The sequence below is a fragment of the Neoarius graeffei genome, chromosome 9, assembly GCF_027579695.1.
Source record: "Neoarius graeffei isolate fNeoGra1 chromosome 9, fNeoGra1.pri, whole genome shotgun sequence".
NCBI lineage: Eukaryota > Metazoa > Chordata > Actinopteri > Siluriformes > Ariidae > Neoarius > Neoarius graeffei.
The window spans coordinates 61,968,106-62,112,284 of NC_083577.1; the positions used below are offsets into that span (position 1 = coordinate 61,968,106).

Below are 144,179 nucleotides of genomic sequence, written 5' to 3' on the forward strand. Positions count from 1 at the left end.
GTGGTCCGAACAGAGGGTGAAAGGGCATCCCAGCAGGTAGTAACGGAGGGCGAGGACCGCCCACTTGATGGCCAGGCACTCCTTCTCTATGGTGCTGTAGCGCCCCTCACATACTGACAGCTTTTGACTAATGTACAGCACTGGACGATCCTCCCCCTCCACCTCCTGGGACAAAACAGCCCCCAGCCCTCTGTCCGACGCGTCCGTCTGCAATATAAAAGGGAGAGAAAAGTCAGGGGAGTGTAACAGTGGCCCCCCACACAGTGCAGCCTTTACCTCAGAAAAAGCCTGCTGGCATTGCTCCGTCCACTGGACCAGATCTGGTGCCCCCTTTTTAGTGAGATCAGTCAGCTGGCTGGTGACATCCGAATAATTAGGTATAAACCTACGATAATAGCCAGCCAGCCCCAGGAACTGTCTCACCCCTTTTTTGGTCTTGGGCCTTGGGCAGGCCGCAATCACTGCAGTCTTGTTAATTTGGGGACGCACCTGCCCATTGCCCAAGTGGAAGCCCAGATACCGTACTTCCACACACCCAATCGCACACTTCTTTGGGTTGGCTGTGAGACCCGCCCGCCTCAGCAACCTAAGGACGGCCCTCAGGTGTTGTAGGTGCCGCGGCCAGTCATTACTATAAATAATGATGTCGTCAAGGTACGTGGCAGCATAGGTGGCGTGGGGGCGGAGGACCCTATCCATCAGCCGCTGAAATGTAGCGGGCACCCCAAACAGCCCAAAAGGAAGTGTGACAAACTGGTGTAAGCCAAACGGTGTGGAAAACGCCGTTTTTTCTCGGGATAATGGAGTCAAGGGGATCTGCCAATAACCCTTTGTCAAATCCAGTGTCGAGTAAAAGCGAGCCATGCCTAGTCAATTGAGCAACTCATCAATATGAGGCATTGGGTACGCGTCGAATTTAGACGCCGCATTGACTTTTCTATAGTCTACACAGAACCGGACCGACCCATCTGCCTTGCGTACCAAGACCACCGGGCTGCTCCAGTCGCTGTGGGACTCCTCGATGATGCCCATTTCAAGCATGGCCTCGAGTTCTTCCTGAACCACTTTTTTCTTGTGTTTGGGTAGCCTGTAAGGGCTGCTACACACTACCACCCCCGGGGGCGTCTGAATGTGGTGCTCTATGAGGTCGGTGCGGCCGGGCAGATGCAAGAACACGTCCGAAAATTCGGTCTGCAACTGGGCAACCTCCATGAGTTGTGTCGGGGAGAGGTGGTCTCCACAGGGGACCGGAGAGGTACACAATGCCAGTGCTCCCTTTTGAACCTCCGGCTCTGCCTTCTCCGGAACCACCGACACCAACGCCACGGGGACCTCCTCGTTCCAGAGTTTGAGTAGATTGAGGTGGTAAATCTGTAGCGCCCCACCCCTGTCCATTCGCCTCACCTCGTAGTCGACGTCCCCGACTCGCCGTGTGACCTCAGAGGGTCCTTGCCACTTGGCGATTAATTTGGAGCTCGATGTGGGCAACAGTACGAGTACTTTATCTCCCGGTGCCAACTCCCTAAGGCGTGTACCCTTGTCGTACAAGCGGGTTTGCTGTTCTTGGGCCTGCCGCAAATTCTCCTGGGTTAGGTGCATGAGTGTGTGGAGTCTTGCACGCAGGTCAATAACGTACTGAATTTCATTTTTACTTGGTGAAGGTCCCTCCTCCCAGTTTTCTCGCAGCACGTCTAAAATGCCGCGCAGCTTACGCCCATATAACAATTCGAACAGGGAGAACCCCGTGGAGGCTTGGGGAACCTCTCGCACTGCAAACAACAAGGGTTCGAGCCATTTATCCCAATTACGTGTGTCCTAGCTTACGAATTTCTTAATTATATTTTTGAGGGTGCGATTGAATCGTTCGACTAAACCATCCGTTTGTGGGTGATAAACGCTGGTGCGGATCAGCTTAATATCTAATAACCCATAAAGTTCGTTCAGTGTTCGTGACATAAACGAGGTGCCTTGATCAGTCAGAATCTCTTTCGGGATTCCAACTCAGGTGATAACGCGGAAAAGCGCCTCTGCAATACTGCGTGCTGAGATATTGCGCAGAGGCACTGCTTCCAGGTATCGTGTTGCATAGTCCACTAGAACTAATATAAAGCGGTACCCCCATGTTGACTGATCTAATGGCCCAACGAGATCCATCCCAATTCTTTCGAACGGGGTCTCGATTAATGGGAGAGGGTGCAAAGGCGCTTTTGGGATGGCCGCTGGATTTACTAACTGGCATTCGCGGCACGCCGTACACCACCTACGAACATCGCCACGAATCCCTGGCCAATAGAATCGGGCCATTATTCGGGCTAGTGTTTTATCCTGCCCTATGTGTCCAGCCATGGGATTAAAGTGAGCCACCTGGAATACCAATTCCAGGCGGCTTTTTGGAATCAAGAGCTGCATGATTTGTTCTTTAGTCTGAGTGTCCTGCGTCACTTGGTATAATTTATCCTTCATAATAGAAAAATAAGGGAAGGATGGGGTGGCGTTTGGCTGGAGTGTTTGACCATCGATTACTCTCACTTGGTCAAACGCATGCCGCAGAGTCTCGTCTCACGACTGCTCTAACGGGAAATCCGCAAGGGATTCCCTGAGAGAGGGAGGAGGAGCCAGCGGCTCCTCACTCTGACACGGAGATGACATAGACGGCTCTGTGACAGCTGCTCCCGCCAAAGCGACACCGGGACCTCCCCTTGCTGAAATACGGCAGGACCCACTCTTTGATAAATGACTCATTAATGCCCCGAATCCCGGCCAATCAGTCCCCAAAATTATCGAGTGGGTGAGGCAAGGATTAACCGTCGACTTTACTCTAAATTTTTCCCCTCTGAAAAAAATGTGGACCGACACTAAAGGGTAGCTGTGAACATCCCTGTGCACACACAACACCTTCACCCCCTGTGCTCCCCCCAATGCCTTGTCTTGCACCAGGCTTTGGTGGATTGAGGTCTGATTACAGCCAGAGTCCACCAAATCCTGATATGTATCCCCTTGGATACTCACCGGTATGCGATACACTCCGGCCCGATTGAGGGCGGCTCCTGGCTCCTCGGGGATCCGAACCACCGCTCCCACTTCCATCACCAAGCACTGCTGTTGGAGGTGGCCTGGCTCCCCGCAGCGCCAGCAAACCAGCCCGGGCTTTCTCTCTGCACCGGTACTCTGGGGCTCACTCACCTGAGGGGGGGGAGAGACAGACATGGAAGTGGGAAATGGGAAGACACCGCGGGTGCAGTGGACGGGCTGTGAGGGAGCCGGCCCCCGCCTCCGCGGTGGGGGAACGGGGCGAGGAAGAGACACAGAAGGGGAGGGGGAGAGAGAGAGAGAGAGAGAAGCGAAGAGGGGATCTGTGATCCTGCCACGGGAACAGCCGCCAAATGATCCTCCGCCAACTCGATGGTCTGATTCAGCGATGCCGGGCGATGGCACTGGACCCACTCTGCCGTTCCTTTGGGAAGTTGCGCGATGAACTGCTCCAGTGCCACCAGGTCGACGACTCCCTCGGCGTCACGGTTGTCAGCCCTCAGCCACCGCCTGCAGGCGTCCCGGAGTTGCTGGCCAAACGCAAACAGGCGGCCGACCTCCTCTAGGCACAGAGCGCGGAAGCGCTGATGATGTTGTTCGGGGGTGCGCCCCACACGCTGGAGGACGGCCCGGTGCAGGTCCGCGTAGACCAGCCGGCTGTTGGCGGGGAGCTGTAGTGCGGCCAGCTGCGCCTCGCCAGTTAGCAGGGGGAGGAGGCACGCCACGTGCTGTTCCACCGGCCACCCCGAGGCTTCTGCTGCTTGTTCAAATAGCGTGAGGAAGGCCTCGGGGTCATTGTGCGGGCCCATCTTCGTTGGGGTGAGGTGGAGTGGGCCTGCAGCGGTGGAGATGGTGGGCCCCGCCGACGTGAGGAGGTGCCGGAACACCTGATGAGCTTCCTGTTGCGCCAGCACCAGGGCCTCGAACCGTTGTTCTTGCTCCTTTCGGAGGGCGAGCAGCACCTGGTGCTGGCTCCATTGGGCCGTGGTGAGGGCGTGGCTCAGGTCTGCGAAGGGGGAGGACTCCATGGGGCTGTTCTCTTCTGTGCTCGGTCCCGGGTTTCGGCACCACTGTAGACGTCAGAGCGGGTGGGTGGAGCACAGAAGTACGGCAGGCCAGAACTGAGTTCCAAAAACTCTTTTTTTATTTGCACTTTTCAGTACCACATATATTCTCCCAGCCACACACACACACACACACACACACACACACACACACACAAGTCATCTAGTGTGGGAGAGAGCTCCCTTCCTCTGCCCACTCTCTCCTTATATAGGGCGTGGTTGCTGGGAAGACACACAAACACAGGTTAATTCACATCAGGTGTAGTGATTCTGCCACTTACCTTCCCTGACTCCGCCCTCCAGTCACAGACCGACGCTTGACCACGCCCCCACTGCCACAGTAATATGCCACTTTGTGACTTTGTTGAAAGGACGCTGCATGCATGTGTAGGTGCACAAGAAAGTATCCAGGTGATTTTCACAGCCCCTGACAGCTATCTGGTTTTCACAGAATTCACATTCAGTTCAATTTGATTTTATTTATAGCCTATAGCACTTTTAACAATGGACATTGTCTCAAGGCAGCTTTACAGAAATCCAGATACAGATTCACATGCGCATAGCATTTTCATAAACTACTGATAGAACATGAAATTTTTAATCTTGGCTGGACTATAGTTGAAAATACTGTGTACGAATCAGAAACTTTGCTTAACAAAGCTAGGTTTTGAATCTGTAGCCGATATAATAATACAACAAAAGGGTCTGAACTTGCATTTTAACTTTAGATGCAATAACGGCCATTATCAGATTAAAAAAAAAAATGTTAATAGATTATATCAGTCAAATCCACCTAAAGTTGTTGCCAAATATGTTAAGTTTATATTCGAATTTATCCATCAATTTGTGGCATTTCTAGTGCACTAATAAAGCATGTGTGTGTGTGTGTGTGTGTGCGCACGCGATTTCCACTTACACTGCTTGCAGCTAATATTGTTTTGCATTTAAAAGACAGTCACACTGAATTAAAATTAAATTGAATGTTTTAATTAATTTTATTTCATTGTAATGCAGCATCCATCCATTATATGTAGCTGCTTATCCTGTACAGGGTCACAGGCAAGCTGGATTGTATCCCAGCTGACTATGGGCGAGAGGCGGGGTACATCCTGGACAAGTCACCAGGTCATCTCAGGGCTGACACACAGAGACACACAACCATTCACACCTACGGTCAATTTAGAGCTACCAATTAGTCTAACCTGCATATTGTTGGACTGTGGGGGAAACCGGAGCACCCAGAGGGAACCCACACAGACACAGGGAGAACATGCAAACTCCACACAGAAAAGCCCCCGTCAGCCGCTGAGCTCGAACCCAGAACCTTCTTGCTGTGAAGTGACAGTGCTAACCACTACACCAGGGTGCTGCCTGTAATACAGCATGTCAAAGACAATTGACAAATACTTGATTAACACTGTTAATTTGTAGCTATAATAACCACTTCAAACTGCTATATACAGTGGTGCTTTAAAGTTTGTGAACCCTTTAGAATTTTCTATATTTCAGCATAAATATGATCTAAAACATCATCAGATTATCACACAAGTCCTAAAAGTAGATAAAGAGAATCCAGTTAAATAAATGAGACAAAAAGATTAGACTTGGTAATTTATTTATTGAGGAAAATGATCCAATATTACATATCTGTGAGTGGCAAAAGTATGTGAACCTTTGCTTTCAGTATCTGGTGTGACCCCCTTGTGCAGCAATAACTGCAACTAAACATTTCCAGTAACTGTTGATCAGTCCTGCACACTGGCTTGGAGGAATTTTAGCCCATTCCTCCATACAGAACGGCTTCAACTCTGGGATGTTAGTGGGTTTCCTCACATGAACTGCTCGGTTCACGGCCTTCCACAACATTTCAATTGGATTAAGGCCAGGACTTTGATTGGCCATTCCAAAACATTAACTTTATTCCTCTTTAACCATTCTTTGGTAGAATGACTTGTGTGCTTAGGGTCATTGTCTTGCTGCATGACCCACTTTCTCTTGAGATTCAGTTCATGGACAGATGTCCTGACATTTTCCTTTAGAATTCGCTGGTATAATTCAGAATTCATTGTTCCATCAATGATGGCAAGCTGGCCTGGCCCAGATGCAACAAAACAGGCCCAAACCATGATACTACCACCACCATGTTTCACAGATGGGATAAGGTTCTTATGCTGGAATGCAGTGTTTTCCTTTCTCCAAACATAATGCTTCTCATTTCAACCAAAAAGTTCTATTTTGGTCTCATCCATCCACAAGACATTTTTCCAATAGCCTTCTGGCTTGTCCACATGATCTTTAGCGAACTGCAGACAAGCAGCAATGTTCTTTTTAGAGAGCAGTGGTTTTCTCCTTGCAACCCTGCCATGCACACCATTGTTGTTCAGTGTTCTTCTGATGGTGGACTCATGAACATTAACATTAGCCAGTCTGAGAGAGGCCTTCAGTTGCTTAGAAGTTACCCTGGGGTCCTTTGTGACCTCGCCGACTATTACACACCTTGCTCTTGTTGGTCGATCACTCCGGGGGGGGGGGGGGGGGGGGGGGGGGGGGGGGGGGGGGGGGGGGGGGGGTTGAACAATGGTCTTGAATTTCCTCCATTTGTACACAATCTGTCTGACTGTGGATTGGTGGAGTCCAAACTCTTTAGAGATGGTTTTGTTAGCTTTTCCAGCTTGATGAGTATCAACAATGCTTTTTCTGAGGTCCTCAGAAATCTCCTTTGTTCATGCCATGATACACTTCCACAAACATGTGTTGTGAAGATCAGACTTTGATAGATCCCTGTTCTTTAAATACAACCCCGACTCCAAAAAAGTTGGGACAAAGTACAAATTGTAAATAAAAATGGAATGCAATGATGTGGAAGTTTCAAAATTCCAGATTTTATTCAGAATAGAACATAGATGACATATCAAATGTTTAAACTGAGAAAATGTATCATTTAAAGAGAAAAATTAGGTGATTTTAAATTTCATGACAACAACACATCTCAAAAAAGTTGGGACAAGGCCATGTTTACCACTGTGAGACATCCCCTTTTCTCTTTACAACAGTCTGTAAACGTCTGGGGACTGAGGAGACAAGTTGCTCAAGTTTAGGGATAGGAATGTTAACCCATTCTTGTCTAATCTAGGATTCTAGTTGCTTAACTGTCTTAGGTCTTTTTTGTCGTATCTTCCGTTTTATGATGCGCCAAATGTTTTCTATGGGTGAAAGATCTGGACTGCAGGCAGGCCAGTTCAGTACCCGGACCCTTCTTCTATGCAGCCATGATGCTGTAATTGATGTGGTATGTGGTTTGGCATTGTCATGTTGGAAAATGCAAGGTCTTCCCTGAAATAGATGTCTTCTGGATGGGAGCATATGTTGCTCTAGAACCTGGATATACCTTTCAGCATTGATGGTGTCTTTCCAGATGTGCAAGCTGCCCATGCCACACGCACTAATGCAACCCCATACCATCAGAGATGCAGGCTTCTGAACTGAGCGCTGATAACAACTTGGGTCGTCCTTCTCCTCTTTAGTCCAAATGACACGGCGTCCCTGATTTCCATAAAGAACTTCAAATTTTGATTCATCTGACCACAGAACAGTTTTCCGCTTTGCCACAGTCCATTTTAAATGAGCCTTAACCCAGAGAAGACGTCTGCGCTTCTGGATCATATTTAGATACGGCTTCTTCTTTGAACTATAGAGTTTTAGCTGGCAACGGCGGCTGGCACGGTGAATTGTGTTCACAGATAATGTTCTCTGGAAATATTCCTGAGCCCATTTTGTGATTTCCAATACAGAAGCATACCTGTATGTGATGCAGTGCCGTCTAAGGGCCCGAAGATCACGGGCACCCAGTATGGTTTTCCGGCCTTGACCCTTACGCACAGAGATTCTTCCAGATTCTCTGAATCTTTTGATGATATTATGCACTGTAGATGATGATATGTTCAAACTCTTTGCAATTTTACACTGTCAAACTCCTTTCTGATATTGCTCCACTATTTGTCGGCGCAGAATTAGGGGGATTGGTGATCTTCTTCCCATCTTTACTTCTGAGAGCCACTGCCACTCCAAGATGCTCTTTTTATACCCAGTCATGTTAATGACCTATTGCCAATTGACCTAATGAGTTGCAATTTGGTCCTCCAGCTGTTCCTCTTTTGTACCTTTAACTTTTCCAGCCTCTTATTGCCCCGTCCCAATTTTTTTGAGATGTGTTGCTGTCATGAAATTTCAAATGAGCCAATATTTGGCATGAAATTTCAAAATGTCTCACTTTTGACATTTGATATGTTGTCTATGTTCTATTGTGAATACAATATCAGTTTTTGAGATTTGTAAATTATTGCATTGCCTTTTTATTTACAATTTGTACTTTGTCCCAACTTTTTTGGAATCGGGGTTGTAAAACAGGGTGCCCACTCACACCTGATTGTCATCCCATTAATTGAAAACACCTGACTCTAATTTCACCTTCAAATTAACTGCTAATCCTTGAGGTTCACATACTTTTGCCACTCACAGATATGCAATATTGGATCATTTTCCTCAATAAATAAATTACCAAGTCTAATATTTTTGTCTCATTTGTTTAATTGGGTTCTCTTTATCTACTTTTAGGACTTGTGTGAAAATCTGATGATGTTTTAGGTCATATTTAAGCAGAAATATAGAAAATTCTAAAAGGTTCACAAACTTTCAAGCACCACTGTATATACAAACCTAACTAGGCCAATACACAGTCATTGCTTACAAAATCTATTCTTTCCTTTTTGTGACACACTTATGCTGCTAGATTTACTTAGCTGAGTCCTCAGAGCACCTTTATCACATCAAAATGCAACTTTAATTAATTCGTCTAATCTTGGATTTTATAATATAAATGCATGACTAACTGTTAACAAAATGCAACAATTTACAGGGCAGATCATAATTAGCAATGTTCTGTACCCTTGTGAAATGTCCATCCATCCATTATCTGTAGGCACTTATCCTGTACAGGGTTGCAGGCAAGCTGGAGCCTATCCCAGATGACTATGAGCGAGAGGTGGGGTACACCCTGGACAAGTCGCCAGGTCATTGCAGGGCTATCACATAGAGACAAACAACCATTCACACTCCTACAAATTCCACACAGAAAGGCCCTTGTCAGCCGCTGGGCTTGAACCCAGAACCTTCTTGCTGTGAGGCGACAGTGCTAACCACTACACCACTGTGCCCCCCCCTTGTGAAATAAATAATGTGAAATTAGGCTGTTCACCCATGTGCTGACTTTCTCGACCTCATTCTTGTGAAAGTCAACAAAGTCGTTCTCATAATATTGCATGATATTGATATTGCCAATTGCAATCATCATCATCTCACTATTTTTTTCATACTTATTGATATCAAGGTCAGTAAAATATGCAGAAACAATATGTGTGCTCCATTGTGTCTGGCTCTTGTGTTTTCTACTCATCTCTCGATCAGAGGTGGGTTTCCCGAAACATTTATAATGCTAAGTACTTCGTTATCTCGTTTGTAAGAATGTTCTCAAATTTACAAATGTTTCCCGAAACTCTTTCTAACCCTGACAAAGTAACCTCCATAAACTCGTTCATAAATTAAATTGTAACCTAGCCCATTTGTTATTCACTACTTCGTCATGGGGCTTGTGTGCTGTTCTATGTCAAAACAGCAGAGGCTGTTCATTTATTGTTCACAGTCATATGGTGCAATTGTGCTCCATTGCCCAAGTGTCGGTGTGTTTTCTGTACAACAACAGAAGTTAGCATTGAATTAATATGGTACAATGCATCGTTAAACTAGAAGAAGCAGAAGCCTTTGTCACATGTACTCTCAAGCACAGACTTATGCACATAGTGAAATTCCTTCTCTGCATTTAACCCACACACATGCACACAAGTGAGCAATGAGCACACACACATACCCAGAGCAGCGGGCAGCTATACTACAGCACCCAGGGAGCAGTTGAGGATGAGATGCCTTGCTCAAGGGTACTTCAGCCCAAGGCTGCCCCATGTTAATCTAACTGCATGTCTTTGATATATGGGGGAAACCGGAGCACCCGGAGGAAACCCACACAGACACTGGGAAAGCATGCAAATGCCACACAGAAAGGCGCCTGTCAGACACTGGGCTCGAACCTAGAACCTTCTTGCTGTGAGGCGACAGTGCTAACCACTACATGCCACCCATTTGAAATACGAGGGTTTCGCAAAACTGTCCTATCTTGTTCTGACCACAATAGTTTGAACCATGTTGGTTTTAACCACTATAATTCAAACTACAATATGTTGGGTCTGACTTTCACAGTGGAAAGCATGCAAAAACTTATAAACTTGTCATATTATACATAAATATGACAGTTGTGACAATATTGCATTATTCATTTATTATTTAGGCTTTAATAATAACAATAATAATAATAATAAAGATTTCTTGTAGAAGAAAAAAGAAATAGAAGAATTATTAGCTAGGCTACTCTAAATTGCCTACAGGTGTGAATGTGAGTGTGAATGGCTGTTAGCTCTGTGATAGATTGGCTAGCTTCCCAAGTGTTTCCCAAAACCATTGTTCAAACTGTTGAGGTATCTATATTGGGAGCTTACATAGTACGAACCATCGTTAAGGTGTTTCCCAAAACAGGTGTTTCCCGAAACCATAGCTCAACTGAACATCCTCAAACACTGTTGGTAAGTTGTGCAGCTTGGAACTGAAGCAGGTGTGCGTTTCCAAAAACCATAGTTGCTAATTACGATCGCATTTACATAGTTGGAACCATGCAGTTGTGATGCAAGTGTTTCCCAAAACCATAGTTTGAACCATCGAGGTAATTATGTTGGGAACATACATAGTATGAAACATTGTTAAGGTGTTTCCCAAAACCATAATTCAACCAAACATTCACAAACACTGTTGGTAAGTTGTGTAGTTTGGAGCTGAAGCAGGTGTGCATGTCCAAAAACCATAGTTGCTAAATACGACAGCGTTTACATAGTTGGAACCATGCAGTTGTGATGCAAGTGTTTAAAAAATATATAGTTTGAACTGTCGAGGTAGCAATGTTGTGAACTTACAGAGTATGAACCATCAAAGTGGTACAGGTGTTTCCCAAAGCCATAATTCAGACAAATGTTTACAAACACTATTGTTAAGTTGTATATTTGGAACTGTTGTTAAAATGTTAGTTACTTGTGGCTACGTCATCAATGGTGTGATGACTACATCTTCTATGGCAGAAATTCATAGAAGTTATGGAAGGTCTGTAGTCACCATGTCATAAAGCTGAAAATATTCAATTATCATGCTGTACAAACATATATAATGTAAAGTGCTTGGAAAATGTAGTTGTAAGAGTATTTTTTTTGGTTACAATTGTCAAATAAACTTCCCGACATTGTTCCACAACAAGATGTTTGGTGTGGTGCACTCAGTAGAACAGGAGTTGGTTAAATAATGTGGCTGTGATATGATTGTAGGGTAAATCGTTCAAGTAGGCAGCTTTCCGTAGTATTGGATGGGAGAGGATGTTGTTTTACCCATTTTTGTCTGTGCTAAATGTCATGTCATTATATAGGTGTATGCAGGGTGCGAATTGTCAAAAAACCAGAAGGGGGGATTTTTTTTTAATCATGAAACGTCACAAAATTAAGGTAACAATAGGCTAACAGCTCAATAACATCCGATGATATCAAATGAATAACACTAAATGAAAACGAACACTAAACCAGAGATAGTACATTCATCTTCCTATCTCTCTGACTAAATACACGAACACTAACACACAACAAAGTTCGCATTGCTTGTCGCGTTGCTGTGATGTTTCTCTCCCTCCAGATTAAATGGACTGTCGAAAATCACTGAAATACATGAATACTAAATGAACAGTTTGCTCTGATGGCGCAGTTCATGTGGCCTTTTCTGCTTTCCCGTCGGTGCGCTATCCGCCGCGTTTCGCCCTTCTTTAATCCACATTTCTGCGAATTTCCCAGCAGGGAAAGAACGCACGTCTGGCCCATTGACAGCGAGGAAAAGAAGGCTGTTCAGTGTGGATACATTCATTCTGTTGCGCTCATCAGTAAGGATGTGATTCATGGCGCTAAATCCACGTTCACACTCTGATTATTATCTACAATGTATCTATTTGGGGCGACACGGTGGTGTAGTGGTTAGCGCTGTCGCCTCACAGCAAGAAGGTCCTGGGTTCGAGCCCCGGGGCCGGCGAGGGCCTTTCTGTGTGGAGTTTGCATGTTCTCCCCGTGTCCGCGTGGGTTTCCTCCGGGTGCTCCGGTTTCCCCCACAGTCCAAAGACATGCAGGTTAGGTTAACTGGTGACTCTAAATTGACCGTAGGTGTGAATGTGAGTGTGAATGGTTGTCTGTGTCTATGTGTCAGCCCTGTGATGACCTGGCGACTTGTCCAGGGTGTACCCCGCCTTTCGCCCGTAGTCAGCTGGGATAGGCTCCAGCTTGCCTGCGACCCTGTAGAAGGATAAAGCAGCTAGAAATAATGAGATGAGATGTATCTATTTGCTGGGGATGTTCATAGGGTTGCCAACTTTCTCTTATCCAAATGAGGGACACTTTGTTCCGGGTGCGGACAAATACCGGTACAGGCCCTGTACACGCACCCCAGCGCCCCAAAATAGTTACAGTACTGAATCGCCTTTAGGTGAGTGTTTCAAATGTAGGCCACTACAAATTCATTTCTAAAATAGAGCTTTTAAAAATTAATAGACCAATTAATGGATATTTTTAAGTAACTTAATGCAAAATAACAAACAATTCTAATATTATTGTCTCATTTTTCTCTTTTAAACTTTGGCCAAATAATTAATCAGGCCATATTTATGAAGGCAATGTCATAAACTGAAAAATGATTTGCTGTAGCTGTAAAACCCTGATATTTTCGCTTAATTGTCCATTTGAAAACCCTAAGAACCTTCTGCAATGCTTCATAGCAGAAGAAGAAGAGAGAAAGACATCACAAAGGCAGGAGTGAGGCAGAAAAGCTCCCCTACTATAGGCTGAGGTCTATCCTGTTTCAGAAGGGTTTTTTTTAAGCTATCTGCTATCCTTATCGAACAGTTAGGCTGTATCAGGGCCGGAGTGGGCCCTGTTTTCAGTCCGGGAGTTTAATTCACATTCAGGCCACTTTGAAATGGAGGAGGAATTTGAAAATATTTGAAAACACATCCAAAGGACATGCATCTTCAGAAATCGGCATCTTCGGCCCGGGTGTGGGAATGAACTTTTACGTCGGGGGCGAAATCCAGCTGACTGCCACTCCAAATAGCAAAGCAGCGAGTATGGCTGATTGTTTCGCGTTATTTAAGACGAATTACACAACACATTTTTAGTCACATAGTCTTAAAATAACGAAAGCACCCATCTCGCGTGCATTTGAACCAATGCTTGTGCATTACATGCCGCATACGCCTCGAAAATAATGGCAAATCAACAATGCTGGGTACTCAGCAACCGGCAGATAAAGTGTGAGGGCGCATTAGGCAACTCAAAAATGGTTAAATGAAATGTAGGCTAAAGCAAGTGTTCGAATCTGCTTAGAATATTGGCATACGCATACACCTCTTCTAAGTTATATATTTAACAACAATTATTTAACATCAAATATGACTTCTAGGCCTATGTGTTCATAACCACAATGTGCGCACGCCTGTGGAAATGCACGGTGTGACACCGAGATGAAATAGGCTGGATGAGGAAATAACGCGCAACAGCACATTTGGGACCTGTTCATCTAAAATTGTTAATAATGTAAAGCAATGTCCGGTTCTTCTTAGAATTAAGACATACACCACATCTATACCGTGTAAATTGCGAGATTTCACATGACATCAAAAAGCTGAATTGACATCGCAAACTATCGACACATTATAGGCCTAGCATAGACTGATAAAATCGACAAACAGGGTTATCATACTCCATATCTTTCGTAACCTACCAGCTGGTCTTGAGAACATATCTGTCAATTTGGCACATTTTGCTGCCACCTCCTTCCTTTTTTTAAGCTTCGCCCTTTCGGTTCCACCTGGCCTCTTTCTGCCCTCCATCACTGACGCGTGCTGTTTCGCGCCAATGTTGTTTAAGTTCCCCGCAATACAGAGGAGGAGTCTTGGACCAAACCAACTGCAATAGAGGGGAGGGGAGAATTTCCTTATTTGGTAGCGCCTATTTAATCTGCTGCGATGCTGTCGGCGTCTGGGCTGCCATGTGAAAATGCAGAGTGCAGTTGAATTGATGATTAATGCAAGAATAAGATCAGTGACCAAAATTAGTGAAAATTATTTTCCCCATGCTCCAAGCAGGCCACCATTGATGGTTTGGGCCGGGGATGGTCCCGGCTAAATATAGGGCCACCCCGGCATTGGGCTGTATCCACTGGCTGCACCATCTGCTCTAGTTTAATTTGATGCCTATTTTGTCAGTATAGCTTAAAAATTCAGGATATGGCAACAGTGAATGGTTTTAAATCGCAGATGACCGCGACTCGCGGTAATAGCGCTTCTCACGGCAATTACGCGATTTACACCACAGCATTGGAGTGAGGGGCAGGATCTGTCCCTGACGGGACAAATTAAAATTACCCAAAAAACGGGATGTCCCGCCCAATACGGGACGGTTGGCAACCCTAGACGTTCGTGAACATCAAAGCTGGCACTTCGGGTCATTTTGAAAGTGAGTGCAATGTAGACCATAGAAAACTGTGTCACAACATGCCTGTCATGTCAACTTTTTTTTTTGGTTTGTTTGTTTTATTGACGGGGTTGTCCCCGAGGATTTTTTTTCAGCAGAGATAAAAACCAGAGGGGGGGATGATCCCCCCATCCCCCCCAGCAAATCGCACCCAGGGTGTATGTACACCAATAAGTCATAACATTATGACCACTGAGAAGTGAAGTGAATAACATTGATTATCTCATTACAATAGCACCTGTCAAGGGGTGGGAGATATTAGGCAGCAAGAGAACAGTCAGTTCTTGAAGTTGATGTGTTGGAAGCAGGAAAAGTTGAAAGATGAAAAAAGAAAGTTGAAAAATGCTTGTAAGCAACGAACTTTGTCTCTGTACGTGGTTTTCCCGAACACATTCATAAAGGTCTCTTAAGAGCAACTTTGCTAAGAGAATCTTTGCAACGTGTGTCCTCAATATATGCATTAGTAGTTGCTAAAGGCCTTCATACTGTAGTTGCTAAAGGCGTTAGTAGTTACTAAATCCAGTTGATGAGGTCACATGGCATTCGTTTTTAAAGGCGTCGTGCGGTAATTTCAGCAATCAGGCTATATCATGTGTCAAAATGTCGGGTTTGGTGGGTTATTCAAGCCCCTCGGTTTCCCGCGATCTCAGTGTCACGATGCGCCCGCTACAAGCATTTAAAGTTGACGCGCACAGCCAAATTTAGGCAGCCAGCCGTTAACTAGGTCAACTTATGTGTGACGTCATACCAGTAACCTCCCTTGGGTGATGCTGGCCTGTCGCCATGTTTTCTCTATAGCGTGCATTTACCAGAGTTGTTTACATTGCGGATTTTGTGGATTTATTCAGTTTGTGGATAGTTTTGAACACTCAAAACACTATGAAATGATGTATTAATATTTTGTGATACAAAATGCCTAATCGGTGTATTGTGTTTGGCTGTAACAACGAACACTGAACACTATTTGTGACTGTTGTTATCAGTGGATCTGATTTCAAGGTCACGGCTAGGTATTGATAGAAAAAAAATATTTTTTTAAAAACACATGTTTTAAGTGTTTCTATGTTTCAATCATTAATTGTACAAAATGATTTTCATACATTTATGTATTTGTCATATCTTTCTTTGTCACATGAAGTGTTGTCTTGATAACATATGTGGCACATAATTTTAGCAAATGGATGACAGAAGATTAATTGAAAGATTTATGCCACAGAGCTTCCTTTAACTAATAATTATCACTTATTACTGACGATTGTACGTTTACTAAACAATACAATACAAAGCTCAATACTCCCAGCCTATAACATACTGAATATCAAGTTAAAATCAACCGCAATAAAAGGAAAATGATGAAAACTGGAATATCAAGGGGTCTACTGTATCAGAAGGCCCACTGCATTTCGCAAGATCGCAAGCTGTCAAGTTGCTAGAATTCAATCTTTCTAGCTATACTTTCACCCCCTACAGCTATCAGTATTATACATAATCATAGATTAATCACACAGCATTCTAATTCAAGTGAAAATGGTCTTTAAAAATACACACAAGTAGTGATTTAGTCAGAGAAACCAACCAAAAGAAGTCTTCAAGTCGCCGGTCTTCTTCATTCTCGTCTTCGTTTCTGTCGTCGTCAGAACTGTCCTCATTTTCTTCTGAAGATGAGCGCTCAGGTTCAAATCTGTAAGGCTGGATACCACCAGGACATTCAGCTGTCAAAATCTCTACTTGTGGGCCATTTTCTTCTTCTGTATCGGTAAAATCAAAGCTAATTTCCTCAGCATCGCTCCTATTTTCTGGTGTGTCCGCCACTGCAACTGCACCGAGTGGTTACTGGTATGACATCACGCAGCTGTTCCATTGACCTAGAGGGGGCACTGCGAACGCGGGAAATTTCAAGTGATGGGCATGACCAAATAAGGACCGATTACAACCGCGGGAAGCTTTTGAAAAATCGACGGTCAATTTATTTCGAATCTCGAAAGCATTCTGGTGCAGAATAATGCGACTTTTATCGCCACTGCGTGACGCCTTTAAAGGACTCATGGCATGATGGTTTGTTGATGCTTTAAACGGGCTCGTGGAGGTTTCCGGATGTTATATCCGCAGCCTTTCTCGAAATGAACCCTCGGCACGTAGATATAGCCTCCTGGGAGAAAGCCCCATTTCAGCGCTTTTCCCAGTGCGTCGTTTTGCTAATGAGAAGCAGGAGGCGGGGAAGGGTAGAGGGTGGGGGCGGGTCTTATCATTAATATTCATGACATGTAAACGTGTTACCTCTGATTGGCTAACAGCACTGTGACGCTACCTCCAGTGGGTCAGAACAAGCGGATGTGGGTGTCTTACTATGGCGAGAGAGAAGGAACAAACCGTGAAGGGAAAAATACCACGCGTTGACGTCATTAAGGAGCGATGCGAGGAAATAAAATAAATTCAACAAATGTTTGGGTTTTTACTGAACAAACAAACAAAATGAATGAGTGACTTAAAAAAAGAATGTGGGTGTCTTTGTAAAAACTGTTTTGATTGGCTATTATAACAGAGCATGCTGCATGCTTTTTGGTTTTGTAGTGCACAGTACCTGGCTAACTGCAGGAAGCGGTTAGCTGCACAGCTAATGTAGCCATTGCAAGGCTAACGTGGCACCGATTTTAAAACACGGCAAAACATAAGCTCATAAGTTACAGTCAATTTCCAGACTAAACTCAGTTTAACAGAGCATGCTGCATGCAATGCCGGGGTGGCCCTATATTTAGCCGGGACCATCCCCGGCCCAAACCATCAATGGTGGCCTGCTTGGAGCATGGGGAAAATAATTTTCACTAATTTTGGTCACTGATCTTATTCTTGCATTAATCATCAATTCAACTGCACTCTGCATTTTCACATGGCAGCCCAGACGCCGACAGCATCGCAGCAGATTAAATAGGCGCTACCAAATAAGGAAATTCTCCCCTCCCCTCTATTGCAGTTGGTTTGGTCCAAGACTCCTCCTCTGTATTGCGGGGAACTTAAACAACATTGGCGCGAAACAGCGCGCGTCAGTGATGGAGGGCAGAAAGAGGCCAGGTGGAACCGAAAGGGCGAAGCTTAAAAAAAGGAAGGAGGTGGCAGCAAAATGTGCCAAATTGACAGATATGTTCTCAAGACCAGCTGGTAGGTTACGAAAGATATGGAGTATGGTAACCCTGTTTGTCGATTTTATCAGTCTATGCTAGGCCTATAATGTGTCGATAGTTTGCGATGTCAATTCAGCTTTTTGATGTCATGTGAAATCTCGCAATTTACACGGTATAGATGTGGTGTATGTCTTAATTCTAAGAAGAACCGGACATTGCTTTACATTATTAACAATTTTAGATGAACAGGTCCCAAATGTGCTGTTGCGCGTTATTTCCTCATCCAGCCTATTTCATCTCGGTGTCACACCGTGCATTTCCACAGGCGTGCGCACATTGTGGTTATGAACACATAGGCCTAGAAGTCATATTTGATGTTAAATAATTGTTGTTAAATATATAACTTAGAAGAGGTGTATGCGTATGCCAATATTCTAAGCAGAATCGAACACTTGCTTTAGCCTACATTTCATTTAACCATTTTTGAGTTGCCTAATGCGCCCTCACGCTTTATCTGCCGGTTGCTGAGTACCCAGCATTGTTGATTTGCCATTATTTTCGAGGCATATGCGGCATGTAATGCACAAGCATTGGTTCAAATGCACGCGAGATGGGTGCTTTCGTTATTTTAAGACTATGTGACTAAAAATGTGTTGTGTAATTCGTCTTAAATAACGCGAAACAATCAGCCATACTCGCTGCTTTGCTATTTGGAGTGGCAGTCAGCTGGATTTCGCCCCCGACGTAAAAGTTCATTCCCACACCCGGGCCGAAGATGCCGATTTCTGAAGATGCATGCCCTTTGGATGTGTTTTCAAATATTTTCAAATTCCTCCTCCATTTCAAAGTGGCCTGAATGTGAATTAAACTCCCGGACTGAAAACAGGGCCCACTCCGGCCCTGGCTGCATGCTTTTTGGTTTTGTAGCGCAGAGTACCTGGCTAACTGCAGGAAGCGGTTAGCTGCACAGCTAATGTAGCCATTGCAAGGCTAACGTGGCACCGATTTTAAAACACGGCAAAACGACTTAACAGTTATACACTTACTTGTTCGCTGTTTGTGGCCGATGCGGCAGGGATGCTTGGTACGGACCCAGGCTTCAGTGACAGTTGATGTGCAAAACCTGCCCTGTACTGTCCCAAGTTGTGGAAACATTCCTCAGGAAAATGCTTCCGACAAACATACACCGTCTTAGGTTGACTCGACGGCGTATTATTGAAGTAAATAAAATTAAGCCACTGCGTCTTCAGGGGCTCTCCCGTCGGCAGTAAAAACAGACTCTTTTCTGTGTTGTCACATCCATGTACAGCGCAATTTCCATGTTTCGCTCGCTTAGGTGATGCCATGTTGTTGTGTGCTCCCTCTATGGTCTCCTCACTACAACTGGGCGGGCAATTCATACAGTGGGTGGGAATCCAGAGGGGGGGCGTGGGGATCATCTCCCTTGCTGACGTAGTAAAGGGAAGAGTTTATCAACGCGCCGTTTTGACGCGCCATTCTCAAATGTTGGGCATAGTTTGGTTTACACATTATGAAATTTCTAGCCACTGGGGTGACTTAAGAAGGTCAGAGGAACTCATTTTAATGTTAAAAAACCTCAGAAAGTGAACATTTCATGCCATGGGACCTTTAACAAAAAAAACAATGAAATATCAAGTCAAGTCAAGTTTATTTTATAGCGCTTTTAACAATAGACATTGTCACAAAGCAGCTTTACAGAATTTGAATGACTTTAAACATGAGCTAATTTTATCCCTAACCTATCCCCAATGAGAGAGCCTGTGTCGACGGCGGCAAGGAAAAACTCCCTCAGACGACATGAGGAAGAAACCTCGAGAGGAACCAGACTCAAAAGGGAACCCATCCTCATTTGCATGATAACAGACAATGTGATTATAACATTTTTAACAGTTTTAACATGAAGTCAGTTTCGTTGATGTTATAACTCTTCATTGATGGAAACTCGAGTGCAAAACTGTTCATGACAACTGCAGTCCTAAAGTTATCAAGTCAACTGTAGTCCTCAGCCATAAAAGCATTACTGTAAGTATCCAGAGCATCTTCCAAGTGTGACTTTCAACTGTCCATATGGGGCCGTCCTCCACAGGAGCGATGTGATGAGACTCCGACCAGACGTAGGGCATCAGGATGGATCAGGCAGGTCCGAGGAGCAGAGGAGGTCAGCATCTCGATCTCAGGATTAACATGTAACTCAGAGGGACAAATGGGGGGGAGGGGGAGGAGAGAAAACACAGGTTGTTGGGTATGCCCAATGTCACCTGATGAGTAAGAACAGTATACATTTTGCACTGAGTGCAAGCAGGGACTTTGGCAAAACTAACTATGACAGCATAACTAAACAGGGAGAGCCAGAAGGTAACACAGGCATGAGGGAGCCCCAAGACATAAGCAGCAGCCACTACACCGTCAACAAACTTGAGTGAGCAAGCAAGTGGGGGACTGACAGCATCCATACATCCCAGTTTACCAAAACACTCTATGTCTGAGGACCCTCCAGATCTACTCCTTTCCCTCATAAACATTATTAACAAAAGGCTTGACTAAACAGATATGTTTTCAGCCTAGACTTAAACGCTGAGACTGTGTCTGATTCCTGAACACTACTTGGAAGGCTGTTCCATAACTGTGGGGCTTTGTAAGAAAAGGCTCTGCCCCCTCATGTAGCCTTCACTATATGAGGTACCAGCAGATAGCCTGCACCTTTTGATCTAAGTAGGTGTGGCGGGTCATAAAGGAACCAGAAGTTCACTTAGGTACTGTGGTGAGAGACCATTCAGTGCTTTAAAGGTCAATAGTAGTATTTTATAAACAATATGAAATTTGATTGGGAGCCAATGCAGTGTGGATAAGACAGGGGTGATGTGGTCATATTTTCTAGTTCTAGTAAGGACTCTTGCTGCTACATTTTGAACCAACTAGAGCCTGTTTATGCACTTATTGGAACATCCAGACAGTAAGACATTACAATAATCCAACCTGGAGGTAACAAAAGCAGGAAATAGTTTTTTTGCATTGTCTACCCATCTGTAGCCGCTCATCCTGTCCTACAGGGTCGCAGGCAAGCTGGAGCCTATCCCAGCTGTCTATGGGTGAGAGGCAGGGTACACCCTGGACAAGTCGCCAGGTTATCGCAGGCGCACACCTATGGTCAATTTAGAGCCACCAATTAGCCTAACCTGCATGTCTTTGGACTGTGGGGGAAACTGGAGCACCCAGAGGTAACCCACACAGACACAGGGAGAACATGCAAACTCCACACAGAAAGGCCCTCGTCAGCCGCTGGGCTCGAACCTAGGACCTTCTTGCTGTGAGGCGATTGTGCTAACCACTGTGCCGCCCCTGCATCGTCTAGTGACATTAAATTTCTTATCTTAGCAATATTTCTGAGATGAAAGAAAGCTATCTGGGTAATGTTATTGATATGAGTTTCAAATGAAAGGCTGGGGTCAATAATCACCCCAAGGTCTTTTACTGTTGCATGTGAAGAAACAGAAAGGCCATCCCGAGTTACTGTGTAATCAGAAAACTTACTTCTAGCTGCATGTGGTCCTAGTACAAGTACTTCAGTCTTGTCAGAGTTAAGCAGAAGGAAGTTAATAAGCATCCAGTGTCTAATGTCCTTTACACATTCCTCAATTCTATTAAGCTGGTGTCTCTCATCTGGTTTTGCAGAAACATACAACTGTGTGTCATCAGCATAACAGTGGAAGCTTATACCATGCTTACGAATAACATCACCAAGAGGTGACATATATAAAGAAAAAAGCAGTGGACCTAAGACAGAACCTTGTGGAACACCAAACTTTACCTCAGTATGTCTAGAAAAATCACTATTTACATCAACATACTGATCAGTTAAATAAGAGTTGAGCCAGAAGAGGGCCATTCCCTTAACTCTCACAACAATACAAGCAGCGAGACACAGCCCTGATCAGACGCCAACAGTAGATCATTTACTACTTTCACCAGTGCTGTCTCTGCGCTATGATGAGGTCTAAATCCGGACTGATACATTTTATGGATGTTATTCATATGTAAATATGAGCATAACTGCTGTGCCACAGCTTTTTATAGGATCTTGGAGATAAAGGGGAGGTTTGATATTGGCTGATAATTGGACAGCTGACAGGGATCAAGGTCAGGTTTTTTAATCAGGGGTTTGATAACTGCTAGTTTAAAGGATTTGAGTACATAGCCAATCCTAAGAGAAGAATTTATTATTTTTAGAAGGGGTTCAATTACTTCAGGTATTATCTGTTTGAATAGACATGTAGGTAAGGGATCTAGTACACAAGTTGAGGATTTTGATGTGGAGATTAATGAAAATAATTTGATTTCTCTACGGGGAGTAAAACATTCTAATTGCTGATCTGATACAGTTATATTGTTAACTACAGGGTCACTTAAATTGCCTGACCTTAAATTAATAGTTTGAATTTTTTTGTCGGATATTTTCAATTTTGTCATTGAAAAAAATTCATGAAGTCGTTGCTACTACATGCTGCAGGTGTGCATGTGTCTATAGAGGTCTTATTCCTGGTTAATTTTGCTACAGCTTTAAATAGGAATCTTGGATTATTTTTGTTATCTTCTATTAGGGAGGAGAGATATGTTGATCTAGCAGCGCTAAAAGCTTTTCTATACTTCAGGAAGCTCTCCTTCCAAGCTAATTTGAATGCTATAAATTTTGTTTGATGCCATTTATGTTCCAATTTTTGAGTGGTCTGTTTTAAAGTGTGAGTGTCATCATTATACCAGGGTACTAATTTTTTTCTCTCTGCTCATTTTCCTTTTAAGAGGAGCTATATGATCGAAAGTATAGCGGAACATTGACTCTAAGCATTCAGTTGCCTGATCAAGTTCTGCGGGGGCTGACAGTGACCCAATCAAAGTTGATAACTCTGGGAGATAATTTATAAAGCTCTGTGTAGTAGTTGAAGTGAATGTATGTTTAATACAGTAGTGTGATGAGGTGCATATACAGTTAGGTCCATATATATTTGGACACTGACACAAATTTTGTTTTTTTACCTGTTTACTGAAACATATTCAAGTTATAGTTATATAATGGACATGGACATAAAGTCCAGACTTTCAGCTTTCATTTGAGGGTATCTCATCTCATTATCTCTAGCCGCTTTATCCTGTTCTACAGGGTCGCAGGCAATCTGGTGCCTATCCCAGCTGACGACGGGCGAAAGGGTACACCCTGGACAAATCACCAGGTCATCACAGGGCTGACACATAGACACAGACAACCATTCACACTCACATTCACACCCACACCTACGGTCAATTTAGAGTCACCAGTTAACCTAACCTGCATGTCTTTGGACTGTGGGGGAAACCGGAGCACCCAGAGGAAACCCATGTGGACACGGGGAGAACATGCAAACTCCGCACAGAAAGGCCCTCGCCGGCCACGGGGCTCGAACCCGGACCTTCTTGCTGTGAGGCGACAGCGCTAACCACTACACCACTGTGCCGCCCATTTGAGGGTATCCACATTAAAATTGGATGAAGGGTTTAGGAGTTTCAGCTCCTTAACATGTGCCACCCTGTTTTTAAAGGGACCAAAAGTAATTGGACAATTGACTCCAAGGCTATTACATGGGCTGGTGTGGGCAATTCCTTCGTTATGTCATTCTCAATTAAGCAGATTAAAGGCCTGGAGTTGACTTGAGGTGTGGTGCTTGCATTTGGAAGATTTTGCTGTGAAGAAAACATGCGGTCAAAGGAGCTCTCCATGCAGGTGAAACAAGCCATCCTTAAGCTGCAAAAACAGAAAAAACCCATCCGAGAAATTACTACAATATTAGGAGTGGCAAAATCTACAGTTTGGTACATCCTGAGAAAGAAAGAGAGCACTGGTGAACTCATCAATGCAAAAAGACCTGGACGCCCACAGAAGACAACAGTGGTGGATGATTGCAGAATAATTTCCATGGTGAAGAGAAACCCCTTCACAACAGCCAACCAAGTGAACAGCACTCTCCAGGAGGTAGGCATATCAATATCCAAATGTACCATAAAGAGAAGACTGCATGAAAGTAAATACAGAGGGTTCACTGCACGGTGCAAGCCACTCATAAGCCTCAAGAATAAAAAGTCTAGATTGGACTTTGCTAAAAACATCTAAAAAAGCCAGCACAGTTCTGGAAGAACATTCTTTGGACAGATGAAACCAAGATCAACCTCTATGAGAATGATGGAAAGAAAAAAGTATGGTGAAGGCGTGGTACAGCTCATGATCCAAAGCATACCACATCATCTGTAAAACATGGTGGAGGCAGTGTGATGGCTTGGGCATGCATGGCTGCCAGTAGCACTGGGTCACTAGTGTTTATTGATAATGTGACAAAGGACAGAAGCAGCCGGATGAATTCTGAGGTATTCAGAGACATACTGTGTGCTCAAATCCAGCCAAACTGATTGGTTGGCGTTTCATAATACAGATGGACAATGACCCAAAAAGAAGCAAAGAAGTGGAATATTCTTGAATGGCTAAGTCAGTCACCTGATCTCAACCCAATTGAGGATGCATTTCACTTGTTAAAGACTAAACTTCAGACAGAAAGGCCCACAAACAAACAGCAACTGAAAACTGCTGCAGTAAAGGCCTGGCAGAGCATTAAAAAGGAGGAATCACAGTGTCTGGTGATGTCCATGAGTTCAAGACTTCAGGCAGTCATTGCCAACAAAGGGTTTTCAACCAAGTATTAGAAATTAACATTTTATTTACAATTATTTAATTTGTCCAATTACTTTTGAGCCCCTGAAATGAAGGGATTGTGTTTAAAAAATGCTTTAGTTCCTCACATTTTTATGCAATCATTTTGTTCAACCCACTGAATTAAAGCTGAAAGTCTGAACTTCAACTGCATCTGAATTGTTTTTTTCAAAATTAATTGTGGTAATGTACAGAACCAAAATTAGAAAAATGTCTCATCTCATTATCTCTAGCCGCTTTATCCTGTTCTACAGGGTCGCAGGCAAGCTGGAGCCTATCCCAGCTGACTACAGGCGAAAGGCGGGGTACACCCTGGACAAGTCGCCAGGCCATCACAGGGCTGACACATAGACGCAGACAACCACTCACACCTACGGTCAATTTAGAGTCACCAGTTAACCTAACCTGCATGTCTTTGGACTGTGGGGGAAACCCACACAGACAACATGCAAACTCCACACAGAAAGGCTCTCGCCGGCCATGGGGCTCAAACCCGGACCTTCTTGCTGTGAGGCGACAGTGCTAACCACTACACCACTGTGCTGCCCCAGAAAAATGTTGTCTCTGTCCAAATATTTATGGACCTAACTGTATTATTACTCAGACATATTTTGAATGAGATGAGATAATGAGCTGAGATAACTTCAGACTGTGGAAGTGTAACTATATTTTCCATGCTTAACTCGACTGTTAGTATTAGATCGGGAGTGTGACCACCATTATGGATCGGTCCTATGACATTCTGATTAACCCCTACTGAATCTAAAATGGACACAAACGCTGTTTTCAAAGGGTCTTCTTGGTTATGGAAGTGAATATTAAAATCTCAGACAACTAAAGCTTTGTCTAAGGAAATAACCAGGTATGAAATAAAATCTGCAAATTCAGAAAGAAACTCAGAATGTGGCCCTGGGGGCCTGTAAATAATAAGTAATGGAATTAACTGGGTAGACTTATTTTTCGAGGCTACATACATTATATTAGTATGACAAACTTCAAATGTATTACATTTATAACCAGGTTTGTGTGTTACACTTAGATAATCATTATAAATAACCGTGATGCCTCCTTCTCTGCCAGTTAGACAAGGCTGTTGTATATAACTGTATCCAGGAGGACTAGCTTCATTTAATGCTATATATTCATTTGGCTTAATCCATGTTTCAGTTAAATATAGTACATTAAACTCCTGATCAGTAATAAGTTAATTAACCATTAGTACTTTAGATGTAAGAGATCTAATATTTAATAGCCCCACCTTTAGATCAAAGGTGCTGGCAGCAGCTGTACAGTTAGTATGATCTAATTTTATATTGATTAGGTTACTGGAACAAACTCTCTGGGTATTTCTACTTTTTTGTTGATTTCGGCAAACAGACACAGTCTCGATGTAGTGGACCCTGAGTGATGAGACTGTGCAGCTAGCAGACAGTCAGTTTAGCCTGTTCGTCTGCTCCCTGGCCTTGGCTCTGGATTGTCAGAAATTAACTAGGTCTGTTCTGAGACTATGACCTATGCTGCAGGAAATGAGAGCAGCACCTTCCTGAGTAGGATGGATATCATCCTGCCCTAACAGACCAGCAGTGCCCTCAAAATTAGTCCAATTATCTATAAAGCCCACACTGTTTTCAGAGCACCACCTGGACAACCAGCAGTTCAGCAACCATAACCTGCTGCAAGCTATATTACCACACCGTGTTGGGATGGGGCCAGAGCATACTACAGCATTGGACATCACCTTCACTAATTTAAACACCTCTACAAAGTTACTCTTAGTAACCTCAGACTGACGAAGGTGTATATCATTAGGTCCTACATGGATAACTATCTTTGAGAACCTGTGCTTGCCTAGGACCCTAAGATTACCTGCTATGTCTGGCACCCTGGCTCCCAGTATACACCTGACTAAAGTTGCTGGTGCCCAGAAAGGCCTAGCTAATTTCATGTGCCATATGATAGAGTCCCCTATAACCAGAGCTCTTTCAGGTTTCTCAGTGGGTGCATCACTAAGGAAAGCAAACCTGTTTGACACGCGAAGTGGAGAGGAGTGGTGCTCCCATGGGTGAGTCTCAGCAGTAGCTTTGGCTCTACGCTTATGCCGCCAAGTCATCACCCATTCACCCTGCTGTAAAGGCTCTAATGCCGGAGTTGGGGGATTACTAACTCCACCTAGGGCATCCAGACTTTCCCCTGCAGAAACTGCACTGTTCTCATTCTCAGTAGCCTTCTCTAAAGTCTGGATACACACTTCTAAAACTACAGTCTTCTCTGTCAGAGAGCTAACTAATCTGCACTTATCACAAATAAAGCCATCACTAGCTACAGAGAAAGAATGACTAAACATCCTGCACTCAGCACACTGAACATGCTGAAGGTGTGCCATGATGAAAGGATTCATGTACCTTAATCGAGGATCTGTTGATATTAAAACAGATCTGATGTGGATGGTGGGCGGCACGGTGGTGTAGTGGTTAGCACTGTCACCTCACAGCAAGAACGTCCCAGCGGCTGGTGAGGGCCTTTCTGTGTGGAGTTTGCATGCTCTCCTTGTGTTTGCGTGGGTTTCCTCTGGGTGCTTCGGTTTCCCCCACAGTCCAAAGACATACAGGTTAGGCTAATTGGTGGCTCTAAATTGACCATAGGTGTGAATGTGAGCATGAATGGTTGTCTGTGTCTATTGGCCCTTTTCCACTACCCTTTTTCAGCTCACTTCAGCTCGCTTCAGCTCACTTCAGCCCAACACGGCTCGCGTTTCGACTACCAAAGAACAGCACGACTCAGCTCGCTTCAGCCCTGCTTAGCCCCTAAAACTCGCACCGTTTTGGAGTGGGGCTGAAGCGAGCCAAACCGAGCCGAGTGAGGCTGGGGGCGTGAGGAGACACTCCCCTGTGCACTGATTGGTGAGGAGGAGTGTCCTCACATGCCCACACATGCCCCGCGAGCATGCTGGGATCTGTAAACACCGTAAACCCGGAAGAAGGAGAATTACGAATTACGAGAATTATGAAGCCTTATGCGCCTCGCCTCATCTATACGCTCTTGCCAGTATCTGTTGGCGTTGTCGGTGACAACAAGCCACAGCACCAAGACCAGCAACACTAACGACTCCATGTCCTCCATGTTTATTGTTTACTATTCGGGTCGTGAGACTACCGCTTAAAAGGTCACTGATGTCACTGTTTGCGCTGCTTAATGACATCACGTGACGTCCACCCACTTTCGCTAACTCCACCCAATGTGTCCACCCACTTCCAGCCAGCATGGTTCAGCGCGGTTGTAGTCGAAATGCAACTCCAACAGCCCCACTCAGCTCGACTCAGCACGGCACGGCTCAGCCCGACTCAGCCGCGTTTGTAGTGGAAAAGCGGCATATGTGTCAGCCCTGCGATGACCTGGCGACTTGTCCAGGGTGTACCCCGCCTCTTGCCCATAGTCAGCTGGGATAGGCTCCAGCTTGCCTGCAACCCTGTAGGACAGGATAAGTGGCTACAGATAATGGACGGATGGATGGATGGATGGATGGATGGATGGATGGATGGATGGATGGATGATGTGGATGGCCTCCACTTATAGTCTTAACGCAGGACGGGAAAAAAAAAGCTTCCGGTCTTGGCGTCCTTCCGAAAAAAAAGATTTTAAATGCAGAAAAAGGAACGTGAAAGTGAAAGTGCAATAAAAAAAGAAAAGGATACTGGAAAATTATTTGTAGAAAAAATTTAAAAGATTAGTGATTAACACCAACACTCCCGGGAAAAAAAGACTTGTCACAAACAACTTGGAAACCAGGAAGTACGTCACACAGAATACGCATGCACCAACTCTCAAGCCAGATAGGTCAGTGCTCCGGTATAGACATCCTCAAATTACCCATAACAAAATACCATGCTTAAAATGTGTTAATATATTGTATCATTGTTTAGCATTACATATATAATGTGGTAATTTTATCACTGACTTGATAAAACACAGTGGACCAACACCAGCAGATGACATGGCACCCCAAATCATCACAGACTGTGGAAACTTCATGCTGGACTTCAAACGCCTTGGGTTCTGTGCCTCTCCACTCTTCCTCCAGGCTCTAGGACCTTGATTTCCAAATGAAATGCAAATTTGCTTTCATCTGAAAAGAGGACTTTGGACCACTAAACAACAGTCCAGATCTTTCTCTCCTTAGCCCAGGTAAGACGCTTCTGACATTGTCTCAGGTTCAGGAGTGGCTTGATATTAGGAATGCGACAGTTGAAGCCTCTTTCCTGAAGATGTCTGTGTGTGGTGGCTCTTGATGCACTGACACCAGCCTCAGTCCACTCCTTGTGAAGCTCTCCCATTCATTCATCCATCCATCCATCCATCCATCCATTATCTGTAGTTGATTATCCTGTTCTACAGGGTTGCAGGCAAGCTGGAGGCTATCCCAGCTGACTATGGGCAAGAAGTGGGGTACACCCTGGACAAATCGCAGGCCTAACACATAGACACAAACAACCATTCACACTCACATTCACACCTACGGTCAATTTAGGCCAAGTTTACATTAGACCGTATCTGTCTCGTTTTCTTTGCGGATGCACTGTCCGTTTACATTAAAATGCCTGGAAACACCGGGAAACGGGAATCCGCCAGGGTCCACGTATTCAATCCAGATCGTGTCTGGTCCGGTGCTGTGTAAACATTGAGAATATGCGGATACGCAGATACGCTGTGCTGAGCTCTAGCTGGCGTCGTCATTGGACAATGTCACTGTGACATCCACCTTCCTGATTCGCTGGCGTTGGTCATGTGACGCGACTGCTGAAAAACGGCGCGGACTTCCGCCTTGTATCACCTTTCATTAAAGAGTATAAAAGTATGAAAATACTGCAAATACTGATGCGAATACTGCCCATTGTGTAGTTATGATTGTCTTTAGGCTTGCCATCCTTCCACTTGCAAGTGGTAAGTGATATGCACTGGGATCACACACACAGCGGCTCAGTCCCGAATCACTGCTCGTGCGCTTCACTCACACGCTCTGTGAGCTCCGCAGGGCCAGAGTGTGCACCCTCCAGAGGGCACTCGCTGTTCAGGGCGGAGTGATTTGGAGCGCAGGATGCCTGCAGAGCCGAGCGTATCCGTGTATTGGCGTTGCTGTGTGCACGCGAATCGTGTATTGGTATTGCTGTGTGCATGCTAATCGTTTTAAAAACGTTAATCTGGTGATCCGCTGATACGGTCTAATGTAAACCCCACCTTAGAGCCACCAATTAGCCTAACCTGCATGTCTTTGGACTGTGAGGGAAACTGGAGCACCCAGAGGAATCCTCGCAGACATGGGGAGAACATGCAAACTCCACACAGAAAGGCCCTCGTCAGCTACTGAGCTCAAACCCAGGACTTTCTTGCTGTGAGGCGACAGTGCTACCCAGTTCACAACTGTGCTGCTGTGAAGCTCTCCCAAGTTCTGTAATTGACTTTTATTGACAATCCTCACAAGGCTGCAGTCATCCCTGTTGTTTGTGCACCTTTTCCAGCCAGCCTTTTCAGCAGTGATCTTCTGTGGCTTTCCCTCCTTGTGGAGGGTGTCAATGATTGTCTTCTGGACAACTGTCAAGTCAGCAGTCTTCCCCTTGATTGTGGTTGTATGTACTGAACTAGACTGAGAGATCCACTGTATTTATACTGTTTTACTTAAACTCAAAATGAAATATTCTCATATTTTGATATCCTGGATTTCTGATTTTCATGAGCTATAAGCCATAATCGTCAAAATTTAAAACAAAAAAAGCCTTGAAATATTTCACTTTACATATGAATATAGGATATATGAAAGGTTACCTTTTTGAATTAAATTATGAAAAAAAAAACTTTTTCACAATATTCCAATATTTTGAGATGCACGTGTGTGTGTGTGTGTGTGTGTGTGTGTGTGTGTGTGTGTGTGTGTGTGTGTGTGTGTGTGTTTTACAGGTGCATAAATTTGTCTCATTTATGACACTAAATTAGATATTCACTCGCCTAATAAAGTTAAATTGATTCAAATACGGTGATATCAATGTGACATTTTGATAATTCCATAACATACAATGTAATAATATCATGTGACATAATGTAATTCCATAATGTATTGAAATATAGTCATAACGTTTTGCGTATATATTTATTTAACAATTGACTCAATGTACTTGCAGTGTACAAGAAACATAATTTAACACCAGGAGCATTCAACACCAGTTTCCACCCACTGACTGTGGGAGTCTCTCGGAGGCGCATGCGCATTCTGTGTATTCGGCTGCAAGGAGATGCTCTTTGCTGTGAAAGAGTGATCCAGGTCCATCGTAAGTTAAGAGTGAACTAAAGCACTACTTTGGCTATGATGTAATTCGGGAAAATCACGTTTGCTGAACAATGGATCTTAAAAGGCAGTCAAAGACGCTCTTAGCCTTAAGAGGCTTTCAGGAAACCCACCCCAGATTCGTATGTAATTTACGCCTGTCCTTCAGTTGTTCCTTATTCACTAAGATTCATCGGAAACCCACACCAGGGCTGTTTTAACACCGAACCACGAACAGTTATCATACATCTTCAGTACACAGCTAAAGAAGCTAAGGAGAAATAGTAATAACTAGAAAGTAACCATAATAACTATTATCTATATGATATATGTGTTCTGAGAGGGATGATTTATTCCACAAACATGCTCTTTGTTGAGACGTCATTAGAGCTAAAAGGATTCGTAAACAGCCGTCAGATGAGCGTTGGTTGGTGAGGAGGCGCCTGCTGCTTTGACCTGACCTCGTCTGTGCACTGGCTCCTGCTGTTCAGCATGATCAGTTCGCTCAGAGCACTTTATCACACCCCGCCCTCTTCATCCCGTCTAATTAAAACAATTCTCAATTATTGTTGCGACAAAATTCGTTTATCTTCATGCGCTCTCGCTTTCAGCTCATTATATGTCTAAATTGCTGTGATTCGGGGAGGATGTAAAGGTTTAGTCCTCAAAGTTGTGGGAGCTTCAAACGTGCGCGTATTGGAGTGATGGTCCATGAAGTAGGCTAGTTTTGCTTAATTTACTTAATCTATTCCATGAAAACCACTTGAGGGCTAGCTACCTCCGTCGCAAAGTCAGAAGGTAGTAATATGACTAATTATTATTAATTACATTACCTAATGATCTGTAACATTTGCAAGGTGAATACCATATCCAGAAGCATGTTATCAACCATGCAAATGCCAAAATACCTGGAAAAAAAAACCTTATTTACTGCACAAACTGGATCTCTGGCGTCTTCGTGCTGCGTACGTTCTCAGCTAATATATTATAACGAAATGTGGTAAAATGCATCTGACTTGTTGTTGTGAACATCACTGACTCCTGGATTCCATTTCCGCCAGCCAACCCAATGGACTTTTCTTTGGCGCAACATCCTGGCATGGCATTAAAGCCGATGAAGGCAATTTTCAAGGATAATTGATAACATGTTTTAATGCATATGCATGAAAGCGAGTTTTACAAGACCGACTCAAAATGTTTATGTAATTGATTGAGGGGATGACCTTCTTTTCGGAATGTTTTTTGAGATGTAGAAAAAACGCACAAACTTGCAAATAGCCCAGCTTGTGTCTGAATTAATACCCCATTCATCATCATTATGGGCTGATGAGTTAATTTAACCATTTCATTCTGTCTTAATGAGCTATGGTTAAATTAATGAAAGTAGCATTTGAACAGAAGCGTACGTAAACAAATTATATATATATATATATATATATATATATATATATATATATATATATATATATATATATATATATATATATATATATAATCCATCTCATTTACCAATCATATCCTATCTCACATCTCCATCCATCTCGTTTAAATTATAAATGTAATTTGAATCTCTGAAATAATCTGACGCCAAATGGAAAATTGTACTCCATTAGTCTTAATTAGGTTATGTATGTAGACCCCTCGTTAAAAAAATTACAGAAGCTTATATTTTATTTCTCCTATTGAAGTTATTCCAGCTTAAAACGACCGAGTCGTTTGGCCCCATGTGCTCCCTGTAGTTTTGGTTTTTGTCCTCCTTGCAGCTGCTGTCACCTCGCATTACTCGCAGTCAGCTAAATGAAACATTATTCTAAACATATGCATCGTAATCAGTTCGGTCACACTTACAAGAACACGCGTTAATAAGGCAATCAATCACTGTGGAACAAGCGAGTTGTTCTGCAGCAGCTCATAAACAGTGTGTAATGAAGAATTGGAGGTTAGAATGACACGCGCTGATCAGATAATCAATGTCAAAGACGCGATGAATGTCAGTAAATGTAGTTTTCACGTCGTTTCTATAAAATCTTCAATTTACAACAAGCAGTTCAATTACCCAGAAAATACAGTCAATTAAATAGGGGTGATTGGACAGTAGGGGGAGGATCATCGATCTTTGCATTTCTATCTCGCCAGTGGACATTTAATTTAGGTTTCCTATTAGCACCGAAATAAAGAAAATATAAAATATATTAAACAACCCGCAGATATATCTTCTTGTCAACAGCAATTCTGTTAAGGTGACAGACATTTTTTTTTACATTTTATGATGAATTCTTTCTTTCATTCTTTCTTTTTTTTTTTGTCTTTGCACATTGGATACAAAACTAATCGTGTTATTGTGGCCAGTGTTTTTCTGCCCTCTGTCTTATTCCGTTTAGCTCTCCATCTATCTCAATGCCTTTGTTGGATGGGTTGTAACCCTTGCTGGAGTAAAGAGCATGAAGAACCACTGCAATACATCACATCCAAAGCTGTGTCTAATCCTATTTCTTTAATGGGGACGTAAAAAAAAAAAAAGAGCAACTTATCTGAGAATCTCCTGGGGGTGCTCTAGTATATATTTAACCAAGCTGCAATTAACGACAGTATCAGCTTGTATCATTTAGAGGTAATGTAAACATAATGGTAAATTATAGGGTCGAAATGACCCGTGATCTCACTCTTCATATTCCCTACAGTTTTGGTGTCGGTTTAATTAATATGAGTCTCACTTTCCAAAGAGGAAAAAAAAATAAATGCGTCGAGGTACAAAATAGTAGAAACATCGCGCTTTTCACCGCTGTAAGTTTTCTATCGAAATATAAATTTTGAAAGAACTGTACTAATAAAAGCTCGGTTTCGCCATACTATAGACAGATATAGAAATATGAATTCAGATTTTTATTTAAATTGCTTTATTTTAAACAGCTTTACACAAATATATTATAATAAAGAAGAGAACGCAAAGTAAACTGGTCATTTATCCAATGTATATGTCGAATATGCATATTACCTATTTTATAGTACAAAAAACGACCCTTTTAACCTTTATTAACTATTGATTTTGATAGGTACAGTCTTTTTTTTCTAAGATATTTTCGAGGGACAGAATACTAAACAGGCAATAAGTTGATTTTTAAATATTTATTTCCCCAAGAACAAACACCATCAATAAATAACATAATTTACATTTTATATTGCACATATTTCTCAAGTGAAAATATGAAAAATCATACAGTTGTTAATATTTAAAATACAGAAACGTAATTTAAAGAGTCATGAATCACAGCGATCCTGGGGAGAAGGGCAAAACACAGGATTTTTTTTTCCTCCCATTTATTGAACAAACTGTTTCTATAGCGAGAACCAACCCTTCACATCCCCTACTAATGTATAAAACCCATTACCATTCGAAACTTTATCAGCAATGTAATATGCATTATATACAATGACCATTTGATATATGTCTTGCATTTATGTATTCTGCTTGGATGTTTTGATAATTATTTAAACTCTGGTATCGACATTACATGTGTGTAGAACTGTAGAGCACCTAAGACAAACTCAAACATTCAGCCAGTCATTTTGAATTAAATAGATGTCGAAGTCATTTAAATAAATAAATAAATCAATAAATAAACGGCATAGCTGTCCGCATTTTGGTTTAATTCTCTCTGAACTAGACTATGCATGTTATGACAAAATATCTCACCATTCATAACTGGCTATACAAGTGCTGTTTTGCGTTTGTTAAGATGCGGTTGTCTAACGGCCAAAATGTTATCTAGGTGACAAAAAAATATGCATGCAGACAGAAATGCATGAGCAATTTATCTAAAGTTTGGGCTTGTGCGGATAATCCCGTTACAATGTGAGTGAAGAGTCTCTGTTGGGAGCATTATGGAAATATCGGTTGGTATTTAATGAGGCTGCTCGCATCAGCGGAACACAGCTGAGAGAAAATTCTACCCACGACGACTAAAGCTCCAATAAGGAGACTGGAAATAGGACTCAGCGGAAGGGGAGGTTTTTTTCTTCTTCTAAATTTCTTCAGATAACGAATGCCACGTTTGTTACTGTACAATATGCACCAATAACAATGTGTGAAGCACAAGGTCCTTTATCTGCCTCGTCTAATGACTTCCCACAGCGGGTTGTTATGATGTGACATCGGGTCTCAGAACAGGGAACTTCCTTACATTTTCGCTTTCAAAGGAGCTCGATCAAGGTGCATGATTGGCAATTTTCGTCATAATCTGCACATTATTAAGAGCACAACTGACACTGTGGAAGCAGTGCAGAGTCTCAGCGCCTATAGCTCCATCGAATTAAGGGAGTCCCTGAACGGCATCGTCATCATCCTCATCCTGGTACCTCAGTAGACACTAAAAGTTGCACATGCACCGTATTTTTCTCTTTAGAGCATGAAACAGGTGTGTGCTGTCATAATATTTTGAAGACGGAATGTGAAACAAAAAGACCCTAAATATTTATATTTAAAAATCTCATATAAATTGGATCATTCATCTGCTGTTTATTTAGCCATATTGTTTTCGCGATGCCGAATCTTTATTGCATGTGGCGCTAGTTTCAGATGGTAATTTCCATAATCTTGAATAATGGGTTCTGCTTGGAATGGCTTGGAAAAATGTCTTTAGTACTTTGAATGGGCTAACAACACGATGCTGATTAAAATCAAAAGTAGGCTAACTTTCGTTACATGTTCAAGTGTCAAGTTATCTATTGAGGGCGCTTTCCTCTCTCTGGTCTGGCGAGGGCACGGCGGTTTTGCTCAGTACGGCAGCCGAATAGGGTAGAAATCCGCTTTCGGATCTGGGCGCGCTCGCTGTACATGTGAAGTCCGAGCCCGCGCTGCGAGAACTGAGCGCGCCGCCGCTGTGGCAGCTGAGGCACGAGCACGCACTAGCCGAAGGTGCGCTCACCGCCGCTGCCGCCGCCGCAGCCGCTGCTGCAGCAGAACTGTTGAGGCCCGCCGGCGACTGGTACAGTCCGGGATGCCGAAAGCTGCAGAGCAGTTCCGGACGCGAATAGGGATGGGAGAGCGCTCGGAAGGTGTCAAGGGGCCGGATGGAGGTGGCAAATGGTGATGATGCGGCGCCCGAGGCCGCAGCCGCCGCAGCCGCGGCCGTGACGCCCACGTGCGGGTAGTAGTGCAAGGGCATGTGAGAATGGAACGGGTACGGCAGACTTCCGGTGGCGGCTGCGTGCGTCATCATGTAAGTGTAGAAGCTGGGATCGGCCGGATGTGGCCAGGACATGGCCAGGCGCTGCCTCTTGTCCTTCATTCGCCGATTCTGGAACCACACCTACACACACACACACACACACACACACTATAAGTCTGCATATCTAAACTGACCTGAATATTTAAAATCCGATTTCCTTTGCGTATATTTTCCCAGTTCGCTTCTAAATTTGTTTGTAAACTAAAAGCGAGAGAGAGAGAGAGAGAGAGAGAGAGAGAGAGAGAGAGAGAGTTTAAATTATAGGTTGCGAGAGAAAAAAAAACTGCTTTGTGAAATGTGCATAGGTAGCAGAGGTTTAATATAGTTACAAAATAACATTATAAACTGGTGTACAAAGAAAAAACAAAGCAAACCAAAAAATTGTAAAATCAAAAATGTATTTTTTTAAAAAGACCTAAGCCAAAGTAGGGTTAGCTAATCAATTTTCAACCTCGCAATAGACGGCATTGAAAAAAATAAATCGTACACTTTAACTGCTGCTTATAAATATAACATACACATTATACTTGGTCCATTTTGGTTACCTCGAAAATGGCCGATTATATCGGGTTTTCGTGTATTTCAATTTCACATTAGACACATCATACGTAGACCACATCTTTAGCTTATAAACATTTAAAATTATTTTTTAAAATAATTTGATCTGAATGAAAAAACAAGAATGCATAACCTGTGAGTGGGGAGTTTTAAACAGCATGCTTTTTCCCCTAATCTATGAAAAACATGTCTTTCAAATACATATTAAAACATAGATGTATGATATGTATGTGCATTTTAATACGTATTAGGTTATTATTTGAATCAGCAACACTGAAAGGAAACGTTACCTTTATAGTTGTTTCAGGTAGGTTTAACGCTGCTGCTAGCTCACATCTCCTGGGTCTAGAAACGTAGTTTTCCCTGTAAAATTCTTTTTCCAGTCTCCCGATTTGTTCCCTGGTAAAAGCAGTCCGGTATCGCCGCACCTGGTCCGTGTTTGAGTTGGTCGAGCTGCCGATGGAGTTTCCGTTATGATTGGAGACAGACGAAGAACTTGAGCTCGATGTTGATGTTCCCGAATTACTGTCTGAGAAACCTGACGAGCAGGAGAAATAATTAGAGACAAGACTACAAGTGTTAACACGGTCATTTCGCTACATTAATGTTATAATTCTAAATATGTTGTCAATAAATTATATATATGAGAATTTTGCTACATACTTTAGCCCATACGATGTGAATTTTTCCCTAGCTATTTATCACGGACTCAAATATATGGAATGCACTCTACTGCGTCTATTTATAAAAACAAATCAATAAATATATTAACCAAATTGTCAGATTTTTGTTAATAAATTTGTATTATGTAAAACAAAAATTACACCAAAGGGGGAAATGTATGCACTTTATATATTAGTAACAAGTTCATATTAGCATGAAATACCAGACAGCATAATAATAATAATAATAATAATAATAATAATAATAATAATAATAATAATTTTATCTGACTTTGGGCAATGAGTAAATCAATTTCCAAAGCGCTGTTTCTTTTCTGTTTTTGTACACTAGGCCACTTTCTTTACTATTAGGACAGAAAATATAATTAGTTTAATGCTGAAAAAAATAAAACCTCAGCATCCATGACTTCAACGAAATAAAGGGCCTTTGTGCATTACCTTTATTATTGTTTTCCTTGTGTGTGCTGACACTGTTTGGGGAGCGATGAGATGGGCAGCCCACTTCCACATCGCTATTCATTTCGGAGTCGGTAGAAACTTCAGGATACAGATTTGCTTTCTTCCTGTTTTCCGAGGACGAGATTTCCGCCGATGAGCTGTTGTCGCTGGCGTGGTGGTTTCCAAATAAGCTGTCTATTTCGAATTTGCCTTTGCTGGGGACGTCGCCCAGGCTAGCGTGTAGCGAAGCGGAAGTGATTCTTGGGCTCAGTCGCCCCGCGTGCTGAGAATTTTCGAGGGCCTCCAGCACCGCGTTTCCATTCGACTCGGAGAGGTTTGGGAGCCTCTTGCCTGACACGGGACTGTGAAGCCCCCGTTCCATCAGAATCATCTCTTTTCTTATCCTCTCCATCATGAAGTAGCGCAGAAAAAAAGTCCAAGTCCGGGGCCGCTGGTACTCCGATGAATTTGTGGCGTAGCTAATCCGCCGTCAGCTCTACTACTGGCACTAAATAATATAACACCTTTATGGGCAAGACGAAAGAAAGAAAGAAAAAAACCAGACGAATGCCAATGCAGGCAACGAATGACTGCTCAAAATGACCCGTGCATCCTCTCCGGTCCGAAATGTCATTCATCAAAAAAAGTGGATCGCGGTTTCGTCGTTAAAGGTGTGCGTGAGGCTTCTCGAATGATCATTTATTGTAACAGGTTTATAAGCAAATAAATAGGAGCGGGACTGTCAGAGGAATGATGTAGTCGGGCTGAGCTCGCTCAAAGCCTCATATCCAGGTGGAGGGAGAGGGGAGAAGTGAGGAGAGGAGCTGCTGTCCCGTCGATGATCTGCGTCTGCTTTAGATGGCTCCTGGGTTTGGCCTCTGGGGTGAAATTGACAGTCTGATTAATAAAATGAGTGCGGCAACATTTCCCTCTTCATTTAGGAATATCATTATACTTTGATTCTCTATTGTTCCTCCCTTCTGCTTAGACTCTCGCTCCCCCTCTCTGCCTCCCTTCTGATGCTGTTTTTTTTTTCTGAGTAGATTATTTCACTCAGATGTTCTGGACTGAAAGGTGTTGAAGATTTTTCCTCCAGGGTATACGTGTGCGCAGTTTAAGATCGGGTGTTCTTTCGAAGAAGAAAGAAAGAAAGAAAGAAAGAAAGAAAGAAAGAAAGAAAGAAAGAAAGAAAGAAAGAAAGAAAGAAATTGTGTTCATGCTGCTGTCAAATAATCAATCCCCACTGAAAATCACGATATTTGTCATCTTGTTTAACTATATAGAATTATGCATTTGTTGGAGCAGCTGTAGTACCTATTTTTAATGCTTATGAATTTGTCGTTTAAGAAATAAAAGCAATAAAGCCGCCAGATCAGTTAAAGTCCAAAAACAACGTGTATGTTAAATTAAGACTCACATTTATTTTCTTCGTATTTTGTTACAAACTAAAACTTGACGTACGTTAATCAGAATAGTCTATTATTTCTTTAGTACACCCATTAACTGCATGGAGATGTTTAGCTATAGAAACTACGATCTTTATATAAAATCTGAAATTCTTTACAGAACCGAATACTACTTTTTATTTAAAAAAATACAATTTCGATATACAATCTTTTCCCTTAATAAATCACAGTGTTCGTAACAGTGTTGTAATAATGTTTTGTTGGAATAAGCTTAGATTTTGATAACAAAGCGTTTACACCTGTGGGTTACAAAATAAATGCTGTAATAATCTCTGAAATTCTTTCTGCTGCTAATTTTTATCTTCTGATTTCCATTTAAAAAAAAAAAACTTAACCATGTGCGAATTAATATCTAATGCGCTTCGAGATGAGCTCCGGATCAAGTGTGCACTGGAGTGAGTGGAGTGAGTAGACGGCTTGTGAAGGTGAGGTTAAGTGATAGAACGACGTGCTTTCAGTTTGGTTGAATTCATTGTGGCCACAGAAGCGCTTTCCTGTTCTTTGGCGCCCCCAGCAGCTTCTCTCCAGCGCAGCAGGCGTTGGCTCACCTACTAGAGCAATTGGTAAAAAAAAAAAAATTAAACCACCAACATGATATTAAAATGATCAAAAAGTCAACATTTATTACAAATAAAATAAACCCTCACAAACTACTGTAAAATCAGATGCAAATAGCAAATATTCCTTAGTAGCTTTAGTTTTGGTGTGCCCTTTAACCCTACTCCGTCCCCCCGAGAATTATTTTGTTTACATAATGAAGTTAAATCTAATTAATGACGCACACTACATTTCTGGCAGTATTTATATGGTCGGTAGTAGGCTACTTATAAGTGTATTCATTTGGCTCTCCATATCAGGAGTAGTTTAATCTCACAAACAGTAGCATTTGAATTCACATAAATGTATGGATAAAAGACTTGGTTGTAAAATAACACACTATAGCAATGTATAAGCGATTTCTAGCTCAGGTGGCGCTAGAACATCAAGCCCTGTTGTAGGTGTATTGAAAGCGGCTCGAGATAATGAGATGAGATATTAATAAAAAATATGAATAAGGGATATTCTGAAGCAAATGTGGATATCTTTTTTAAAATACGATTTTCTTTCTTTCTTTCTTTCTGAGCAAATTTCCCAACGAATTACATTGTATTTATATTTACTAATTAAAAAAAACTTCAATAACGAGAAACGCCCTGAATTGAGCGGAAGCCATAACCTGATGGTTAGGGAAGCAACTGATTCCCTGGACCAGCAGGAATGGCTGAAGTGCTCTTGAGCAAAGCACCTAACCTCCAACTGCTCCGGCAAGAGTGGTAGCTTACCCTTGTGTCTGATTAGCCAAAGAAAAACTGATGGTGTGATTATCAATTCGAGCGGTGCCCGGCCAAAACTAAAAACTTGAATTTGTTGAAGGTGGGTCGTGTTCTTGGTTTATTGTACTTGTATAATATCACTAGCGTCCAAACTACAGGCCTTTGATTGCGTTTCGCTCCCCTGTCAGGAAATAGGAAGCGCTTAGCCACAGCGTTGCTCAGGTTGTTTAGTGTTATGATTTAGACTGGGTCGTCAAATCCATTCCAAGAAGAGGACTTGAAAAAGCTTAATCTCAGTTTTGAATCATGCGTTCAAATAACCAAATCTCTGACCTGTGTAAAAATAGATTACAATTACAGTAAATTACAGTTAACTGAACCTCTGAATCAGGACTGACTGTGCGTTTAAGGCTAATTTTAAAACCCCTCATCAGTCGATCACTGAAAATGAGATTAATTTCGGCTTGCAGAGGAAAAAAGCCACATGTGGCATTTTTCAACATCAGAAGAAAATGGTTTGTGTGTGTTTATTTCTTTTTACAAAAACTTTTTGCAAATATATTTCTTTAACCTAAAAAAAACAAGATGCCATATCATAGTTCAAGTATTACAGTTATTATCACGTATACCCTTATTACAGTATATTATCACGGCTACCCTTTCATTCTCTAGCCAACCGGAAAAAGGCATATGTCCTCGAAACTGTAATGGTTCCCTACCGCCACCTTTCGCCCCCAAAGAGTACATTAAACACCGTTTATGGAAAGGGGGTTCAACAGAACTGCCTCTGCATGAACAAAAATATCTTTATCAGTGAGGACTGTGTTATATTTTAGATCATGGCTAATGATGGCTTGTTTATGATCTTGGAAAACAACGACAAAATGTAACAAAAAACAATGCTAGCACTTATTCCGATGGCCCAATATACACTGCAAGCTAACAGTTCAGTAAAATCGGCTACAGTAAAAAGCAGCAAAGTTACCTGTAGAAAATTATAACCGCATAAATTAAATTTGTATCTTTTGGTAAATTTGATTTCAAAAGAAATCAGTGTGCCTCCATCCAAGCCTAGAAATTTACAATTTTATAGTCACTGAATGAAGTTTCACCAGATTGAACTATAATAATTTCATCTTAAAGCATATATTGAAAGTATATGCAAATCATTTAAATGTATTATCTTTCTCGAAATGCTCACTAAAAATGGCATTTGAGACAAAAAAGAAACCTAATTCACGAAAGTTGCATGTAAGGGGCGATGCCTTTAAGAACCTCGTGTTAGTATTTAATTACTATTAAAAGGGTTCGTAGCTACAGTCAGCTGAACCTCTGTATCCATAAGAGGTTCAGTAAACCTACGCTATTTATGGCATTGATTAAAATGTATGCAGTTATTTTTAGGTCTTAAATACTACAGGCGAGGTTAGTTTCAATTCATAAGTTGCCCGATTTTGAATTCCAGTAGGATTATCCCTATCTGGAATGGAAAATCCATAAGTTGTGAAACTGGATTTACATTATCAGGCTAATTCGTAAATCGTGGTTTCTGGGAATAAACTTGGTTATCAATCGATCGAAGAATACCCACAATGTGGACTGATATCGCCATCTAGTGACTAAACTTAACTACTGCATGTCTGTTTGACTATGGGTCTGAGGACTAACCTCATACACACACACAGAGAGAGAGAGAGAGAGAGAGAGAGAGAGAGAGACTGACTATTACTATAAGATGAAACTGTATTTTGGTGTGTGTGTGTGTGTGTGTGTGTGTGTGTGTGTGTGTGTGTGTGTGTGTGTGTGTTTTGGGGGTATCTATCTATCTATCTATCTATCTATCTATCTATCTATCTATCTATCTATCTATCTATCTATCTATCGTAACATACTTTACTAAAGTATGTTTCCTGATTATTAATATGTATGAATTAGGCACACAATTCCATATGTACAGACAAACATTATTTCTGTTAGAAGAATGTACTAAATTTTAAGATCACTTCCATTATCCATGTTTGCATTGTCAGTGCAGTATAACTGTATTGTCTGTTACACTTTCTCACAAATATTTTCTCGGTAGACATATAGTTCCTTGAGAAAAGTCTTCATAGATGTATGAATTCAGGTAACATCTATTTAGCACGTCGAATATGCTCTGTCACTCCAATTACAAATAAACACAAACACATAAACAAACAAACAAACAAATACATTGTCTCTAAGACATTTAATGTATTAGTCTGCAAATAGGCAAAGGATAACATGACATTTTCCACATCAACTCACTGTTAAAATGGTGTTGGTTCGCTAATCATAATCACAATCCTAGGTTACAGAGAGGCCTATGTAAAACTTGTACACTTGTTTAAAAAAAGGCATATACGTGGTTTAGGTGTATAATATTTTTACGTTCCACTGTTTTTCTACAGCATCAAAAAGTGTTAAGAACCACATCGTTTCTTATGCAGGCTGTTTATCTTATAAAAAAAAATTAGGCATATTATTTGCTATCAGCATTTAGATTAATTTAAAAGCATGAATGTATTTAGTTTTTTTTTTTGGACAATAAATTATGTCACCAGTAGGATGAAGCACTTGTCGAGTGAATGTGTATACACAATTAATTGTATGTTCAAAAATAGGTCAGTAACAAATGCTCAAACTTGAACGTGGTGTCTTTGGTTTTCTGAAAGACTTAATCTCTTAGTAACATATTATCCAAGGTCAACCTAGTTATTTGCATGCCACGTGGGTAGTATTAACCAATCATGTTTCAGGATTTCAGAGTCCTGTAATTAGTCAGGAATATATATAAAAAAGCCTTGCTGTCAATTGACTTTTTTTTTTGGATGTTTTGCCAAACTTTACTTGACTGCACTGGGTTAACGCAGGAGGATGGTTTTAATTACTGTCAGGCTCACTGTGTTGGTTGTGATATAAATATGGAGCGGCAGGAGCTAGGTGGGGAGAAAGCCGATAGAAGTTTTTACACATCTGCGTTTGGAGCGCACTCGAGTCGATCTTCGTCTTATTTGCTGTCGGACACACCGAGCTCTCTGAGCCCCGAGCCTCTTTCTCCTTACGGATCCTTTCCCAACGCAGGCTTTTCTACCAACTCGCAAGTTACTTTTGGGTGCCGCTTTGCCAACGGTTTCTACAGTTGCAAAGCTCCCCCAAGCGCTGTGTTTCAGCAACGAGTTATGAACCACCACAGCGTTGATGGGAAAGTATATGGACACTTTGCTGATAAACAAGATATGGTGGATTTCAGTAGAGCCGCAATACACTGCGGTGAAGGTCCGACCCGGCTTCGGGAGGTTGGTGTGTACCAGGGCTATGCAGGACCCTGTAGGATCCCTGGGTATATTGATGTCCCTATAATTCAGCGCTCCAGGACCAGAGATCACAAAAATCCTTTCGTAATGGAGGACTACGAGCCTTGGAGCTGGTCGACCAGTTGGAGCAACCAAATTTATAGTCCGAAAGAGCAAACGGCCAGCCCGCATATCTGGAAATCGTCACCAACGGGTAAGATGTATACTATAAGTCACTTTTCACATCCCTTTATGCCTATAAAGATCTAGCACTCCTAGTAATGATCGCTGCATATTTGAAAATGTTGAGTGAATGCAGTGAATATATTCGATATAGGCAAGTTTCACTGTCATATATTTGTGAGAAGCAACAAACTGCTTTAGACCATATGGATACAGTTTGCTTATCACTCCGAAATATTTAGAATATATCCAGACTTTCCATTTGTTTCCGAAGTATAGAAGCATATTACAGTTGCACCCTGGAATTATAGATGTGTAAATTCTATATACAATAACTAACATGCATACATGTTTATATATTATGTATAATTAAAATGGTCAGAATTATGAAACGTTATATTTTATTAGTAGTAGGCTACTGTATTTAGTATATATTTGCAGAAGACGCGGCGCCTGATACCGGCCCTTTTCTTCGGCTCGGGAGGAAGAAGCGGGTTCCATATACGAAACTGCAGCTGAAGGAGCTCGAGCACGAGTACACCATTACAAAGTTTATTACCAAAGAGAGACGACGACGGATAGCCTCCTCCACTAACCTGTCAGAGAGACAAGTCACTATATGGTTTCAGAATCGCCGTGTCAAGGACAAGAAAATAATTTCAAAAATGTCTAAAGACTTTCAATCTTTTTAATGGAATACCACAAACTAATTTTATACTCAATGTCTTTTAATGGCCTGAAGATCCTTATTTATAGAAATGTCCTAATGTGCTGTTTTATCGGTGTATCCATTTTAACAACTTTAAATATATTACTGAATAATTTTATTCTGCAAGCACTACTATTGTTTCAGACACATAATTTCAAGGGTATAATATATTAATCTTACGATATTTTATTCTATTGTAAGGCCAGTCCCGTTTCGTTATATAGTATAGGCCTACACTTCAGTTTTCTTTATACAGGTGTTAACACTGACTTGCTTCAACGGGAATGATTGATTCTGTTGACATATAAAACAAGAATGCATGCACTTGAAGATCTTGAACCCATGCGGAATGATATTTAAAAAGAAACTGATATTGCAACAACATGCAGTACTGGTTTCAACCATGTGTACAACGGAAGTGTTTGTGATTTTGTCTTTATTTTGTAAAACATGAAACAAAACAATAAATGACGTATTTGCAGTGATTTGGAAGTTCAGTGTGTGGGGTTTTCTTTTTCCCCCGCTTTGTGTGTCTGAATTTGGCATTGGTGTACATGGTACTGTCCGTCTTGAGGAGTCATTGACATTAACATGACTTCAAGTTTTACCTGCTTCGAACAGGCCAGATTTAATTCATGGAGGATTTGAGTTGGATCGAGTGTGTTTGGACGTTGACCCACCAGGAGTGAAGTTGAGAGACTCGTATTATTCGTAATATAAATAATTGCCTGTTGCAATTGTTATAATTTGGTGGGCTACAGAGGGAAACTCGTGTTAAGGTTAGCATGTTTTTAAACAGTTGTGTGTTTTTAAAGTCATTCACTTTTATAATTGTTCACATGTCAGAGAATTTCTGAATTTAAAAAGCAACAGGGTCTTTGACAGGAATTCTTTCTCCCTAAACTACTTTCTAGGTACACTTAATTCGTTTTGCTGCTAAAATCCCCTGCGTTCTCGGATACTTTTTCCAAATCTTCTACTCAGATAGCGAGTCTTGGCTTTACCGTTGACCTTGACACGCATTCTCAGCGGCGACCTTGACTGAAATGTCTGAGTGTCTTAACTACCGAAAGCGCTTCAATTTGTGGAAGTTTGTTTCCATCTACTGGCCATGTAGCGTAATTACAGCTTAGTAGTGGTTGAACGAAAATGCCATTCGAAGATTAATTTTAATAAAGGGGCCAAGGGGCTTTGCATTAAGGAAATGAGAATTCCCACTTACAAACCAAAATTACCCAAAATGTATGGAAAGTTCCTAACAGCGGATCTAAACTATTGCCAAAAATATTAGTTTCCTTTATATCTGTCAATTAACATCGTCAACAAAAGCAATAAAACTGTATTTCCCTGTGTCCAGCATGAACTATACAAATTTCATTTAAAAGGCAACTCGGACTGTATGTACAAAACAAGCTTGCGATTAAATGCACTTGGACTTGTTTTTGCTAAATATATGTCTGGACTTTGACCTTGAACTGAGTTTTTGTATTGTCAGTGAATCTGACTCGTTTTCCATTAAATAAATACCATAACGTACCACTCTTCGGAATGTCGAGCATACGAAAGGAGTCTTGTTTTAATGGTTTTTGTGTAATTGCTAAACTCGTAAAGCTTGGGAGGCTGAACCGTCTCTTCTCTTTCCGTCGTGTTTACGATTCATTCAGACTGCTCTTGCTAGGCAATAATTTGTAACGTTTGGAAAAAGCTACCCGAGGTAAGACAAAAAAAAAAAAATCCATTTAAATATTTCGTTATCGTCCTTAATATTAGCATATTAGATGCTTAATTTAACATCTATTGGTGCAGTGTCCAAGTAAAAATCTTGCTCGGTCATTCATATTTTATCAGAAATTGCTGAAAATACTTGAATTTGTTGATTAAGGTTTTCCAATCACATTGGCCTAAATACGTTTCGCTGTTTCAAATACTTAAAATATAAATTAGGTAGTAGTCTATGACACTGGACATGACATCATTATATTAGATATTTCAAATGGATTGAGTATTCAGGACTCTGGAAAATAAAATATGTACACTTGGTAAGACCATTATTGTGTTAATATTTGTAAATAATTCTGACATTGAAAATCATTTTCAATTCAATCTTAGATTCAGTACAAAATGTATAAGGAATAATTAGGCATTTTCACAAATAAATCGTCCTCGACAACATACCGTGTGATTATAGTGCAATAATATTTTGAGAGGAAAGCCGTGCTAAAAATTTAGTATTAAACTGAGACCTGTTTTACTGATAAGTGTAATTTCCTATAAGGTTAATAATGGATTTAACTAACCCCCAAAAAAGAAAGAAAATAAGCTGATGAAAAATTAAAACATGAAAGATTAAAACGTCTTTATTTTAGGCCTGTAGCCATATCTTTAGTTGACTTAGCTTTTGTTTTCAATGCACGTTTATAGGTTAATAAAATACACTCGTCACATAGGTCTGTGGAACAACAGAAATATGCTAAATGTCTGTAGATAGAGAAATAAACATATTTGAAGCCTCTGAAAAAACTGCGTGATAAAACTAGAGGACAAGACACTTAGGAAAATAGCCTTAAGCGTCGTTTTCAACATTTTAGGGCCCTAAATAATCTAGTACAGCAAACACGATGTTTTACACCTCAATAATAATAATGAAGAAGAAGGTACAGAAGCACGTCGTTTTATTTTGTTAAATTTGTGTTTTATTTTATTTAGCATTTAGCCAGTTTAATCTTAGGAATTTGTTTGCATTTATAGTAGCCGACATATAAGACTGAACGGAAACTGAATATTAAAAAATGAAAACAACACACATAATTATAATTGAACAATATATTACAAAATTATAGAGAATACGTATGTATTATGATAATTCGCAGGTTTTAACTACAGTTCTTGTTTATTCAAAAAGATCAGGATTTGTGTTAAAGTAAATCGGATGGGGGGGAGCAATTATTAATCAGTAAGCTTATACTAGTAAAAATGTAATAAAATATTAGTAAGACTTAACTTCTGCGTTAAATTATATAATCGTATAAGCAATTTACAGTCACAGGCTATATTGCTTTTAATGTTATTGACACATAATACGTTGTAATTAAACCTTTTTTTTCTTTAAAACTTACTAAGAAAACATAATTTAAAAGCCACAATTTAGTTATGTTAAACAATATTTATATAGAAAAGAAACGACAACCAATTGCCTGTTTAAAGGCTTTTCCTAAAAAGACGTAGCTTGTGTATTATGTTAGGCAGTGAGCTGGGGCGGGGGCGGGGCCGGACGCTGTTGGTTTGCATATCACGTGACTGTGCATTAACAAATCAACAATTACTGAGTTTTATTCTTTTAGGGGTAAAATAAAAATCGCTTGTAAGAATTGCGTGGGTGAGCTGTTCAGAAATGTGTGAGCACAATTTTCTTAGTTCTGGCTATGTTAGTCCGATGTTGAATTATCCAGCTGCGGATACCTTGCCTTTTTCCAGCTGGCCCAATGGCGCCCATCCGTCCGGACTCGCGCAGCTCTACGGCAGGAGAGAGGTGTGTTCACTCCCGTGGACTTCCCCAAATTCGTGTACAAGCTCGCCACAGAGCCTCGCCTTTAACTATTCTCAACCGTTTATTACCAACTCTGTGGCTGTGACTGGCCATAGCAAAGGAGACTCCTGTAAATACTACGTCCAAGATGCAAACCCCAAAGCAGAGTTGCCGGACAAACATACGACAGCGTTTACCGGTGAGCATGGGATAACAGGAACTGGCAGCTTTAGCAAATGTGACTTTTCAGACTTGGACAAACGGTTGCAAAACACGATGGCACAGACTGGAGTGAATTCCAACAGCCATGCAATAATCAATGGCACTGAACAGCTTGCACACTCCACTGCCCCCGTACAGCCCACATCGAGTTCTCAGAACACCAGTGCAGCTTTTACAAACGGTATGCAACTACTTCTTTAACTGGTATTGGAGTTATGGTCTGTCTATATCAGATTATTCTTTAACATGTATGAAACAAGCTGCACCAAGATGCTTGTTCTGTGGGCCTTTTCATTTAAATATGACTTTTAATTAGAACTTTTCGTTTAGAACATTGCTTTGGTTTATATATGCCCTATTACATATATTAAACATCTTGTTCCCAAGAGCAACACGTGATATGAAAATATTGAGAATTAAGTGTGTTCATAAACAGTTTAAAACGTAGGAAAACGAAAACTACTGATGCCTTTTTTTTTTCTAGGATTGCCTTGGTGTCCTGCACAAGTGAGAGCCAGAAAGAAGAGGAAACCTTACACGAAGCCACAGCTGGCTGAACTTGAGAATGAATTTATGATGAACGAATTCATAAACCGACAGAAACGGAAAGAGCTGTCGGACAGACTGGACTTGAGTGATCAACAAGTAAAAATCTGGTTTCAAAACCGGAGAATGAAAAAGAAACGTTTATTAATGCGCGAGCATGCTTTCTCTGTGCACTGAAGAAAAATCAGTGTTTCTCTTATTGGTGACCACAGAGTACAAGTTGCTCCTCGCCTTGACAATGATTTTCCAAGTGATTTAAGAAAATTAATACACTTGTATTTTTAAGGATACGAGAAATCGACAAAATTTACAATATTTATTTACGGCAAATTCTGGTCTATAGTCTAGCTGATCACGCGAATAAATGTAAAAAAAAAAAAATAGTCCCCACCATAGGTTTTTGACGCAAGCGACAACAAAAAAACATTTTACAGGACGCACTTAATTAAAAGTAAACTTAAAATGCAACATTGTCTGTAATGTCATGTATCAATATGCATCATCTGTTGTGTTTCTGTCTTGATTTATCCAAAGATTTTGCCTATTTAAATTGTAATGTAAGCTGTCCCCTGCATTGTAAACCCAGGAAATAGGTGTGTGTACTTGGAGTTTCTTTTGTGTGTGTGTGTGTGTGTGTGTGTGTGTGTGTGTGTGTGTGTGTGTGTGTGTGTGTGTGTGTGTGTGTTTTCTAATGAAAAACCTTGAACTGGAGGGAGAGCGTCAGCTTGATGAGTACAAGCTCAGGTTTGTAAGTAAACAGTCAGGTTAATTCCTAGTCTGGGTAATAACCAGTTGTCCTCACACAAATGATCACAAAAGGTAATTTACCTTTTATCAGAGAGCTGACATTGTATAGAGGGTCAATGTATCCTAACATTAAACAGACTGCACATATAGGCTACTTTTGTTGTCGAAAATTTTAATACGAGTGGGATATATAATTATAACTTCAGAGTGGGATATATAATTTAAATTAATTATTTTGTTTTTGTAATACATTAATCTAAAACATACATTGTGTGTGTGTGTGTGTGTGTGTGTGTGTGTGTGTGTGTGTGTGTGTGTGTGTGTTTGATCCATCTAAACTAGGCCTTTTTATGGTAATACTTTTAAGCGATTAAAAATATATATATCTTCTAAAGTCAATACCATATTATCCAATATGATAATATCGTCTAGTCTTTTAAGTCTAGTGATCTTTTGTCTTGTTTGGATCAAACTGGTGTGAATATTCAGTTTATATACTTTAATGGCCTTATATATTAGTATTATGTTACATGAGTGCAGTATGAGAAATTTCATTAGGTTTTGATTGGCCAGAAGGCTATAGGGGGGAAAATGTGCACAGTGTGTTATTTGTAGAGTATCAAATCGTGTACATGTGAATGTAGACGTATTTTGATATTTGTTATATTAGAATAGGCCAAATTAATCTCGAACTTGTAAGAAAAGAAGAAATTATTTTTTAGATTAATAGGCCAAAACGAGCATATTTTAATATATTCAGTGAATCTACGCACATTTTACTTTGTATATGAATCCGCTTTCAGACTCATACTTCAGCATCAGTTTAATGATGTCGGAAGAATATGTCCTTTTTTCTTTAATATTAACTAATACTAGTCTGATATAAATATAGGCCTAGATGCAACGTTAATGAAACTGAGCTGTTCTCCTAGATGGACAACCTAAAAGGTTTAAAATAACCAAGATGAATATAATTTATTAATTTATTCTTTAAGCGAATGGAGCGAGACAAAGTCTCTGCTGGCGCGCACCAGATACGGGGACGCCATAACAAAGTTAAGGTCAAGTTAGTCTTCAGCCTTGCAGCAAAGCCACACAAAGACACACATTATTTCAAAAAAATACATTGTTGATTAGTTATTTAACAACTTTATTTCATACATCATCATCATCATCATCATTATTATTATTATTATTATTATTATTATTATTATTATTATTATTATTATTATTATTAAGTAGTAGTAGTATTTAGTAGTAGTAGCAGCAGCGCGTTTACACTAAGAAATCAGAAAAGAAAAGTAAATTGAATACGAGAGCTTAGTGCAGTGAATCTGCATTCATTTGAATAATTCTAAAGGTCAAACATCTGTCATTGTGATGTTATGCATTTTGTTTTATTATTCATTTAGTTTACTTATTATTTCTTTATTTTATTTGTGATTTATTTCACAATCGGTTGAATTAGGCGCCGTTACATTCGGTTCTCCTTAACACCAAAACTGTGGTGAATATAATTTAACATCTTATGAGAGAATTAGACCATAATCAACATCGTTCTGTGCAAGTAAATAGTCATACTGATGATGTTTGTTTATATATATATATATATATATATATATATATATATATATATATATATATATATATATATATATATATATATATATATATATATATATATATATTTTTTTTTTTTTTTTTTTAATAGGTAGCCGTAGCTTCCTTAGCTTGAATTCTCACTTTTTTCCCCAATTCTTAATGAAAGTAAATGTATATATGTAATATATACTTATATACATGTAAAATTTATATCTCATCTCTCATCTCATTACCTGTAGCCGCTTTATCCTTGTAAAATGTATATATGTAATATATTTTCTTTTGTTAAGCACGTGATTTATCTTGCTTGAAAATTTACAAGAAAGCTCAATCACGACTAGGCTTTCATAGAATCCGAGTTGAGATAAATTAAATAAACTAAATAGCAACAAAGGTAACTGTACGATTTAATATGGATTCAGCAACATATTGAGTGACAAACCTTTTTTAACTAATAAAACATTTTAGACATTTTGTAACTTGTGATAATATTAGCATTTGTATGAAATATTCCAATAACACGTTTTGCTTTTCTTGGCTCCATAGTCAACAAATACATCCACACAGCTCACTTACAAGACAGTAAAACCAGGGCTCATCCTTTTGTCTGAGCAATAAAATGATTTAAGTGCTGACGGTTATTGTAGATTGCCGGCTGCCTTTCAGGCCTCAGACGTTCAAAGCCAGAATAGTTGTTTTGGACTTGGCAGTGTGAGTCCGGTAGAGCTCCTGTTTCAGGACATTTTTTTCTGTTTAATTGCTACGATGTAACTTTCGACAAAAACTATTCAGCAGAGGAGCTTGGATTTGCTACTAAAACTCTAAAGTAAGTTCAACTCAGATGCAGCATTTATATTACTATTGTTACTACTACAATTATAATAAGTAGTATAAGTATTGGTATTAGTAGTAGTAATAGTAGTAGTAGTATATTCTTCGGCGATGTAGGCTATACACTTAGTATTTTTTACAACTTGGTTGTAGGAATAAGCTAAAGTTTGCCATGTGAAAACAAAACACCTCTTCTTTCTTCCCTTAGAAACTTTAAGAGAACATATATTTAATAATGATTTGTAAAAAAGTAAATAACTGTAAACAAGTCGTCTGCTTCCGTCTTTAAGCGTTTTCATAAAACTGCTTTCTAAAACCAAATTGTTAGAATAATAATGTATTGTGAACTGATCTTAAACCCAACGCCCGATGCGAAAAAAAGAGATGCAGGAGAGCACACAGAGACTCCTGTAATTGTTGGGAAAGTTTGGATTAAAATCATATCGATCCTAGGCGATGTTAATTTAAAGGATCGAAGGATCAAAAAAATATTATCATGTTTATAAAAGTCAAGTATAAGGTGTGGATACCTGGGAAAAGACAAACTAGATAGTCCTAAAAGTCACGAAATTGAAGCTTATTGAATTGTCAGCAATGCAAACGCAATAATCTGACCAAAATGTTTTTAATTTGTTGTAATCTGTAATGGTTAGTCTGGAACAAAGTGTCTTTGGTCATGTAGCACTTCAGCGATTGTTTAGTTTACAAATGCCTTGTTTGTGCACATGGGGAGTTTCAGAAGATGCAGGCAACCAATAATTTGCCGTGTGCTTTTGCCTATGAGCTGCTCGAGACAGTTCCTAATGACTGATATTGATATATGGTAATTTCTTTACCGGATCACATGACACAATTACCTCAAGAATCGATCAAGATGAATTGCACGTCAGCCTACGTTTCCGATTTTTTTTCTCCCTCACGACTCCTGTCCACACGCCTATGGTGCAATAGATGTACAAAGTTTAACACAGTCGAGTTGCCTGTTCGTGCTCTCTAACGCTAAACCGAGAGATGACGGACTACGATGATCGCGGTAACTGCGCGTCCAATATGTATTTACCGAACTGCACGTACTATGTCTCGGCGCCTGATTTCTCGACTGTGTCGTCGTTTTTACCGCAGTCCACATCGTGTCAAGTTAATTTCCCATACTCTTCCAATATAGCTCAAGTCCAACCTGTTCGAGAAGTGGCTTTCAGAGACTATGGACTGGATCACCCGAGCAAATGGCATTACAGGGGCAATTACGCTTCCTACTATTCAACGGACGAGATAATGCACCGAGATCTGCTCCAGTCATCAAACAGGGCGGAAATGATATTTAAAAACGAGTCTGTGTATAGCCATCACGGCGGCACGAACTCCGCGTGCAATTTTTTCACCAACGTCGGCCGAAACGGAGTACTTCCTCAAGGTTTTGACCAATTTTTCGAAAGTGTTAACGCTGGAAAGCCCAACCCTGAGTCCTCCAGACAAAAGACTGAGCCTACTGTCCCCGGAGATGCACCATGTAATAAAGTGTCCTCAGATAGCGCGGATCAGACGAAAAGAGACACTGAAACCACAGAGGAAGAATCTCCACTACCAACATGCGAACAAGAGGGGAAGAACAACGGTTCAAGTAGGTACACACATTAAACGGTACTTAAAGCTGCTAGACCACTTTGTCGGTTCGGTTTTATGTGCAGCTTTATAAGCATGCAAAGGTTTTTACATACCCGATACGACTTGCCTTGCTGTTGTAAAACAATCTTTATGATGGGAAAGCAGTTCTGGGAGAATATAGCAATGGTAGTGGTGAGATGTGTATTTCTGAAATTAATTACAACCTGATATACATATATATAGATGACTCCAGTTATTGTCATTTACCCTATCGGACCAGTGAAGTGCATTTAGTGCTGCAACTAAACCCGTGTCTATTTCTGGACTTCCGTGTTTCATGAGTTTGTAAGACTTAGCTAAGTAGGTTTAATAGAATACTGGATGAACCAGACACGTTTTAATAAAGTTACACGCTATTCGTAGAAACAACAAGAAATAAATAGCTTAGGTTTGCTTTTGTGTGCGCGCGCACCCACATGTTCGTGTCCGCGCAATTTGAGCGAGTTTTCACTTGTCTGTGGGTTTCTTCGGTCGTTACTTTGTTGTGTATGTGTCCATCTGGTGTTAGACTGACCATAAAGGAAATCAGAAAACGTGTATCTGTATATTTAAAAAAAAAGTTTGTTGAGTTCTTTAAGGGCATTGCACAAAACGTCCAGCTTTTCAGGTGATCTTAATGTGTTAAATTTCTGCCAGTTGTGCAAGTGGTTGTATAACTAAGTTAAGCACAGTCACATTTTAATTGTATTGTTAACTAAGCTATGTTTCTTTTTGTAGGTACAAAGTCCAGAAAAAAGAGGTGCCCATATTCAAAATATCAGATCCGGGAACTTGAACGAGAATTCTTTTTCAACGTGTACATAAATAAAGAGAAGCGCCTCCAGTTGTCAAGAATGCTAAACCTTACAGACCGACAAGTGAAGATCTGGTTCCAGAACAGAAGGATGAAAGAAAAAAAACTCAACCGAGATCGTCTCCAGTACTTCACTGGAAACCCTTTATTCTGAAATCAACAGATTGTCTATTTTAGCAGACCACGTTCATGGCTTTAACCGAGTCATGATTATGTATGTTATTGGGACATTATGCATTCAACCGAAACAGATACGCAAGCTAAACTGTTAGGTCTGATGTATACTTTTAACTATGCAAAAATTTTGGTAGCCTATTAAAACAATGAACTCTTACCTCTGTGAAAATTATATCCACAACACGCAAACAAAAAAGAATGGTACCGAACGGTCGACAATCTTTTCATGTTCTATTGTTTCATTGTGATTGCTACAGAAACGTAATCGTGTTGTATCTTTTTTTATTATTATTATTATTTTATTTATTGCAATTTTCATGGTACAAGGCTACGTAAGTCACTACAATTGCAGTAAGCAAAACAAATTTTGATTACAGTAATCAATGCGTGTTTCCATTAATGTAGAATTGTGTATGCATTTGTTTCGGTAGCATGCTGTGTATTGGTGTAGTAAATAAATATGAATATTCCACAATTCTTTGAACTTCTTTTAAGTAATAGCAAGTATTTTGAATGAGAATGCGCTTGGTATCATTTTATTACATATATTTGTTTTTTAAAGCGTTTCAAGCATATTAAAAGCAGAAATATGCATGTAAATTTCTAAGCATATTCTTTAAATAAACTCCTTTACATTTCGACCATTTTAATGGTATATAATAGTTTTAGTTCAGTCTGTCGATGCTTTATGGGTACAGAAACAAAATCATCACGCGTGAAAACCTATATAGGCCTAAGTAAGGCCAGACACCTCTATTTTTTTGTTCTTTTACACTAAGGGTGTTTACCAAACCTTGAACCGCGTCTAGACAGTTCAATAAAGTCTAGCTGTAAAGGTCTAAATTGGGGGCTATTGTACCCTCTGGCCAGTCCAAATGTGACGTTAGCCCTAAACCCTGGGCATTGTATGTGTTCTTTTCTAGAATGGGAAGTGAATGTGCATAAGACCTATAGATTTACATAGAAAGTAGCATTCTCAAAATGATCCAATAACGCAGATGTAAACTGGACACTAAATTTGGTCATTTTCGAGACACTGAGCCATTGTTGCAGTCGTGACATTGGTGTCAAAGGCAAAACTTGAATGTTGACATCATGGGGATCTTATACTCTTTAATGGGTAAGTGTAGAAAACGTGGATTCAAATATGAAAATCCGGTTTGAACTTCCGTAATGTCAAGGTTACCACCCTTAACCCGTTTGTAAAATATAGCCGCCGTTTCGTTGTTCTCGTCGAGAAACTACGCCCTCCAAGAAATAAAACACTGCAGCATGAGCCAACATGGCTGCGACGCACTACGCTTCCTTCCAGGCAAGAGCAGCATTCCTCAGCCTGCTACACGGTCTACAGAGCAAGGGTCTCTGATAAATAAATAAATAAATAAATAAAATGATACAAACATAGATGTGTATGTATTAACTTTTTTTTGCAAACATTTCACAAACAATTAAACTGCCTTAAAGACAAAAAATACGCATTGAGAACTAATGCGTTACACCCATGCGAGAAAAAAAAAATCAGTAGGCCTACTATACCCGCCAGGTTTTGCTTTCTGGCCAAAATAATGTACACGAAAAGAAAGCTTTTGCTTTTTTAGGCATTTTTTAAGACAAGGCGTTTTTTTTAAAGACAAGCTTCCTACAGAATAAGACCTAAACCAAATTGTAAGATAGATAGATAGATAGATAGATCGTATTCTCATTATGTTACAATAACAAAGGCTCATGTTCGCAAGTGGGTGTATTATAAATATATCGGCCAGATATATAGTTTCGAGAATATTTCCAACAGGAACATCTTTTTTTGTTTCTTTAATTAATTAGTCCTACATATTCGTTTATTTATTCAGTCATTTGCGGACAATACTGTGGAGTAAACTGAAATATTATATGTATTTGTTTTTATGGATTTTTGGAGGGAAACAAAAGACTGTTTTATTCTAACAATATCTTAAGATCCTATATAGTTCTACCTGTTATATCTCTGGTTTTCTAAATAGATTGTTCAAGGCATGATATAACAAGATATAATCGTGGTTCCTAGAGTGGTTACACATATGCAAACACTGTCTAGACATCATAATGAAATTATGTTAGACAAATGCATAAATGTTAATGTTAACATTGAAGCTATATGTGAGGTTCTCATTTTGGCCAAATTTGTAAAATTATAATTTGATTCTTTCTTACTCGCTTTTGACGTTAGTATAGTCAGTGGCCACGTGGGGGCACACTAACAACAGTTTTGGAGAAGGCCGAAGCACTGTGCATTGTGTTCAGTATGTAACAATGACTGTGATCTTGGGAGAAAGCCATTTATATCTGAAGTTTCTGAGTGTCTGAGATTCCAATCTGCATTTTAAAATAGTGTGACAATATTTCAGGTTTTAAGGTGAAAGTAATTTATATGGTATTGCATATATAACAACACATCATAAGCATTTTAGTTTAGGAAGTTTGCTCATCGCTGTTAGAAAAGTGTGTGTGTGTGTGTGTGTGTGTGTGTGTGTGTGTGTGTGTGTGTGTGTGTGTGTGTGTGTGTGTTCAAGTAATTTTTATTTTTAATTGGTCAGTAAATATTTGATTTATTTATTTGATGAAATTAACCGGGTACAGATTGTTCTCGTTGTTTGTACTCATGATTCAGAGGAATCAAAATAAACAAAATAAATATTTGAAATATCGTGTATATTATTTGAATCAAAATTCGATTTACAGACAGTCTAATGCAAATTATTAATAATAATAATAATAATAATAATAATAATAATAATAATAATAATAATAATAATAATAATCGGACTTTAGTTTCACAATAAATAAAAAAAGACTGGAAAGTTATTTTACCATATTAAAATTTTGACTAGTATTATATATATATATATATATATATATATATATATATATATATACACACACATTATATTATATATAATGCCACTTTCAGTTTAAGGAATGTTTGTCAGTGGTTTTCAGATCTTTATCTATTATACTATTAAGTCTATTAGTTTATTTGAAAACAGAGAAAACTGCATAACTATGCGATGTATTGTCTAAAATTACAGCATTGTTGCACACACAACAAAATATTATACAAATTATATATATATATATATATATATATATATATATATATATATATATATATATATATATATATATATATATATATGTGTGTGTGTGTATGTGTGTGTGTGTGTGTGTGTGTGTGTGTATTAGTTTTTTTTTTAAGTATAAAGGTCTTCAAAGAAAAAAAACAGCAGGATTCTAGTTTACTTTAAATGTGCCTGAAATTTTTGTCAAGAAAAAGAGTAACAGATGTTTCTTATAAAGTTAGCAAACAAATAACAAAAAATAATATAAAAGGGAAAAATAAAACGTTAAATTTGTATGCATTTTTCCCCCTTTTGCTTTGTTATTCAATACGGCCCTGCATGTAGACATGGTCAACATTCTTTAGATATTATTAACTGTGATATAAGCATATTGACAGTGTATATGTATCAAAATATTTCAAACGTAACAAATACTTATGCTAGTTTACCTAACATACTTTAATAATTTAATCATATTTAAGAAAATAAAATATATTATAAATGCACTTTTAAAAAAGGCCATGAAATAGACCCAGTGTTAAATATGTACATGATTTCTCTCCACCCCTGTGACAATTCAAGCATTTTATTATGGTTAACTGATAACTGTTAAACTTGAACATGCATCACATCACAATGATACATAAATAACACTAGAGCATTTGCCATTCATGTGCCTTGGGGGGAAGAAACGGCTTGAATGTACAAGCGACATTTAAAGCAAAATAAGCTAATGTGACAAAAATATTTATTAATTATTTAATAACTTAATAATTATTATGCACCAAATTCTTAGGATTAAGTTATCATAATATGCAACGACTCAGTTTAAAGTTCAATTACACATACCATTTCCAGATTTAGTAATGATTTTTTTTTTATGTTTTTGGCAGGACAAAATAAATAAACCAAAAGAGCAGCATAACATTTGTTTTATAATTAGACACAATTATTGCATCCAAATCAAGTCCTTTTTTTTTTTGTTATTGCTGCTGTTGTAGTTGTCGCTGTCGTTATTGTTGTTGCTGTTGTTTGAAGTGGTAGTGATGGAGGTGCTGATTCCTCTCAGAAATTAGTAACTGATTCAGTTCTGAAAAGGGGATATTCTTTGAAGCAGGCCTATAATTCCACAAAAGACTTCCAGAAGAAGGGCATGGGAAACAGAGGTCGCAGGTGTATTTTGCACATGAATATATAAAATTAGCAAACGCAAACATGCACGATAACCAAAGGAAATATGTATGAAAATGTAAAATAAAATTAACATCCTATTCACGGAACAAGTGTAAGTTATAGCATATTCGATTCTCTAAAAAATGTAATCATTTAGGAAACAGCCCATATCTATTCCCTGTCCACTACCCGTACAATATCCTGCGTTTTATAAAGTATAGCAAATAATATGTATTTAACATGTATTTGAAGGAGTTCACATGCCAAAGAAATGCAAAGTTTGCTCAATACATCTCAGTACAAATCATATCTGTACACATTTTTTTTGCATTTTCTTTATTATACATGAAGAGCAGATAGAATTGTTTAAAACTGCAGCCTTCGTCTTTGTCTGTCTTGAAACCAATTTCAAGTCCGTGTTCTAGGTGTCGCTGTTGACCACGTCCGAAGCTCCGAATCCTGTGTCGGTGCGCACACGTGACAGAGAAGAGCCTGCGTCTCAAGGCCATTTTCAAATTTCATTGGTGAGATTGTCATGTGGTTGCAGAGAGACCCTCCGGCTTACGCGGGATTGTTTTGCTAGATATGTCAGCTTACAAAGGACATCTCTCTCTTCTTTAAAAATCTCTCCAAAATGTCCTATCCCAACAGCTCTCCCACTGCTAATACGTTTTTGGTAGATTCTTTAATTGGGGCCTGCAGAACAGACAATTTCTATTCCAGCAGCAACATGTATATGCCATCCAGTGCAGAACTGGGAAGTTATGGAATGCAAACCTGTGGACTCTTGCCGTCTCTTGGCAAACGGGGGGAACTAAACCACCAAAATATTGGCATGAACGTGCACTCGTACATACCTCAGCTTGATAACTGGGTAGATCCGAACAGATCTTGTCGAATAGAGCAAGCGTCTAATCAGATGCCCAATTGTACATTTTCCCAGAATATAAAAGAAGAGAGCAACTGCTGCATGTACTCCGACAAGAGAGCAAAGGTCAGCTCGTCCGAGATGCCCGCGTATTCCAATCTGATCTCCGAGGCGTGTACGGTGGACGGTCCAGAAATTCCGGTCCCGGGTTATTTCAGACTGAGCCAAACGTACACGACTGCTAAAAGCCAGGACTATAGCCAGGAGAGCAGCACTCCGAACACGTTGATTCAGCTGAACCGGCTAACTCCTAAGCCGCACTCTGCGTCCTTTGTCGAAGCGGAAAAAAAGGTGCCGGACATTGAGGAGGAGGAGACGCGCAGCCCGAGACCCGACAACACGGCGAGCTCTCAGGAGGAGAAGAGCAACACTGCCGAGGCGCCTGTCTCCAGCCCGGAATTGCCACACAAGGAAGCGAAAGGTGGGTACAATAAAAAGATTTAATCGCGTTGGGCTGTAATACGAACGCTCCAGCATCATAAAACCCAATATAAAACACAAACAACCCCGAAAGTCGTAATGTTTAATGAGAGGCTTACTCGGGTTGCAGTAAAAGACTTTACAGGAAACGGTGCCGCGCGCTAACATTAAATAGCCTACCTTTTGTTGCGGTCCCTTTAAAGCTTTCTTTCTTTCTTTCTTTCTTTCTTTCTTTCTTTCTTTCTTTCTTTCTTTCAACTTAAAAGTGTAGTCATATCTTTACATCACAAAGATATATTTTATTGATAATTTGTACAAGATATACATTTTTTTCAGTTTTTATAATTACCTGGCAACATAAAACTGGTAAAGTCATTTTCATATTTGCAGAACTTGTTTTAATAATAATAATAATAATAATAATAATAATAATAATAATACCACTGACCTGTGTAAAAACTGTTAAATAAAGGTATATATATATATATATATATATATATATATATATATATATATTATATATATATATATATATACACTTAGGAATTAATGTCTTTGTGATATGCGTAGGCTAACCTTGGCCAAAATCTACCTTTGCTATAGAATATATTACATCTTAAGGTCATTGTCCTACTTGTTATGCAAACGAATAGCTGAATAAAACATGAGACAGAATGAAGGGTGACTTTAATATTCGTTGTAAATTTCTGTAATTATTACAGGTTACATATAGTAAATCTTATTTATTGATGTTTTAGGAGACTTTTTGAGACATTTGCACTGGGTAACGGGTCGCACATACAGTATGGAGTGATTTTATTTATTCATGTGTTTGTTTACTCTGTTTGTTTTCCAGAATGCAAAACGGATACACCGACAAGCAACTGGTTAACTGCGAAGAGTGGTAGGAAAAAGAGATGTCCATATACAAAGCACCAAACCTTGGAATTAGAAAAAGAGTTTTTATTCAACATGTACCTGACTCGAGAGCGCCGTCTAGAGATCAGTAAAAGCGTAAACCTCACCGACAGACAAGTGAAGATTTGGTTTCAAAACCGCAGGATGAAGTTGAAGAAGATGAGCAGAGAAAACCGAATCCGGGAACTTAATTCAAATCTCACCTTTTCGTGAACATGGAAACCAATGCATGCCCTGAAAGAAATGCCCTTCTGTCTCTCTCTCTCTCTCTCTCTCTCTCTCTCTCTCTCTCTCTCTTCCTCTCTCTCTCTTTTATATATATATATATATATATATATATTCATGATGGGTTATGCTACAGCATGATGCTGTCGAACATTGGACATTTTTTTCCTTTTCTCGTTCAGATACTGTGATTGTTGCTATACGTCAGAATAGGTAGTTACTTGATGGTATTCAAGTATCATTATAAAAAGTATGAATTGTGTATAGCCATTATGTTTCACAGGGTATGAAGTGGTCTTAAATTATGATACGTGACAAAAACACAAATTCGTTGTGTGTTTGTTTTCATTGGAGACAACATAGTGTCGCACAGGACAGCACTGAAATTCCTTGAAAACATGACTTTGGACCTGGAAGCACAGTTTCTGTTTTTAAGCAAAGAGTAGGCTTCCCATCTTCTCCTCCGAAAAAAAAAAGAAAACTTTTACATTATGTGAAATCTTACCATTTAAATTGTTCTGTATAGTAAATGTGATATGTAATATTAAAATATGTACCTCTAGTGCATGTTTGTGGCATGTATCATGTAATAAATAGTTTGTCAATGTAACAGTTTGTGTTTAAACAGTGTTTCATAAATCGCACGATAAAAAACACGCCCCCCCAAAAAAAAACCACAACGCAACAAAACCCCCAACAAACAAAAAAGCATCTAAAATATTAGAAACACACACACACACACACACACACACACACACACACACACACACACACACACACACACACACGCCAGTGAATTAAAATATGACACGAATCTACTGTCCTCTTGGTCTTTCTATGTAAATTGGTAAGTATAATTTCTGTCATTGTTATATACTCCATTTAAAATGTTTAAGTGTTGAATCGTGGTTAGACTACGATAATACCTAATATATTATCTATCTATCTATCTATCTATCTATCTATCTATCTATCTATCTATCTATCTATCTATCTATCTATCTATCTATCTATGTACAATATCCTACTGAAAAATAATCACTGTTTTTTTGTTTTGTTTGTTTGTTTGTTTTTTGCTATTATTCTAACGGATTAGAATAATACGTTAAGCTCAACACGACAAATATAATCAAATGCTAGTTTCTGTCACCATAAAACCAAAACAATCAAAAGAATATTATAACTAATATGTTGGTATTTCATAGTATACAATAAACTTTGGAAATATTTAGCGAGCTGATCACATAACAATTTGCATTCGGTAAAAATAAAAGCAATATCAAGTACACAACACAGTTAATATTGCTAAACAAATATGTTATCTTAAACTGAATTATGCCGAAAGAGACTCTCTCTCTCTCTCTCTCTCTCTCTCTCTCTCTCTCTCTCTCTCTCATGTGTACATGTTTTAGCTTAGTCTGCAAATTATCTTTAAATAGACGATTCCAACAACAGTCATTCAAAATCACAAATCACATTTAGCCTATGTTTCGATGTGTATTTTTGTTATTATCTGCATTGGCTTAACTTCAAAGGTCAACAGCTCAAATGAAAATCTCAAATATGCCTACGAATCTATTTCTAAATAATAATAATAAAAATCTACAACACTACAACAGTAAAAACATTATTGGCAAATAAAGTGTTGACAGATTAATTATAAGTGGACCAATATTGGTATAACCTTATATATACTATCTTGCGAGAATTTTGAACGGTGATCAAAACGCGTTTCATCAGAGGAGTGATGATAGACCGAAGTTTAATTATTTGTGTTCCATTAAATACAGTCACAGTCACATATTTTACTTTGTAATGCGGAGTGTCCGTTTTATTAAGGGCACATTAATGCATATCCAAATGCACCTCATAAAGATTTTTATTGTTAGACATAAACACATTATGACTTTCTTTTAATAAATACAATCGACATACAGATACTAGGTTCTGTGTGAAACTTACGAGATTTTAGAAACAAGTCTTCAACTTAGAAAAAAATATAGGGCGTATGTAAAATATGAGAATCCGCCAGGAAACGTGGTATGTTGTTTTACAGCATGTTATTGCATTTATTTTACGAGGGCTTAAAACTCAGTACACTATTAAATAACCCACTTTACAAGGCTGGAGCATAGGATATATCTCATGACGAGATCTTGTAAGATTTTACACTCAGCTGGTGTAATTTGACATTCAGGCATAAACGTTGAGAAGAGATCGTAGAATAAATGTGTTTTAATCTGGCTAGGTAAAAAAAACTAGTCCGGGGCCTCCTCCATATTAGCAGCGCGTTAAAGCAAAGATTTGTGGACAACAAAATATACCGCTATATCAATTATTTGAAGAAAAAATATTAAAAAATTATGTGTGTATATATCTCTGTATGTTTAGTCAAAGGGCAATATCAACCATATCGTTATCAGCGGATTGATTTACTCTCTGTATTGGTAAATATGATCACGTGATTCATGTAACCAATCACTGAAGATGAAGCCAGCAAAAATACTATGATTGTTCGGAGGCAAGGTTTCCGTAACAGTGTAACCTTTTATATGACTACGAGGGGATCCAAAAATGTCGACCAGTTCAACCCTGAGCAACTATTATGTGGACTCTATAATGGGACACGAGACGGAGGACGTGTACGGACCGCGCTATGTTCAGAGCCCGCACTCGGCAGCAGCTAGGCCGTCAGGTGTAGGGGAAAATGCGGATTTCTCCTCCTGTAGCTTTGCTCCCAAGACAGCCGTGTTCCCGACGTCCTGGTCTTCGGTTCATCCGCCGTCCACGGCTACGGTGTCCGGAATTTACCATCCGTACGTGCACCAGTCCCACATCGCATGTGCAGATAACAGATATGTGCGTTCTTGGGTAGATCCGATCTCGAACCATATCTCCTTTTCCGGCTTCCATTCGAGTAGTCGTCAATGCGGGACAAAAGCGGAAACTTTACCGCCGAAAAGGACTGAGAGCTCTGCGTTCGGCCCTGACACCCCGGCAGCCCCAGACTACAGCTGTAGCGCCCTGGCCGAGTGTGTACAGAAAGCTACCAAAGATACGGCTGACAACGATATTTCCAACCAAAGCGAGCCCAAAGACGAGAAACATCATCAACAACAACTTGACCCAAGTAAGTAAAAGAAATTGCCCTGTGATTTACAACCGTCAGAACTGTACGAGCAGGGTGTGTAAAGCTGGAGGTTTTACTAACCAATAAAAGTGTCTGAACTCTTACCGCAGGTCCAAAGAAATGCACGCAGCCGTAAACCCAGTATTTAAAACAGAATTTACTAATAATAGCATCCACACCATCAGTTATTGCTACTGTGAATTTCTTATGAAGGTCAAGCAAATAAAATAAGAACTGTATTTCTTATTATTTTTGTTTATGTACTTTGTCCAGTTGTTTATTGCTTTTGTAACCTTGGATTTATTGGGTTATTCATTCTTTCACAGGCAACCCAGCAGCAAACTGGATTCATGCACGTTCAACGAGAAAGAAACGATGTCCATATACAAAATACCAAACACTGGAACTGGAAAAGGAATTTCTTTATAATATGTATTTGACGAGAGATCGCCGTTATGAAGTTGCACGAATTCTGAATTTGACGGAGAGGCAGGTGAAGATCTGGTTCCAGAACAGAAGAATGAAAATGAAGAAGATGAACAGAGAGAGGGGAAGTCAGGAGCCTCAGTGAATAATACTGCGGGCAGTGCAGTGTGTCCTCTATGTATATGAGTAATATGTTACGTTTAGGTCGAGGTTGTTGGAGCCTCATTGGTTTACGTTCTTTGTGTGTCAAATTATTTTATGGAAAAAACCCACAAGCTTACATTCTGATTTTTGTTTTTTTGATTGGATGTATAGAGTCTTAAAATAATTATGATTTGTTCATTTTTGAAACAAATGTTCAAATGGTTGTGCACGAAGGTAAAGTACATACATTAGTTATGTTAAATGCAATGTTGATTGTGTTTTTTTAGTGTACACTTAATTAAATCTTAATAGTACACTGACGAGGAACAGTATTCATGGAGCAGTAATAGGCCACGCTACTCTCCCTAGCTGCTAACACCCAACATGTAGTATTAATTCAGTAGGTATATTTGGGTATAAATCTAAATACGAAGACAATTTTGACTTACCGTTGTTGCAGGATTAATTCAGTAACAAAATGTTGTTGAGGATTAGTTTAGTTGAGATCTAAAAGGTCTTACCTAGTTCGAGTGCTGGCTATGGACAGAGATTCATTTAACACTACAATGTACGTAAAAATGTATCTATGTATGTCCATATACTGAACGTGTAAACAAGTATTAGGTGCTTATTTGTGTTGTAATTTAACAGCGTTCAATATCGCTTATTTGTCTCAGACAATACTGCACTTATAAGTATTTTAAAGACTTTAACATGACTTTATGCAAATCTCCTTTGGGGGGGGGGGGGGGGGGGGGGGGGCCTAGATTGTGGACCAGAGTAGACCGCTGAAGGTTTTTTTTTTCTTTCTTTTTTTGAGAATATTTGTTCAACGAAATAAACAGTTGATGCTTGGACTGCACAATTCGTGTGTTACTCGTATGTTAAAAAATGTTCAGTGCTACAGGATTTCGTTATGCCTAATAAACCGTTGCGAAATCAGTGTTGTAGAGAACCCCAATTTATTTTCAAACCTTACTTTAGAATTACTTTAGAGCAGGAAGGGACTGGGTCCAATAAAGCCATAGAGAAGACTAGACGTCTGGTCTAAATGACTTTATGGTCTAAGACAGTAATTGCACTCTGCTTTGAAAACCTTCTAGCTGGGTGTTTGCGTCTGTTGCTGACAACCAAAAATGCAGACACTTTTCTACGGGGTGTCTGGTCGATAAATTGTCTGCCGGTAAGACTGAAAGAAATCGACCCAAACACACGGAAAGTCAGGTTTATTCACCAAATGCATTTCCACTCATGGGCTGCAACACTTAACTTTGACTGTTGCCAAAAATTCAAGTTTTAATTAATTGGTGTACGCATTTCTAGAAGTTAAGGAATCGGTTGCACGAGTGTTTACTTAGTGATGGAAGAAGATAAAAACGCTATCAAAATATTCATCTGTATACACTCACAAGACAATTTAAAAATATTAGCTGAAGTAATTTCATGGATAGATTGAGTATTAAATACTGTATTCAAAACTCCAAAGCCTGCATGGCACACCGCAGGCGAATCAGATATCAAAAATATTTTAACTATATTTAGAGAGAACTTTGCAGCTCAATGCATCACTCAATAGAGCTTTGTATTAATATGGATATGGTTACCGCTAGAGGGCAATATAGTTCTTTGAAAACATAGATGCAGGGTGCTGATTATAAACGTTATTTTTGTGGAAGCATGCGCAGATAAATACAAACCACGTGCTTAGTAATCTTTATTGCGAACATTACTTCAGGAAAAAGGCTGCTGCGCAAAATAAAGCACTAAATAGTAATGCATTTTAAAAGGGATTTTCTCGTCTATTCAAAGTTATGAAATGATCACACGTGATGATTCCAGAATAACCCACAAAAGGACTAACATGTAAAGTTATATAGATAGATGTATATCAAGGTTTTTTTTTCTTCATTGAATGAACAGTTTGATGATAACAGGAACTGATTAGCGTAAAATAAAATTAGGCTATATCACACATACTAATGAGTCAGTTTTTACCAGTATACCGACCCGTACACAGCATGGCTCTTACAACTCGCCTATTTTATTAGTTACAGTTTACTTCCAGGATAACTGCTGCTTTTTCTGTTGTTTAAGTAAAAGGTTATGCTCTTGATGCTATTTTTGACAGAGTAAGCTTCCATATCAATATGTTTTGTACTATAACATTATGGAAATTAAATGATGTGGTTTAACATCCCACTCTTCCGTTTATCAGTTTTTTTTTTAATGGGAAACCTGCTATAAATCCTAACTCACATGCATCTTGGACAATACTGTATTAGTTATTAGATCCAGTAATCTTAAGCTGTCATGTGACTAATGGTTTAACCAATTTTACAAAATACGCACTACGAGTACATTTAAAAAAAATTTTTTTGGAAATATGCAAAATATATGTGCGACGTGCACAAATAAAACTCTCAAATACCGATAATTGATATTTGACTTATCTGACAGTAACCATTCATAAGTAAAACTGGGATAATGCCTAAGAGGTCTTTTTTTTGTTGGATGCTTTTAGCACATACTGGACCAGACAAGACATTTTCTCCTGTGGGACAAGGTGTGGTGTGATGATATCCCTTTCTATCGGCCTAAGAGGCTCTCTGATTTTTTTTTTCTCGTTATAAAGGGAAAGCTGCAAGTTATCATACGAAATCTGCGGGAATTACATGCCATGGCCAACGCTCTAAATTTTACGGAGACTATAAGTTTAAAAGACAGAAGCTCTTTACGACACTGCGAGAGGCCAGCCTGCTACAATAGTCCCACTGTAAATCGCGCGGTGGTGATACGGGCAACTAAATCAGCGCGCGCCACTTTCTCACACGTTCTCTCGTTTGAGCCCTCAAGGTTGGCTGTCATTAAACTCACTCCCAAACACCACGGGCATCTAAATTGCCTTATTTTTGCTGATACCACACACCCCTATTTAAGTATGCCTGCAAATGCCAGAACACAAAAATACAGATAGATTTGACTGTGATTAAAATATGTTTTTTTCCCTCTGAAGTCGAAATGGATAGGATAGCATTTGTACTGCGGGCATTGTTTGGTTTCCTCAAACAGATCATACGAGCCCCAGGAACTGACTTGGAAATTTAGGCTCAGTTTCATACCGGAAATAAGAGAAATTCTCATACATGAGCGCGCTAGTAGCAGCAGTCAGGAAAATATAGATTTATTGGCAATCTATATCAGGCAAATGTAGATTTACAGAGAGAATTACTGGCAAAATCACTCACACATACAAAACACTTGAACCACTGAGCCCATTGTAGCATAATACACTTAATTTCAATATTTAAATATGGTTTATGCGTTTAATCAATATGCAAATATGCATACATACAAAACGCATATCGCAATTAATATGATTTCTTGTTTGTATTTATTTTTATTATTTTTAATGACATTATTGTTTGTTAAAAGTTCACATTTTTGACCAGATAGATACTATGAATATACAGTTTAGACTGTGTGTGTGTGTGTGTGTGTGTGTGTGTGTGTGTGTGTGTGTGTGTGTGTGTGTGTGTTTCAACATAAAGGATATAATTTTCAGTAGAACTAGTGCTACCTCGGACCATATGCACCAAACCGAAGGGATTTGCGCCAGCCCCGAATTCCTTTTTTTGTTTGAAGACAATTTACAGCTTGGCAGTAGAGATTTTTATGGGCCTATATCGCCTGTCATTGGATGCCACTGGTCATGTGTAAGAGGCAAGCGTCTTCATGGCCCCCTTTCCTGATTTTTTCAAGCAATTTTTGTACCGCATTCTGCAGCTAAAGCGTTGTAACCCAAAGACATTTTCTCTGCTCGCATGTTTGTTTTTTCCTTTTTCTTTTTTCTAGAAAGCCTGAGTGAGATACGTTTGTAGCCAATGAGAGATTCCATAGCTTCACAGCTGTCACTTTGTGCTGCCCGACGCTACAGTTCGTATATAGGCTGCATTTGTCAGGACAAAACACCCAGAATGGAAGACATGGATTATCCGGATTCGTTTGGTAAGTTTATTTCATAACTCGCTATCCCGGTATATCCCGGTATAACCAGCATTTCCACATTTAACTTTACTCTGAGCAAAAAAAAAAAAATGTTACTCATGTGACTTAACCTACCAGTAACTACATGGTGTTCCTTTCTTTCGAAATGGACTATCTAAACACAGCCAGAACCAAGAAAATATTATTCTAAAACACTGCGAGTTTATACAGAATATCATATGACACTGGGTAAAGAATAATTGAAGAATTATGACAAGGTCATCAGTTTTCCTTCTTTATTCTAAATAGTTATTGTCAGATTGTTCTAGGTAATATTTCATATGTTTTGTGTGTTCAATCAAAACAACAGCACAACAGCAAAAATATTATTAAATCATAATAACAATGCTATTATTATTATTATTATTATTATTATTATTATTATTAGTAGTAGTAGTAGTAGTAGTAGTAGTAGTATTTTGTTGTTGTTTTTTGTTATTATTGTTGTTTATTAAAAAGTATTGTAAATAATGATAATTATAAGGGTGCAAATTCTGTTCCTAGCTGTAGAGTCGTGATTTTGGTATTACTAACATTAGATGTGTTATACATTTCGAATATAATGAATCCTGATCACTTTTAATATGTCCATTTATCAGGTGATAGCTTTCTCGTGTATATGAAATGCGAATGAATGTGTACATAAGAAATATTTCGTCGTCTATATGCCATGAAAATATCGTTTTCAATATTGAAGTACAGACATCACAATAATGTTATTTGGTTAATAGGAAATACGATGCTGCAGTTGTGTACTTTAATGCATTTCTTCCCAAACGAGACTATTAAAGTCCTTTGGCCAGTTGGGTGTTGTGGAACAAAGACAGTATTTCACGAATGGCTGACAGACAGCTGCAAAACTATTTACAGCCCTACTGCAATGCGGCAAGAAAAGGAGAGACAGGCGCAGAATCAGCAGCATACCAAATAGCACAAGCACACAGGCGCCAATAACCAACTCGTTGTATTTTGTTATTTTAATTCTCCTCAAAACAAAAGCCCCAAAAGACAGTCAATAGTGAAGTTTTCATCAGCGTGACCAATAATATATAAAAGGATTAAGGTTTACAATTTCACCTTGATATCCATGATTTTGATAATCATTAAACTGAAACGAAGAAAAAAATCTAAACAAGAAAATATATATTTTTTGCAAAATATGAGGAAATTATGCAAAAATAAAAAATTAAATTTAAATCGAAAAGCATCTTTTCTTAAATAATGTTTATTTAGTATGTAGTATAATAGCAATTGAATCGCTCGCAACCATTTTCCTTCAGTCTAAAGGTTTTGTATGTTTGTATGTTCAAGTGTCTTAGTATTGGTCTTACGTCATCAATAGGACTAAAAAAATGCGTCACTTGCGCCAAAGAAATAACAATACCCCTATTCACCGATAAGCGGCACTGTTGTCCCACACTCTGACACTTGCTAAGCCTTTTCTGCGTAGTTTGTATTCAAGTCAGAAGGTTGAGTTGTGGTTGGCTGATAAAAGCATGTGACCTGCCTGTAGCGCTTTCTTTTTTCCCAGCTTGTGAAAGGAAATATAGTGAAGCGCCAATGGGCATGAACAAAAATCTAAAAACAAAATCTAGTGATAGCATAAAGCAGAAGCTACATAGATGTTAAATACTAGGGGAATCATTTCATAGCAGTTTCTTTAGGCTTGAATAAGGCTACAGAGGATGCACACACACACACACACACACACACACACATATATATATATATATATATATATATATATATATATATATATATATATATATATATATGTGTGTGTGTGTGTGTGTGTGTGTGTGTGTGTGTGTGTGTGTGAATATACTCAACCAAAAACTAGCATAATTAAAGAAATATATATTACTAAAAATAGTATATGAGCTTTCGCTTAGAGCTTTAAGTATAAATGAGTTTAGAAACTTTATACTCCATAAAATTATTTCAAAACATCAACATACTGTATATTGCTAAGCCTGTTACACCATTTAATGAAGACTAAGAGTCGCCATATGGAGAGAGAACTTCAGTTCAAAGGTTCTCACGTTGGCTACATTGCGGTTCACACCAGGGATGCGTTTTATTGCTTTATTGCCTTCAATTTACAATGTGAAAAACACTCACAAAAGTTCGCACGACAAGGTTTTCAAACGGACATCATTTGTTCTGGAGTGTGTTACTTAGTAAAATGAAGGAAATCCCTAGTTTCTATTTTTTATTTTTTTATTTTTTTAATCTCATTGCATCCACCAAGTGTTAATAATGCATACTTTAGAAAATAACGTTCTTTCTCCTTCAACATTCAAATGTTTTCCCAACTGAGAAACACGAATGCTTTTATTTCCTCTTGACATCAGTGTAATCTCCATTATTGAATAAGTGCAACTTTCAGGGTTATTTATGGCACCCGCGCGCTGTCATGAATGGCTGTGGGGAAGCACGTGATACCATTAAACTTTGTTTTATGGCCAGGGAGTTGACAAGCCAAAATATAATTCACATTGTGTATTAGAAAGGCCTTGCAGACGTTTAGAAAAGATCACAGTGTCGGTACGGGAGCCCGAGTATTTGGTGATTTAGTTTTGAACATGGATATCGACGCTTCTTGTTGCGCTTTACGTGATCAGAGAGTCTCTCGAGGTAAGCGCGATTATAAGAGTTGTCACTAAACTTGTGCGGGGTTAAATTGCACAGCCTTTAATTCGTTATCGTTTTATTTTTTTAATTCCACGTGGTATTTCTGGTGTGTCTTGTTTTGGAAATCGTTATTGCGCAATGCTAGATGTTGCTAGTTTTTACAGAGGAGGAAATGAAACGTAATGAAGATGACGAGGTGATTATAATTGAGTTGTCCGGATTTAGTGCTGCATTATCAAGGAGAGGAAAGTGGGCCTCTTGGACATGGGCGACATTTTAAAATGTGAAGAATAAAGTGAGGAATAAAGACATGAGTTAGCGAGTGAAAAGTCTATCAGTTTTGCTTGCATTTCGCTAGCAGTGGATAGTGATATATAGCACATAGTTAAAAACAAATTAAAGAGATCGTGTTGTTTGCTTCCAGAAATGAAATAAGCATATTCTTGTCATAGACTATTCATCACTGTGTTTAAACCACATTAAATGAATGTTGAATTTAGTATAACATTGACACACATCTACATGTTGTCTCGTCATGGCATCCAAGTTCTGGATGAATAGAAATGAGAATCGAATAGCTCATATTAATTAAAATTTGCATGACTTTAACTTTAAGCATGAGTTATTTAATTTATTCTTAACAATTAAATATGCTCTCTAGCGCCCCCACTCCAACTATTCAACATATAAAAACGCCAAAATATTAATTTATTGTTGTTGTTGTTGTTGTTGCTGTTGTTGTTGTTGTTGTTGTTGTTATTGTTGCTGCTGCTGTTTTTGTTGTTGTAAAAATTATTATTAATAACAACAACAACATGTAGTATTCCTTTTATATGGAAGTCGGTATATTTTCGGTTTGTCTGATTTCTTTAATTAGGTCGGTTAATATCTCCACTTGTTTGGAATTTGGGGTATTAGGAGGAGCCCTGTGTTGAAATACTGAAATCGTATAACAGAATATTTGTAAATTAAGCATTTAAATGATTATTTAATGCAGCCTGGATTTCACTTTCAAATTGCGAGATGTATGAGAGTTTTGTTGACAATCCGTCGGATTTTGAAATGTAATAAATTAAAAGACAATACAATACAATAAAATGTGTAATTATAGAACGAATGCAGAATGATATAAAGAGAAAAAACTGTTGAACGAGTAATAGCAGTGACTCTGCAGACTCTGCAGTGGAAATAATAATTTTAAAAATTGCTTTATGTTAACGTGTTCTAACTGAATTCGAAAATAGTGTAAAATAATTGTGGCTTCTTGTAAACGTTAAGACAGAGGTCACGACAAGCGTTGACTTTTCTGTCCTTTTGTTCATCAGTAACTCGGCTTTGACCCGCACGAACAAGTCTCAGGGCAAGGTGAATTGCAGGTCAAGCTGTCTAACACATTAAAATGCAAAACTCTTTGAACATAAAAGAAATCACGATCACGATCTACGGCTATAGATTAATTGTTGCATTAAATTCCATTTAATCGATAATGTTATCTTTATCAATATCACACACACACACACACACACACACACACACACACACACACACACACACACGCAGTGCGTATAATTTAAAAATATACTCGCCTATTTTATCATTTTAACTGTAAAAGTATAAATCACCTTTATACGTCTACAATTAAAACGAAAAAGTAAAGCATTGGGCCACTGGAGATGGGTTCGGGGAGGTCATGGAGAATCCATGAAAACAAAAACCTGTGTGATCTAAGTTCTCAGTGATTCTGGTTGACCTCACGCCATTTATTATTATTATTATTATTATTATTATTATTATTATTATTATTATTATTATTATTTCTTTTCATTTCGTCAACCCGGTGTCCGAGCACAAGTGAGACTGCCTGATTTACTTTAGTAGCACAGGCATATGTGAGTAAACCTTATAATATCGCTTTACTACTGTATACAATAATTATTTTTTGTCTAGAAATACGGTGACATGAAAATCTCGATTTCTTTACTGAGTTTAGTATTTACTATCTGAAGACAAGTTGCATGGTATAATATTTTCTGTCAAAAAAGGGGGCTGATTAAAATCTGCATGTGCGCTGTTTTCTTATGATTATGAGTCAAAAACAAGCAGGAAATTGGTTAAAGAATTGTTCATAAAAGTTTATGGATAAGTTATCCATAAAGGTGGGCTTTGATTTTGATTGTGAGCTCTCTGGATTAATGCTTTGGTCACATGCAGAAATTGAACGTATATATCCCGTCGTCTATATATACCCTGTAGAACCGAATTTGTGTGAAAAAATCACGGTCACAGATTCGATTCTAGGGGAGTATATGGTCGATGCAAAAACTTCGAATAAAGCCAGCTTTTAACTTTGCGTTTCCATATAGGCCATGACGCGTTTTAGGTGTTGCTGTTTTAAGGCCTAATGGATGGATGCGTTTAAGTTATAGACAATTGATGAGTAAGAACGTTGTTTATATAACATTAACCCAGACAAAGTATTATTCATGGTATAGCGCATTTTGCGTTTGCTCTCGATCAAGTTGCTTTGTTTAAGTGCTTTTAAAAGAGTGAAAGAAGTGAGATAGTACTTAGACCATTCCCTCGGCTCCCATAAAGACACTCGAGACATTAACCTTATTTTCATTTCCAGTAGACGCACAAACATGATGCCACACTAGTAGATAAGATGTACTAAGGTTTAATATAGGCTAATGTATTTTATTCTGTCTGTTTGGGGTCATCCGTGCAAAGCTTTAGCTTCTCATATTTGCGTAACCATAGCCTCTCCACCTTCCAGTTATGCTATTTGATGTTTGATTATTGATTGGCACACTCCATTGATGTTCATCCACAGCGCTCCTTAGAAGCCCCTGAAAGAGTGTGTGGGCCAAAGGGGCGATGAGACTCCTGTAACTTCTGAATGACCTCTTCATCACAAAGACGGTCTCAGTCAATTGTCTACCGGCTTTATTCGTTTCTTTTTGTGGCAGAGGTCGCATTGTATCTTTTTATTTGTTTACCAGTTAGAATCTCTGGATGGAGTTTGATTTGTACGGTTGGATATTAATATGGCCTACAGGAAAACAAATATCTTTATTAATGTGCGTATTTATGCTTCATTTTAAATTGTTTATAATTATGGATTTTCAGGAAGGTTCACTGACCTTTGTTTATAAGAAAAGTGTAGGCTGTTAATTTTCAAGTTAATTCTCAACCTTTGGGTGCATTAGACACGCTACACCATTAAATTATGTGTTCAATCAATCCTAACTGATGAAATTATGTGAAGTTTGTTAAATTTGCTGCTAGGTGTGTATGGCTTCTTACCCGCTAATAGACTCCCTTCACCTCGATTGGCCAAATCCGGTCACATGGGTGGCTAACTTTATTCAGTTGACAGCAAGTAGGAGGGCTTTATGGAGGGAGGAAAAAAGACAACTCGAGAAAAATTAGTATTTTCTACCTTCAGAAATTAATGGCCATGAGTTCGTACATGGTAAACTCCAAGTATGTGGATCCCAAATTTCCTCCATGCGAGGAGTATTCGCAAAACAGTTATATACCTGAGCAGGGCTCTGGATACTATAGTCCATCGCAGGACAATGATTTCCAGCATCCAGGGATCTACTCACGGTCAAACTACACGGAGCAACCCTACAGTTGTAACACTGTGCAAGGCTCAACAGTACAGCCGCGGGGTCATGTGCAGGAGCAAGGCAGCCATCCCGGATCTTTCCCCACTCAAGGCGAGCAGTGCTCTCCGATCCCAATATCCGGCCCGAGGACTTGTGACCAACAACAAAACACAAAGAATCAGAACGGCATACAGATCAGGCAACCTGCAATAGTTTATCCCTGGATGAAGAAAGTCCATGTTAGTACGGGTAAGATTCATTCTTTTTTACTATCTGTTTCAGGACTAGTTGAATTCCGCTAGGCCATATGAGACACGCAAAAATTATTCGGTGAAATATTTATGGGTTCTTCTGAAGGGGCCGCCAATTACACTAGTCATAAATTTTTATTGCTTAGGAAATAGGCCGCTGGCTCTATTGGCTGCCTCAGCGATAGTGAAGCACCCGAGTGGGCTATCGAAAATTTTTTCCCATGAAAACTATGGAATATGGCACCGAAAAAAAAACTTAATTGGTTTAATTAATTTCTATTTAACGGATTTCTTTATCCGAGTTAATGCAAAGTGATATGTGCCATTTTGAAGTAGGGTTGTTGTCTTCATTGGATTTACTTGCTCACCCAAGTGTGTCCTTTTCTTTTCCAGTGAACCCAGATTTCACAGGAGCGGAACCCAAGCGCTCGCGGACAGCCTACACGAGACAGCAGGTTTTAGAACTAGAAAAGGAATTTCATTTTAACAGGTATCTTACCAGACGGCGTCGCATCGAAATAGCGCATACCCTTTGCCTCTCGGAGCGACAGATTAAAATCTGGTTTCAGAACCGAAGAATGAAATGGAAAAAAGACCACAAACTGCCCAACACGAAGGGAAGGTCGGCATCGGCTGCAAAACACGTTCAGAAGGACAACCAGACAGATATCACAACTTTATAAAAGAAATGGAAACATCTTACCCCAGAAGTACAGATGAACTGTGTATGATAGACAATACTTCGTTTGTCTTTGCATGGTTTTAAATCCTGACATTCCAATCTTTGAGCTATTTAATATGAAGCAGAAGAACACATCATTACCAAACGCAGTATTAATGGATGCAGTGAAAGGAGCCTAAATACAGTTTTAAATATTGTATGTATGAAGTAGCAGAGGGCATCACAACATGATTCACTGGCTGCCATGAGGTACAAATTAAATAAAAAAAAGATTGCAATATCTATACAAAAGCAAGTGAGCTTTAGAAATCATGTTCTTTTTATTATTACTATATTTCCCGTGTAATCACCACTCTCCAAATGCATTATGGCCTGAGATAAATTCGATAAATTCTTCCATAAACAAAGCATTGGCTTATGACTTTAGCTAATAACTTATTAAACTATTTGATCAAAGCTCAGTAAATCATTAATATCTGGCCTAGAAAATATTTGCATTTATTTACGGATATGGTTAACTAACTTTTTTTTTCTGTATTGAAAAATCCTAAAATAATTCAGTAACGGGTATAGCTAACCAAACAATTCGTTTTCTGTATTGGGGGAAAACAATCTTTAAAATAATTCAACGGTCTTAAAACATTAAGAAAAAAATTCTAGCAATATAGAATGAACAGAATAAACGTTCTTCGAAAATTACTCTAAAACAGGAAGCGCAACATTTGAAATCTATTTTACTTTGTTGACCATAGTATTGGATACCTTGACGGCTATAAATCTCACTTGACAGTTTTGTAAACAATGTACAATTAAAGCAGCTGTATATCTGTCTTCCAGATGTCATCAGAAATTCCTAAATAATAGTTCATTTATTGTTCCACGTACTTCTGGGTTTTAGCTAAACTTTCTTTTATCTTCTTTTCTTTATTTATTAAATGCCAGAATAAGAATGCTGAAAGTTCTTGTTTTTAATTTCTATGTGAATTCAAGTGGTCGTTCCATAAATATATTATGTTCAGTTAGAAAAAGTGCATTATTTTTTATTCTATATATTTCTGTATTTTATGCATATTTTCTACGAGCATATTTTCTAGTAAATTAATAATAGAGCTCATTAAGAAAAGGTTTATCCTCAGACCACGAATACCTTGTTGCAATTTAAAAAAAAAAAAAAGAAAAAAAGGAAAAAAAAACAATGTGTATAGTTCGCTAAAAGAAAGTCGGTCTGCTGTTTTGGTTTCATTAAATTTTTATTTTGAGCAACAGAGATGGGCTTAGCTCTGAAAGTGTGAGTGGAGGTATTCACGTCGTGATTAAAGATTGACTGTTCTACTGTTATTGTGATGTCTTTGTCTTCTTAAACAAAACCGTGAGGCGCTCACACATTGCGAAGACGTCTTCTGCCTCAAGTCTTCACGTTGAGAGGTCTGAAAAGGTATTTTACACAGAAGTCCGACAAAAGCCTCGCAAGCAGGTTCATCCAGAGGACAGCGTTTCTGTTGCCTTTCGACGCTTTTGAGCCGCGAGCGCTGACCTCTAAACCCCTGACCCGCGAGACAGGCCTTTCTCGCCCAGACACATCTTTGGACCAGTGTAGGAAAAAGATCTCTCTCAGTCGTCATATACTTTATATATATATATAAACGGCCAGTATTTAATTTTAGATTACACTAACAATGAATAAGCTAAAAGAAATCACACGAGTGTGAGCTGCATTGGAACAGAATAGTGTTTGAAATTATGATAATTTGCTCCATTAAAAAAAAAAAGTAGCCTAGTTTCCAGGTGTCATCACCTGCCCTGTCCGGATATTTAATAAATCACCCGTAGTTGTTTTGGATGAGACGCAATATTGATATGAGCAAACCCCCCCCCCCCCCCCCCCCCAGATAGATAGATAGATAGATAGATAGATAGATAGATAGATAGATAGATAGATAGATAGATAGATAGATGTCTGGGGGGAGAGAGAGAGAGAGAGAGAGAGAGAGAGAGAGAGAGAGAACAATGTGCAGAAAAAGACAGCAAGACACCAAGGAAAGGGGAACTTGAGTGTTAAGTCTTGCATATCATTCACTGGATGGCAATCACTTTCACTATGGGGTCAAGCAAGTTTTTTTTTCTTTTGCTATCACCTTTGCTGTCATTCCTACTGCATTAAATTTTGCAGTGTCTGGTCAGAATATATGCAATAAGTTCAGTACAAACTGATAATTCTGTCAGAAATACTGACAGACTTGCATCGGTGTTTTGTATCCAAATATAGCCCCTGAGCCTATCCAAAACGATCTGAAGATATTCGAAAGCTTTTTCTATAAAACTGTAAGTTGTCCCCCAAGATTACCGACTATTCAAGACTACAGATACAAACTGCGCATTTGAGTCAAGTGAATTTGCACAGCGTTTAAACACTGCTCTATATGTCTTAATACAATAAATGGGAGCCATAGGCAGTACCATTTGCAGTGACACTGCCCTGACTACCAGCGCCGCTCCCTCAATGGTGTTCAAACGGCCATATTTGATTTCCAGCTGTTCGCAGAAAATGTCTTCGCCAGGCGAGACAGCCCTTTAAGATATATTAAACTGCGCTGTCGACATCCGAAGATAGAAGTCGGTGACTATATGGTTCCGTTCTATGTCTTTTTTTTCCTATTTGATCACGTGACTGTCTAAATAATTAATGCAGCACGTCCCCTTAGAAACACGGCGTCGTCATTAATCGCAAGGACTCTATCAGACTTGAAAACTGAAGAGATCCAAGAAAATAATATCCAAACGGTTCGGTACCCTCGGCAACTATAACCAGCACTTTTGTACAGCATTTCAACCATTTGGAAGCTTGGTAGGTAAACATTTAATGTTCTTTTATTATTAAGAAGGTCAGGTGAACATATCTGTCAGAATTATGATGAATAGTGCCCACTGATAAATGCACGAAGCTTCCTCGAGGACAGACAGGAGTCGGAATAAAAGCATGGCAATGACTTTTTGTGTATAAATCGTTGTGATCACTTCCCGATTTAAACCTCGCAGACCACGACAGCTGTTCAGTCGCAGTTCTGGTTATTTTATCACATAACGGTTATTGCAGATCATTTAAAACCAGTGTCATGACAAATTTCAGTTACATTTATGGATGAGAAATTTCGGCACACGTACAGGCGTCGTGAAAAGGCCACTTCGTGATTTATAATCCATCGAAGATGCATTTCTTCCCAGGTTACCGGTGGCTGTTTGGTGGGATGCATTGTTGTGTGTGTTTAAGAGTGTAAATGAGCTATAATGCACGATAGTGAAGCACACCACACAAGAATTGGCTTTATGGGTTTATTGATAGGAAATAAGAGAGTCTCTGTGTATTTTAGAGCATATGATAATCTTAAAAATGAAATAATTGTGTGAAAACACACACACACACACACACACACACACACACACACACACACACACACACACACACACACACCAAAACAAATCACATTTTGTATGATTCGAAGTAATTGTAGATTATTTCGAAAATTATGTCAGTGGTTAGAAAGGGGTGATGGAGATGTGCATTGCTGTAAATCATGGTCAGTAATTCCTGAAAGGGTGAGAGACTGTTGGGGGCCGACCGAGGACCGTAAATCTTTCACTTTTATTGCTCCATGAACATATGCTGCAAACGGAGACCGCTCGCATTCTCTCCTCAGGACAAGCGTGTTCGGCCACGTTCCCATGTCGCTTCATCTTCATCCTTGCATTGACTAATCCCCTCAATAAAATAAATAAATAAATAAATAAATATGAAGGTATCATGAAGACAGCAGAAAAACAAATTGAACTCTAAATTTACTCATTATTATTATTATTATTATTATTATTATTATTATTATTATTATTATTATAGCTAGTTTTACTACCCAAAAAGGTTATAGTCTATAAACCTGTATTCCACGACCATAACACTATTAATACAACAAGGAGGAAAATTCCCCTTCATATTATTATTATTATTATTATTATTATTATTATTATTATTATTATTATTATTATTATTTACATGTTATATTATGCATAAGTGTGGTATGAATAAAACAGAACAGGGCTTGTAATGATTTTGATGAATCTCCCCGGCTGACGGGGTCATACATTGTTGTCAATGCTTGAGCCATAATCGTCAAACAATATTTCGAGGCTTCATTATAAACTATTAGAAAAACATTTTAAAAAGACAAATATACAAGACAGTTTACTCCCGCAATCTACGATTATAATATGATAATTTACCTAATATGATAGTTTACACGCAAAATATCCAATCTTTATTGAATAACAGTTTCATATTTCAAATATGAAGTTGATATTGGGATATATACAAAGAAATAAGCTATTTGTCATTTTTAACGTGATGTTTTACTCTCATTTGGTATAGTCATTAGTATATTCCCTGCTATTATATTTGTCATATTTATACCAAAGACTTTTATCAGAAGTCCTCGTAATCTAACGACGGAGTCAGTACACAGATTGGTTTTTCAGAAGAATTTTTTAGAACCACTTCTAATGAATGTGGGGTGGACTAACTGTAGTGAGAGGTTTACACGAAAAGGTTGCGATCCTGCATTTAAAATGGGTTTGTGAGGTAGAGTTTGGTTGGAGTAGCACCCTCAATCAGGACAATCTACTATCCAGATCACGTGAACAAATATGCTCGTATTTTAAGGCAGCGCCTTTATTTGTCATGATAAAGGTTTGTGAAACGCCAATATCGCAATGTAGACTCCAACGATGACCCAGCTTCTATAAACGTTTATTATTTTTATCCAGTGGGAGGTTGACTGCAAGCAATATTTCGTTTTTGGAATAAGGATACCTGCTTGGCTTTTTATTGGTAGTTGAGTGAGTGGCTTCCATTCTTTCGGGAATACTGTCTGCATTGGTATATGGAAATGGTTGGAAAAGCGCGAGATCTGGTTTAGGACTGTGTTGTGCACAGACAAAGGGTGAAGGATATATCCGAGGTGCTACAGGGATAGGTATTGAAACTGAGAAGCGAGACTCTATGATGAATTGATTCCCAGGTAAGCAATTGCATGGCAAAACGCAACCTTTAACCATGGACTTTACCAGGCAAAAATATGATTTATTTCATTCAGAGCAGATGATCCTTATTAAAGTCTCCGGATCTTTGACTAAGCAGGTACAATTTATGGACACCGGGGAAAAGTCTCGAATTAGTTTACAGTTTTGAGCATCCATGAGCGCTTTCCAAAGGTTAGCTTGGACGGTTGTCTCATTCATACAACTGAAGCTGGATTTTATAGCTGATTTTGCGATTTGACAACTACAAACTAAAACAAAGAGGGGAAACTACTGCAACCTCTCCTTCTGGCTCATAGCTTGTAAGATCGTAAATCACTTTAATTTGTTGTCTTATACTCACAGTAATATTAGACATGATATATTTGGTTTAGATTATATGCATAGTTAAGCAGTAACGTTACCATATTCAAATCAATTCAATTGCTATATTTCGGATTATAGGTTGTTGTCGAGATTTCAAGATTAGAATAAAGTATACTTCAGAGCAATAACTATATATACACAATATATGAAACCTATACTATGTTTTTATTAAAACAGGACAAATTGATCATCATAAAAGACACCATATTAATGATTTTTAACAACAACAACAACAACAACAATAATAATAATAATAATAATAATAATAATAATAATAATAATAATAATAATTGAAGCTAAATTAATGATGTATTTTTTCCTTTATTTATTATTATTACTATTTTTATCACATTTTTGGACAAATATTAGAGCGCTTATAAAAAGGAGGAAGCCATACGTGTTAGTTAAATATTAATTGTAGTAGTGAGTACATAGTAGTAGTCATTCATATATATATATATATATATATATATATATATATATATATATATATATATATATATATATAGTACGTGTGTTAGAGACTACAAAAAATGAAGTCATTGCTAATCTAACTTAAATAATGCCATTAAGATGTATTATGACATCGAAGCCTCTACGAAATACTGATGCAATTTTTGTGAAATAGTCTAACAGTGTTCTACCTCTTCGAAAGGCTTTGGAATAGCGCGGTATTATTCTTCTTTCTATATAGGATAGCTAAACAATAACCATTAAACCACAATATTAATTTTAGCAAGATTATCCAACAAGAACATAACATTTACTACAACTATCAACACAGAATCGTAGACATATTTAAGCTCGAGTTCATAGCTCATTATTTTAACAAGCCATTGTGCCATTATTTCTACCAAACTTACCGTAACAATGCGTGGGCGAAAACATTGTAGTCTGATAAAGGCAAACCATGTTAAACCACAGAGACAGCAGGATTTATCCCATTAAGCAAAACTTTAAATAGGAAGCTCAAGCAAAAGTGTAATAGCCTATATTTCAAAGCTGTTAATCATATTTGGAAAGGTTGAATCTGCGTACTAATAGCGTAAGTAAGAGTCCCTTATTTTTCTTAATTCCGCCAAACTTTACGAATGTGCCCAAGAGTTGCGCATCTAGCTTGGAGATAGATCTGGAGAAGTGTTTAAATATCTCATCTTCACGGGCCCTTTTGGTTTTAAAACACAGGAGGAAAAACTTTGTGCGGTGTGGATTTCATTGTGACTTACTTGAGCACCTTCCGCCCGTTGTTCATTAATCAGTGAGTTATGGCTGGAGAAGCCAAAGGTCATCCAAAAGGCTTATGAGTGCTAAATATTTTGGCCAGCTCTTTGTGTAGAATCGCTTGTGTCAGTTTTTTTTTCAACCTGCCTTTTAACATATATTACTGTTGCTTACACTCTTGACAAAAAGTAGAGTTAAAGAAAGAAAGAAAGAAAGAAAGAAAGAAAGAAAGAAAGAAAGAAAGAAAGAAATATAAATAGACAAATAAATAAACAAATAAAACATACATACATAAACAATTGAATCAAACATACTTTTATATTTCCTTGATACGAGTCCTTGTACATCTGTAGTGTATATAGGCTATATAAAAAACTTAGGTAGAAATTTCCAACAACAGGAAGATATTACATAGAAGTAGTAATAGTAGTTTTAAGATGCGTAGGCCCCTTTGTTAAATATTTTTCTTCTTCTTCCAAATACAGAAGTAAAGACACAGTTAACACAGCAACAAATCAATAAATTTGTTTTCATCCTCCAGGTCGTGGACCAAATAATGAGAAGCGCTTGAGGGAAAACAGAAAACAGAGCAATAGAGGCTACGGTAAGTCACTTATTTCTTTAATGAAAACAAACGAAATGAAATATTTTAATTCATGACACTTTTAACTTTCGTCTAAGATGGTAATCCATGCCACTCAAAAGTAGTACATTTTTAAAACTTAATAAATGATACAAAGTCACACCATAATGAATCCATGTCACGGCCTGATATGGAATAGGATATCTAAAACTAGCTATATATGTATAATACATATTCTATCCTGATAGGCTAGGAGCTACAGGATTGAGAGTAATTATTACACACGGCACTCTGGGCCCACCAAACACATATTCTTGTGACATGGAAATGTCATTGAAACGGCCTTCGTTTTAAATGTATCTCTTTTCAGCTATAAAGAAATGCATGTGAATTTCATAATAAGCAATATATTAACCACCCATATCCCAAAAGAGAGCAGAGTATACCGCTTCCATGCAGTCTTCACCATTTCAATGCATATTTTCCTTATTTCTGTCCAGTATCCTCTTCATTACATTGTAAGATGACGCAAATTACTTTATTTCAAGACCGATATCTTACAACGCGTGGAGTAGACTGAAGTAGCTGTATTTATACTGACTGCCTGGGTGTACTAGCAGAGTAAGGCATTCTTGAACCCGGGCATCCTCCTACGCTTGGGGTTTTACACTACAGACCGTAACTCGTCCTTAGCTTCACTCCCGTGTTAGACATAACAGATATAATTGACCAGCCATACATTTTGCTGGGTTCTATAGTGACAGGTGCATTGAATTGCGTGCTGTAGAGCTCCAGGCCGCCTAATACTGTATTAAGCTGTGCTGACAAGTTATGAGCCATACTCTTTTTACAGGGATAAAATAAGGTAAGAGTAGGAAATTCTAGTGTGGCTGAGTATAAGCCCTTGGGCACTTCAGAGTGCTAAAGTGATCAGATTGCACCAGTGCATTTACCAAGCATTTGTGATATGATTAACGTAGTTTGGTAGCCCTCCCTCCCATCCACCACCACCAGTCTCCACAACAGCAGTCACTGAAAACAGAAGTCACATACTGCACCTCTCATCAATTATGAGAAACATAAAGTTAAAAAAAAATCAGAACACAAAATATTTTTAATTGAGTCAAATAGGCATTCTAATGCATCGGATTTCAGGAACAGCAATTGCTTACGACATGATATTATGACAATGGGCTATAAATGATATGAACATTAACAATAAAGCACTCCAACAGATCGATATCAAAACAGCGCTATGAAGATTTTGACCGATTTCGGCGCTATGACTTACAGCTATGAATGGTTCATATAAAAGTTCGTCTACAACCGAGTTACATACATGCTTAAAGGCATATATATGTTCTTGTATATATTATTTTTCTTTTAAGCATTGATAACAACTTCGATGTCCATCCCCCAGGACGAGCGATGAAGTGGTAAAGAAAGGGATATTGTTCTGGCCAAAAGTGCTGATTCGCCTTCTGTCGTCTTTACATTTGACTCAGTAGGAAACTTTCAGAACAAGTTAAAGTTTAACTCTCTTGTTGCATTCTTGCTTAGGCTTCTGAAAATGAAAGGCTTGAAACGTTGCTGAGGAAATAGAAGCTTTGACTACTGACCAATTTAAAAGGCCAGTCAGGTGCATTATGGCAAATTTACAACACGATAGATGTTATATCGAGAAGACAAATCATAAACGAATATCCAATGTGGAAAATAATGTGTAAAAATGTGTTTTTAAAAATCGGGTGCTTGAGATATTCTGTATGTCTGTGCATAAACAAGCAGTTGAGTAGCCTATATTCTTTATAGGCCTTGATTAAAATTAATCTGAAGGATGGATGGATGGATGGATGGATGGATGGATGGATGGATGGATCAATGAATGAACGAACGAACGAATGAATGAATGAATGACTACACTCAGGTTCAGCAGAACACTGAAGCAGAGCAGTAAGCTATATCTTGATGAAACTTGGACTTCAGTTTCTGGCATGTGCTTAAAACATAATGCTGAAGTTCAAGGTTAGGAACGTTTCAAGTTTACGTGTGTCCACGGCTAAAACCAATACAATGTGTAGTACATTTTCCTTTCAAACTGTAATCGGAATTTTGGTATAATATAAAATCTATGCAGGTATCGGGCTTAAATAATCGCAAATATTATTGCAAGTTGTAAATAAAGTTTTCGTAAAACTTTATTTACGAATAAAGGCAGTAAATATATATATATATATATATATATATATATATATATATATATATATATATATATATATATATATATATAATTTGACACTAAACATTACACATTTTAAAGATCAACAACAAAAACAACGCAATCTACGCCCACTATACTCAAATCAGAAACGATTAACTGATCTGATTTGTGAATTTACTTCTTTCTTTGCAGATCAAAGTTCAAAGAGCCTGTGGGAAGTCCCAATCACATGACACAGGAGCCCATGCCATTGGACAAACATACAAAGTAGTACAAAATCTTAAAAATGCAGAAAGCCACTTATTATGACAACTCTGGACTTTTTGGAGGCTATTCATACTCAAAGTCAGACTCATACGCGTATGGGCCAGCCCATCAATCCTATCCCACCTCCAGCATAGAAAATGACTATCAGGGTCCCATCTGTTCCGTGCAATCTACAACGGTCCGGCCGCCGGTGCACAAAAACAGCGACATCAATGGCAGCTGTATGCGACCAAATGGCAGCCAAGGCAGCCAACCAGAGAGCGTTGGTGACCAACAACAAGCGCCTCCTTTAGCACCCACCTCACCCAACTCAAGCAGCACCACCACTCAGAAAAAGAAATCTCCCAACAACAGTGGCTCCAACACTGCCACGTCAGTCATCACCAAGCAAATATTCCCATGGATGAAGGAGACACGTCAGAACTCAAAACAGAAAAGTACCAACTGCACAACTCCAGGTATAGCCATATGTGAACATGTATTAGTCCACGTGGTGGCTAGTATGGGATGATTGTTTGGAGTGAGGAAGGGACTGGTCTAATGCATTAATGACGGGTTCTCAGGTGGCAGCATAATATTTACTTGCAGTAAAAATAGCCTATCCAATTGATTGCAAGTCACTCTTATCCCAAGTATTTAAATCACTTCATATGCTACACAGAATGAATTAAGATGTGAACATAGTTTGTTTGACGTGCTGTTTATATCTCTAAAACATTGAATTTTAAAACTATCCATTTCAGGAGACACCTGCGATGACAAAAGTCCACCCGGTCCGGCCTCCAAGCGAGTGCGCACTGCTTACACCAGCGCCCAGCTCGTGGAGCTCGAGAAAGAATTCCACTTTAATCGCTATTTATGCCGCCCACGAAGAGTCGAGATGGCCAATCTGCTCAATCTCACCGAGCGCCAAATAAAGATCTGGTTTCAAAACAGGAGAATGAAGTACAAAAAGGATCAGAAATCCAAGGGAATAATGCACTCTCCCTTAGGACACTCTCCGGACAGAAGCCCGCCGCTAAGTGGGCCCAATCACGTTGGATATTCTGGTCAGCTTCCAAATGTAAACAGCCTGAACTATGATGCTCCGTCTCCTCCGTCCTTTGCCAAACCTCAGCAAAACATGTACGGCTTGGCTGCGTACACGGCGCCGTTGGGCGGCTGTATACCACAGCAAAAAAGGTACCCGGGTGCAGAGTATGAGCACCACGGCATGCAAGGGAACGGAAGCTTTGCCAGTGCTAATTTGCAAGGCAGTCCTGTGTATGTTGGGGGGAATTTTGTTGATTCGATGCCAGCTTCGGGCCCGATGTTCAACCTCGGTCACCTTCCTCATCCTTCATCCGCCAGTGTGGACTATAGTTGTGCTGCTCAGATTCCGGGCAACCACCATCATGGACCGTGTGACCCTCACCCCACATACACAGACCTCAGCTCTCACCACGCTTCTCAGGGAAGGCTGCAGGAAGCGCCGAAACTTACTCATTTGTAAGGATCTCACGTGCGTGTGCCCAAGCGAAGTGTCGCTTTTTATTACCTCATGAGTTAAAAGTAATTTATATAACTACACTTCGAGAGAGACACAATGTATTACTCCTGTATTATTATTGATAGTACTATTACTGCTATGACTGTAACAATTTTTAAGCTGTGGTCCATATCTCCTGACTGTTGAAGAAGCGACAGAGTGTTTGTTGTCAGTCGTTCAGATCTTGAAAGAGCAGTGCGTAAAATGAAGGAAATTTCATATCTTATTACTTGAAGGTAAGTTCTGTAGATTTTACAATATTAGGCTCCCATCTTTATAGGGATGGAATTTGTAGGGAAAAAAAATCATTGCCATTGTTAAGTCGTCTGTTAGTCATTGGTACCTATGAATCAGTTCACACTAAAAGTGTCATTATTTATTATTTTCATGAGATTGTATGGCAAACATTTATCACTATTGTATATTTATTATTTATGACTTTTGTAACACATATTATTTATGTTTTCATGGATTATTTATATGGATTATAGTAAAAAAAAAAAAATATGCAACCTAATTGGGAAGATTGCGTGCGGCATTATCAACACAAACAAAACGACAACACGTGACTGGTGTATTTCTTTCTTTCTTTCTTTCTTTCGCTGCAGCAACTCGAAAAAAGACAGTAAAGGATTTACGTGGTGGTGTTTTTTTCAAATGAAAATCTGGCACATTTTTTGTTCTCACATCTTTGCCCTAATCACCCATAACAAATTTTGTTTTGTGAGTGAATAGTCCACACGCAAATTGACGAAATGATAACGATATGGAAATGTTATATTTTATTGTGTTATAGATTTTGTAAATAAAGTGCTTAAACTGAATGAGTGAAATCATATTTGTGTTATCATGCATTTATTTTATTCAAGATATAATAAGCTGGACATACAAACCTGTATGTCTAATGTTAATATTACCTCATTCCCACCCAGGATACCCTCTCTCATAACGTATGAGACCAAGACGCCATTTTGAAATGATATGGACAGTAAACAAAGAAGGCAGGGCTTGGCGCGCCCCGTGCGCATCCTCGGTTGCCATTCAGAAATAATATAGCCTGAAGAGCATAAAACTATAAAGGTATTTATGCGAATAAACAACTATTTCACGGTTAAATCAATTTTAACATGGGAAATGCACTAATTACATACTAATGCTGATTAATACGTAACACACACACACACACACACACACACACACACACACATATATATATATATATATATATATATATATATATATATATATATATATATATATATATATGGAGAGAGAGGGAGAGAGAGAGATTTATCATGATGTCACATGATGGAACTGACGCAAATATTATATATATTACATGGTTGCGTGAAGATATGAAGTTTATCTGAGTGGTGAATGGTGAGCAAAGTGAATAAGTGAAATATTTTTCAACACAAGAAGATGAATTTCATATCTTTGCACCGCCATGTAACATTCTTTATATTATATAGACACATTAAAAAAAACCCGCAAGTTAAGCAAAATTATTTTTTATTTTAACCGGTTCACCATTTTGACAACGCATGTCTAGTCAGCGGGAAAACACTGGGAATGATTTTATCGATACCCTCACGAGTGAAGATATTTGAAATTATTATACATACAGGACACTTTTTCGATGGAATAAAAACATTTATTTTTTTCATGGTCCAAATCCTGTGCTCTGATTGGCTGGCCAGTGGGTCCATATCCTACGGTATGGACCCCGGTTACGGACCTCTGGTGACTTGCTCGTTCACAACAACAACAAACATAGGAGCATTTTTGTCAACATTTATTTTCGCATTTCACAGGAGAATAGCATTAATTTTACAGCATGGATAGCGATAAAGACAGTCTTCACAGCGAAAGCGAGTTTTACTACCCTGAGGAAGAAGAAATAAAATAAAACATTTCAGGAGAAAGCTAAAAACCTCTAACTTGCTAACGCTGAGCAAAAACATGGCTGAATCCTGAATGACTCCGATTTGTATAAATAGAGGACTACATAGGTGGCAAAATGTAGTTTTTTTCCTGCCATGGATGTGCACTTGTATACCGAGGAGGAAGCCATTTGCATTACAGCCATGAATGAGGATTCAAAATGGCGGCTCGGCTCGGTTTTCCCTTTCGGGCACTCTCTTTTTCTGTTAGAATTTGGTAAAGAAAAAAATAAATATATTATTTACTGGCTTAAGGTCGATCCGTATGGTGAAATACCGTGATCTTGGCCTTGAATACTGACCTCGGCCCAGAGGGCCTCGGTCAGTACGTTCAAGACCTTGGTCACGGTATTTCACGATACGGACCTCCCAGCTGGTAAATAACATATATTCTATTCCCTTCTAGCAGGTTTCATTCATTTGGTTTGAGAGCATGCAATATTGTTAGCATATCGCTTATCCTATGTGTATTACAGCATGCTACCCAATGGAGAATGAATGTTGAATATGGTTTACGATATTGCATGGTTGTCAAGACAACATGATGTCACATGGTGGAACTGACGCGAATATTCAATGAGAAAGTTTTCTGTTGGGCATACAGGAGCATTTCTTTGTTCGCCGGCAGCACCCGCAATAAACTGTCGCAGTGAATTGAAAATGCCATAAGATACATATTACATGTAAAACTTCCATGCGAGGAGCGACAGTGACAATTTTTAAACAAACATGGCTACCAGGTTTTTTCTGTCGAATGTGTATGTATGTATGTATGTATGTATGTATGTATAATAATAATAATAATAATAATAATAATTATTATTATTATTATTATTGCTGGCTTTTTCATGGTATATCAGATATATCCCATTCAGCTAGCATAATACTGAACTCGTCTTCTACTTGTTCAATATCATGCTAGCTGAATGGAATATATCTGATATACCACTCAACGCCAGCCAATATTATTTAAATTAGTCACTCAGATCAGCGATGGATTTCGTATGAAAAATACGAGTTTTTTAGCACAAGAAAAAAAACTTCATATCTTCAAGCCAACATGTAATTTTCTTTTTATTATACAGACAAACAAAACCTATGCAAGTTAATCAAAATCGATCAATCAAGTTCATTGATTTCCTCACGAGTGAAGATATGGAAAACATGTTACTCAGTGTCCCAGATGTATTTCGTATGAAAAGTACTAGTTGCGTATTTCCCAGTAAAACACTTGTAATTAATTAATTAATTAATTAATTAATTAATTAATTAATTAATTAGATCATTTGGTTTGAGAGCATGCAATATTGTTAGCATATTGCTTATCCTATGTGTATTACATCATGCTACCCTATGGAGAATGAACGTTGAATATGTAATTAATTAATTAATTAATTAATTAATTAATTAATTAATAGTACGTACAACAGTCGTGCAATTAAAAGACATTTAGATATCCAGGTTAAGACTGCAACTTATCTACGCATTATGTTCTTTAAAAATAACAAAAATACTGTTTGATATCATAAAACAATTGGGCTACTGCAGAAAACAGTTTTTATAAACGCATTATCAAATACCCTGCGACAATTTAAAGCTACTCAACTAAATATTGCGTCTCTTCAATATCATCCAACAAATACCTCTGTATAACTTATTGTCAGGTTATAAGTTGGATTTAAATAAATATAAATATTTATTTAAATCCACCTTATAACCTGACAATAAATAGCACTGAGAATAGAAGCATTTCTACACATTGCTAGTTTTATAGGCATGGCAATCCTTCTCTGACTGAATGGCTCTCTCACCCGCCTCCCCCCTAGCGAGGTATTTCAAAGCTCATTAATCAAAAACTCGCCGCTTTCAGCCTCGCCGCTGATTCCACCTCCGTATGAACAAAGCTTTTGCATTCCCAACTCTAGAAACACATTTCAAACTGCGAGAGGCCAAACTTTATCTCAAGAAAAGGAGTGTGACAGCATGCTTGCGGTGCAATCAGAGCACGGATAAGTGAAGGCTGGAGATCTTAAAGCTACATAGTGGGGATGAGACGCTCACTGGTTTACTCCGCAAAGGGGTAGGTACACCATATTTACACTTCATAAAGACTGTTTAAGATGCTTTTTCAAAGTAACTAAATATTCATCCGAAATAGCTCGATAATGGTTACTGCTCAATACCCTAAGCTATTGCACAAAATAGAATAGAAATGACGAGTTTCAAATGGAATGTTACAGAAAATATTTTAGTCTGAATTTGGGCATGTCTCACAGGTTTTCGTTTCCCACGGCCCTACCGTTTTGGTCAATGCACAATAATGGCAGCCATTTTCCTACATCATTAATGAATTGGTGGTTCTAAATTGCCTTATCCGGATAGTCCTGGCAAAGAAAATTACTCTGCCAGCCTTTTGACATCGGAAGTGATCACAGTAAGTTGTGACAGAAAGGTCTTTCTCACAGATAGAGAAAAATAATGAAAGACAAGGCATGTGTTAAATCTGCAGGGGTTCGGGTTATTTTATAGCCAGACGACATATGAGATGAGATTATGTTGCTCTAGAAAGTCTAATAGTTCGAGCTTCTATCTGAAACACTGTGATTTATCATAGTGAGACCGGGATCAGCTGAAATAAACAGGTACTTAAAATAGGAATAAGGCTGAATAACTGAATAACTAAAGTTGGATTTAAGATTAAAAAAAGGAGTTGGGTATGCACCTACTAAACTAACTTTATGAATGAGTTATTTTAGCTTCGTTTACAACGTATTAACTTCTCAGAGCTCAAATGAAGTAAAAGAGCATGAACATTACAGTAATATGAATTCTAATTAGAAAAGGGAAAAATACCTGAAAGTAGTTTTGCTGTCGTTTTATAGCCACAGTGGTTCCTGACCTCTTAAACTGGCTGCACTAACACAGGCCCTATGTTTAATATTACTTGGAAACTAAGTTCAAAATGAGATGGAATTAAGTAGGCGTGCTGAGCAATTATTTGAAAGTAGCTAATGCACACTCCTTCTACTAATAATGCTAGTGTATTTAGTACCCTATTTTCCCAAAAATAAAAAAGAGCCATTTTAGCTCTTACAAAGTCCTTCATAAATTAGCCTACAGTCCTACCTATTTAGGTACATTATTAGCCTATCTTGCATGATATCGTGTTCTATAGAATAAAATGCTTATGCTTATTCTATATCGTGTTCTACAGAATAAAATGCTTAAGGATTGAAACAGGCTTCAGAGAGCTATAGCTTAATAAGCTATACACTAGTGCAGGAAACATCGATGCAAAAAAAAACCCCTTGAAATATAGACTTGGAAATGAGCATGCACTTGTGGCCTCAAATTATAATTGTATAGTCAGAGTGCACTTTTTGGAAGGGCAAAAGGATACTGATAAAATAGTAGGTTGAGCCAGTTGGTCTAATTTAAATAATTAACTTAGAGCGACCAATTCTCTCTCATATAAGACAAAGAGGTTACAGAACAGTGTGAGACGTAACTGCTGTCGACAGTGTTGGGCCGCTTAAGACTAATCACATATAGTGCGTAATTGTTATGCGAGGACTAAGCCCAAGGAAAAAAAATGCATTATGGCTGAAGCTGCCATGTAGTAAGTGGCAGAGCAAAATACCTCCCCTCACAATTTAAGGAAAACATTAACCCATAGATGAATAGCTTATGCATTTGAGTGGGAACGGTGAAGGCTAGTTTAATCTCACTAGCCTGATTAATGAGCTGTTAAAACGTACAGAGCAGTAGGCATGAAAGTCTATGAGGAGACTGCAGTGAGTAATAAAGAAGACCAATCCGAAATAAGCAAAGTATCTTTTAAAAACTTAATTAAACTGTGTGTTGCATATATTTAGCTTGTGAGTTTAGTTAGCGTTTTTCAAAAAAATTTTTGGGAAAAGTAGGCTAAAATTAGAAAGAGGTAGCAAGTAGCAAGCAATAATATGAGATATAAGCTTAAATATTAGTCTGTGAAAGTTGTAGCTCAACAGGATAAACGCAGAAGGCAGAACACAGATCTGTGGTTCGATTGGTTGGGAGGGCAAGTCCACGCCCCTTTTAGTGGTGGGCATTATTTACATGTTGAGCCTCAAAATACAGTAAGGCATGAAGACAAGCGGCGGTGGCTATCATACACCCTTTGAACTGACCACCTAAGACTTGTAATGTCCTTGTATTCAGACTCAGGCGAAGGCATGTCTCTCAGGTCTAAATTCTGTCAGGTGGAGCAGCAGGGAGAGACCCAGGGGAGACTAGAGACAGGTATGGTGGACCATGTTATTCTGACATCGGATGTGCAATATAGCTCGAGTGGGTTTGAGGCGCCTCGGCCAAATGCTTTACTTAATGATGATAGATCCTGTGGAGCCTACGCTGAAGCTGAGGACTGCATTATACGTGCTCAGTTTATGAGCTCTGTATACTCAAGAAGCGCGTCGTTCTGTCTAAAGGAGTCTTGTCTCCACAGTACGGGCGAAGAACATGCTTTTATGCAGAACGGGAAAAGTTTACTCGCCTCTGATAGTTACCAAAGTTTTACACCGTCTCATGGGAGTTGTTTAATAACACTTCGGTCAGAGGACACGGGGGGTGCAGCGAACGGATTCGAATGGATGAAAACAAAAAGAAACAACCCTCAAAGTAAGTTTTAGGAATGATACCAGAGGGGCGTGTTTATCTGACAACATAATGCCTATAATGTTTTGCCCAACCTACGACTCATTTACGGTGTAATATATTTGCAGGATGTTCACTAGCTTGCGGCTTGACTACAACAGCTCGCACCAGCTTTACTACTGGACAGGTGACTGAACTGGAGAAAGAGTTTCACTTTAATAAGTACATCAGCAGGCAGAGAAGAGCCGAGATGGCGAGCGCGCTGCATCTGAGCGACTCGCAAGTCAAGATCTGGTTCCAGAACAGAAGAATGAAGCAGAAGAAGCGTGAGAAGGAGGAGGGCCTTGTCCCGATTACGAGCTCCACAGAGCTGCACCCTTCCTCCACAGGCTCCCGGCCTGTTCACTTCCCCTGCTACTCATGCTATCATAAAAGTGCCTCTCTGCGAAAACCCATATAGCCTGTCTGTGCCAAATGCCCAAAGTGTTTGCACTATGTCAATTATTTGCTTGCACTATTTATAAATAAACTGATTAATAATTATATTTTTGCATTTTCTATTAATAATCTGTAAAAAGCAGGACCTTATTGCTAATTTGCCAAATGTAAAATTCAGTGCCTTTGAAAGCGTTTACTGTAATTCCTAATATTTAATTTCTTCCAAGGACCACGAATGTATTTTTTTTTAAAGTTGTGTAATGTTCTTACTATAGCTATAACAGATGCAGTGTCTTGAGAAAAGCTTGTCTATGTTTAGATTATTAACATGGAATGTACTGTATATCAGAACTAACACTATTGTTATAATAAATAGAAACTATACTTCTATTGATGGTACAACAGTGCTGCTCATGTGTATCACTCTCAGGTTAGGACTGTGTAACATAGGACCTTAATTTTCCAGTTAGGTAAACTTATGTGGAGAAATGCAAAATGGAGAATCCTTGAAAAAAAAATCTCCCAGATAATAATTAGTAGCAAATATTCCAGTAAGTGTGAAGGTTGCGAACACTAATTAACTAATTAATAGACGAATAGATACTTGTCAAATGCTCAAAAATAAGAAACAGATAAGCAACTCAAGTGGTGATCGAAACACAATGATTTTGTAACTTACCCACACAATACACATAGCCTTTACAAGATTAACGACAAAGCAATTAATTGTACCTTGGCTAGATTTATCTTTGAATATACTATAAAAAATTAAATCACTGCAAAACATCATATATGAAAACTTTGGTTTAACCCTCTATGGTATGTATTATGATCGCAATGGGTAAAAAAAAATATTTGCAATGTTGCCTGAAGGTAACACCATACCATAGAGGGTTAAGCACGTCTATTTTAATTTATTTTAAATTGGTCTTCAGTCCATTTACCCCAAACATATCAGGAATTCTTCAAAGTTGCCAACTAGATGGGTGATTTTGGAAATTAAGCTCAAAGCCCACGTTTATAAAAATATTCATGCCCTTTATTCCTTCAGCTTATGTCATGTTTTGAAATTAGTACATACCCATACAAGGTTCATGTTCATACCATGTACACTTGCTGTTGTTTTAGCCTACTATTTCAATGCTGATGTCAAGCAGAAGAGAAATTTTTCACTATACTGATTCTGACATTCCTATCATTTTGTTTCAAGATACACAACACCTTTGGAATGTATTCAGCTCAGCAGTAGTTGATGATTTATACTTATCATTAGAAGATTTAACCTAGCAAACATTATGTGGTTGCTCATTCCTTTTTCTGAGACTGCTGCCTCATCCCTCTCTTTCCACCTCCTTCAAACTGACAGACAAACTGATCACACAGGAAAGCTGCCATCAATTACTGCAGCAATGTCTATACCACTGCACACACACAAATACCTCACATGCATCCCTCTGTCTCAATCCTATCCATATGGACATCCTTTAGAGCATTTTCCCAGAGAAATTATGATGGAATAAAGCACATCTTCATTCATCTTCACCATGGAATGAGAGACATCTAGTCTCTTTGTGTTTTACAGCACATCACCATATTAGTCCTCCCCCATACAGAGAAATGGATTATTCTGAGGAACGAACTTGGCTATACTATAAATTACAACTATAGATTCTAAGAAGTAGATTATTTTGTTTAAAATAATCTTTAATACAATTAAGCTTTAATTTAAGTAAAACCAAAAGTGTTCCTAACAGTAACAGGGTTAGGAATTTAATCTGTCCGCAGGATAAAGAATGATTCCCTGTGCTTTTCATTTGTAATCCCAGACACATTATTCCAGTAAAGTAGCCTATGACCATTAAATATGAAAAATGGCTAGCTGACAGCTCAGCCTGTGAGTTTGGGTTTAAAAAGTTAACAGTCCACTTACAAGCATGAGCTTAAAATGAGTAATTAAGTAACTTATCATGAGCCAGCGACATCTTAAGCGCATAAGAGAAGTGCTGTATAAATGCTCACCTGACAATATCTTTATCCCAGTCATAGACTTGGCCAGGTATCTGCAAGCTCTAAACCTGCTTGACCTCCAATCCCTCATACAGCCCAATACACCAACAGTTACTTACAATTACAGAAAATAAGTCAAACACATCACCTTAAATATTCAGCATTACACTTCATATTGGTCATACACTACTACACCTCAGAAATCTACTAGCAATAGACAGTTCCTTCGCATGAATAAAGGTTGCTGTTTCTGTTCCATTTCTCATACTACTGCTTTTAGAAAGATATCTGTGAAATACATATTTAGTCTAACTGGAGTTTTTTGTTTTGTTGTTGTTGTTTTTTTACAATTTAGAAAAATCTGAAGGACTTGCTTTTTAAAATAAGCATAGTAAAGAGAGTTTAGATGTCTGGGGCTAGATTAAGTAAGGTTCACAAAAAGCATTTGTACCCTGTGTGTGTGTGTGTGTGTGTGTGTGTGTGTGTGTGTGTGTGTGTGTGTGTGTGTGTGAGAGAGAGAGATGATGATGATGATGATGATGATGATGATGATGATGATAACTCTCCAAACAGCACATTAACCTAATGGCAACCCAAATGGCCACTGAAACTGACAGCTGCTTTTTTAAAGACGACTGATGGGTCTATTAAATACTATGCCTCCAAATCCACATTAAGGCTACGTTTACATTAGACCGTATCTGTCTCGTTTTCTTCGCGGATGCACTGTCCGTTTACATTAAACCGCCTGGAAACGCCGGGAAACGGGAATCCGCCAGCGTCCACGTATTCAATCCAGATCGTGTCAGCTCCGGTGCTGTGTAAACATTCAGAATACGCGGATACGCTGTGCTGAGCTCTAGCTGGCGTCTCATTGGACAACGTCACTGTGACATCCACCTTCCTGATTCGCTGGCGTTGGTCATGTGACGCGACTGCTGAAAAACGTCGCGGACTTCCACCTTGTATCACCTTTCATTAAAGAGTATAAAAGTATGAAAATACTGCAAATACTGATGCAAATACTGCCCATTGTGTAGTTATGATTGTCTTTAGGCTTGCCATCCTTCCACTTGCAAGTGGTAAGTGATATGCACTGGGATCACACACACAGCGGCTCAGTCCCGAATCACTGCTTGTTCACTTCACTCGCGTGCTCTGTGAGCTGCGCAGGGCCGGAGTGCGCACCCTCCAGAGGGCACTCGCTGTTCAGGGCGGAGTGATTTGGAGCGCAGGATGCCTGCGGAGCCGAGCGTATCCGTGTATTGGTATTGCTGTGTGCACGCAAATCGTGTATTGGTGTTGCTGTGTGCACACTAATCGTTTTAAAAACGTTAATCTGATGATCCATTGATACGGTCTAATGTAAACATGGGCTAAGACTTCCATGTCCCTTCCAGGTCATGTGGGATCAACACACAAGGACTATGTTGGGATAAGGGTGCTCATCACAGAGAGAAATAAATGGGTAATTAGTGGTGGTGAGTCCATCACGATCCATGTTAAGGTCTTACAAAAATTGCTGATGGAAAGCTAATCTCTGTGGACTCGTATATTCAGTAGAAATGCACACGTGCACAAACACATTGTAAGATTTAGTTTTTCTCTTTTGATACCTGTCTATTAAATTATGTGACCATCACTTCTGAGTGATCCATGACTATAAGCCATATAGAATTTTGCATTTCTTGAGAAATATTTATTTTGGTCTGAAAAATACGTTCCATAAGATCTATTTTTTTCAGAAGTGTGTCTGTCCAGCCAGCCACCCAGAGATGCCTCTGAGCAGATGAACAATGACATATGTTCATAAATAGATATCATAACCAAATTGTGACAATCTTTCCAATTAATGTGCAAAATATTGGTTTTATATGTAAGCTAATGGTTGATTGTGTGGTCAGTTATGTCTAGGGACATGGTTTCTGTGATCCATGGAAAGAGAAAGAAGGAGCCAGGTTAATCTTGCAAAGACAAGAATGTCACTACAGGTGTTTTGAATTCTTTGAGTTGCCAGAAGAGTAAGCATATGAAGATGCCTGCCACTGAAAAGATCTGACAATGAATAGACTGAAGGAACGTTAAGTTCACTGATATTTATTTTACTTTTCTGTTTCCTCAGTCAGTTTTTGTCATTAATTTTTCTCCAAAATTTTAATTTGTACATCAAAAAATGTTTTGCTGGCTAACTCTTTGAACAACACTGATGTTGTTTGCTTGCTTATTTTTTTGTTTAGTTTTTTTGTTTAGTTTTTTTGTATTTTGGACTGATTTACCTTGAATTATGCAAGAACACATGAATAGGACCCCCCCCCCCCCCCCCCCCCCCCCACACACACACACACACACACACAATCAATATTTGGGATATGTGTCACAATAACCATATGTTTATGATATGGGGGTATGATTATGATGAGTTTATGAAGCAGGAAATTTGTTAGATAAAATTACATAGAATGTTAAGTTAAAAGATTATGAATTCATAACAAAAGTTGATGTGGGTCATGTGTTTGTTTCAGGGTATCAAGTAGTATCCTAATGTTTTACATAATTCAATTATAGAACAAAATGAATAATCTGAGTTCTTGTAACAGACTATGGGAGTGGTCCAGTGCACACAGAACTAAAACACTGATTTTGAACTCAGTGCCCTACATCAGGAATAAATTTCTTATGTCATATCTATACTGTAGTGATAAATTCACATTGTACTATAGTGATGAATTCACACAGTTACAGTAGGTTGTATTTTAATCACAGAGCGTGCACACACACACACACACACACACACACACACACACACACACACACACACACACACACACACACACACGTTGCAGGGTTAAATTATTCTCCACAGTAGCAGCAGCCATTTGATTTCATTTGTAGTATGTCTAGTGGGCAGCGGAGGTGAGAGCACCTTTGGCTGCAGAGGGACTGGAGCAGCACACATATCTAGTAAGTGGAGACACAGAATTGACAATGCATTTATCTTTAAATAATGTAAATGTCGGGAAAATGCAGTGGCTATGGAGGAGAAAGACGGGTGTGGGACATGGTGGGTGGGGTGGGGTGCGAAGAGGCCCAGATCTCCTCCTCCTCATCTATGCCCCTGTCATCCACAGCGCTTCTCCTATGTTATTCCTTTGCACATCCAAGGCCTGCTACATCTTTCCAGAACTGAATCATTTCTGCCAGAGGCCAACAGGGAATTTATACACAGCACACTGCCAAAACCACTATCCACTTGCAATTGTTTGGCATTTTCTTCTGCAGTATCTCCTTCCATAGATTGTATTTTAGCTTGCCTGCTCTTTAATGAAAAAACATGAATTGCAAATTGCTAAATCTACCTCATATCAACTTTTGCAACAAAAATGAGATAGTTATACATTTGTGGTGTGTTATTTTTCTTTGTGCATTTTCATTTCTTGACATGTTGTCAGTTAATATATACACATGTAAATGTTGACAGTTGCCATTAAGCACAGTCTGACTGCTGCCCTCTGAAACCCTTTAAAGGAATAATCCGGAGTGATATGCTTTCTAGGTCTATTTTCATATTATTGGGAGTGCATACATTGAGTTGCTACCACAATCACGTCAATCGGATGTGTTTTGAGACAGTTCGTTTTTTGCGATTTCAACCGGAAAGCGCTAACACGGCATTGCGAGGGGCACGTCTTATTGCCGATACAAAACGCTAGTTTTAAAACCATTGCAAAGCTCAAAACAACATGACAGTTCTGTGGAAGTGAGTAGAGGGTTCCTACAAACCAAACGAAGTGTCCCTAGCTCTGCAAGTGCACAGACAGAGTGTGTAGAAGAGTCAATACAAAGCCAGTACCTTACCTGAAGTTGTTCTTCTCCAGACGCCATCTTCAGGGGAAAGTCCGTAAAAATCGAGTGCCAAGTGCAGAGCCCATCCCGCTGGAAATGCACAGTTCCAGCGGGATGGGCTCTGCACTCAGCACTCGACTTTTACGGACTTTTCCCTGAAGATGGCGTCTGGAGAAGAACAACTTCAGGTAAGGTACTGGCTTTGTATTTACTCTTCTACACACTCTGTCCGTGCACTTGCAGAGCTAGGGACACTTCGTTTGGTTTGTAGGAACCCTCTACTCACTTCCACAGAACTGTCATGTTGTTTTGAGCTTTGCAATGGTTTTAAAACTAGCGTTTTGTATCGGCAATAAGACATGCCCCTCGCAATGCCGTGTTAGCGCTTTCCGGTTGAAATCGCAAAAAACGAACTGTCTCAAAACACATCCGATTGACGTGATTGTGGTAGCAACTCAACGTATGCACTCCCAATAATGCGAAAATAGACCTAGAAAGCATATCACTCCGGATTATTCCTTTAAGCTAGTGATTATGGCTTTGCACTTGGTGTGTCAGTTACAGAGAGACTTAATGTAGTCTCAGACCCAACCCTTACTTCTGTCAAAGCTTCTGGCAAACTTACTTCTGTTAGTCATTAAACACTTTGATTCACTATTTTTCATTACCCTTTAAAAAATTTAATTTGCACTACAGTTTGTTGGATAGCATGATGGTGTAGTGGTTAGCACTGTCACTTCACAGCAAGACGGTTCTGGGTTTGAGCCCTGTCTGGAGTTTGCATGTTCTCCCTGTGTCTGTGTGGATTTCCTCCAGGTGCTCTGATTTCGCCCACAGTCCAAAGACATGTGGTTAGGTTAACATGGGGGTGCCCTTGTGCTGAAGTGCCATTGAGTAAGTCACGTAACTCCCAACTGCTCCCCGGGTGCTGTAGCATAGCTGCCCACTGCTCTGGGTATGTGTGTGTGCTTACTGCTCACTTGTGTGTGCATGTGTGTGTTTACTGCTTCAGATGAGTTAAATACAGAGGACAAATTTCACTGTGCTTGAGTGTACATGTGACAAACAAAGGCTTCTTCTTCTTCGAAATAAGACCCACGTCTGTCAGAGTTACAAAAACACAAAACCATGTACAAATGCAAAATCTAAAAGACACCAAGCTTTTTAATTCAGATGTGACCTCTATATAATGTTTTGGAAGTGTTAAACATTAATAGAAAATAATAAAATAAGATAAACCAAATCTCATATTCATAATACTGAAGTGCTTTGCAGAATTGCTAGCCTTCAAGCTATACAGTATGTGTGTAGGTCAAAACAAGTCCAGTTTTTATCTTTTTCCAGGTTGATCTGAAATTTGATACCAACAACATTATTTAAAACCCTTTGGTGACTGACCCCTTGAAAATGGTTCCTCCAGGAACGATGACTTTTCAGTTGTCAAGACAATGGAAAAACTAAAATACAAAAACAGAAAGATACGTCACAATGCTCTTGTGCACAAAACAAAATGCTCTTGTATTTTAGTTTTTCCGTTGTTTTGACAACTGAAACGTCATCGTTCCTGGAGGAACCATTTTCAAGGGGTCAGTCACCAAAGGGTTAATAGCATACACATGTAAAATTTCATCCTGCATCATGTGTATTGCATCTGTAATGTGTTGCCTGTATTGTATGAGTGCTTGTATATGTGTGTTTGATACTGCATGTAGAGAATAGTAAAATGGATGGTTACTGGCAGGCAGCAGGGCTGCTCATTGAGGCAAAGTGCCAGTAAATTGTTTGTCTTCTGTTGTGCAACCCTATAATTCTTATGGGAGCAGATGACATTGTGCTTGCCAAAGAGAATAATAATGAAAGGGCCATAATCAAATAGGGAAATTTTGAGAAGCATTCTGGGAGGCAGGCATGGTCTAAATGCATTACCAGGTTGAGCCCTGGTAGCCACTCAGCTTTGTTTCTGCTTTAAAGGCATCTGACCTGCCTTTAAACACACTACCTGAGGACACCAACAACAGTGCAAACATTTACATTCCATATCTGTGCCATTAATCAGGATACAGAACAATATGTATTGTTTCCAGACAGGTACAGTAACACTACTGAACACACTGTATTCTGTTGATTGCTCTCTCTTACAGTACAGCAGGAGATGTACTGGTTGCCTGTATGAGGGTTCTCTTTTTGCCTCAAAAAGCATACCTCTGTTGGAGTGTGTGTGAGGAAGGCCATCTGTTTGGTCATGGCAACATGATTCCACCTTGCTGCTGGAAAGAGCGGCTTGTGTATTGCTTGGCTAGCAGAGGGCTATTGTTAGCCTGAGCAGGATTGATTACACAGTGTGGTAAAATCCAAATCTTATTTATGGAAAAAATATGAATAAAGCTGGGATTTTAGACCAGACATTAGAGGGACTTGACCTGTTTCATCACGTGTCATTTCTATTCGGAAATACTGACTCAATGAGCCATGTCTAGCAAGTTCCCTTATACAACAGGAGATGCCTTGGGCACTAAAAAATGAGCATAGGACCACTGTAAGCCCATAATCACAGATTGTGGATCTCGCTAAGCACATACTAAGACAGATTAGATTAAAAAAAAGTTTCTAAAATATGGTACATACAGATTTTGTACAATACATAATGTGTAATGGCACAAACATCAGAAATACAAACGTATTTGAGTTTACAGTAAGTTAAGCTATGAAATTATAGACTATGAAAACTGCACTTAAATGCACGATGAATCCATTGAGAATATTTAAGACATTATACTTGTTTAAATGTGTAAAGCAAGTATTTGATATTTACTTTTAGCTGGTTTAACTTTAAATAACTGCACCTCTGACAAAATAATAAGGGAATAAATGCCTTTCATATATTCCCTCGGTATCAATGCAGTCTTAAAGATATATAATAAAATATAGTAAAGGAAATCACAAATGTTATAAAAACTCCATTACGGATAAAATCTCAGGCCTACAACTGTTCATTGTGCATACTGTGAGAGTACTTGCATTAAATAAGATGTAGGACCAAAAGCGAATATGCTGTATAAGAAGTTTGCTCATTCCTTATTTTATATTTTCACAAAAAGACCAAATAATTGTACATATTTTTTAGGTTCCTATATTTTTCTGAGCAGTATTAATATAAGGTTATAAATATCATTAAGTACTTAATTTGCCCACTCTGTCACAATGCACTTGTTTGTGAGCTACAGCTACCAGAGCTGATTGCATAACGCTAGACAAATTGTATGTGTCTATGCATATGTGGAGTATTATTATGGGTCTTTTGTGAGTCATTTAGTTACAGACAAAAAGAAGCTCTCATGAATGCCAAAATGACTTTGTTATAATGATTATGTTATCAAAATGTTGGATTGATGATATAATGCTGATGACAATAGCCATGATAATACCACTTCACATACCTCTGTTAAAATGAGTTATCACACATTATATGTAATGATGGTGCTAGTTACAGTATACTCTGTAATGCTTATCATTGCCTATTCAAAAAAAAAAGTACTGATCATAACATGTCTAAAGATATCTGCCCTAGGGAAATTACTCATATGCTGACTATGTGGAAATACTTCTTAAAAGCAAACAAAAAACATTCCCTTCCATTGATTGACAGGCAGATTTAATATGGAATGCACAGTCATTGAAGACTGTTCCAATATTCCGCATATAGATTAAAATGTCATGCACCATAGCAACATTCTCCTTATACCGTAAACATGTCCCAACAAATAGTGAATAAATATTGTGAACAAAGAGACACATGGTAATGATAATCAACCTGTTAGTTCATCCATCAGTTAACAGGATGAACAAAGTATGGCACGATGAAGCATACTTCACTTTGTGTTTAGCATACCTATGTGTGAAAATTATACATGTTTCTTAGGTTTTTAGTATCCTTAGTAACAACCTTACGGACTCATTAAATTTAGATATACTGTATTTTTTAGAAGTCATACAGGGAACTCTCTGTCTAAAGTTAAATGGGAGTCTTATAGATTTTTGGAGACAAAGAAGAATGTGCAGTCTTATGTCTCAGTGCAAACAAAGAAAGGACTGTATGTCTGGAGCGGAGCTGGAAGCCAGTGGCAATATTGTCTCAGACCTTGTGCTGCTATATAAAAAGTCCTTGGACACAATTTAATTTCTGTCAGGACACTACCACCACAATGGATTTCTTTTATACCATAGCTTCAGTATCTGAGCTGCTTTGTACAGTAGGACTGCATCACACCTAGCCCCCCCCCCCCCCCCACCCTTTAACTAACTTTCTCCAACTCATGCTTTCTCCCTTATCAAATCATTTACAGCGCCAAAAACAGCATGTACAAAACCAGCCAAAAACGTACAAAAAAAACAGCAAAATTTTCCAAAAAATTGAAAAACAATGTTGTAAACTGCACGTAACACTGGCGTGATGTCACATTTATCTGTCTCTCTCTTTTTCTCCAGATTATAAAGTAGCAGCCATAAGTATGAGGACGGTCATAAGTAGGGATAAATCGTCATCAGGATAAACTCATTTATTTGGGATAAAATTAGCTCGTATGTTTAAAGTTTTTAATTTTCTGTAAAGCTGCTTTGCGACAATGTCTGTTGTTAAAAGTGCTATACAAATAAAACTGACTTAATAGTTAGCTATATACCATAGTTTAACGTACTGTGGAGACTGTGTGGGCTTCAAAGCTGTGTGTGAGCAGCCCCGGCACTTCATCAATCACTCCTGGCATCTTGCACCACAAATCGATCCCACAATTTGTGTCCAAAGCTGTATAATAACAGCCCACATCCCTCCCCTCAAGTCCTGCATGTATTAGAGAACCCAAAAATGCTGTAGTCCAGAAAATGAAAAGACTACAGCTAAAACATAGAGAGAAGTACCAGGATTTTCTTTAAAAAAAATTGAAGTGCTACATTTTAAATTTAGGTGTTGATTGGAAAGCAGCAAAATTTCAGTTGCAGATATTATCAGTGCAAACCTTTTTAATGCCTTCGTTCTAAAAGCTGCACTGTAGCCCACACAGCAGCCCTTGATATTGATCTTCAGCCTGATTAAGTAGAGTTTTACTCAGGGGTATTTCTCTGCTTACAGTAAGGTCAGCCTGTCTCTCCTTCTCTAACTCTCTCCACCCTCCTATCACAGCCCTAAAGGATATTGCAGGATGAAGCAATGCCTGGTTTCAATGGTTTTGGTGGCAGCTCCAGGCTTGTTTGGGGGATCAGGCAGGGGGCATATGCTAGGAACACCTGCTGATGACAAGGGGAACAACAGCAAGTCTTCGCTACTGAGTAGCAAAGAATAATAGATAATGACCAAAAGGCTTCTTCCAAACACTGGTAGTGCAACCTGAACCTTAGATAATTCCTTTTTTGGTTTTTGACTGCCAGTGGGAAAAATTTACAAAACTTATAATCTAATACAAATTTATACAAAATACAAACAAATTAAGATAGCATAGTAGCACAGTGGGTAGCATTGCCACCTCAAAGCTCCAGAGTCCCTGGTTTGATCCTGAGCTCAGGTATCTGTGCAGGTTCTTCCTGTGTCCATGTGGGTATCTGCTGATTTCTCTAGTTTCCTTCCACCTCCAAAAACATGCAAATATGTTGATTGATTATGCTAAAATGCCCCTAGGTGTGAATATGGGTGTGCAGAGTACCAAAAGACTGCAATAGACTATGTCCAGCATGTATTCTCGCTTCATGCCCAGTGTTCCAGGGAGAGGCTCTGGACCCACTGCAACAGGATAGAACAGAAAATGAATAAATGAATGAACAAATTAAGGCCTTTTATAATCATACTTAAAATATCAGGGAGCTAAGAGCCTCCATTAAAGGCAAAACGGGACAGTACTTAGTGCAAAAAAAATTTGCTTAAGACCAAAATATAACACAAGCTATTTTTTGGTTTCTGCAGCACAATGAAGGTATGTTTTGTTGACAATTGGTTTCACTATAATGGCTCTTTAGCCCTGTAGTAAACTTTATATATATATATATATTCCATTTGAAATCATAATTTCATTGCCTATTCATATATACGTATATAAATAGGCAATGAAATTATTATTTCAAATGGAATATTGTTACAACCTTGGATATATACTAGTGTTTTTGTATAGTTGTGTGGGGTTTTTTTTCACTTCTTCCCCCTCTCTGTTTAATGTGTGGTTAGGATAATTCAGAAAAGAATCAGACTCAATGTTATGTCTGACAGTTAGACATCAAGTCAATATACAAATGCTATCTGCAACAAGAATGGCAACACTTCTGGTACCACAGATTCAGCATCTGTCACCAGTGGTGTAACTAGGATCTTATGGACCTCCCAGTGCAATCATCCCAATAGGTCCCATACAAAAAATTTAATTTTAATAAATAACAAATGACAATGCAATTTCCTTGCTATTGTTATGTTTCATCCAAGTTGATGCTCCTCCACCCTCTCTCAAGTGATGTAGAGTTATGGAGTACATCTAAGACTTAAATGTTTTATTGGGAAGCAAAATCATCTGTGATAGCCATCAAATCCAAATTTCTTGCTCTAGCATTTTCAATGATTTTCAGTGGGCACAACAGCTAAATCATTAGCTCTGATCCCATGCTGCTCCTCAAGTTCTTGGTAGGCTTTAATAATAATAATAATAATAATAATAATAATAATAATAATAATAAACCAGCCCTGTGATGACCTGGCGACTTGTCCAGGGTGTACCCCGCCTTTCGCCCGTAGTCAGCTGGGATAGGCTCCAGCTTGCCTGTGACCCTGTAGAACAGGATAAAGCGGCTAGAGATAATGAGATGAGATGAGAGATGAGATAATAATAATAATAATAATAATAAACCAGCCCGGGCGGCACGGTGGTGTAGTGGTTAGCGCTGTCGCCTCACAGCAAGAAGGTCCTGGGTTCGAGCCCCGGGGCCGGCGAGGGCCTTTCTGTGTGGAGTTTGCATGTTCTCCCCGTGTCCGCGTGGGTTTCCTCCGGGTGCTCCGGTTTCCCCCACAGTCCAAAGACATGCAGGTGAGGTTAACTGGTGACTCTAAATTGACCATAGGTGTGAATGTGAGTATGAATGGTTGTCTGTGTCTATGTGTCAGCCCTGTGATGACCTGGCGACTTGTCCAGGGTGTACCCCGCCTTTCGCCCGTAGTCAGCTGGGATAGGCTCCAGCTTGCCTGCGACCCTGTAGAAGGATAAAGCGGCTAGAGATAATGAGATGAGATGAGATAAACCAGCCCTGTGATGACCTGGCAACTTGTCCAGGGTGTACCCTGCCTTTCGCCTGTAGTCAGCTGGGATAGGCTCCAGCTTGCCTGCGACCCTGTAGAACAGGATAAAGCAGCTAGAGATAATGAGATGAGATGAGATAATAATAAACAGGTAGGCATGGTTTTGGAATTCCCAAAAAGCCATTTTAATGGCTGTTCAATTACTGTATTAGATTAAGTAAAGTTTGTTGTGACAGGTTTGTTGGAGGGAAAAGTGAGCACAGGGTGAGGAGTGAGGGAATGAAGGATCAGAACTTGCCCATAAATTATTGCAATATGATGCAATTTCATTTTCGTTTCTGAAAATAAAAAGGCAGTGCAAAGCTATTTGTAAGTGGAAGCCTCAGCAAGAAGACAATGAATACTTTGAATAGGGGATTTTTAGAAACAACAAGCTTACCCATTTGGATCATAATTATACAGATCCCTTGCTGTGTATATTACATACATATTTTTATACACCATTTTAGAGGTACATGCATGGTTTTCAACAAAGTAATAATTAATATATTATTTTGCAAGTTGAGACGTATACATTTGGCAACCATGAAAGAGACTCATTATGTAAAAGACAAAGAGATAAAATAAAATTGATGTCAAGGCTGTCTTTAAAATAAGGGTTGGTAAAGCATGCTCTTAAATTATCATATCCATTTAGAAGCCGTATCTAAACATGATCCAGAAGCGCAGACGTCTTCTCTGGGCCAAGGCTCATTTAAAATGGGCTGTGGCAAAGTGGAAAACTGTTCTGTGGTCAGACGATTCAAAATTTGAAGTTCTTTATGGAAATCAGGGACGCCGTGTCATTCGGACTAAGGAGGAGAAGGACGACCCAAGTTGTTATCAGCGCTCAGTTCAGAAGCCTGCATCTTTGATGGTATGGGATTGCATTAGTGCGTGTGACATGGGCAGCTTACACATCTGGAAAGACACCATCAATGCTGAAAGGTATATCCAGGTTCTAGAGCAACATATGCTCCCATCCAGACGACGTCTCTTTCAGGGAAGACCTTGCATTTTCCAACATGACAATGCCAAACCACATACTGCATCAATTACAGCATCATGGCTGCGTAGAAGAAGGGTCCGGGTACTGAACTGGCCAGCCTGCAGTCCAGATCTTTCACCCATAGAAAACATTTGGCACATCATAAAACAGAAGATACGACAAAAAAGACCCAAGACAGTTGAGCAACTAGAATCCTACATTAGACAAGAATGGGTTAACATTCCTATCCCTAAACTTGAGAAACTTGTCTCCTCAGTCCCCAGACGTTTACAGACTGTTGTAAAGAGAAAAGGGGATGTCTCACAGTGGTAAACATGGCCTTGTCCCAACTTTTTTGAGATGTGTTGTTGTCATGAAATTTAAAATCACCTAATTTTTCTCTTTAAATGATACATTTTCTCAGTTTAAACATTTGATATGTCATCTATGTTCTATTCTGAATAAAATATGGAATTTTGAAACTTCCACATCATTGCATTCCGTTTTTATTTACAATTTGTACTTTGTCCCAACTTTTTTGGAATCGGGGTTGTACAATACATTGTATTTTTGATACCAACATTTGCAATGAAATATAGGCCATTTCATTACACAGAAATTATATTTCCTTTTTGTTATCTTAGGTTAGGTTGTTTTCAGTTAGAGATGTCATTCCCTTTTCTCCCTATTGCTCATCCATGTCCAAACAAATGTCATAAGAGGATCAACATTCAGTGCAGTTTTCCATTCCTTTTACTTATTATTTATGACTCTCACCTTGCCTGGAGGTTCAAGCTTGGCTCAGGTCAAACTGTAACAATATCTTTTAAGGATAAACTAATTGTTTAACCATTTGTTCTGCTCAGACATGACAATTCTGATCCTGTGAAGAATGTGTCCTCTAAACCACCATTCATGCCACCACTCGCAGCACACACACACACACACACACACACACACACACACACACACACACACACACACACACACACACACACCAGTTGTTGTCGTCTAACATCTTTGAAAGAGAACTCTGGAAGATCAGGATCATTCTCTCATTGCATCCTTTATGCCCTTCTTTCTTTCTTTCTTTCTTTCTTTCTTTCTTTCTTTCTTTCTTTCTTTCTTTCTTTCTTTCTTTCTTTCTTTCTTTCTTTCTGCTCTGATTCTTTACATTTCAGTATCTCTCCAAATAAGCATGCATTTGTATGCGTTTGTGTCTATACATGTGTGTGTCCATTGTGTTTGGATCAGTGATGCAGATGCAGCTGGAGGTGACTGTTGTCCCTGCATTTGTCTTAATTAATCTTTAATGAACCCCCTTTCTCTCTCCTCTCTCTCATAGCGAGTGTGGCCACATAAATGAAACATGAAGCTCAGCAGTATTAGTCTCAGTGTGTTCATTTGGGGTGAGCAGCACATATATCCTCCACCTCAGCCTGTCACACTCTCTTAGTGCCCTTTTTATTGCTCTGCCACGCGCTCCTATTTAATATTTCATAATGTGCTTATTCTCCTAGCTCTCCTAATCAAACACATTCAACACGACATGTATATTTCTACAGTGTACTCTACCATATGCATCTAAAACCACCAGATATGTTTTAGGAGGCATGAGACAATAAAGGCCTCAAATATTGAACTGTTGTTTTGTGGGGTAGTGTTGAAAATAAAGTTTGAAAAGTGAGTTTTCTGTTGGCACTGAGAGCAGGTCACCTCCATGCTTAAAAAGACCTAATAAAACTGTTTCTGTGCAGGCAGAAAGTCTCCCAGAGCGTGTCTAGCTTCTGGTGACCTATGAGAACATTGCTCAGTGTGCAAGCTCAGGCTCAGCAGAGGCAAAGAGCCTCTGGCACTGCAAAAGTAGCTGAGACACAGCCAAATTCCTTGCAATGTACCACATGTTCCCCTGAGCCACTTCCACACAGGTGTTCTTCTGCTCTCCTTTGCTCCCACTCTTTCTCTTCATAACACACTCATTCTGCTTCTCTTTCTTTCATTCTTTAAATCCTTTGAGGATGCAAGCCTCTTTCTTGTTCTTGTTTTTTTTCTTCCACTCACTTTCTTACTTTCTCTCTTTCTTTCCTTGTTTCAAGACTTGAGGACCTAAGCCAGTTCTGTCAAACCATTCTTGTCACTGTGCCAGGCTCACATCTTATTTGATTCACTGCAACATGCAGCCTCAAAATCAATCACCCACAATAGTGTAAGGGAGAAAACTCAGTTAGCCCAGTAAAAAAGACACAGAATCAAAGATAACAGTTACGTCACGATATCAAATCTAAACCTATCAGTCATTTTGGTCGAGCAGATTACACTTGTGTCTAATCATCCTGATACCACGATCAACAAAATGAGTCTACATCACCAGCTATGGGCTAGGCTATTGTAGAATATACTAAGCTACCCTTCACTGGAACTACAGTCACAGAAAGAAGCAAACAATGAACATCTCTCCACAAACAAACACTGAAATATTTAATTTAGAAAAATACCTTCTGTATATTTCACAGTTATTCTACGAAATCGAGTTGCACATGAGCTGAAAGCTGACGAGGAACATAGCACCGAGTTGGCTATAAGCCATGTATGACAAGATTGAGTGGAATAACTTAAATATACAGAAGGTATTTTTCTAAATTAAATATTTCAGTGTTTGTTTGTGGACAGCTGTTCATTGTTTGCTTCTATATTCACTCGATTTTGAGAAACAGAGCATTTTTATTTTTATTTTTTGCAAATTCAATAAATAAAATCTTGATACAAAATGGCCAACAAAATAATTTCCGCTTAACAAACTGGCGAAATGACAGTAGCAATCTGTGGAAAATGCGATAATAATTATTGAAAAATACAAAAAGATACGCTATCACTATCAAATACTTTCATTCCATATTTTGTTGCTTTTTTTTGGGGGGGGTGTTTGAGTAGAGTTTTTATTTCGTCCTCGGTTGGTTCAGCAAAATGCTCCGCCATTTTGTTATTCTCTACTCACAGTATATGAGCTGATATCCTAGTAGTCGAGTAGCCAATCAGAGCATGCGACTGCTCACAACCAGTGAATGTGGACAGAATAATAACGTTTATCTGTAATTTCCAACGTCAATGCTGATACGATAGTATCTGTCCAGTACTGTGTTGAATTACTCATACTTGCTTCAATATCGGGTGGCACGGTGGTGTAGTGGTGAGCACTGTCGCCTCACAGCAAAAAGGTCCTGGGTTCAGGCCCAGCGGCTGACAAAGGCCTTTCTGTGTGGAGTTTGCATGTTCTCCCCGTGTCTGCATGGGCTTCCTCTGGGTGCTCCGGTTTCCCCCACAGTCCAAAGACATACAGGTTAGGTTAATTGGTGGCTCTAAATTGACCATAGGTGTGAACATGAGTGTGAATGGTTGTTTGTCTCTGTGTGTCAGCCCTGCAATGACCTGGCAACTTGTCCAGGGTGTACCCCGCCTCTCGCCAATAGTCAGCTGGGATAGGCTCCAGCTTGCCTGTGACCCTGTACAGGATAAGTGGCTACAGATAATGGATGGATGGAGGCTTCAATACCAACATCCAGTACCACATGATACTGTGTGATTTAAGCTTAATGCATGTTGTTTTAATAAAACAGGTGACACAGAATGACAGACCTGGGTATATTTTGAGATTACTGATGTCAATCAAAGCAAAGTATACTGCTTACTGTGCTCTCTGAAAATAACAAGACGAGGTACTTTTTGACAGTACAAATAACCTGATTTAAAAAAAAAATCTTAAACATAAAATTCAGCATAAGGGGTTCATTGCTAGGATGATATGGCACAAACAATGCTGAAACAAACACTGGATAGATGCAAAAAATGTCTACAGAAACCCCAGATGAGTGAAAATAACAACTCACACCCAATATATAGTTCTTGACCATTGTCACGTCTGCACTTGCTTGCACTCAAGACTCCACTTCCCAGAATTCACAGCAGCTTTTAAATATAGCCGACATGGACTACAACACCCATCCTGCACTTCACCACTCACAGTGTCCTGATCACAGACACCTGGACTCAGTCACCTTAAGCACACTATTTAAGCACTCTCACTGCACCTAGTCTTTGTGAAATATGCACTCAGTTCTGTGTGTCTGACTTTACTGAGCCATATATTATTGTTCTGCTGATTCTGTTGTTGTTGTTACTTTGGCTTTTGATATTGCCTCTGACATCCAGTTGTGCTTTGCCTGACCATTGCCTGTTTTTGGATTCTCCATTCCGCCTCACGATTTGGATTTGTCTTCCTGTTTGTCTAAATGAACTTTCTTTCAGCTTTTACATTTGTCTGTCACCTGGCTTTTCTGACAACCAATAGTAGATTTAGGTTCATTAATCTTTTCAGTTTAATGAAAGCAAATCAGTTAACTGTATAGTAAATTGTCAAAAATGATGGTATTCATTCTTGAAAAGAAACATGTAGAGTTCAACTACATCTTTTCTAACACCAGCAAGTTAGACCTAGCTAGCCCAAGCCCAATCAGCACATCGTTTTCACTAAACTTCAACAACACTACAATATTCTCACACTTGAATGCTGGTGAGTGATGTGTTTTTGTAATGCATACCTGATATTATTTAGTTGGAAATGAGATCAGGCAGCAAATTTTTCTTTCCAGTTCTAGGGCAAAAAGATCTAACCAAGACAACTAATGAGCCAGATACTATTGAGTTAATTTAGCTCGATAATTATACCTTCAGATAATGTTATATGAACACACATATCTCATCTCCTCTAGCCGCTTTATCCTGTTCTACAGGGTTGCAGGCAAGCTGGAGCCTATCCCAGCTGACTACGGGCGAAAGGTGGGGTACACCCTGGACAAGTTGCCAGGTCATCACAGGGCTGACACATAGACACAGACAACCATTCACACTCACACCTACGGTCAATTTAGAGTCACCAGTTAACCTAACCTGCATGTCTTTGGACTGTGGGGGAAACCGGAGCACCTGGAGGAAACCCACGCGGACACGGGGAGAACATGCAAACTCCGCACAGAAAGGCCCTTGCCGGCCACGGGGCTCGAACCCGGACCTTCTTGCTGTGAGGCGACAGCGCTAACCACTACACCACCGTGCCGCCCTACACACACACACACACACACACACACACACACACACATCTCATCTCATTATCTCTAGCCGCTTTATCCTTCTACAGGGTCGCAGGCAAGCTGGAGCCTATCCCAGCTGACTATGGGCGAAAGGTGGGGTACACCCTGGACAAGTCGCCAGGTCATCACAGGGCTGACACATAGACACAGACAACCATTCACACCTACGGTCAATTTAGAGTCACTAGTTAACCTAACCTGCATGTCTTTGGACTGTGGGGGAAACCGGAGCACCTGGAGGAAACCCACGCGGACACGGGGAGAACATGCAAACTCCGCACAGAAAGGCCCTCGCCGGCCACGGGGCTCGAACCCAGACCTTCTTGCTGTGAGGCGACAGCGCTAACCACTACACCACCGTACCGCCCTACACACACACACACACACATATATATAAAGGGTGTGTGTGTGTAAGTATCGAGTCAATATTTGATTGTTAGTCTTTTGAGTCAGTTGTTTTACACAAGTAAATGTTAATTCTGTTATCCATTTCAGGTTCTTCATGCAGTGCAGTATTTTTCTTGTATTTGTAATTGTGTTGTGGGTGAACTTTTACAGAATAAAAAATTATCTTTAACAAACTGTTGAAGTTGCATTTTGGTCTTGTTTCTCTATATAAACAAAATTCTAAAAATTGTCATTACTATTGTTGGGTAAATAAATTATTTTGCTAAGGTTACTAAGTTTACAAATAAAGAAAAAATTAAAAACATTTTTATGCTAAAAACATTGCTTTTTTATTTTTACAAAATAGGACATTTGCTCTAAGGATTAAAATTTGTTAATACTCAATTACAGCAGGCCTTTTGAGCTTGCACATTACAACTATATTCATCAGCTGAACAAGCAGTTTAAAGTTGAGTACACAGTGGTGTAGTGGTTAGCACTGTTGCCTCACAGCAAGAAGGTCCTGGGTTCGAGCCCAGCAGCCGGCGAGGGCCTTTGTGTGGAGTTTGCATATTCTCCCCATGTCAGTGTGGGTTTCCTCCGGGTGCTCCGGTTTCCCCCGCAGTCCAAAGACATGCGGGTTAGGCTAATTGGTGGCTCTAAATTGACCATGAATGTGAGGTGGTGTTTACATTAGACGGTATCCGTCTCGTTTTCGTCGCGGATGCACTGTCCGTTCACATTAAAACGCCGGGAAACGACTTCACAGGCGGAACAACTTGAATCCACCAGGGCCCACGTATTCAACCCAGTTCGTATCTGATCCGGTGCTGTGTAAACATTGAGGAACGAGGAAACGCTGTGCTGAGCTCTAGCTGACGTCGTCATTGGACAATGTCACTGTGACATCCACCTTCCTGATTCGCTGGCGTTGGGATCACACACACAGCGGCTCAGTCCCGAATCACTGCTCGTGAGCTTCACTTGCGTGCTCTGTGAGCTGCGCAGGGCTGGAGTGCGCACCCTCCAGAGGGCACTCGCTGTTCAGGGCGGAGTGATTTGGAGCGCAGGAGGAAGCACTGAGCCACACTGAGGTTTATTTACACATTTCAACTTATTTACCTCCTTCAGGCGCTTAAACTCAGTGAGAACATGAACATCACAGCCAGGTGTGTTTATCTGCTGGAGAAGGTGTTCGCTTGCCATCCTTCCACTTGCAAGTGGTGAGTGACTTGCGCATGCCCGATATGCACTGGGATCATGTGACGTGCCGTCTAATTAGTCATGTGATTAGCGTATCCGTGTATTGGCGTTGCTGTGTGCACGTGAATCGTGTATTGGCGTTGCTGTGTGCACGCGAATCGTTTTAAAAATGTTAATCTGATGATCCGCTGATACGGTCTAATATAAGCACCACCTGAGTGTGAATGGTTGGTTATCTCTGTGTCAGCCCTGCCATAACCTGGCGATTTGTCCAGGGTGTACCCCGCCTCTCACCCATAGTCAGCTGGGATAGGCTCCAGCTTGCCTGCGACCCTGTAGGACAGGATAATCGGCTACAGATAATGGATGGATGTTCAATATGGGGTGGCACATTAGTGTAGTGGTTAGCACTGTCACCTTACAGCAAGAAGGTCCTGGGTTTGAGCCCAGTGGGCGACGAGGGCCTTTCTGTGTGGACTTTGTATGTTCTCCCCGTGTCTACATGGGTTTCCTCCGGGTGTGCCGGTTTCCCCCAAAGACATGCAGGTTAGGCTAAGTGGTGGCTCTAAATTGACCATAGGTGTGTGAATGGTTGTTTGTCTTTATGTGTCAGCCCTGTGATGACCTGGCGACTTGTCCAGGGTGTACCCCGCCTCTTGCCCATAGTCAGCTGGGATAGGCTCCAGCTTGCCTGCAACCCTGTACAGGATAAGCAACTATAGATAATGGATTGATGTTCAATATGTATATATTTCTTATCTATGCCATTGTTTTGAAGCAGTCACTAGCAGAATAGTACATACTATTAGCACTATTTCAAATTGAAACAAAATGACAACCCTACTTGTTCCAAAGTAACTAATTTAGTGAGCTAAATTGCACTTCATTCAACTTATTAGGGTTAAAAATAATGGGCCTAGAAGCCTATTGGCTATGTGTGCACTTTTCATGGCCATTATGTAAACTGGGGAAATAAACAGAGCTAAATAAAATATGACATTCTGTGATATCCATGATTGATAAATTGTTAGTAGGTTACTTATTTCAGTATCAATCACAGGTATTGGTATCAATGAACAAAGTACCATAAACGAGTATTTGCTCTTGTACTTGATCTGAAGAAAAAAAGTATTGATGCATCATTAGTTTTAATAGATCAGTATCTCCTATTAATAAACTCTACCTAATGTAGTTGAGATATTCTAATGGTATGAGAGACAGTTAGAGCTGGGCAGTATACGTAAAACTGTTGGTGATTGATAGAATTCTCTGTAGAATGTAATCTGTCTCACAGTTTGTAGCCAGTGTGTTGTATCATATGATGATGCAGGTTCAGAAGTGTAGTATAGAGAAAAGGAAGAAGGAAAGAGAAGCTCTGCTCCACATCTTCAGTATGCTTAGGTCAGAGTGGGTCATCTGTTGAAGTCAGAGGCCCTACAGTTGCTGAAGCAGAGAACACATCTCCAGTCCTCTCTGCTCTTTGATAGCACTGTCAGGAGCAGTTCTATGTCTTTGGGCTGTGACACAGAGGCAGGGCAAAGAGGCTCTATTTCAACTTTGAAAGAGCTTCTGGGAAGGAGAGAGGACAAAGAAAGGCAGAACATGAGAGATTAAAGGGAAAAGATTGATAGAAATATAGAAAGGGGAATTGTACTGAAGAATATAGTTTTGTTACGTACATTGACTATAAGGAGGACGTCAGTTCAAATGATTCATCTTTTCAAAAAACAAGAAAAATAGGATGATTCAAGTACAGAATTATCAGACGGACATAAAATAGCAAAGGAAGTTATGGAGGAATAACAAATACATGGAACTGTTTGCTCAGAGGCCTGACATTGTTTACACTGTGCTAAAACACTAAAGAGAAAGCAAAACAGTACTGTTTAAGCTTATATGTGGTAATTATTTTAATTAGAATTCCTTTTCACACATTATTAGCTCAAAGGTATTTTGTTTGCTAAACCTTGATTCAAGCATTGTTATTGTGCCCACAACCTGCGCACACACAGACACTTGCTCACACTGTGTGTACGCTCCCTCACAGTCTGAGAGCGCACACACAGGGGGAAATTATAATTAATCTGTTAATGACAGTTGGATCTGTCATTAGCTGGGGGAGTGTATAATAAATTGCGGTAATAAAAATTAAGACTGCATGCATCATTGAGGCCTTCCGAGGGTTTGTTTAATGTAGTTACAAAAATGCCAGTAGCTGATGTGGCCTCCACCACTGCACCCAGAGAACTCTCCAGTATGCTTCTCACTTAACCCACCACTACTCACCCTGCACAGACTACCCCTCCAAAACACTTCTTGCTTTGCTAATTTAGTATTGTAAGCTGAATTGGTGGCCGAACTCACATTCTTACAGAAGTAAGAATTCTTAGAGACAAAATTAGTCTTAAAAAAGATGCTGAAAAAAAACTAGAGATGGATTATACTGAAATGGACAGACTCCTATCTACAATCCTCCCATCTATTCTATTTTTCCCCCTAGCTGTGCTGTTCTGTATTGAGGTGGGCTAGCTCTGAGTGCCCTGGAATTTGTCAGCGTTACAGCAATACCTTAGATGAAGATGGAGAGTGAAACACTCAAGTGAAGCTCTCATGTTCCAGTCTCCAGAAGCCATGTGAGGGTCAGCCATTACTGCAACCAACAGGCCTGGAGTGCTGACTGATTGGACATCATCATCTAAAAGTGCTTCAACACAGACAAATGAGTATGAACTGAGCTGGGGTTAAAGGAGCACAGGCTACATTGTCTCCTTTTCCGCCTTCAGATTAGCAGAGGGGCCTAGCCATGCTCAGGGAGTGCAGTGGGGAAGTCTTGGCACTTCCTTTGCTTTGATGTAGTACAAAGAATCTTGTGTGGGATAATCTATGAAAAAAAATACACAGACACACACTTTAGAAATACAGCTTTCCACTCCAGCCCCTCAACTACATAGTACATTAACACCTTTTTCATGTTATAATGTTAGATTTGCTAGTGCGTCATAAAGCTAGCTCATTGTGACTTGATTTCTCACAATGGTGCAGCTTTGACATTGTAAGGGGATGAACATTATCATGTGAGCCTGTCTTGCTAGTGATCAGGGCTCCTTATCTCCATCTCTGGGAGGGTATTTGGGACACAGAGGTCTGGGTTCAGAGTTTGGAGTTCAGGTCTAGCCTACAGGCAAGGCTGCTGCACATGTATCCTGACACTACTTAACCCTGGAGGCTCCAGCAGGTCATGCTGCCACAACATTGCCCTCCATGTGACACCAGCCCGAGCTGCCCACAGGACAAAGCCTGGCCTGTAGGTCTCAGAGAGTCTACTCACAGACTTGGCTCAATTACCAATCCCTCATATTTACCCATAAGCTGTGAAGTCATTACAGGGTCCGAGTGACCACAGTCTCAACCCTGCAGAGGTCACTCCCTGGGCCAGACAAAGGGGTCAGAGCAAAACCCAACTATGACTGACTACAATGGCTCCCATCAGTCGTCAGTCTGATGGCCTCGGCCAGTCAAAACAGGACAGAGGCAATGGATGAAGAAAGATTATGATGAATTTGAAGAAGGTAAAGTGTGTGTTTGTGATAGTCCATAACAGCCCAGATAATATTAAGACAAAAATAAGAGAGAACCCAACACCATATGCGCACAAACTGCTAAATGCAAGCCAAATGAGAAATATGGGAAAAGCTCAGGGCAAAACAAACCATCACAGATAACCAGGAACACTAATTTATATGTTTACTATCAATATGCTGTATATAAAAAGTGCTTTGTTGTGCTATAACTCTGTCTCTTTATATGTGTGTGAGGGTTTAAATGGGCAATAAAAGATAAGAAAAGGCTATGTGAGTGTAGTGGCGTGTAATGAACTCTCAGAGGACACACACAGACAGAAACATGGGGGAAGGAACAAGACCTTGAGATGGTCCAGTCAGGTTTCAGACTCTTTTCCACCTCACGCCACCTTTCTGTTCAGTTCAGTTTCCATGGTATCCACAACAATTGCCTCCCACTTGTCAGCCAGTAGTGTTGCTCTATTCAAGTTTTGTTTGATATTGCTAACTGTCTTAATAATAATGGAGACAGGCATTTATCACCTGACAAAAGGTGATCAAACACAAATAATTATTTATTATACCTTAACCCCCCCCCCACCCCCACCCCCCCACACACCAGCATTTTCCTAATTCGTATGCTGCAGGTAGGTGTTATGTTTAGTACTGCTTCATATGTGTGTAATAGCTGTGGAACATTGGTGACAATTTTTTGCCTACTTTTTACAAAAATCAAAAAAATAAATAGACCATAATTTAAGCCTAACCAAGGTGCCACCAGAATGAATCCTGGCTTTTTTATTTTTACACATTTAGATAAAAAAAAACCTTAATCATTCTTTTTAATTAGTGCTTCCAGCCACTCTATTAAAATTCTAATTTTCTGCCTGTGCGTCGATTGATCTGGTCAGGCTGTTTTTTAATACTATGGGAACTGTGGCGTGTGTGTGTGTGTGTGCGCACGCGGATGTACTGTGGTGCATGGCTCTTGCAGCACGGTTGCGGTGTGTGGTTTTGTGGTTTGCGGTGTGGAGCAGGCTCTGGAACTGATGAGGTGAGGAACATGGTTCCCCAGCACCGCTCCGGTAATCACACCACTGTAGAAACTCATACATCACACAGATGCACTTCTAGCAGTGACACTCACACACCGCCACCTCACACTCCGCACTGGACAAATGATGGCCAGACGCTTGCCTGTCTACACACAGATGGCTGTGCATCTTTATGCAGAAAGAGCTGAGTATGCCACTTTCACACTCCCTCTCCTTCTCCTCTGCCACCCCCCACCCCAATTATTTTTTCTCTTTCTTTTCCTCTCTCCATCAGTCCTCTCCTCCCAGGCTGCTTGTCTTACCCTTCTCCTGTATAGTAGGAGGAATAATGGGCATGTTGGTAATAGTGAAAGGGAAAATGACTGGAGTTATTTGTTGGGTGGTTGACACATGTGGAGCATTGTCCTTGCAATAATCATCAGCCCACTGCTGGTTTTCGCAATGAGGGCTGTCATAGACATTTTGCGTCTCACCAAGGGAAAGAAGGGCTTCTTTGTAGCCATTTCTATATATAATCTCTCTCTCTCGCTCTCTCTCTCTCTCTCTCTCTCACACACACACACACACACACACACACACACACACACACACACACACACAGAGTCTTCAGGCCTTCTTGATATTGACAAGGCATCTCTAGAACTAATTTGGTATTAAATATATAAAAAATATTACATGATGGTGCAAAAAAATAAAGTTTATCTTTGAGTGGTGGACATATTTCATGAGTGAGCGGAGTGAACGAGTGAAATATTTTCCAACACGAGAAGATAAACTTCATATCTTTGCACCACCATGTAATGTTCTTTTTATTATATAGATACATCCACACAAAAAATACACAAGAATTTTAATTTAGAACCAGTTCACCATTTTGATAATGTGCATCTAGTCAGTGGGAAAACACTAAGAGTGATATCATCAAAGTGAAATATTGGGAATTATTCTATTCACATTCACTGGATATGAGCAATCGTGCACTCTGATTGGCTACTCTACTAGTAGGCTATCAGCTCATATACCGTGAGAAGAGAAAAACAAAATGGTGGAGCATAAAAGTATTTGATGGTAAGAACGCATCTTTTTTTATTTGTCAAGAATTATTATTACAGCATTTTCCACAGATTGTTACTGTCATTTCGCTGGTTTGTTTACATTCTAAGCAGAAATGATTTTCTCAGACGTTTTGCATAGTTTTTATTTATTGAATTTGCAAAAAAAAATGTTCTGTTTCTCAAAATCCAGTGAATGTGAATAGAATAAAACAATTATTCCACTCAGTCTCGTCGTACTTGGCTTGTAGCCAACTCAGCGCTACGCACCTCATCGGGTATCAGGTCACGTATGACTCGATTTTGTCGGATAACATAAATGTGTCACTCCAACCCACAATGTATTTAATATGAGAGGATAAATTTCATATCTTCAACCCAGCATGTGATTTTCTTTTTATTATATAGACACATTCACGAACAAAAAGTACCCAAATTTATCAAAGCAAGCCATCAATTTCCTCACAAGTGATACAGAGATTTATGTTACAGTTTTGGGTCTCCCTGTCCCGGATGTATTTCATATGAAAAATAGGAGTGGCATATTTCCCAATAAAACACTCGTGTCCATATAATATATACCAGTGACATGATACAAATAATGAAACTTTAGAATAATAAGCCTGAAATGAGTAATAGCTCAGTACATCTTCACCTATTAAAAGCTAAGCACACCCATATTGGGATAATCTACAAATGGCCATCATGGGGCCATAACACTGCTTGATGTGATGCCAAAAACAAATCAGTGACCTTGTTAGCATCTTACCAAGAGCATATTTACTACATGTGGTAAAAATCGCTGGTATACCTGATGGCAGTTGTAAGTGTCATGTTTTTCTTAGCCATGCTGAAAGTAAGACAGATTGTCAGTGTCTGTAAACACACACCACGGTGCACAGATTGCATGAGTGACAAAAATGTACAGTGTACTGAAAAAACACCATACAACTTGTAACTAGGAAAAATGGACTGTTACTGGGATGGAAATTATTCTACAATTAATACAGAGAAAGCCTATCAATTCGATACACTCCTCACACTATAATAGCTAAACCTCATATGTTCTTTACTTGCTGTGTTGATTGTGTGACTGTTCCTTATCTGAGTCTGACAGGTAATTTTTGAAACTCTGAAATAACAGAGATCTTCAAGAATGGATCCCTGTCAGTCAAGACACACACACACACACACACACACACACACACACACACACACACACACACACACACACACACCAGCATTGCCTTTGGCATCATATTAACAACCCACTCAAGTTGTCAACACAAAAGATATACAGTCTACACAATCATTCAAACCTTCACAAAGCATTATTCATATCATAAACGTTTTATTCAACTGAATGCTACTGGGGAACCATGAAATAAAAATACAAAATAAAGCACAACACTAGCCAAATCAACCCATAAAAATGGCAGTTCAGTTACATGCTTGGCTACAATTTCCAAATCAGTAATTTGATTAATTAGGTTGCATTTCATAACCCCTCAGGTGTTGCATTCCATTTTATCACATTTCCCAGTTCAAAACAATTTCGGTGACACATGAGCTCTTATCATGCAAAGTGGTGAAAAAAAAACAACAACATACAAATACAATTTGAAGGCATTTGGATATCATAACAGAAAAAAAAGTGTGCTGTACTCTGTGGTAGAAAAATAACCAGAAATGTGATCAAGCATGGCTGATATGTTTGCTACACCTAAAAGAACTGCCTGTGTGTTTAGTTTTGTTTACCCTTGTGAAGGTTCACTGCAGCCGCCACAGGTAAAGCTTTTTTTCAGCTGGCCAGCAGCCCATGTAATGATACACTGATAATGTTCTAATTAGACAGTTTAATAATATGGGGTTGAACGTGGCTGCATGTGTAAAGTACCACAGGAATGCAGCCATGGAAATGAAGCATAGAATCAGAAGAGCTCTGGATCTGGAGAGGACAGACAGAGGCATAGAATACTGTATGCTACAGAACATGTAGTAATCAATGAAATAATTAGCTATATAGTTATCACTTCTTTAGAATGCAAAAATCAACATGCACTGATAGACAATAAAGCAATAAAAGGTGAAAATGGATACAGGAATACATACTTGTTGATTTAAATAAAAACTGAAATACAGTAGACTAGGTTAAAAAAAGTTTACAAACTATTTTTTATTTCCTTGTTTTTGGAAATAAACTGTGGAAAGAAAATGAACCAGATTTCAGAGTGTAGGATTACAGTTGCTACCAGGAGAAATAATTATCATAAATAAGTGAGGTTTGCCACGGGAGGAAGTGTGGCATACGACTGGCTGAATGCATGAAAGGAAACTGAGCAGCATGTATGACTCAGATAAACATTATCGATGACAACGGAGGCACTGTGTCTAGATACTGAAAGATACTGTCATGCAGCCAGGCAAGTGGCAACAACGCATACAGGCACGATGTTCCCAGATCGAGCTACTCCATAATTCCTGCACTACAAAGAAAGAGCAGCTCTATTTCCAACCTTCACTAACGCCCTAGTTCTAAAAATCACTTTCATACCCCACTGTTCTTTTCACATCACGTGCATATTAATCACATTATCTCAGCATTTACATACATGGCTCTCAACTCTTTATTATAATACTCTTATCTCTCTCTCTCTCTCTCTCTCTCTCTCTCACACACACACACACACACACACACACACACACACACAGTCTCCAGGCCTGGCTGGAGTAAAGTATGTGAAATGGTGAGTTAAGAAAGCCCCTCAGAGTAGAGGAAGTGAAGGGCAGTAAGTTAGCAGCATGGCAGGCCAGTTCCTTCGAGCACTATAATTAATGTATGCCTCCCAACCATGCAGCAATACACACCTCTCTACAGCTGAGAAACAAGCTCCTCTGTGACTTCTGTAACTGTGGTGCTGTAACATAGGCTTATTTTTAGGTCACATACATATTTCAACATCCCCTAACAACTTAGGCAGTTAGTTTAGAGATCTACGAATTAGTAAAAGGGAGTTCCACTGAACATAAGCAAAAACAAACCGTAGTTAATAAACCATTTTCATTTTATTTTTTTTTCTTTATCAGTTGACTGCACAAAGTGCTCTTCTCTATCCATCCTTTAAACTCATCCCTCAGACTGGCAGGAGCCGGAGGAGCAGAAACTTTCCTGACTGCTTTTAAGATTGATCACAACCATTTATTTAGAGTAACGTTACTATATGCATTTTTTGATGTGCCCTCCAAAGCTTCCTTAGAGTTTTCCTCATGAATCAGCAGAAGAAAAAGTGCCATGGCGATCGTGGGCGGCAGAATGACATAAATCATGTAATTATGGTGTCAGTGTGGTGTTTATCCTCCTCCATGTTACTGCTTGATGTGAGAGATAAAAAACCTTTTTCATCTTTGTACTTAGCTCAGAGTGTTTACACAGGGAGATTCTTCACCCAGCCACACATCTACACCTGTCTGTCAATATAACACTTCTTGCTATGATACTGTATTTCGGGACGTGAACTGACAGCATTTCAATATAGAAAAACATGCAGGATGATGGCCAAGTGTGAAAGATTAAGCCTGTGTTTATAAAAGTGATTTTACAAAAGAGCATATGAATTTAAAGACAGCGCGGTTGCATTTTGTTACAGCTGTTAAAATGACAAATGCAAACTTTACCTGCTACCCTCCAGCCTAATCACTATCTACTGCATATTATTTCCATGGATAAGAATTCCAACACATTTCCCAATACTGACAAATAAACCTGTAGAGTATACTCAAAACTCACTTATAATGGAATAGCAGTTGCTGAGGCAGTCAATACACATTTACCATTTATTCTTTCATTTATCTTCAGTAACTGCTTAATCCTGGTCAAGCTCACAGTGGATCAGGAGTCTATTGCAGGAATACACCCTGGGTGGAACACAGATCTATTTCAGGGCACCATGCACAGACTCTTTCACACTTCGGGGCAAATTAAAGTAACCAATCCACCTACTGGCATGTTTATGGGAGCTGGAAGGAAACCAGAGAAACCAAAGGAAACCCACATAAACATGGGGAGAACCTGAGAAACTCAGACAGTGCAAAATACTTTTTGTACATTTTCCTGAATTTTTCTGTCAAAGGGATTTGAAATTATGATCTAACTCGATAACTCCTTTTACTACTATTTCAGGAGAATAGCATTTGGGATTATGCGTTACCAGTGTAGTCCTATAAAATGGGAAGTGTTTTGGTTTCTGCCTGAAATCATAAAAATGGAAATCACAAAACTTTTATGGAGGTGTAAATAACAGATTTGTTATTTTGTTTTGTTTTTCACTGTATTGCTCCAATGTTGGAATGTTGGGTAAAACTTCATAAGAACAAACTTGGTCTCTCTCATTTATGTCTCATCCTTAAACCTTCGTTGCTAGGAGTATTATATACAATATTGTAGGTTTGCATAATTTTAGTTTCTCAGTACAGAGAAACTTGTTAAAATTCAATATAATGAAGATGAAGTGGATAGAGATGAGACTCAAAAGTGCAACCTACAGTTAGGTCCATATATATTTGGACACTGATACAAATTTTCTTTTTTTACCTGTTTACTGAAACATATTCAAGTTATAGTTATATAATGGACATGGACATAAAGTCCAGACTTTCAGCTTTCATTTGAGGGTATCCACATTAAAATTGGATGAAGGGTTTAGGAATTTCAGCTCCTTAACATGTGCCACCCTGTTTTTAAAGGGACCAAAAGTAATTGGACAATTGACTCAAAGGCTATTTCATGGGCAGGTGTGGGCAATTCCTTCGTTATGTCATTCTCAATTAAGCAGATAAAAGGCCTGGAGTTGATCTGAGGTGTGGTGCTTGCATTTGGAAGATTTTGCTGTGAAGAAAGCATGCGGTCAAAGGAGCTCTCCATGCAGGTGAAACAAGCCATCCTTAAGCTGCGAAAACAGAAAAAACCCATCTGAGAAATTGCTACAATATTAGGAGTGGCAAAATCTACAGTTTGGTACATCCTGAGAAAGAAAGAAAGCACTGGTGAACTCATCAATGCAAAAAGACCTGGACGCCCACAGAAGACAACAGTGGTGGATGATTGCAGAATAATTTCCATGGTGAAGAAAACCCCTTCACAACAGCCAACCAAGTGAACAACACTCTCCAGGAGGTAGGCATATCAATATCCAAATCTACCATAAAGTGAAGACTGCATGAAAGTAAATACAGAGGGTTCACTGCACGGTGCAAGCCACTCATAAGCCTCAAGAATAAAAAGGCTAGATTGGACTTTGCTAAAAAACATCTAAAAAAGCCAGCACAGTTCTGGAAGAACATTCTTTGGACAGATGAAACCAAGATCAACCTCTACCAGAATGATGGAAAGAAAAAAGTATGGCGAAGGCATGGTACAGCTCATGATCCAAAGCATACCACATCATCTGTAAAACACGGTGGAGGCAGTGTGATGGCTTGGGCATGCATGGCTGCCAGTGGCACTGGGTCACTAGTGTTTATTGATGATGTGACACAGGACAGAAGCAGCCGGATGAATTCTGAGGTATTCAGAGACATACTGTGTGCTCAAATCCAGCCAAATGCAGCCAAACTGATTGGTCGGCGTTTCATAATACAGATGGACAATGACCCAAAACATAAAGCCAAAGCAACCCAGGAGTTTATTAAAGCAAAGAAGTAGAATATTCTTGAATGGCCAAGTCAGTCACCTGATCTCAACCCAATTGAGCATGCATTTCACTTGTTAAAGACTAAACTTCAGACAGAAAGGCCCACAAACAAACAGCAACTGAAAACCACTGCAGTAAAGGCCTGGCAGAGCATTAAAAAGGAGGAAACGCAGCGTCTGGTGATGTCCATGAGTTCAAGACTTCAGGCAGTCATTGCCAACAAAGGGTTTTCAACCAAGTATTAGAAATGAACATTTTATTTACAATTATTTAATTTGTCCAATTACTTTTGAGCCCCTGAAGTGAAGGGATTGTGTTTAAAAAATGCTTTAGTTCCTCACATTTTTATGCAATCATTTTGTTCAACCCACTGAATTAAAGCTGAAAGTCTGAACTTCAACTGTATCTGAATTGTTTTGTTCAAAATCCATTGTGGTAATGTACAGAACCAAAATTAGAAAAATGTTGTCTCTGTCCAAATATTTATGGACCTAAGTGTAAAATTAAGTAATGTAAATTATGAATTTAAGAAGAAGAACAACTTTATTCATTACACGTACACTTGTGAAATTATTCCTCTCTGCATTTAACCCATCTGAAGCAGTGAACACACACACACACACACACACACACACACACACACACACAGAACTATGGGCAGCCGCGCTACAGCGCCCAGGGAGCAGTTGGGGGTTAGGTGCCTCGCTCAATGGCACCTCAGCCTAAGGTCTCCCCATGTTAACTTAACCGCATGTACTTAATATGTCGAGGAAACCAAAGCACCCGGAGGAAACCCATGCAGACATGGGGAGAACATGCAAACTCCACACAGAAAGGCCTCCGTCTGCCGCTTGGCTTGAACCCAGAAAATTCTTGCTGTGAGGCAACAGTCAGTGCGTTTACATGCACATAGAGAGAATCGAATTTCTGCCGTTGCTCGACTGAAATCGAAGTTCAAAATGCCATGTATACACCTTAATTCGGCTGAAATTGAACCGAACTTGATTTCTCGGAATCGAGCTACACGACCTAGATTATGCAATTTCTGCCGAGCTACTTAGTGCATGTATACCCTATTGAGCTACGTATTCGAGCTACTTACTTCAGCACTGCCCCTTCCGGAAGTGACGAGTGACGAGACCACAAGCAGGAAACACAACAGCCTCGGTTGGCATGACAACGGCATGAATCTTTTCTTTTTGTGGCATTGTTTGCACTGTTAAAATTTAGCTCACTTACTGTATCACCAAATACATCTGTACAGCTGTTGAATAGCTGTGAATTGTGTACATAAACAAGTCACTGTGTTTGTGTGTGTGTGTATATATAGATGTCCAACATCTGAAGAATGTCAATAAAAACAAAACAATTGAACTTTTTATGTGTTTATTAAGACATAAGTTAAATTGTAAGCAAAAAAATGGACTTTAGAAAAATATACAATTGTGCAAGATAAGTTGTCTTACAAAACAGCGGTCTGCGCAGGACAGTTTGTAGCCATACAGTCTGTTAGAGCAAGCCTAACAGCTTGAGCACGGAACTTGTGAACACAGAACAACTTTGTTTATACTCTTGAATAGCTCTTCTTCATGACGACAACCGGAAGTGTACCAACACGATGGGGCGTGTAGCGCCACCTGTGGCTCGGGTGCACAATGCACCTCACACAATAGCTCGATTTTATCGTGTGCATGTAGGATTGGATTTCCCTGGCACCCTGCTGGGACCTTCAGCTCGATTACCGACAGCAGCTCGATTTGGATGTGCATGTAAATGTAGTCAGTGCTAATTACTACACCACCATGCCATCCCGAATTTGAGTTAGAGCCAAGTTTAGGACCATTTTGGGATGGTACATTATCTCTCATTATCTCTAGCCGCTTTATCCTGTTCTACAGGGTCGCAGGCAAGCTGGAGCCTATCCCAACTGACTACGGGCGAAAGGCGGGGTACACCCTGGACAAGTCACCAGGTCATCACAGGGCTGACACAGACACAGACAACCATTCACACTCACATTCACACCTACGGTCAATTTAGAGTCACCAGTTAACCTAACCTGCATGTCTTTGGACTGTGGGGGAAACCGGAGCACCCGGAGGAAACCCATGCGGACACGGGGAGAACATGCAAACTCCGCACAGAAAGGCCCTCGCTGGCCACGGGGCTCGAACCTGGACCTTCTTGCTGTGAGGCGACAGCACTAACCACTACACCACCGTGCCGCCCGGGATGGTACATTGAAACTGAAATGTTGAAAAAACTGAAAACAATGATTCATAAATAATCTTTGACCTGTATTGTATTCAAAACAATAGGACAGCACATTATTTCATGTTTTACCTCGTGAATTTTATTGTTTGTTTGTTTTGCAAAATAAACACCTTTCCATTTTAATTCTTACAACACATTTAAAAAAATTTTGGACAGTAAAGCACTTGCCATTTTATAATGTTACCATTCCTTCTCGCAGCACTTAAAAGATGTGTACAGACTGAAGACACCAAGTGATGAAGTGTTTCAGGTGTTGTTTTGTCCCATTCTTCCTGCAAACAGGTCTTAAAGGAACAGTCCACCATACTTCCATAATGAAATATGCTCTTATCTGAATTGAGACGAGCTGCTCCGTACCTCTCCGAGCTTTGCGCGACCTCCCAGTCAGTCAGACGCAGTCAGACGCGCTGTCACTCCTGTTAGCAATGTAGCTAGGCTCAGCATGGCCAATGGTATTTTTTGGGGCTGTAGTTAGATGCGACCAAACTCTTCCGCGTTTTTCCTGTTTACATAGGTTTATATGACCAGTGATATGAAACAAGTTCAGTTACACAAATTGAAACGTAGCGATTTTCTATGCTATGGAAAGTCCACACTATAATGACAGGCGTACTAACACCTTCTGCGCACTTCGGCAGCGCACTGATATCTGAGCTCCGTATCAATGCGCTGCCGAAGCGCGCAGAAGGTGTTAGTACGCCTGTCATTATAGTGCGGACTTTCCATAGCATCGAAAATCGCTACGTTTCAATTTGTGTAACTGAACTTGTTTCATATCACTGGTCATATAAACCTATGTAAACAGGAAAAACGCGGAAGAGTTTGGTCGCATCTAACTACAGCCCCAAAAAATACCATTGGCCATACTGAGCCTAGCTACATTGCTAACAGGAGTGACAGCGCGTCTGACTGCGTCTGACTGACTGGGAGGTCGCGCAAAGCTCGGATAGGTACGGAGCAGCTCGTCTCAATTCAGATAAGAGCATATTTCATTATGGAATTACGGTGGACTGTTCCTTTAAGGTGTGCAACAGTACAGGGTCATCATTGCATTTTTTGTTTCAAAATTCACCATACATTCTCTAACAGCTTGGAGGCAGCTTGGAGGCAGCATACTGTATATTGCTCCAAAATCTCAATGTACTTTTCTAAATTAATGCTGTCATCACAGAAGTGTAAGTTACTTTTGCCAAGGGCACTGACACAACCCCATACCATGACAGACCCTGGCTTTTTGACTTGTTGCTGGTACCAGTATGGATGGTCCTTTTGATCTTTGGTCCAGAACATATAGTGCCCATTTCTTCCAAAAAAGACCTGGAATCCTGATTTGTCTGACCACAATACACGTTTCCACTGTGTGATGGTCCATCCCAGATGTCTCTGAGCTCAGAGAAGTCGACAGCACTTCTGAACACAGCTACTTATAAAGGCTTCCTTTTTGCACAGTAAAGTTTTAACTGGTATTTGTGGATGTAACGCTGTATTTTAGTGCTTGGCAAGGGTTTACCAAAGTAATCCTGAGCCCATGTGGTTATATCAATTATAGATGAATGACTGTTCTTGAAGCAGAGCCGTCTGAGGGATCGGAGATCACGGGTGTTCAGCTCAGGTTTGTTTCCTGCACTGAAATTCCTCCAGATTCTTTGAATCATTTAATATTTTGCACTGTAGTGAGTGAAATATCCAAACCCCTTCCTAGTTTTCTTTAAGGAGCATTGTTTTTAATCTTTCAATAATTTTGTCACACATTTATTAACAAACTGGAGATCCTCAGCCCATCTTTGCTCCTCCAAGACTAGGCCTTTTCTGGATACTGATTTTGTACCAAATCATGGTTACAATTACCAGTTGACATCACTTGTTTCAAATCACATGATGATTTAATGGTTTTACCTCATTAGTAGCCATAAATTGCCCCCGCCCAAACTTTTTTTTTTTTTTTGGAATGTCTTGAAGGCCTGAAACAAAGAAATGGATGTATATTAACAAATGGATATATATGATGTGTATCGATGTATATAAAACAAATGAAGCAAATGAACCTCTATGTCTCTGGAATAAATGTCTCAGTGAGTCAAAGATGGATACCTCTGAGAAACAACAAGAATGCAAAGTCAATAATAGTGCCCTTGACAGCCAGTGTGCAATGGATCAAGTTCTCCTAGAAACACTACAGTACACATCCCAATGTCATACACACCAACAAATACAGCAACACACCTGCACTGGGTTTAAAAGATTTTCTGGTTTCTGGTCTCATCAAAATCCTACAGAATTACATTAACATAAGGAAGCGCACAAAAGACAAGAACCAGAGAGAGCTGGAGAGAAAGAAGGTCTAATATAAAACACTCTAGAGCATGGGTTCTCAAAATTTTGAAGCCATGCACCACTAAAACTGTAAAATTTCACAGAAAACCTTAGTACAGTTTTTTGAACATTGTCCATTGAATATTTGTAATACAAATATTCTGCTCATTATTTGAATGTGTACAATATTACTCTGGCTATTTGTAGACCCACAAAACTTTTTTATGCTTGAATATTCCATGGACAGAAATACTAAAGCATGTGGACGCCTGACCATCACACCGGCATGTGGGCTTTCCCCACATTTCGATGAGGACAGTTGCCACAAACTTGTATGCAAACAAATATTTTTTTAAAAAATGCTGTAGCATTATAGTTTCCATTTACTATAACTAAGGAACCCAAAACTATTCCAGCACAACAGCGCCCCTGTGCACAAAGTGAGTTTTGGGCAAATCCCCACAGCTGTGCTCCAAAATCTATATCAAAAGCCTTCTCAGAAGCCAGGAGGTTATTATAACAGCAAAAGTGGGACTAAATATAGAATCTGATGTTCAAAAAGCACATATGTATGTGATGATCAGGTGTCCACAAACCTATCCATATAGTGTACATTAGTTTCAAGTTGACATCATTTTTAGGCATGATTGTTTGCGTTATTAAAGTTTGGATTAAATTAAATTCAACTCAAGTGTCCAGTCAAATAGTCAAATCGCTGTAAAAACTAAATCCATCCATCCATCCATTATCCATAAGTGCTTCAGGGTCGCAGGCAAGCTGGAACCTATCCCAGCTGACTATGGGCGAGAGGCGGGGTACACTCTGGACAAGTCACCAGATATAAGAACTAAATAATAAATGTAATAAAATTGATAATGGTGGAATTTATTTCTAGCCTCTGGCTATGCTTCACAGACCCCCGGGGGTCCCTGGAACACACTTTGAGACCCATTGCTCTACAGACAGTCAAAAATATTGCTAACAGTTTATTTTAAGGAACGTATATTAGGGGTTACATTTTATAGGCTATCAACAACCTGCCAGATAACTATCATTAACCAGCATATTTTTAAATAATATGTCAACAATTGCTGTTATATATATATATATATATATATATATATATATATATATATATATATATATATATATATATATATATATATATATGGGTCCATCTCAGAAACTGGTCTCTCATTTGAGACATTATGCTCAAAAATAATTTTTCTAATTTTACTTTTTTTTTTGCATTTACTTAACACTCAATGTTTCTTTTGTCATGTTTAATAAGAATAAAGATAGCATTTTGCTTTATCTAGCCTCCACTGTGGAAAATTTTAAAGATGTTCTGAAGTTCACTCGCGTAACATAGAAACGTATATGCATTTAAAAACCCTCTTTAATAACCAAGGAATATCTTTTTCTGTACATATATTTGTTTCTTTAAATGCACTTATTGGACAGAAAAACAAAAACATATTTGTTATCATTATTTTTAAATTGTACTCCTTAGTTTCGAATGTTCATCAGTTATCATACATTTTATCAAACTTTACTTTGTTGTGCCTGCAGGATGTCATGTAGATACACCCCTTATTTTGTACTAAATTATCAATTAGCATAATAGTAATACACAGACAAAAGTTTGAAACTGTCACACAATATCCCATTGATTTATGCAATTACTTGCTTTTTCATCACTAACTTAACATGGAAACACGTTTTTTCTTTACTAGTTTCTTTTTACAGTGAAGATATCATTACTTATATCACATCTGAACAAGTTGCAGATTTACACACAGCATTAAAATGTAATCATTCTCACAACTTAAAGTTAAATTATATTTTGATTACAATTCAAATGCTTTTGTAAAATTGATTTACATATAAAATAACTACATAATGAAGAATTAAAGCCCCTCCTTCACAGATGAGTGAAAATATTGAATAAATTTCCTCTTTTTGATTGCTTGGGTTGAAAATGGCAAGTTATGATGACTGAATTGATTATTCACTTAAATATGAATAATATGATACATTTTGGGTATTTGATATGGTGAAATAGGACTGTTTGCTTACAAAATGACAGTGAAATATAAGCAGTATCAGTGATGCTGTTAAAAATGACCCTTTCAATAATGCATACCATCAAAACAATCCATTTTCTCATTCTGATCAACTGCATACAAAGAACTACTGAGATATAGAATAAATATATGTGATTTTTCCTTGATATGAAATTTCAATCAATTTCGCCTATAATCTATGAAAGAGGGGCTTTAAATACAAGGAGGCAGTGACAGGAACAACAGGCATGGAGGCAGGAGAGTCGGCAGTGGCAGGAACCGCAGGTAAGTCAGCATTGCCCCAAAATACGCAGACACTATGATATATGAAAATAAGATGAAAAAGAAACATTCTATAGCCTTATACTGCAAGACTAAAACAAAATAAAACTGTCAAAACTCACCTTTTCAGTGATAACGTCCAAACAGATCTACCCGCGTAACAGAAAGTCCGCAAATGGAAGCACAATCAACTTCTAACTGTTGGAGTGGAAAATTCCATTCTACACATGCAAATTGTTAATGTGTGTCCTTCCACGCACACAAATAACACGCGAAGGTAAAAAATAGACCACAACTCATTTTATAGCTCAGAAATTCATACAAGACCAGCTACCATCGTTACAGATTCTGTAAGAAACATATTCTATACCTACTTTCAGCTTTCGTTTTAAAAAACAAAATCGCAGATTTATGACTAAATTTTTATATGGCATAGTGGTTTTAAGTTACTACTTTTGGTGAGGTAGTGACCTTGACCCTGAGGCTTTCTGTTTAGATCAAAACACACGATCATATTGGTTTTGGGTCTGCGGAAAACGGAGTTACGATGGTGACCAAATATTTTGCATGATGTTTTATTATGGTTATGATTATTCTGTGAGCGCACCGATCCTTAGGTGTATAAAGTTACAACTTAAAATACAATTAGTGATAATTGTAGACTTTTCAGTGGACTACAACCTTTTTAAGGGAATGTGATGTAATCAACCATTTATCATGTCCCAGATCAAGCCGCCATTTTTCCACAAATTTGCAGAATTTTTGCCAAATTCTGAATATTCACATCAAAGATTTAGTTTTATCTGTATTATTTCTTTCATCATTTTATTTCAAATTAAAACCAACATCATTCAAAACCATATAGTTTATTGACTGTGAGTATATTTAGTGGGGTACCCCCACAGTACCCAGTTTCTGAGACAGACCTATATATATATATATATATATATATATCATCTCATCTCATTATCTCTAGCCGCTTTATCCTTCTACAGGGTCGCAGGCAAGCTGGAGCCTATCCCAGCTGACTACGGGCGAAAGGCGGGGTACACCCTGGACAAGTCGCCAGGTCATCACAGGGCTGACACATAGACACAGACAACCATTCACACTCACACCTACGGTCAATTTAGAGTCACCAGTTAACCTAACCTGCATGTCTTTGGACTGTGGGGGAAACCGGAGCACCCGGAGGAAACCCACGCGGACACGGGGAGAACATGCAAACTCCACACAGAAAGGCCCTCGCCAGCCCCGGGGCTCGAACCCAGGACCTTCTTGCTGTGAGGCGACAGCGCTAACCACTACACCACCGTGCCGCCCATATATATATATATATACAACCCTGATTCCAAAAAAGTTGGGGCAAAGTACAAATTGTAAATAAAAACGGAATGCAATAATTTACAAATCTCAAAAACTGATATTGTATTCACAATAGAACATAGACAACATATCAAATGTCGAAAGTGAGACATTTTGAAATTTCATGCCAAATATTGGCTCATTTGAAATTTCATGACAGCAACACATCTCAAAAAAGTTGGGACAGGGGCAATAAGAGGCTGGAAAAGTTAAAGGTACAAAAAAGGAACAGCTGGAGGACCAAATTGCAACTAATTAGGTCAATTGGCAATAGGTCATTAACATGACTGGGTATAAAAAGAGCATCTTGGAGTGGCAGCGGCTCTCAGAAGTAAAGATGGGAAGAGGATCACCAATCCCCCTAATTCTGCACCGACAAATAGTGCAGCAATATCAGAAAGGAGTTCGACAGTGTAAAATTGCAAAGAGTTTGAACATATCATCATCTACAGTGCATAATATCATCAAAAGATTCAGAGAATCTGGAAGAATCTCTGTGCGTAAGGGTCAAGGCCGGAAAACCATACTGGGTGCCCGTGATCTTCGGGCCCTTAGACGGCACTGCATCACATACAGGCATGCTTCTGTATTGGAAATCACAAAATGGGCTCAGGAATATTTCCAGAGAATATTATCTGTGAACACAATTCACCGTACCATCCGCCGTTGCCAGCTAAAACTCTATAGTTCAAAGAAGAAGCCATATCTAAACAAGATCCAGAAGCGCAGACGTCTTCTCTGGGCCAAGGCTCATTTAAAATGGACTGTGGCAAAGTGGAAAACTGTTCTGTGGTCAGACGAATCAAAATTTGAAGTTCTTTATGGAAATCAGGGACGCCGTGTCATTCGGACTAAAGAGGAGAAGGACGACCCAAGTTGTTATCAGCGCTCAGTTCAGAAGCCTGCATCTCTGATGGTATGGGGTTGCATTAGTGCGTGTGGCATGGGCAGCTTACACATCTGGAAAGACACCATCAATGCTGAAAGGTATATCCAGGTTCTAGAGCAACATATGCTCCCATCCAGACGATGTCTCTTTCAGGGAAGACCTTGCATTTTCCAACATGACAATGCCAAACCACATACTGCATCAATTACAGCATCATGGCTGTGTAGAAGAAGGGTCCAGGTACTGAACTGGCCAGCCTGCAGTCCAGATCTTTCACCCATAGAAAACATTTGGCGCATCATAAAACAAAAGATACGACAAAAAAGACCCAAGACAGTTGAGCAACTAGAATCCTACATTAGACAAGAATGGGTTAACATTCCTATCCCTAAACTTGAGCAACTTGTCTCCTCAGTCCCCAGACGTTTACAGACTGTTGTAAAGAGAAAAGGGGATGTCTCACAGTGGTAAACATGGCCTTGTCCCAACTTTTTTGAGATGTGTTGTTGTCATGAAATTTAAAATCACCTAATTTTTCTCTTTAAATGATACATTTTCTCAGTTTAAAACATTTGATATGTCATCTGTGTTCTATTCTGAATAAAATATGGAATTTTGAAACTTCCACATCAGTGCATTCCATTTTTATTTGCAATTTGTACTTTGTCCCAACTTTTTTGGAATCGGGGTTGTATATATATATATATATATATATATATATATATATATATATATATATATATATACACACACACACATACACAGACACACAGTGTCTTGTAAAAGTATTCATTCCCCTTGGTGTTTGTCCTGTTTTGTTGCATTATGAGCTGGAATTAAAATGGATTTTTGGAGGGTTAACACTATTTGTTAACCCTCCAAAAATCCATGTCCAGAGTGTACCCTGCTTCTTGCCTATAGTCAGCTGGGATAGGTTCCACAACATGCCTACAACTTTAAAGCTGCAATTTTTTTTTTATTATGACACAAAAATAATTAAGATGAAAAAATAGAAATATGGACTGTGCATAGGTATTCACCCCCTTTCGTATGAAACCCCTAAATAAGAGCTGGTCCAAACAATTCACTTCATAAGTCACATAATTAGTTAATTAAGAGCCACCTGTGTGCAATCAGAGTGTCACATGATCTGTCACATGATGTCACATGGGCGGCACAGTGGTGTAGTGGTTAGCACTGTCGTCTCACAGTAAGAAGGTTCCGGGTTCGAACCCAGCAGCCGGCGGGGGCCTTTCTGTGTGGAGTTTGCATGTTCTCCCCGTGTCTGCATGGGTTTCCTCCGGGTGCTCTGGTTTCCCCCACAATCCAAAGATATGCAGTTAGGTTGACGTGGGGCAGCCTTGGGCTGAGGTGCCCTTGAGCAAGGTACCTGACCTCTGACTGCTCCCCGGGCGCTCTGGTGTGGCTGCCCACTGCTCTGAGTGTGTGCATGTGTTCACTGCTTCAGATGGGTTAAATGCTTGAAGTGTGCATGTGACGAATAAAGGTTTCTTCTGTATAAATCAACTTGTTCTGGAAGGACCCTGACTCTGCAACACTACTAAACAAGCAACATGAAAACCAAGGAGCACTCCAAACAGGTCAGAGACAAAGTTGTGAAGAAGTTGGGGTTGGGTCATAAAATATATCCCAAACTTTGAATATCCCAGGGAGCACCATTAAATCCATTATAGCAAAATGGAAAGAATATGTCACTACAACCAACCTGACAAGAGAAGGCCGTCCACCAAAACTCACAGACCAGGCAAGGGAGATGGGAGTATGTGTGCATAGGACCACTTTAAGCCATACACTCCACAGAGTGAGCTTTATGGAAGAGTGACCAGAAAAAAGCCATTGCTGAAGAAAACACATTTGGAGTTTGCCCAACAGCATGTGGCAGACTCCCCAAACACATGGAAGAAGAGTCTCTGGTCAAATGAAACTAAAATTGATCTTTTTGGCCATCATGGGAAAGGCCATGTGTGGCGCAAACCCAACACCCTGAGAACACTATTCCTACAGTGAAGCATGGTGGTGGCAGCATCATGCTGTGGGGATGTTTTTCATCTGCAGGGACAGGAAAGCTGGTCAGGACTGAAGGAAAGATGGATGGCACTAAATGCAGGGCAATTCTGGAGGAAAACCTGTTTGAGTTGGTCAGAGGTTTGAGACTGGGATGAAGGTTTATATTCCAGCAGGACAATGACCCTAAACATACTGCTAAAGCTACACTGGAGTGGTTTAAAGGGAAACATTTAAATGTCTTGGAATGGCCTAGTCAAAGCCGAGACCTCAATCCAATAGAGAATCTGTGGCATAACTTGAAGATTGCTGTACACCAACGCAACCCATCGAACCTGAAGGAGTTGGAGCAGTTTTGCCTTGAGGAATGGGCAAAAATCCCAGTGGCTAGATGTGCTAAGCTAATAGAGACATACTCCAAGAAACTTGCAGCTGTAATTGCAGCAAAAGGTGGCTCTACAAAGTATTGACTGGGGGAGTTAAATACCTATGCACACTCCAGATTTCTGTTTTTTTTTTTCATCTTAATTATTGTTTGTGTCATAATAAAACAACAATTTTCACCTTTAAAGTTGTTGGCATGTTGTGTAAATCAAATGGTGCTAACCCCCAAAAATCCATTTTAATTTTAGCAAGCAATGCGACAAAAGGATGGATACTTTTGCAAGACACTGTGTGATATATATATATATATATATATATATATATATATATATATATATATATATATATATATATATATGCATACACACACACACGGTCAATAGACAAGCAACTTTTTCATTTCAAATATCACTTTATCTGAATGGTCCAGTTTGTAGTTCTTGATGTTTTATTAGATATACTATTCATATAAGCTTGTCTTTAGTCGTTTTCAAATTTTGAATTCAGTTGAAACATGTTGAAAGATAGATAAAGGTCAGTTGGCATTGTTGTTGAGAATCAGACTGCTCCATGACACTCTATAGATGCTATATAGATTGTCTACATTCGACCATCCAAATTCTTAACAAAAAGGTAAGAAAAATAGTAAAATAGAGGAACAAACTAATATGCAGATGGTGATGAGATAAAGGAACACTAGACAAAGAGTGTGGGAGGAAGTGCAGGACCAACAGTAAAAGTGTATGAGCAGGTGACCCCCCTGCAGAACATCATCTCTAAGGTGCAAGAAGAAGAGGGAAATGCTGTAATGAAGATGGATCATGGCAATGTCTTTAGTCTTCATTCTGTTAACAGCCAGCATATGGTTATATTACCACCAGAGCTCACCTCACCCCTCCCCCTACCTGCAACACACAACACACACACACACACACACACACACACACACACACACTATTTGCCTTGTTTGTCTGCCTGGTTAATATATGCTGGAGAAAATGTGCCAGTGTAGTAGTTCTGCCCTAACAGCCATCCCCTGTGGGACACAAACATTGCAGCCCTACCCTACCCACTTCCACACAATCGAGATATCGTGAATGTGTGCATCATGCAGAGCTGAGGGTCTCCAGTGACGTGATGTCCTCTATGAGGGGGAATGTCATTCTGTATGCTTGCTGCTGTTCCTTATTCTGCGGGAACACACACACACAAACACACACACACACACACACACACACACACACACACACACACACACACACACACACAGAGAGAGAGAGAGAGAGAGAGAGAGAGAATGTCAGTCCTTTTACATTCCCTATTAATCTCTTCCCTCCTCATTTCTATGCTGCTATTATGCTATTATCTGCATTGGGAAATCCAGTGGTGAGATGCAGACACATAAGGCAATGAGAAAGTTAACCAAGAGAAAGGGATACATCACATCCTTGTTCCCCTTCTCTTTATTTACACATTTATCTTCAGAACCATTTGATTTGAGAAATCATATTATGATGAAAAATCTACTTAAACCTTTAAGTGTTCGGTTTATTATTCAGTTATTCATTTTAAATCATTCAGTCTAGATACATTGACAATACCTGGCTGTTTAAAAGAGTATTAAATGACATTGAGTGACATTTTAAATATGATTTAATGCATTTTGGAATTAATTTGATATAGGAATTGTAAATATTCTTCATAAAGTACATATTAGGCAATGTTGTTCTTGCAGATACTCCAAACTGCTGTCATAGCTGCATTGACACATGGTCAAGGTTACTGCAGTCCACAAGGTGTTGTTTTAAAGATAGCTGAGAGATGAGCTGTAGTCAAGAGGATGCTTTGTGGTCTATCAGGGTAAAAGGAATGTGTGAGGGTCTTGTCACAGTGATCCGAAAGTCATCCATCCGAGTCGTCCATCTGATTGAAGTCCCACTGGTCTTTCTGCACCAGCTGTTGTTGTGGGGTTTGGTGACATCAGCCATTGGCCTTCACACTAAAGGCCTGGTCTCGGGCTAAAAATAGCCAAGTGTCTATGTAAGCTAGGCCATGTGTTAACTCCTGTATCAGCTGAGACCTACTCCAAAGTGATTGGTGTTAATACCAAACAGCATGTAAATCTGCATATCAGCTAATCCTGGTCAGAATCATTAAATATGAATAAATACATCTTCCTTTACTGATCCTTGAAGTTTAATGATGCCATCATTATGCATAATCATGTATTTATCATTAGTTCTGTTACCACTGGGTGTGTCCTAAGTGGCAGACAGTGACTGAGGCAGATGAGCACTTAGTGAGAGAAAGAAAGAGGTCGAATTCATGACCTGGGTATATCTGAGGTTCAACAGAATGACTGCAGCCCCAGGCTGACAGGTTCACGCTTCACCTCAGAGTGTTACACACCCACACAGACCTGGCTGAATTCTGAAAATTATAATGATAAACACCACCATTACCTAATTCACATAGGTAGGGTTGGCACACCATGCAGTTTGTTATAGGCACATAATAAAATGGTACCTTATTTTGGTTTACATAACAGATATCCTGACCATTTAGTGTTAGATGTTGTTTTGGGTTTCAGAAGGGATTTCTAAAAACAGGCTGGTTTTGGCAATTGCAGTGTTAATCCATCACCTGAATGGTTTCTTGCATGGTTTCTTGTTTCATGGTCCACATGGTTTCTTCTATGAGATTACATATGTCAGTATGAGAGCATAACACAACACATGCCTCATCTCTTCATGCAGTTGGATCCTCTCATTCTGAATGGGCATAATCAAGAAAGAAAGAAAGAAAGAGAAAGAAGAAAGGAAAGAAAGAAAGAAAGAAAGAAAGAAGAAGAAAGAAAGAAAGAAAAGAAAGAAAGAAAGAAAGGAAAGAAAGAAAGAAGAAAAGAAAGAAAGAAAGAAGAAGAAAGAAAGAAAGAAGAAAGAAAGAAAGAAAGAAAGAAAGAAAGAAGAAAGAAAGAAAGAAAGAAGAAAGAAAGAAGAAAGAAAGAAAGAAAGAAAGAAAGAAAGAAAGAAAGAAAAGAAAGAAGAAAGAAAGAAGAAAGAAAGAAAGAAAGAAGAAGAAAGAAAGAAAGAAAGAAAGAAAGAAAGAAAGAAAGGAAGAAGAAAGAAAGAGAAAGAAAAGAAAGAAAGAAAGAAAGAAAGAAAGAAAGAAAGAAAGAAAAGAAAGAAAGAAAGAAAGAAGAAAGAAAGAAAGAAAGAAAAGGAAAGCAAGAAAGAAAGAAAGAAAGAAAGAAGAAAGAAAGAAAGAAAGAAAGAAAGAAAGAAAGAAAGAAAGAAAGAAAGAAAGAAAGAAAGAAAGAAAGAAAGAAAGAAAGAAAGAAAGAAAGAAAGAAAGAAAGAAAGAAAGAAAGAAAGAAAGAAAGAAAGAAAGAAAGAAGAAAGAAAGAAAGAAAGAAAGAAAGAAAGAAAGAAAGAAAGAAAGAAAGAAAGAAAGAAAGAAAGAAAGAAAGAAAGAAAGAAAGAAAGAAAGAAAGAAAGAAAGAAAGAAAAAAAGAAAGAAAGAAAGAAAGAAAGAAAGAAAGAAAGAAAGCTCATACTCATTACTAAATATACCTATGTATAATCTTAAATTTTGCAATTTAATATAAAATAATAAAGTAATGCATTATGGAGAAAAATGAGTAATAAATGTAAGTAATACTTCCATGAATAATATTTTTAATATGTCAGCCATTATTAAAAATAATAATAACAACAAAAGATTCAACTGTTCATACATTTTATTTATGAAAGTAATATTTAAAAGTTGACACAAATTATGTTTAAACTGTTTAAGAGAATAAAATTAAATATATCTTAATGCTTGTAGACCACTTGGTTTGTTACTAGGTATTGTAAATAGTAAAAATAAGTGAACTGTAGTAATTTTAATGCGCAATTCCTAATGTTGAATCAATTTGTCCATCAATGTGTCCTCTAAAATGCTAAAACCAGCTTCCAATACCAATATAGCCAAACCTGAGCATTATAAGACAGTAGGGTATATATGGGAAAGCAGGGGTTAACAGCAAGCTGAATGGAGCTGAACGGCCTGTGGGTCATGGCACCAGGCGGCTCCCTCAGTGCAGAGCGCTGCTTCACGAGACGAATAATGGCAGGAAGAGCAAGCCTTCCACTAAATCATGCCAGCCAGGGAGGAGGGGGCCAGGAACTTGACCATTTACCCATGATGTGCAAGCTCCTGTTTCCTCCTTTCTCCCCCATCCATCCCCAGTGGAGCAGAGAGAAGAGGAGTGTAGCAGGCTGCAGGAGAGGTGTTATGGCCCAGTGATCTGCCTGATGTCAGTTGGTGAAAGAAAAACCTAATTCAACACAGATTTTACATAGAATCAGAACCATGTAATAAAATATACAAAAGTAGATACACTATGATTCACATTTACAAGTGGGAAAAGACTGAAAAAGCCAGATTTTTTTTTAATCCTCACTAGACAGAAGTTATTGCCTTGATCCTTTCACCACTTGACCTGGTTTTTAAGTGAAGACGTTTTTTTTGGCCGTTGATAGTTGAACTTGGACATTCTTCTCGAGTGTGAGTGGTTGGAGCAAGACAAAGAAAATAGTTTGCCTTAGGATGTTTCCTGTGTTGGCTGAACGAATCTTTGATACGCCACCCACAGTGTTTTGATACAATGGTAAACTAGGAAAAACTGAGCAGGCCATCTAGAGGTGAACCAGAGGGTATGGAAATTTCAACTTATTTCCATAGACATGTGCCCCTCACTTGTTTGTCTAGACTTGAATTATTTATTTTCAAGGTTTTCCTCATTTAAAGCACATTGTTAAGAGCAGATAATTCAGCAATGAATGCACTGGCACATGGTATATTGTAATTACTTGTCTCTTTCCTTATTATTTTACAGTAGGTATGAGGCAGACACACAGTTGGTTGACCTAGACTAGATAAAGTGATGTGAGTGGATGCATGTGTGTGTCTCTTCATCTTTCCAGTCTTAGATAAATCCATAGCATTGGGTAAAATGGAGGCTGCTCTTTCTGGCTTGCAGCAATGGGAGCTGATGACCTTTTACTGTCAGTGTGCAACATGACAAACGAGCAGCGCTGGCTGACCATGTTGTTCACTAGCATGTGAGAGTTCAGCGGCTGGTCAGTGAGGGTAACACGCTGCACAGCGCCCTACGCAGGATGCACACACACTTTAATTGATAGATAATGGTCAGAGATATATGGATGCAGAGCTGCAGATTTGGTCTGTAGTAATGTGATAGCTGGGGGAGACTTTCAGGGTCATGTGTGTCTGGGTCTGTGAACAGCAGCACATGGATTCTGTTACATTTTAGATGAGAACAGTGAGAATAGCAGACAGCGTGTGCATGCGTGCGTGTGTGCGTGTGCGTGTGTGTGT

General features: G+C 39.3%; 9 protein-coding genes across 11 annotated transcripts; 8 read left to right on the forward strand and 1 right to left on the reverse strand.

Annotated features, from left to right (window-relative positions):
- Positions 1 to 35,481: 35,481 nt before the first annotated feature.
- Positions 35,482 to 38,311, reverse strand: evx2 (even-skipped homeobox 2). The gene is made up of 3 exons (XM_060928796.1): positions 37,897 to 38,311; positions 37,066 to 37,313; positions 35,482 to 36,298 (listed from the first exon to the last, which is right to left on the reverse strand). The coding sequence occupies exons 1-3, from the start codon at positions 38,309 to 38,311 to the stop codon at positions 35,708 to 35,710; spliced, it is 1,254 nt and encodes a 417-aa protein (XP_060784779.1). The 3' UTR covers positions 35,482 to 35,707.
- Positions 38,312 to 43,527: 5,216 nt separating this feature from the next.
- hoxd13a (homeobox D13a) lies at positions 43,528 to 45,348 on the forward strand. Its single transcript, XM_060928797.1, has 2 exons — positions 43,528 to 44,206; positions 44,617 to 45,348. Exons 1-2 carry the CDS (start codon positions 43,528 to 43,530, stop codon positions 44,865 to 44,867), a joined length of 930 nt encoding a protein of 309 aa, XP_060784780.1. The 3' UTR covers positions 44,868 to 45,348.
- Positions 45,349 to 48,269: 2,921 nt separating this feature from the next.
- On the forward strand, positions 48,270 to 50,079 carry hoxd12a (homeobox D12a). The gene is made up of 2 exons (XM_060928798.1): positions 48,270 to 48,813; positions 49,117 to 50,079. Exons 1-2 carry the CDS (start codon positions 48,276 to 48,278, stop codon positions 49,353 to 49,355), a joined length of 777 nt encoding a protein of 258 aa, XP_060784781.1. The 5' UTR covers positions 48,270 to 48,275; the 3' UTR covers positions 49,356 to 50,079.
- A 2,707-nt stretch (positions 50,080 to 52,786) lies between these two features.
- On the forward strand, positions 52,787 to 55,458 carry hoxd11a (homeobox D11a). Its single transcript, XM_060928799.1, has 2 exons — positions 52,787 to 53,979; positions 54,741 to 55,458. The coding sequence occupies exons 1-2, from the start codon at positions 53,370 to 53,372 to the stop codon at positions 54,968 to 54,970; spliced, it is 840 nt and encodes a 279-aa protein (XP_060784782.1). The 5' UTR covers positions 52,787 to 53,369; the 3' UTR covers positions 54,971 to 55,458.
- A 4,353-nt stretch (positions 55,459 to 59,811) lies between these two features.
- Positions 59,812 to 62,323, forward strand: hoxd10a (homeobox D10a). The gene is made up of 2 exons (XM_060928800.1): positions 59,812 to 60,610; positions 61,466 to 62,323. Exons 1-2 carry the CDS (start codon positions 59,896 to 59,898, stop codon positions 61,738 to 61,740), a joined length of 990 nt encoding a protein of 329 aa, XP_060784783.1. The 5' UTR covers positions 59,812 to 59,895; the 3' UTR covers positions 61,741 to 62,323.
- Positions 62,324 to 64,227: 1,904 nt separating this feature from the next.
- On the forward strand, positions 64,228 to 66,178 carry hoxd9a (homeobox D9a). Its single transcript, XM_060928801.1, has 2 exons — positions 64,228 to 64,882; positions 65,209 to 66,178. The coding sequence occupies exons 1-2, from the start codon at positions 64,327 to 64,329 to the stop codon at positions 65,451 to 65,453; spliced, it is 801 nt and encodes a 266-aa protein (XP_060784784.1). The 5' UTR covers positions 64,228 to 64,326; the 3' UTR covers positions 65,454 to 66,178.
- Positions 66,179 to 74,454: 8,276 nt separating this feature from the next.
- On the forward strand, positions 74,455 to 78,015 carry hoxd4a (homeobox D4a). Its single transcript, XM_060928803.1, has 2 exons — positions 74,455 to 75,993; positions 76,389 to 78,015. The coding sequence occupies exons 1-2, from the start codon at positions 75,585 to 75,587 to the stop codon at positions 76,676 to 76,678; spliced, it is 699 nt and encodes a 232-aa protein (XP_060784786.1). The 5' UTR covers positions 74,455 to 75,584; the 3' UTR covers positions 76,679 to 78,015.
- Positions 78,016 to 81,148: 3,133 nt separating this feature from the next.
- hoxd3a (homeobox D3a) lies at positions 81,149 to 88,772 on the forward strand. Its single transcript, XM_060930043.1, has 4 exons — positions 81,149 to 81,743; positions 83,891 to 83,953; positions 86,346 to 86,878; positions 87,164 to 88,772. Exons 3-4 carry the CDS (start codon positions 86,440 to 86,442, stop codon positions 87,910 to 87,912), a joined length of 1,188 nt encoding a protein of 395 aa, XP_060786026.1. The 5' UTR covers positions 81,149 to 81,743; positions 83,891 to 83,953; positions 86,346 to 86,439; the 3' UTR covers positions 87,913 to 88,772.
- Positions 88,773 to 91,779: 3,007 nt separating this feature from the next.
- Positions 91,780 to 95,273, forward strand: LOC132891307 (homeobox protein Hox-A1-like). Of its 3 annotated transcripts, none has more exons than XR_009655305.1 (2): positions 91,780 to 91,971; positions 94,655 to 94,732. XR_009655305.1 is itself a non-coding variant. In XM_060928804.1 (2 exons), exons 1-2 carry the CDS (start codon positions 94,076 to 94,078, stop codon positions 94,984 to 94,986), a joined length of 807 nt encoding a protein of 268 aa, XP_060784787.1. In that variant the 5' UTR covers positions 94,004 to 94,075; the 3' UTR covers positions 94,987 to 95,273. The 3 variants fall into 3 exon arrangements, 2 of the variants coding, with proteins under 2 accessions (XP_060784787.1, XP_060784788.1); XM_060928804.1 differs by lacking the exon at positions 91,780 to 91,971 and adding an exon at positions 94,004 to 94,550 and having other exon boundaries at positions 94,655 to 95,273; XM_060928805.1 differs by lacking the exon at positions 91,780 to 91,971 and adding an exon at positions 94,004 to 94,172 and having other exon boundaries at positions 94,655 to 95,273.
- The last annotated feature ends 48,906 nt before the right edge of the window (positions 95,274 to 144,179 follow it).

Coding starts and splice junctions, on each gene's coding strand:
- hoxd10a (XM_060928800.1), top strand. CDS start 59,896: ATGTCCTATCCCAACAGCTCTCCCACTGCTAATACGTTTTTGGTAGAT. Junction 60,611..61,465: donor GCCACACAAGGAAGCGAAAG/GTGGGTACAATA, acceptor TTTGTTTTCCAG/AATGCAAAACGGATACACCG.
- hoxd4a (XM_060928803.1), top strand. CDS start 75,585: ATGGCCATGAGTTCGTACATGGTAAACTCCAAGTATGTGGATCCCAAA. Junction 75,994..76,388: donor GAAAGTCCATGTTAGTACGG/GTAAGATTCATT, acceptor TTTCTTTTCCAG/TGAACCCAGATTTCACAGGA.
- hoxd9a (XM_060928801.1), top strand. CDS start 64,327: ATGTCGACCAGTTCAACCCTGAGCAACTATTATGTGGACTCTATAATG. Junction 64,883..65,208: donor TCAACAACAACTTGACCCAA/GTAAGTAAAAGA, acceptor ATTCTTTCACAG/GCAACCCAGCAGCAAACTGG.
- LOC132891307 (XM_060928804.1), top strand. CDS start 94,076: ATGTCCTTGTATTCAGACTCAGGCGAAGGCATGTCTCTCAGGTCTAAA. Junction 94,551..94,654: donor AAAAAGAAACAACCCTCAAA/GTAAGTTTTAGG, acceptor ATATATTTGCAG/GATGTTCACTAGCTTGCGGC.
- evx2 (XM_060928796.1), bottom strand. CDS start 38,311: ATGATGGAGAGGATAAGAAAAGAGATGATTCTGATGGAACGGGGGCTT. Junction 37,314..37,896: donor CAAGGAAAACAATAATAAAG/GTAATGCACAAA, acceptor CCTGCTCGTCAG/GTTTCTCAGACAGTAATTCG. Junction 36,299..37,065: donor TACCTGAAACAACTATAAAG/GTAACGTTTCCT, acceptor GTGTGTGTGTAG/GTGTGGTTCCAGAATCGGCG.
- hoxd11a (XM_060928799.1), top strand. CDS start 53,370: ATGACGGACTACGATGATCGCGGTAACTGCGCGTCCAATATGTATTTA. Junction 53,980..54,740: donor GGGGAAGAACAACGGTTCAA/GTAGGTACACAC, acceptor TTCTTTTTGTAG/GTACAAAGTCCAGAAAAAAG.
- hoxd13a (XM_060928797.1), top strand. CDS start 43,528: ATGTTTTGCCAAACTTTACTTGACTGCACTGGGTTAACGCAGGAGGAT. Junction 44,207..44,616: donor CTGGAAATCGTCACCAACGG/GTAAGATGTATA, acceptor ATATATTTGCAG/AAGACGCGGCGCCTGATACC.
- hoxd12a (XM_060928798.1), top strand. CDS start 48,276: ATGTGTGAGCACAATTTTCTTAGTTCTGGCTATGTTAGTCCGATGTTG. Junction 48,814..49,116: donor CAGTGCAGCTTTTACAAACG/GTATGCAACTAC, acceptor TTTTTTTTCTAG/GATTGCCTTGGTGTCCTGCA.
- hoxd3a (XM_060930043.1), top strand. CDS start 86,440: ATGCAGAAAGCCACTTATTATGACAACTCTGGACTTTTTGGAGGCTAT. Junction 86,879..87,163: donor TACCAACTGCACAACTCCAG/GTATAGCCATAT, acceptor TATCCATTTCAG/GAGACACCTGCGATGACAAA.